At 39.3% G+C, this 108,857-nt stretch overlaps 3 protein-coding genes and 1 pseudogene across 7 annotated transcripts; 1 reads left to right on the top strand and 3 right to left on the bottom strand.

Moving 5' to 3' along the window:
- Positions 1-31,111: 31,111 nt before the first annotated feature.
- LOC120732168 (dynein heavy chain 11, axonemal) lies at positions 31,112-70,001 on the top strand. 4 transcript variants are annotated; one of them, XM_040029575.1, is made up of 82 exons: positions 31,112-31,508; positions 31,887-32,030; positions 32,143-32,336; positions 32,421-32,610; positions 32,709-32,808; positions 32,947-33,158; positions 33,308-33,529; positions 33,611-33,778; positions 33,911-34,027; positions 34,115-34,252; positions 34,351-34,466; positions 34,572-34,767; positions 37,173-37,277; positions 37,404-37,799; positions 38,335-38,667; positions 39,117-39,371; positions 39,482-39,651; positions 39,731-39,953; positions 40,081-40,197; positions 40,278-40,364; positions 40,451-40,609; positions 40,840-40,923; positions 41,052-41,210; positions 41,313-41,435; positions 41,755-41,877; positions 42,401-42,625; positions 42,710-42,801; positions 42,881-43,007; positions 43,506-43,658; positions 43,751-43,984; positions 44,596-44,727; positions 45,003-45,163; positions 45,372-45,528; positions 45,648-45,793; positions 45,879-45,995; positions 46,077-46,215; positions 46,405-46,497; positions 46,581-46,775; positions 46,852-46,929; positions 47,029-47,161; positions 47,259-47,386; positions 47,643-47,791; positions 47,885-48,035; positions 48,136-48,267; positions 48,657-48,830; positions 49,429-49,633; positions 49,999-50,164; positions 50,395-50,497; positions 51,194-51,433; positions 51,512-51,673; positions 51,777-51,970; positions 52,088-52,250; positions 52,666-52,789; positions 52,998-53,140; positions 54,041-54,202; positions 55,660-55,893; positions 56,052-56,198; positions 56,312-56,425; positions 56,510-56,653; positions 57,116-57,298; positions 57,424-57,525; positions 57,625-57,759; positions 59,037-59,210; positions 59,319-59,554; positions 59,694-59,816; positions 63,376-63,580; positions 63,700-63,864; positions 64,051-64,191; positions 64,365-64,535; positions 64,944-65,066; positions 65,162-65,355; positions 65,433-65,581; positions 65,662-65,789; positions 66,079-66,306; positions 66,392-66,583; positions 67,585-67,713; positions 68,230-68,472; positions 68,570-68,752; positions 68,832-68,947; positions 69,075-69,187; positions 69,274-69,414; positions 69,566-70,001. In XM_040029575.1, the coding sequence occupies exons 1-82, from the start codon at positions 31,293-31,295 to the stop codon at positions 69,811-69,813; spliced, it is 13,386 nt and encodes a 4,461-aa protein (XP_039885509.1). In that variant the 5' UTR covers positions 31,112-31,292; the 3' UTR covers positions 69,814-70,001. The 4 variants fall into 4 exon arrangements, with proteins under 4 accessions (XP_039885509.1, XP_039885510.1, XP_039885511.1 ...); XM_040029576.1 differs by lacking the exons at positions 31,112-31,508; positions 31,887-32,030; positions 32,143-32,336; ... (50 more) ...; positions 52,998-53,140; positions 54,041-54,202 and adding an exon at positions 54,630-54,822; XM_040029577.1 differs by lacking the exons at positions 31,112-31,508; positions 31,887-32,030; positions 32,143-32,336; ... (50 more) ...; positions 52,998-53,140; positions 54,041-54,202 and adding an exon at positions 55,084-55,202.
- Positions 70,002-73,447: 3,446 nt separating this feature from the next.
- On the bottom strand, positions 73,448-93,474 carry LOC120732169 (rap guanine nucleotide exchange factor 5-like). 2 transcript variants are annotated; one of them, XM_040029580.1, is made up of 19 exons: positions 93,010-93,474; positions 86,382-86,515; positions 85,604-85,704; positions 81,866-81,944; positions 81,498-81,642; positions 81,310-81,407; positions 79,381-79,408; positions 79,110-79,188; positions 78,233-78,382; positions 77,375-77,472; positions 77,004-77,126; positions 76,723-76,901; positions 76,408-76,498; positions 76,242-76,292; positions 75,936-76,023; positions 75,724-75,788; positions 75,507-75,561; positions 75,098-75,250; positions 73,448-75,064 (listed from the first exon to the last, which is right to left on the bottom strand). In XM_040029580.1, exons 1-18 carry the CDS (start codon positions 93,247-93,249, stop codon positions 75,132-75,134), a joined length of 1,923 nt encoding a protein of 640 aa, XP_039885514.1. In that variant the 5' UTR covers positions 93,250-93,474; the 3' UTR covers positions 73,448-75,064; positions 75,098-75,131. The 2 variants fall into 2 exon arrangements, with proteins under 2 accessions (XP_039885514.1, XP_039885513.1); XM_040029579.1 differs by having other exon boundaries at positions 73,448-75,250.
- Positions 93,475-99,779: 6,305 nt separating this feature from the next.
- si:ch211-254p10.2 (solute carrier family 40 member 1) lies at positions 99,780-102,787 on the bottom strand. Its single transcript, XM_040031032.1, has 6 exons — positions 102,685-102,787; positions 102,524-102,591; positions 102,208-102,367; positions 101,491-101,643; positions 101,075-101,329; positions 99,780-100,468 (listed from the first exon to the last, which is right to left on the bottom strand). Exons 1-6 carry the CDS (start codon positions 102,785-102,787, stop codon positions 99,780-99,782), a joined length of 1,428 nt encoding a protein of 475 aa, XP_039886966.1.
- A 1,421-nt stretch (positions 102,788-104,208) lies between these two features.
- LOC120733036 lies at positions 104,209-107,315 on the bottom strand (annotated as a pseudogene).
- Between the last annotated feature and the right edge of the window lie 1,542 nt (positions 107,316-108,857).

Raw genomic sequence — 108,857 nt, 5'->3', positions numbered from 1 at the left:
CTGAACTTGAGCACAGTATGCTATTGCTACAGGTCATCTCCAGCAACAGTCAACACAATATCTGTCTGGCAATTAATTTCAGCAGCTAATCGATGATTGTTTGTGTGTTTCAGTGGAAAAAGACTTCCCTCCCCCTTTTCTTTTAGCATTTTATGCATTGTCACATTTTAAATCTTTAAGACAAAGCACCCCAAAAACAACATTAAAACATTTAAAAATAATAAATAAATATAACTTTAATAGCTTAAGATAACTAGCATCTGCTGTAAGATGATATTGAGAGTATCAGCTGGAGATGTGTAAGGAGGTAACTCAAAAACTCTGTAAAGTCATTAACCGAATTTCAAAGCAAATTGTCTAAGGAGCTGGGAACTTCCACAGAATGTAATAAATTGTGTAACTTTGCAAAACATTTATTGCATTAAAAATTGTAACGTTGGTCTATTTTAAATCAAAATGTTGAATATGTTTTATGTTGGAAAAAATAATCTTATGTTAACTTCCACCAATATAAGAGCCAGGAATATATTTCTTGATAACTAATACACACTTCAAATCTGTGACAGCATGGTTTTGGAAAATTTAGACTCATTTAGAGTTTTTTTTTAGGCAAATACACAAAAAGAAGAATCTCCATCATTTAGCCACGTCTATAAACGTGTGCGCCCTTCCTTTGTTAAAGCAATAAAACAAGCTAATACTTCCTCTTTCCATCCTTGAACCTCTCAGTCTCCCTCTTGTTCAATCATGACATAGTCAGACAGCATACACATCTGTCCCCTTTGGCTATTCCTGACAAGTTCAACTGGAGAGCCTTTGAGACAAGGGGAGGGGCTGCAGGGAAAAGCCAAAAAGTTCTGCCTGAGTGGTGCCTTAAGGCAGCAGATGAGACACAAAGATAATGCTGGGTGGTTCTCATAGACCACAACTGAGAGATCCCATCTTAAAATCAGGTGGTTAATTTGAAAGTTGACAAGCAAGACTTGTCATGTACAGTGGAGTATTAGTAAGTCATGTTCATTCAGGTGTCTGAAACATCAGATGGGCCCTTAAAACAGGCACTCAAACACTCCACTGTCCATCAGTAAGGAGGCAATGTGCTGACTGACTAATACAATTTGGATCATCTTGTGTCTGTTGTATTAATTTGTGTGTGCAAAAAATATGCGATAGATGTGACACTTTCCTTGTACTTTAATATCTACAAAGAATATAAACGTGTTTTTATACATCAGAAGCATCAATAATGCTCTCCTGTGTTTTAATTTATCTCAGATAATTTAAAAAAGGGTTAATAAAAAGTCTGCATGCGTCTTTTTTCTGAAAATATCTTGCAAGACATGAATTCTACATAAGCACAACTAAAATTACCGTTTTTATTTATTTATATTTTGCTTTGAAAGAAAGCTTCTTCACTTCTTTAATGTTAATTCGCATCATCTTATGTGAGAAATCAGTCGACCTATGTGGAAAGAAAAACCAAGTCCTGACCCTGAGATATGTAATTGTCTTTCACTGAGTATAAAATGATGATGAAGAAAAAAGTAAAAAAAAAAAAAAAAAACCCCAACTAGTCTTTGAAGTAGAAGCAAGGCTGTTGCAATTCTGCTGCAAGCAAATCAAAGCAGAGAGGAAAAAACAGTCTGTGACCAAGAATGACAGGCCTGAGAGAATGTCACAGCAATTGTGGGGCCATCACTGGCAAGAGATGATGGGTGATTGCTTTGCGTTCCACGGCAAGTCCATCCTGGAGGACATTGCGCACCCTTGCTCATCTGTGGCCCAACCTTTGGCGCTGACATTTAAAGTGTTGATTTTGGAGCACTTATGCTAATTGTTGTAATTTTCCTGATGAAGCGCCATTCTGATACCTTGATGTGGCCAAGATAGTTTTACATTTTCTATGTGGTCCTCTTTGCCATTTGCACTGTGTAGTGTCAGCGCAGAGTGCTACTGAAAGCAGACAAAATTGCAAGCAAATTGCATCAGATTGCCAACATTGTGAAAAGGTAAATTGCTTGCAAATCTATTTAAACCACTGGCCTATTTTCATCAGCTATGGTACTTGGTATTCATGATTGCTTAATTGGCGACCTTTTCTATTGTGTAGTGCTTTATGGTGCGATGGAAAACGATCTTTACCAAACCAATTACCCTTTTTTTTTCTCTGCACTACTACATTAGAGCTGTGATTGCAACAGCTAGTCCTTTGTAAATGAACTTTCTGGTTTCAGAGAACAGGCTAAAGTGTCATTTGTTTGATATGATGTTGTTGAGCCTTTTTTTTTTTTTTAAATAAAAAGCAGCGCTAAAAAGATGGACTGTTTTAGTTATACCCTGTACACGTGTGACAGTAATAAGCCCATAATAACCTCGTCCATGTGAGAGACTTGTTAAATATAAAAATATTTTGTCACACTATCAATCATGTGTATTTACCTACCGCTTAGGCTTTATGAAGCTTCAGATATGGCCATTTGAACATTTCCTGCAGTTTTAGGCAAGACCTCAGTGGGCTGTTAAGTTACATTTACTGGCAGTTGATATTAAATATACTGGGATTTAAATCTGTCCTCTTTCTTATTTACAGCAATTTATTTTAATGTGTGGTGGTTTACAGAACTCTGCAAACCGATTCACTATCACAGAAAGCCAGTGCCGTTCTAGCAACTTTAATATTATCCTCAATGCTGAGAAATTAATTTGAATCCCTCTCGTTTTGGTTAACTGATCAATACATTTTCACCAGCCTGGCCGTCCACTGCAGAGTTCCATTTTCATTCATTATTGTCTCAAAAGCATGATAATGAGAAAGTCCCCCCCTCTCTTTCCTAGACAGACTTTTTGCAGTATTGAATTGAAGTGCTGTCAGTCTGCTCACTTCTCCTCTGCCAGACAGGCCAATAGAATTAACCCTGGATTAACCCACCAGGCCCAAGTGCAAGGTAATGGCCTTGGCTAATGGCTGTGGCTGCCCGGTGCCAGGTACTATTGACTCTCGTTGGCACAATTTGTTCCATCTGAGGGGCAGCGTGACAGCATGGTCATCTCTGTACAGCTGGCGTCCATTGCCACTGCCAGGCGGAGATAATGTTCGACCACGCCATCGAGCCAGGATCATAAGGAGCAGTGTTCTCTGGCCTCATCTCCGTCTTGACAAACATGGGAAAGAATCCTTTAGGAGAACATGCTTTAGAAGAGCTTAATTTATGTATTTTTGAATCTTTGTATTTGGTCCAAGAGAAACAGTAATACTCTTCAAATGGTGATGCAGTATAAACCACCGAAACAGTTGGTCATTGATTTAGCAGCTTCCAAGCACTTAAAAGATTTTGAGATGTTATCGTCACTCATATAAAACTGGCAGGTTTGAGGCTACAGCAGGCTTTATTTCAGTCCACTCATTTTCTGGCAGCTTTCTTCATGTAGTCACTCCTGTGTATAAACAGCTCTCATCCTTAGTTTTTTTTGTGCTCATGTCTTTGCCTGGGGTGTGGGAGTGTAATGCAGGCGGGGGGATGAGAAAGAGGGCTTAAATCTGTCTGAACAAGGAAGCAGTCTCCTCCTCTTCAGTAGATTAGCTTATTTTAACTTCGGTCAGGCTTTTACAGAGGCAGAGGACGGGGTTCGGTGTGTGTTTATGTGGATGTGAGCGAGGGGTGCTTATAACCCCTCCTGCCATTTTAGCAGACCTGAGCTCTGAATGGGAATGTGGAGGTGAGGGAGGGGGCTGTAAATTTTCTCTGAGTCAGGCCAAAGCTGATTGATCTCTGAGTGTAAAATCGATAAGTAGACACTGTCATTTTTGTAAAGGATGACTTGGAAAGAGAAAATAAATTAAGACTCCCCAGATCGGACTGGATGTGCACACACTGATGGTTTGGTCTAATTAATTCAGTGCACTCCGTATTTTGGTAACGTTGCGTTCGCAGCTTCAATCTCACAGGTGCCTAGCCATGGCAGGCAGTGCTGGCAGCAGCAGACCCTTTATTACACTATGTATATTTCATCGCAAACATGCAGAGAAATCAGACACTTGCCCTTGCACTCCCTCCATGTCTTGATTCCTGATTAATCTCTGTTGTTATTTTCACACGTACATCACGTCAGGGGTTGATTAAATCAGGAATTGAAAGCCATTGTCTTTCTTGCATGTCCCTTATCAGAACTAATGTACCTGCTGTGGTCATTTGTCTTGAGTTGTTATAAGAAATAAAGACTGGTGCACTTTTCTCGTCCACAAGATATTGCACGAAGATTAATTTACTACTTCTCATCTCTTTGCTCCTCAGTTTACTGTCTGCAGTGTCACTTGTAATATTTTTCATGCTTAGATATGCTGTTTTCACTTATTCATTCCTGTTTCACCTTGATCCTCTCATCTATTATATTACGCTTCTTCCGAGCACCGGGAGAATATAGTCCTCATGCCTTATTGGATTGATGGTTACAGAAACCATTGCATAATATCAACTTTCAGTGGGCCATTTTTCACTGCGTTTCCCCCGATGTTTCATTTGATCAGCACTCGCGATTTGCTCTGTGTTCACATCTCCAGCTAGTGTCTTTGTTTATACCCTTGTGCTCTGTGTCATGTAGGACATCCTTGCCTGAAGTGGCGTATGCAAGAGCAGCGTGTGTGCGTGCGCGTGTGTGTGTCTACTCAGTGGCTTTTATCACTTGGTCTCTAATGTGTCAGATGTTACTCAGGATCCACTCATCATGCTGCTGTCTCCACTGTTCAGCGGGACCATTAAGGACACATCAGGCTATCAGGAGGCAGCTCTCGGGGACTGGCAGGCATTAAATACTCCCTTTGGCCTCACTCTGAATGATCTACAGGTCAGAAGGGCTTTGCACATGGCTTGGGGCTTTAGAACAATCACTGTGGGATAGAAACCTGACAGATTTGCGCATTATACATGTGGGTCAACCTTGCAAGTTTATAGCCTTTTGAGATATTTGAAGGGTCTGCCGTATGGAGCGGCTAATGCTGAAGGCTCATATCTCTCTTGACTACGCTCGAGAGAGAGCCAAGACTAACTAGACCAGATTTATCTTGGTGTGTAAAACAAAGGGGTTCTGAGACATGTGTCTCGCGAAGTAAAAGAGTAATTCTTTAAACCATCGACGTGAAAGAAGATAATTTGTATGTGAAATACTCATTTAATTCGCATTCACTAAGCAGGTTATCAAATTAAATCAGGGCTCTGTTAGGCCTGCCACTTGGGCTTTTGGGCCCAGCTTCATGTGTAAAATTGGCCAACAAGAGATTTGGGAGAGCGCTTTGCACACTCCTGTCACGTCATCTCTTGGCTCCCCTCAGGAGGCCGATCCCGGGGTCAGTGCTTGTGGAGAGATGCCTCTATGGACTGCCACAGGGCGACAGGGCCACAACACCATCTCCAGCTGGGCAACTTATTACAGCCCCGGTCTTTCTCAGCCCCTCCTCACCTGCCCCAGCCATTCACAACATCATCAAGCCATCACATATTCATGAAGCTGGGGGCTGGTGGAGTGTGTGTGTCTGTGAGCAATTGGTGTGTGTGTGGGGTGGGGGGGTACCAGTGCGGTGACACTGTGCAGCGGTTGCGGCAATGGTGCAGTGTTTGGGAGAGTGCAGTTGGAGCTGTAGGGGGGTGAATCTGCAGGTGGCTGTCACATCCGTAATTGCCTCATACTTCCCTCTGCAGCGTAAAATTGTTTTCATTATGTGTCATGCACACAGTGCCAGGCAAGGGCCCCTTGAGAGCATTCCCAAGAGCCAGAGGGAGGAGGCACTCCACTTAAACAGCCGCTTAGCTTCAAATAAGAAAGGAGAAAAGGAGCAGAGAGAGGAGGTGGAGGAGGAGGAGGACAGGAGAGAGGGAAGGGGTGTGGAAAAAACAGAGGAAGCTCATCATTAACTGTGTTCGAACAACAGCAGACAAGTGTGAGCTCATGCACAAAAACCAGGCAGAGCTTATCCTAAACATCTCAGTTACCAGGGGGGAGTTGTGTGGCTTCAACCATACTGTGAGCTCCTGGAGGGCTTCCGTGGTCAGAGGGGGGAGAAAAACAAGGAGCGGGAAAAGAAAAGGAGAAAAAGTTTCCACCTGACTGGAGTTCCCATGGTTTACCATGCAGGAGGGTAAGCAGGTTTCAGCAATAAACTCAGGCATTGTCAGGCAATAATGCTCAGTCAGGTCCCTCCATTGGGATTCAAGGGTGTCTTTTTCTCTGCTCCCTGCGCTGCACTAATCACAGGCCTACTTTGTTTAATTGCAGCAAAAGGGAGAAAATGTGTTCAAGAAGTCATCCTAATCCCTCCCCTTTACCCCCTGCTCCCTCACAGCAACCCCCAGCCAGATTTGGCTTCTCCGTGCTCCGTCCCTCTCTTCTGCTCCACAACGCCTCCCCCCCTCCTTTTTTTTTTAATGAATTGTGGGACTTAAAGACACAACAAACAGCAGAACTGTGATAAATAAAGGATAGAGCAGAGGGGGATTGTGATAGGTAGGGGCCTGAGGTGTTGGCTGCTTATGTATGAAAAATCACTTCCGCTGGATTTAAATGCTTGCAACAAGTGCCATTACAGTAGGTTTTTTCCCCACTCCCTCTCTCGCTCTCATTTTTTTTTTTTTTTTTGTTGATGTTGCTGATGCGCAGGTGGTGGCGGGGTAGAAGGATCAGATGAAAAAGTCCCGTATGCAGCCAGCTGCTGTTAGCTCCACGGGCAACGCAGCCTCGAAATCATCGCTGCTGCAAAAAGCACGTCAAAGCTCCCTCATTTGACACAAATTCACTTCTTCTATTTTTCAATCACAGATTTAGAAACTTAAGGTGCTGTGCATTGTACTTGATGACTCTGGGGTCACGGGCCCCCAGGGGGGCAAAAGAGGGGATTTATCAATCAGGACTCCTCGTCTTTCTAAAGCTGAATAAAAAGCGACCCATGAAGAGACAAACCAGTCCCCTTTTAACTAAAGGCTTTTCTTATTCATTAGATCCGGATTCTGGCTTCTCCTTTTACCTCCTTTTCTAGAGAACGAGGCATCTCAAGCATAGAAAACCACTGAGTGGAAGGAGACAAATATCAAAAAGATCCTTAAACTAAGGTTTTGGATAACATCATAGACACTGTGCCTGCTATGACTGACTAACAGAAAATTGTTATTGTGTTTTTTTTTGTTTTTTTTTAAATCACTAACAATAAATTGCAAATGTGCAGCCATCATTTAAAGGTAGCTGATACTCAAGGATTCACAGAAAAGAAAAATTGTGATTAAATTCAATTTTTGAAAATAATCATCAGCTGCTCTGTGTCAATCATTTTCTTTGTCTGACATAACAAACAGTAATTTCCATTTTTCTAACAAAGAGAAAAAGTAAAAAAAAAACCCCAATATAAATATGGTAACATTTGAAAAAAAAAAAATCACTACTTATTCCACCAAAATGCCAACAACTGTAATCATGATTCTCCATCATCAAAATCTCTGCCAGAATAAAGATTACTTTAATTTGCTTTAAATAAGCTCACAATCTGTATTTTTTTTCCAAAATGAAATCTTCTAGTGTTTTGTTATTATTTCAACAGTCTGTTACGGGTGTTTATGCCTGTTTTAGGCAAATCAATTCAAAGTTTCCCAAACTGATGTGAACTGATGCACAAGAAAAAACCCCACAAAACACTCTTGATAATTACACAAAAGATCCAGTTTTGTAAACACGTCAAAGCACCGTGAGTGTCTAACAGACTCTCCACGCTTGCGTTGAGAATGGTGACAATAAGAAGAGGACACAGTTAAAAAGAAATAACTTCATAAAAAAAAAAGCCCACACTGAGTATGTACTTGTAGAAACCCTTCTGGTCTAAGTGGCTGAGGGTTTAGATGAGAAAATCCACCCTAAGTAAACGACTTCCCATGTGACCTGGGGCAAGTCACTTAACCTCTGTCTTCATGCCCACCGCCCAAGTTTAAACAAGAGGATTGCTCAGTTCCATCCCCATACACTCCTCGAGTCCCCTCTGACCGAATCATTTTGCTCAGGATGAAAAGCCTGGTGAAAAGCAGAGCTGTCAAAACAAACAAATATACATTTTTTTTATTACAATGCCAACCACAGGCAACACTTACAAAGGCTGCTAAACATTAATATTTCCTATTCCAATCAATTTGCTCAAAAACGCAGTAAAACAAATCAATTTCTTATTAATATCCACCCTGTGACACCACATGGAAGTGATACTAACAAAAAATACCAGCTCAGAAGTGGCAGTTGCATAATGACTGTTGTTACCATCTAACCGTTTGCACAAAAACTGCCCATTTGAATCACTCGGCCATCTTTGTGGCAAAATTTGGATCTTTTCTAACCTTGTTGTCATTTTATGATATCCACATTGTCTCACAGTTTTATGATTCTTTTCCTGCTTTTTCGCTTAACTTTAGCGAGTCTAACTAGAAGACTGTTGCGAGCCAGTGAGGGCTACTGGTGCCTGTGAATGTAGCATTATATGGCCCAATCTCTTTCTCACTCACTGAAAGACTGTTTAAATGGTTTGGTTTATTATTGCCCAAGGAAGGCTAAAGGCTTCTGTCAGCATTTGGGAGAGGGAATCACTGCCTCTTTACTGGACAGCTGTTCCGGCCTTACCCCACTTTTCATATGGATATGTATGTTAATGACAGGCAATGGACTGGAGATGAAGAGGCCTGAGCGCTAGGCCCTCTCTTCAGCGCACTTCTAAAGCTTCCACAAAAGGAGCAGTAAAAGAGGCTGCAATGGTGAAGCTCCCACTTTTGTGCCCTGAATTAGTTCTGCAAGCAATGAAAGTGATCTTTTCTGGACGACAGGGGAAGTCTGCCGATGGCTGGACCAACTCATTAGCACAAAAGTCTGTTGGGACATATAATTGACTGACGCAGATCCCCCGCCTGTCACAACACAGCATAGACTGTGGGATAGCACACATACTAGAAAAATACCTATCCTCTTCAAAACTCACCTCACAGTTTACATTAGGCCTGCCCTCCCCCTTTCTTTAGGTGCTATTGTGTTTACTTCCTTCTTGCAAATATCACATCCTACAGCCTGCTGACGGCTGTGAAGCGCTGCTTCCTGTTGATGTCATTAAGAAATATCGCACCTTTTGACATTTGTTGACTTTGACTTCACTGGAAGACAAAAGTAAATGTTGTTTGGGTGTGTTTACTGTTTTAGTTTCAATATCTTACATTTAGGAAACCTTTTGAAGATTGACCAAAAAAGAATTAGAGTAGATGAAAAGACTGTTCATCTTCCATTTGTCATTATAACGTTTGTAACAAATTGCCTTAAGCATTTGAGTTTTTGTGGGTGTTTATTTTACACCATTTTTAAAAATAATAAATGAACTAATATGCGCGCTGACTGGAATATCAAAATCACTTTCTGGATATGCAGCAGGAATCTTTTTCTCTCTCTTTCTCTTTTTTTTTTTATAGACTGGAGTAGCAAACATGCTCTGCACACCAGAAGCCCCTAATGGCTGCATCATGGTTAAATTGACTGGAAAATGCTGTTTTAATTTCCATGTTAATTGAAATGGACTAATTGTTAATATATTCTGAGAGCAAAGTACTAAAATGGAATAATTTTCCCAAAATTTAATCTCTGCAGAAATGGCTTTGGAAGCGATCGCCGTTTTTGAACGCTTCTCTGACCACGCATTAAAAATGAATCACAGATAACCAAATAATTCAAATCTTATAAAGTTATTTTAACTTTTTGCACACCAGACAGGAATATCATTTTTTCCCCTTTCTTCTTAAATCCAGATAGTGTAAAGGAGTTTACTTGAAAACAATTGCTATTGTTTTTCCATTTTTAGGCAGAAGAATTTTGTCAAGCAGCTAAATAGGGTATTCTTCATGGTCTCCCTTCTTCACAGGCAACTATAGAAATTAGCCCTACGTTTCTCGGCTCTCACACATGGATACACACGCTTGCATGGACACAAGAAAAATTTCTTTTCTTCTGTCAGCATTCCTGGCCAACAATGGCTAGATTAGTGGACGTGAGGGCCCCCTCGGGGGCACGTATTGTGGCACAGAATACCCTCGGCAGGAACAGCTGGTAGGGGTTAATGGCTACTGAACCTCTCAGCCGGAGCCCTTTCTCTATTGTGTGTTCCGCTCATGGGAAGGAAGGAGGCCACTGACAGCTTCTGGGGTGTGAGGAACCCTCAGAACAGCACCCGGGTCACCCCAAATGGGGAGCAGGGCAGAGGGTGGGGAAAGAAGTAAGGGGGAGGGGGATGTTGATGCTTAGGGTGGTAGGATGGTGGTAAAAGGGAAGTCTCTGTGGACCAGTGACCAAAAGCTGCACAGCTACACAGCCAGCAGTAGAATTAGCATCAGTGTATATTCAGCAGAAAACAAAAAAAGGCTGGACAATGGGAGTGGCAAACTGTACACAAGGAGGGACGGGACTGAAGATGACAGCGGGGAGGAGGGGGCAGCTCAGCGGAGGCTGAGTGACATCAGCTTATCATGTGACTTGATGTTTACATGAAATAAAAGCACAACCAGTATTGTAAGATTAATTAGTGGCCAGAGTCTCTGTAGCATCTTAATGATCCCATTGCCTCGTTTCATTGAGGCAGCAGGATCAGCTTGTTGTGAGCTGAGGGCTGGGGTCGCTCTGCTGGGGCTTCTATCCTCTGCAATAGCCCCACGCATTAGTATTCAAAGCTGAGAATACACAGGAGTAAGCAGTCCTCAGATGCTGCCCCACGGTTGTCTGTGTGCTTGAGCTGTGAGAGAAGCTCTCCCATCCAGTCCTCCTGAAGTGTGCGTGTTTGTGTGTGGCCTGTGTCGCCTTGTCTTGTCAGCATCACAGGGCTCTAGCCCCGCCACCCCAAGGAGCCCCTCTGTCAGAGCCGGAGGGACCGCATCCCCGATTTAATCCCCCAGTTACTCACCCCCCGCTGGGCAGCGTGGAGAAGCCGTTCTCCCTGATCCATCCAAGCCTCTCACACCAGCGGCCACACTCATTAGAGGGCTGATTATGATAGTGTGCGGGTGTAATGTTTAATCGAGTCTGACACCTGATTTGCCATGTTACAAATCCTGTCATGCAAATTGAGCCATTTGTGTTGTTTGATATGGAGAGATAGGCTATGAAATGAAAGATTAGCCCTGAAATGAGGCACAGGGGATGTGTGCCCTCTGCTCCTGCCGCTGTGATTACATAGATGAGAACAAGCATCTTTTTTTGGCGCCGGTGTATCGCATCGGGACAGGACGCATTAAATTAACATGGTGTTTTTCCTTCCCGCAGGAATCAGAAGAGGAGCCTATCAGTGAGAAAATGTCTCATCTCGTCCCCGACAAACAAGGGCAGGGTAATGGGCCTCTGGGAGCATGCTCTTTGAAATCACACCAGCCTGTGACAACTGATGTAAATAATTCAAATGTCCTGAGCCTCTCAGGTTTGGAGTCTGCATAATAAAGGCAGTGCAGCATCTTATGTGGCTGCAGCCAAATCAATGCATGGACAAAATTGTTCTATAGCAAAGCAAATGTAATTTCAGCCTTTTAGTAGTCGGGGAAAAGAATCATTGACATGCTGTCGGAAAGTATTTCAATTTCACTGTAAAGACAAAACAATTCGCTGATATTGGTGCAGCTTTGCACTGAAATTGCTGGGGGTGTCTTGACATACAGATGGCTTAAATTAAATGGGGGGAGCGCACCACTTGGCATTTTTCACATGCCCTGACACCTGTTTTAAGAACGACCACTTCTCATCTGTAGCAACACACAGGGCAGTCCAAACAAGTGCTCTCGAATGTCTTATGTGGCCTCTCTTATCAGTCCTCTTACTGTAAACATTTCATTTCCTCACCCTGTCAGAAATGTCTTTGTTGCTCGGGCTTTAATCTGAAAGACAAAGTCATCCACATGGCTTCCCCCCGCTTGCTATTTGTCTTTTGCTTTCTCCTCTCTCATCTCTTGTGACAACCTTGTCTTTAGAGGGCTTTAAGTTCATGTTCCAGTTTTTCTTGGCCTTTATTGCGAGTGCAGAGGTCCTCTAAAGTATGCTCTTCTGAGTGGCTGACTGTTTGTTTCTTTGTCAGTCTGAGGTTACAGTGCTGATGTTTATCTCCCGATCGGCCGAGGATGACATTACCGCAAATGCTGTCAAATGCCATCAGTCGCTCGGAGACTTTTTTATTTTTTATATTTCACCCCTGTGAGGTTATTTGTGCAAATTAAACACCGCTATGATTTCAGTGTCTCTGGGCAGACGGCCAGGACTCGGTTGTGAGTTATTGCTGCAGCAGAAGCCTTTTATGTGAGTCAATTCACGTCTCAGAGGAAATCTACCTGTTTTTACAAGTCATCTCCTCCGAGAAACACCTGTACTGAGAAACAGACTCATTGTTTTTCTCTAAGCTACATCGTAAAAGATTGAAAGAGCGGAGAGACAACACCAGGCAGGTTTGCTGAATCACTCATCCTTTCTGGCGCCACTCGGCTGACTGAAGAGTTCCTGTCAGATGAGTGAGTGATGTCGGATTAGAGATCCTGTAACTTGTTACTACGATTATATTGGCCTGTTTTTCTTTACAGGAAAAATAGGCTCATCTTTGGAAGCCATTACAATATAAGACACATTGATTAATGATCACTAAATGACCCTTTTTTCATATTTGAATTGGATTTCTGGCACAAAAAAGCCCAAATGATTAACCGATTGATTTGATATTTTTGATTAATGTGAATTTAACAGGTTTTGTGGACATTCGAATGCAAACAGAAATAAAGAATAGATAGTATCTGTCATTAGTTTCAAGGCAGCTTTAATCAGCTGTTGTGAAGGACAGCAATTTCTCTCCAGCTAGCAGTGCAAACACAGCCTGACTTATTTTCAGCTCAAGTTACAGTCTTATCCATAGATCGCCCCATATAGAACTAGTGACTTGCTCTTTCCTGTTAAATATAAATGTTACTGTTTTCCCAAACTGCCCAGAATATTGTAAAGTTATTGATTAGTCGTCATGTTTGGCCGCTCTTATTGATGGCACAAGAATGTGAAAGTAGCTAGCAACCCTGATGTAAAGAACAGGATTTATTGCCCAGAATCTCTTGAACAATTTTATCAAAAGCCTATTCCACCGTGACATTTTTTTTTCTCCCATAAATCAGTGAGGGGAAATCTATCAGTGGACAGTAGTGAGAGATAGATGAGCAGAGGGATGAGAGGGTCAGCAGAGATTTTTCACTGGTCCTCCCCATCACAGCCGCAGCCTCACTTTTTCACCTTTATGAATTGGTCTTTTACTGACTGGCCGGGCTTTTAATTTGTTCCACACACTTGGAAAAAAAACTCTCAACATTTCGACTTTGCACATAAGATAATGTATTGATTGTTAAAGCACTGGTGCATTGGGTTCCTCGCTCATATTTATATAGCAGAAACTTTTAGATGAATGGTTCTCAGGAGCTGGATCAACCCCCACAATATTAATATCCTGGATATATTCAATTTTGGCAGTAAAGATATTAAGAATCGGGGCCTCGACACATTTCACTTTAAAACCATCTAACTGCAAATTCAGACAGGTTGTATTAAAGAGGAATAAGAAAAGGAGTGAGCATTTTGCAATAATAACAAGCTTGTAAAGCATGCCATTGTTGGTCATGGATGCATCCTGGTCCTCAGGCATGCATTCATTTGCAGCAATTTGTTTAATTAAGGATCACAAGTGTTGAGCTTGTATTGTTTTACTTCACTGTGAGTCTATATTAGGACGTGTTATTCACCAGCCTCACTGCAGAAATGCTCAGGCATATAAAACGGGAACAACTGAGCATAAAAGCATGCTTCCACCCTATTTGTTTCATCGGAATTAGTCAAAAAGAGTATTATTGGTGTGACCCTGATTTTTTTTTCGTGTCCTCTTTTTTTCTTTATTTGATGGATTTATGCCTTTGTCATTACTCTCGCTGTAGGGTGTTGGTGTCCATCCACCCAATCTGAGTTGATTGAAGGCCTTCATTTGCTATGCGGCCATGTAAAGTAGAAGCCTGGAAATATCACGTTGACCTTGATGCTTCTTTCTGATTCATTTTCCCTGACACCCTGTCCTCCAATGGGATTTCTCAGGAGTTAGACATCCAGCTGATATTTGTAAAGTGACTCTTCCCTTAATTTCTTTCAACGATGAAATATTGGCATGTTTGTTCGAATAAATATTGGGAAATTTATAATGTGGATGCTAAATGTGGGGTTTCAATTACACTTTTTGTATTTATCATGGAAAAATGCAAGTATGTGTATAGAATCGTCTTAGTTTGGGAAAAAAAGATTTTAAGCAGGGAGACTTACTTGGAACTTTATCAGCTTAATGTAATTTTACAGGATATAATCAATATTTTACAAAGGACACAAATTCTCTCTTACAGCCCAAGTAAAATTATTTTTCAGTCTTTTGATGCTTGACAGACTTTGGTGAGATTCGTTGATGTGAGTGCTGATAGTAAAATGTTTTTAAGGATGCTTATATTTTGTTTGTTTAAGCGCTGAATTTCTTTTTATTAAAACGACCTTGTACCAGGAAACTAAAAGACAGTCAAAAGAGATCATAACCAACATTTAGAGTTAGACATTCATATAATATATAATCATTCTAATAAACTTTAATTATTAAATATATTAAATATTCTTGCTGTTTTGTGACAGAAATCAACTGAACATCTGCAAAAAAAAAAAAGATTTTCAAGATGCGACCTTCCTGTTTGCAGTGACACATATCTTCACAGGCGGCTCTGCGAAATGTTTCTTCTGCAAAGTGGCTCCATAATGTTGTCAGGTGACATTGTTGGGATACTTGTTAGCTTTGCCTCGGAGCGGGGACGAGGAAGTGGTGAAGACAAGTGAGAGGTGTTGTCTACATGTCTGATTTACTGTCCTGCTGCGTTTGAAGTAGGACAGGCGGAATTTGCCTTCACTCTTCTTCTTTGTGATCAGTTGTCCCAGATTATAGCCTAGGTGAGGCCTCTCGCTGTCGAGCACAGGATATAGGAAGTACCTGTCTCTCATAGCCTCTGGACATTGTCCCACGACTAGTTTTCCACATTGCTTGTGCAACCCTACACCAATATTTTAGCCTGCTTCACCTTCAGCTTTTACATTATGACTTGCGTGCAGTGACTAACTTAACTAACAGAGATTACAACACAATAATTTCACAATCGCAAGGTTAAAATATGCATGTAGCATGAGAATAGCCTGGAGCTGTGGCACTGATGTGTTTTAACCAGTTGTGGACCCAGACGGCACAGCTTGAGCTTGGCGTCAGCAGTGTTTTCTTTGCCAGACCTGTTCAGCAAATGGAAATACAAGCCAATACATGCAATGCGTTTGACTCTAGCTCTTTTTGACAACAAGCATTTCAACAACATCAACAGGCACTGCTGCTGGTGCCAGAATCTTCTTTGTTTAAATATTATAGCGTACTGTTTACTTTAAAAAGCTGCCTGCTGGCGAGGGAATGGTTCTTTCGCTAAGGGACTCTTCAGACTATGTGTATGTTTTTATCATCATCAAGCCATGATAAATATTTATGTATTCCTCACATTTTCGGTCTTCCCACCTAATCAGTCACCAGAATGTGCTTCAAGACAGAGTGATGCTGGCACAGTGTGGCTGATTAGAGTCAATCAGCAGGGGGTGAAACCAATGTTTCCCTCAAAACAACCACACAGACAGAGGACTGGAATTTCTCCTCTCAGCACATCAGCTAATGGCGCAGCCAGATTTTCATAGACCGAATGGAAGCTTGATTGTGAGCCGCATGTTCGTGCGGACACTGATTTGGTGCTGTTAGGGCATCCAGAGGGGGAAAAGGCAGAATATAATCAGCACCTTCAAAAGTTAAACAGAGCACAGGCGTCAAGTAAATTGATTGGATGAGACCTTGTAAGGGAGCTGATCTATCCCAAGAACAAAAGCAGCCTTAAATGGAATATTTCAAAGTGCAGGAGTCCAATCAGACAGTGGAATCAACAGCATCTGCAATCGTCATCGTATAAACGTGAAGCATCGGTGCAAGTTGAGATGCAGAGTGTTACTTAATGCTGTCAGTGCCAAGGATAACTAAAAATATCAGTATAAGGTAATTGTTCAAAAAAGAAAACTGTCAAACTTTGTGTTTTTATTTTTTGTTGTTGTTGGGTTTGTTTGTTTGTTTTTAGATAAAACCACATTTTTAATAGCAACACAAAGTTTACACTATGACTATTTTGAGAGTGCTGAGGTCAGAGGTTAAAGTTCATAAGGGAAACATAAAAAAAGGCTTGTATTTGACAGCAAAGGGGATGACTGCTGTGAAATAAACATTATTATAGTGACTTGCATTACTGTGTGTCAGATAAGAGACTTTCAAGTGTCTTTAGAGAACTAAATTACTGCCACTGATATTTTAGCATTTCAATGGCAACCTTAACTCTCAAGGCTGTCTTTGTTTTTATTTAAGGCTCAGGCCTTTGCTGTTGGTATCAGTTAAGTTTCCCATTGAGGAGGAAATCACAAGAAACCAACATTCAAATGACGGATAAAAGGCCTCTGTGTGTTTTTGTTTTTCATCATTGTATGGCCATTTCAATGTATTACCTCAAGGGAAAACAAAGTAACAGTGATCGCCTTCACACTGTGTAGCTGATGAATATTGCATTTTCATAAAACGGGATTGAGCCATTTCATTTCAGCACAGCTGCTATCTGTCTCTTGTTGTTTGACAGTAAAATATGAAATTTGCCATTTTTTTTTTAACATTTGAGGAATTTTAATACAATAAACTTTGACTGTGATGCACCTTTGTTTGACCTTTGAAAATAAAATTGTACCTTGTGTGAGCATGTCCCACTTCACCCCATCTTTGTTTTGGAATTTTGATTTTAAAAAAATAATAAAACTAGAGCGGTTCAGACACTTTGAGAGGAAAGAAAATCATTTACAAGAGGTAAAGCCTTTACCTTTTATCAGTAGTGAGTAAAATAGTCATTTGCTATTTATGCTAACAGGATTGTTTTGTGTCAGTTTTGTTTCATTTGTTTCACGAGCCGGTATTACGAAAATGTTTTTTTGAAAATCAGGACACAACACCATATTTTGTGTATGTACCCATAACGGCCTTGAGTGTTGTTTGTTTTGTCCGCATCGAGCATTTCACCTGCGCGTGTGAACTCCAAGTGGCTTAGAAAATCTCTGTGTGGGGTTCTGGAGGCAGCAGTGGGTCCCAAATTGAATTACATGCACATTTCTCAGCCACAAAGGGGAGCTATCGCTAATTAAAACCATGTGATTGATGACACTGACGCTCCATGTCAAGGGAGGATAATTCACTCACAGTCACTCTGCTGCATTGGTTCCTGTCTCCACGCCATAAGCTACTGTAAGTCCAACACTTCCTTTGCTGAGAGGAATAAACACCTGAAAGAACCATTTTTTTTAATGTTTGAAGACTGTGGCTTGTTTGCCACATATGTGAAATCATTTAAGTGAATTAAAGTCACTTGTTAAGGGCAGCATCAGCATATGAATCTGTGTAATGTATATACATTTACCCTTGTATGCGCATACAGTACATGCTCCTAATTATCTTAAGCCAAGTGAAACTTTGACCTGCTAAAAGGGAAGCTGTCAACCTATCCATCCAAGAACAGCACTTTGTGAGTAATCACTGTGTAATGGGTTTCATACTTGTTCACTGTATTATACACAAACCCTATATGCAGCTACTCACACACAAACACACATAAAGACTCTGGTACAATCCAGCTTGTTGCTTTATTTACTGGTAAGAGTGTGGTTTCTTGTTAGGAAATAGAAAGCAAGCTTAGCATGGGTTCAGCTGGGAGAACTGAGAGTAGGCACACCATACATGACCACACATACATATTACCACCTAAAGACAACACAGATAAACAGAAAAAACATAAACAGGAAGGTGAAGTGAGGATTCGAATGTACTGATGTTGGATTTTTAAAGTAGAAGATAAAACCAAAGCAATAATGTAACTAAGGATTAAGAGGAATGTATTTATTCATGAAACACAGAAACCTGCTGATTGTAGCAGGCACTTTGGCTATTGGCACCGCACACAGTGCACTCAGTCAATAGATAGCGTAGTATTTTGTTTGTTATTTTAAAGGTTTTTGCTCTGATATGCTTTCCTAGGGAGTGACTTTTAAGTTTGACTTGAGTTAAAGGGTCATTTTAAATGTTAGAAAAGAAAAGTAAACCTGAAAGCAGATGAGCAGAAGAGAATGGATGGATGGAGAAATGGATGTATATGAATGTAAAACCCAATGACAATAGAACTTTCTAGTGTACCTGAAATTTAAAATCACTGTGAGTCAGTGTGTGCAATTTTAACAACACCTTCAAACTAGGAAAAAAAAAAGTCTCCCCTCCTTTTATATAGCAAATCCTACTAAACATTATAACATGTTGCCACCTAAGCAGAACAAGTCCATGTTAATGCTCTCTCTATAGGCAGACTATTACAGTGGTTCAGAGCTGCTGCTGTCGTCGGCCAGGAACAATTTTGCACTCTTAAGCTTCATACAAGTCAGATCCTGTCAGTGGGTTAGTTTTGTTCAAAGGACCAATTAGTGGGTCCTACCTTAGCCTGCAGCTAAAAGGCCTAATGGGGGCATCCACCTGAGAGGTGCAGAGCTCTCCCCACTGGGCTTTAATTTGAGAGAGGAGTGGGTGGCAGTTTCTGAGGCTTTTACCATTACACAGGACTTCATTGTGGCTGCTGACCGTTTGATCTTAAAATAATTTACTTAATGATCTCACCACGGGAGCAATTGGTGCTGCTCGATTAGTCTGCAAGGTCTAATGGACATGGGAAAGAAAGAGGAGGAGGAAGGGAAGGAGGGTGAGGGAGAAATGGGGGGTGCCACAGTGAGGATTAAATGAATCTGCTATGCAACCTTGGGGAGGTACATTTTTAGGCATAGGTAAATTTAGAGGTGAATTTCTCTCAGTTTTACAGAAATTCAGAGTGTGTAACAGTGTGAGGAGCTGCAGCAGTTAAACAAGCCATTAGGCATTTCTTTAAAATGTTTTATCATATAAAGGCTTACTAAAGACTTTGCCACATGCCAATTATGGGGGATCTTTTTTTCTTAGAGTAATTTGGGATAAACAAGAAAATATTCTTGAACCTATGAGGTGATTTATATGTTAAATGAGGCGACCTAAAATTGAGGATAACTGATATATCCAGCCTCTAAAACATGGGCAGTCATTACCACAATTTTCATTAACATTTTAAATTGTGTGATATTTAGAGAAACACTTATTCCAGTTGAATTAATAAATCAATTTACAAGCAATTTCAAAGCATCAGCGTCTTGTGAAAAAACCATGTGAGGGATCACCAAAACCAGCGGTTTTTCATGAAAAACAACCATGTTTGCAACTTTTTGAGAAAAGTGTATCGCTTCGTTTAAATAATTGTTTCAAAATGAGTTTATTTGCTTAAAAGGGGTTGTGTAACTAACAGAGGAATATCAAATGATTTTTGAAAACTAAAAACAATCAAAAGGTCTAATTCAGTGTTTCAGTTTAAGCTGAATCCCTTTTTTATACTATTACTTCTTTTAAACCCTTTTATGTAAAAAATTACAAAATGCAATTAAAAATATTTGGGGTTTCTTAAAAGGTTCTGCAGAGCTTGAAAACCAAATGCGGTGTTAAGGTAACAAGTGGCAAAGTTACTGTTGAGCCACTGATGCTGCAGCATACTGTGATAACGTCACGAGGCTCGTGCCTGTGTGTGAATGTGAAAGCAAGTGATTGGTTAATGCTTCACCATGTCACTGTAACAATAAAAGACTCTCAGCTGTGTACATTTGTTGTACATCATATCCTTCAGGCAGTGGCGGGCACCGTTTTTTAGCTTGATATTATTAGATAGTCCAAATACTGCAGTGCTAGCTAAGCTTCCTAATCCAGCTTCCCAATGTTAGCCATCATTGTGTTCCTTGTTTCATTTTCCACTGCTTCAACATTCAACATTATGCCAAGTCAGATTTATAGAATGTATTAAAAGAAAGAAAGAAAGAAAGAAAGAAAGAAAGAAAGAAAGAAAGAAAGAAAGAAAGAAAGAAAGAAAGAAAGAAAGAGCTAGTTTCTCGTCCTCATGTTAAACTGCTTTCCTATCTTTACACCAAGTGTATTGGCCGGGGTTAGCTGGTTAGTATGCCAGTACATGGACGTCTTTGACCTAAGGTCGTAGATGTTAATGCTTTACATGCTCTTGGTAATTGATAAACTGATAAATACTTTATTGTCATTGCATCCAAGAAAAACACATACAATGACATTTACTAAGCCGTCGTTGCAGCGAAGCATGCCATAAAATCCATAAAACAACAATAATAAACACCATCAAAAAAGAAAACAAACAAACAAAAAACAATAAATTGTACGCACAGTCCAATCATAAAAGAAAAACAATACAAAAGCAGTATACAAGACCATTCAGTAATTTATTAATGTTGGTAATGTTTCTCTATTTGTTGGTTTGTTTTGTTAGTAAACTAACAATCTGGCTAATTGTACCATTAAGGAGGATAAAATTGTTAAAAATAAACATTGTTTGCATACATTTAAGTTTGTGAGAGGTACTTAATTCAACTTTATTTATACATAACACCTTTCATGAAAAACATGCACTTCAAATGCTTGAGCTGGCTTAAAAAGAAACAATAATTTTTGAAATTGGATAAATTAGTCAATAAAATGAAATAGTAAAAGTATTTGATACAATAAATACCAGGACTCTCACAGCACATAAAAAGCAACAATAAAAAATCAGTTGTGAAGATAAATAAAACTAAGTAGAATACAATTAATATCAGGGATAGAAGGTATATAAAAACTATGACCGTTGTGTTATATTACAGTGTTAGATATCATCATCTGTGACTTAAAGAACATAAAAATGTATGAAAACTAGTGACAGTGAAAAACAGTCCCAACCAAAACAGCTTCAGGGATTCACAGGAGAGTTGAAAAGGTCACTGTACTTCTAGGACACACTCCGGTACATGACTGAAAGGCTCTCCTGACCTCTGCGCATTGAAAACGAGCCAAAGAAAGCGGGGGTTTGGGGGTCTGAGGCAGCCATTAGCAGATAAGGCACTTCAGGTAAGTTGGTGCAGTTTATTTTCCCCGCGGCAAAGTATGAAAAGCGGAAAAAGGGAGGTGGGTGATTAACACAGATCACTATTATTAAATCATGCAGGAAGGTTGTTAGTGCACATGAAGTTGTCTGTAACATGTCATGACAAACTCTGGATCACTGGCAGGAAGAACCCAAATAAATCTCTGAATGGAATTTTTGATGGGAAGATACGCCATAATTAGTATCTTCACTTTTAATGATGAACTGCATCTGTTTCTCTTGTCAGCATTATAACCTTATTCAGAAAAATGCAAATATGTAACAAAAATGCAATAGTAAAAAAAAGAGTGCTGGCGGTAACATTAAAATAAGCTATTTAAATTATTTTGTAAGATTGTAATTTAAGCTATAACTGTTCCTATCAGGTAAAGCTACTTTACTTGTTTCTCTAAAGTGATTTTTGGGCTTTTCTAAGGAAAAAAAAGTCATCTTTATGAAACTACGGAAATTGCATGTGTTCATGTAAATTGATGAATGTTGAATTTTTTACTAGAAATTAAGTGACTTGCTGTGTTTCTCAGGTAATGTTGCAGAATATCATAAAAGCTCTGCAAGAAATAATAAAGCAGTTAACTTTTTTATAGGGTTAATGTCAGTAATCTGTTCTTTAAAAAAAGTAATGAAAAAATGGTTACAACACTGCAAATAGTAGCTCCCTGAGCTTATGGAGATTGGCATTGATTCTAAGTTTATTTTCATAACACATGCCAAAACTCTCAAAGACAAATTTGAATGAAATGTAGCATAACTGGACCACTGCAGTGCAAATTGTCACACATTCATTCATTAATCTGACAGCAACACCAGTAGGGAGTAAACCACTTTTTTTTTAACTCTTTATTTCCCCAGCAGAGAATTCTAACTTAAAATAAAGTCATGATTTCCCTCTGAATTATGATGTTTGTTAAACTAAGTATAATAGTATGATACCTGCAGAGAGGACAAACACTGAAGCATTCGGTGGTTGCCATTCAGTTTGCGCTCTTGATTTTATGCCGACACGTTTACTGTGGCATGTGCAGAGGTCAGCCTCTTCATTTTAAAGTGGGCAGTAACTGCATCATCAACAGTGCAGTAATTAAGAACCAATATTGTTCATGCCCAATGCTTTTTGTGTTCTGTATGTGGGTTGGTGGGACAAATGAGGATGTAAGGGATAGGGCAAGATGGAAGCAGGTGATCCACTGTGGGGACTCCTAAAAGGACCTACCAAAAGAAGAGGAAGAAGATATAAGTATTCTAAAAATGTGCTATTTGTCCCTAATTTGTTATATATGATCATATTTGATATATTTAACTTGTTGTCTTTTAGTCAGACTGACCATACTGAAATAAACCAGGCACTGTGTCCTGATAATGATCTTGTGCGTACATGGTCGTGTGTCTGAAGTGGCCATCAGACTGTAAGGTCTTGGATGAATTTTAAACATTTATTGACCCATCCCCCCCACTGAATGGCAGTAATCCTTGTGCCGGGCCCAGCCAGAGACCACGAGATGTGCATATTAAAAGTTTTTACTGAGGCTCCACAACACCTGTGAGCCCCTCACCATTGAGCCTTGCACCACAAGAACATAAATCACAGCTTGTGAGTGGAATATCTCATAGAGAGCCAGCATTCCACAGCTCGTGCTGGGATTAGGAAATCAAAAGGGCACACGCTCTGCAAATGCTGCACAAGGCCCCAAGGAAGCCAGGGTGTTGAGAAACAGCCAAGGAGGCTCACTCAGCTCTGTCATTTATAATGGTGCCGGACTGACAGAAGCCCCTGGGATATTACTGCTACAAACCCCAAACCACTGACTGTATGTGCCATCCAAGCAAGTACAAATTATGGTCTAAACGAAGCGGAAGAGCTACTGCAAATTGCAGGAAGCGTTCTCCTGTGTCTTCATTATCTTGTTAGTTTTTTCGATAAATATATTTTCCACAGCATGTGGCTGAGATTACCAGAGTAAAATGAGCTTTCTTCATACAGTGACATCCTGAATTGGCCATTTTACTAAATATATGCAAAATAAAATGCGGATGTTTTGCTGTCAAATGCTACATTCTCACTGCAACAGGTGTATGCATGATTAAAACTACACAGAGGACATCCATGATTTGCCCTTCTTTATAGCCCATTATGCAGTCCTGAGGAAAAGGAAACTGTACTGTGAGAAATTCAAGCATTTGATATGCAAAAATGCTCTTCATGTATCCTTGCCCTGTGTTAGTCAAAACATTGATGAGATTAATTTGCATTTATGGAGTGAATGATTACACAAGTACACTATATGAGGAATAAAGGGCCCAGCTCAGGTTAAGGCTGATTGACAGCAGCATTGTCTGGTGGGGCTTCACTTCATTTTGAGAAGCCCAAAGTGACCCCATGCATTATGGCTATGGGGGCAGTGCCAGTCTCTCAGGATGCTGATTAAGTGGGATAAGCCAGCCCCTCAGACACAAGTGGCCTGACCATGCTGGGGGAGTCCTACCTAACTGCTTACACCCAGCTCCACCCCATACCACATACAACTGACACAAGCATAGGCATACAAACATCAAAAAGTGACATTCATTGCTAAACCAATTTATTAAACAGCTGGACCAGCTAGATCAAATAAACCTGGGGTCTTAGTTTGGTTTGATCAACTTTGGATTTTTAGTTTATTTCAACCATGTAAGCTACTTAAACCACTTGGTTTTAAACCCAAGCCTAAGCATATGCTCTAATAGGTATGTGTGTGAACCTAACTGAACAATGGTGATTCTACAACTATTGTAAGGTAATGGCTGCCCTTAAAGCTTTTGTTTTCCAGCTGAGGGACACTTAAAACGAGCCTTTCAAGATAAACGGCTGTTGTAGGCCACCGGCTTCCCCCCCCCCCCGGGACAACGTATCTATCACCAGATGCCCTCGGGTGTGGGCTAACAAATTTGTTCATTCCGGGGGCTTACATAACACACGAAGAGTTTATTTTGCAGGATTTAGCGTGAACTGCCAGCAGAGATCCCACTTACAGGTTGCGCGCACAGCAGTCCCGGTTTTTAACATGCATTAGGCGTTAATTCACTAAAGGGCAAAATCCCCCACATGTAGGCTATTATTTGCCACCAACACATCGAAACTGGTTTGTCATGTCTGTAGGTAGACAGGTGGAGCAATAACTTATGACGGGGTGACTGACGAGATATTGTTATTTAGTCAATGCGATCAATTACTATGTGGACGGGAGGTCACCACGTGTCTGTGTTTTTAAATATGGGTTGCAAAACGGATTTTTGCCAACCAGCTGGTCCACTTGCTACTCTTTTGTCCTTTAGGTCAAAAATAAGAAAATGGGAGAAAAAAGGGAAAAAAGAAAATTCTATCTATCTATCTATCTATCTATCTATCTATCTATCTATCTATCTATCTATCTATCTATCTATCTATCTATCTATCTATCTATCTATCTATCTATCTATCTATCTATCTATCTATCTATCTATCTATCTATCTATCTATCTATCTATCTATCTATCTATCTATCTATCTATCTATCTATCTATCTATCTCAAAAAAACGTTTAAGCTGACAAACTGCCTGAAACTGTTTTTTGGTGCACTGTGTGCATGGGTCTCTTGGATCTGTACGACGATTCGTCAAAAGAGAAAAGCCAGTGCCCTCTACAGGACGCCACTGACGGTGCCAGAGCGCACACTTACAAACACATCTCTCACACATCTTTCTCACACCTATGTTAACAACTGCGTAATTTCTGACTTATCTCGCACAATCAGTGCAATTCATTTTTATATTTCAGAAGCAGGAGTAAAATATGAGAGGAGAAAATATTTCGTGCTTTGTGTATCAGCTCATGAAAAGGTCAGACCGTCCGTGTGATGTTCATATTATAATTCCCTTTTAAATCTATGATATAATACTTTATTTTTTTAAAGAGGACTCCAGCTGTAGTACTGCTGTAAGTAGTCATACACTGTGGTGGCATAGCTCACGATTAACCCGGCCCTGTAGAGGGCGATCTTGTTGTGTGGACGATCAAAATTGGGGTCAGCATGTATCTACTATTATATAGAATTCCAGTTTCTTACAACATAATTTATCTTACAGCGTAATTTAAGCACATCAGTATGTTAAATAAAACCGTGAACTCATATAAACATCCACAATTACATGAAAGGAAAGCAGTACTTTGAATCTTAAAAACACTTTGTGAATATTTTTATGGCAGTCTAAGGTTGTTGTTTTTTTGTTTTTACCAATTGCATCTCCTTTGAAAAGAAAAATGCACTTTTGGAAACTAAATTGACTGCACTTTGAACGCATTAAGAAATGTGTAAATTTTTTGCGACACATACAAATGTACTTTTCATCCAGATTCTTTTCTTCCTTTCTGTGATTTACTGGCAAATTAATTTATATAATAACTAATGTAAGGATGAATGAAATTAAAATACATATGATTAATAAAAACAATAAAGTTTATCCATTGATAAAAATTCCTACAAAAATATAGCCATTACTAGTTCTAGAGATATTTTTCAGTGTTATAGCAGTGGTATGGAAACCTAATTGATTGCCAGAAAAGACAAATAGTAATTTCCTTAACCTTCTCTTTATCATAATAAGAAACAACATGTGTGGTTGCTGAGTGAACCTTTGCAAGGATAACTCAGCCTGATGCACTGTTATTTACACTTGGAAGAAACTGTGAACCCTGGAATTACCAGGATTGCCAACTTCATTGCTTATAAAACATGGTTTTATCATCATCTAAGAAACAAACACAGTCTGACTAAATTAGTGAAACACAGTTGTATTTTTTGTGTCTTCGTTGGACATATTGAGAAATAACTCACAGTTCAAACTGGAAATAATAAGTGAATCATTGCTACATGTATTTTTCTTACTCCCAGTGTTCATTTGGATTTAAATATTCAAACTGAGAAAACAAAACTGTAGCTGTACCATCCATCAATTTATGAATAAAGTCCTGTGCAAGAGTCTTGAGCCACCACTCATTTTAAAATATTTTGCTTCCAAGGAGCCAGACTGTAATTTTTCAAGTAGTCTTAATTGAAAAGTTCTCCAGGCTTTCTCAAGGTCTTTCAAAGTTTCTCTTTGGTGCTTTTTCAATCATTTTCAGCCCAGTCCTTGTATCTGACCTATGAACCATTCAAGGGGAAAAAGGAATCTAGCTCAAAGGCTGAACCATTGTTGTTTACATACATAGACAATTTGGAGGGAAAAAACCAATTTTAAATTGTATCTTTGAGCATTTTTACTGTCACTCTGTTCTAAAAACACATCATTTGTTTCCCTTACTTTAAACAAATCTAGGCAAAATGCCAAAGATAACAAAGTTTGACTGGTGTAAAATAGTATTTTTGACCAAAGAGGTGATTCTCAAAGTTCCATTAGTAAAAAAAACTTGGCATATCTCAGCACTGTGTGTCTTTAAGAAGAAGAAGAAATGATAGGCCTAAAAAGCTATCTGCGACAGTATCTGAAAGTCATATCCTTAAAAAAAAAGGAAAAAAACCAAGACTGGACAAGACCTGAGAGATGGATGTGGAAAATCATTCAAGTCATTATCAATACACAGTAAAAGCGGACCAGAGCCCAGACATTAACATTAAAGGAGTGTGAGATCATCTTAAGAGAAAACAGAACAAAAGGCAGCCAACAGCCAAAGAAGAGCTTTGAATGTCCTTGAAAGAAGCCTGGAGAACTATTCCTGAAGACTACTTAAAGCAGGGGTGTCCAGACTGTTTTTTTTGTTTGTTTGTTTTTACAAGAGTGCCATATTTGTCGATGGAAAATCAACCAGGGGCCAAAAAAGTAATAATGCATTTTAAGGTAGGAGTGAGAGGCCGTATAAATCCCCCGGGCTATGGACAAGCCTGACTTATGAAATTACAAGAAAGCTTGCCTAATTCAGTGTTCTGTAGACAAACAAGACAAAAACTGAGCTTTCTGGCAAAAATGCACAATGCTATAATTAGAGGAGAAAAGATGCAGCTCCTAAACCCAACCTCAGCTATGAAGCATGGCGGTGGAGGAGACATAATATGGTGTAGAAAACCTGAATGCCCTGCAATAACTAACTTAATTAAAATTGCCTACTGGGGAATGTCAAGGCACAAGTCCAGCACAGATAAGAAGAGGCAGGGTTATGCAACGAGACAATGACATGTACACAAACAGCAACAAGATAACATTTTTATAGAGATGAATGATGTGTTGGTGGGATAGGCTTTACTTCTGTTGCGACCATGACTCAACAGAAGAAAATGGATGGATGGATGTAAAGAAGTTGTATATAATGGAAGTTGTGTTTCAGTACAGAGACAGCTATCAGAACTGATTTTAGACTCAGACATTTGCTTTGTCACTAGTGCTTCCCAGATTGACCAGACTGTTTTGATGAAGGGCCATTTTGTGATTTATCTTAGAAATCAATGCAGCGTCGTCAACAAAACTCTCGACACCGTCAATCATTGATATGATGCTTCACACTACAAATAGTCTTTGTCCTATTTTAGAGCACAGATGAGAAAATGCACATATAGAGTATAGAAAATTACAAATACACAGTTTTAACATTCACGATTTAAATAATTCAAAATAGTAGAGTTATTATAGTTTTGCGTTTTCTAATTATTTAGAATAATTTTTTATCATTTTAATTCATTTTGACTTTTTGTTTTGAATTCACTTTAGTTTTTATTGTATGAAAGTATTTAGTTTCAGTGTTAGTTTTTTTGTCTTTTTGATTATTATTTTAATATTATATTTTATTTTTGCATGGAGAGCATTTGTCAGTATAAAATCAGTCTAGTATTACAATAAAAACACAGAACTTCTTGAAAACAGTTGACTCACATTGTTGCAGACATCCAACGTCTCCATAAACACGTTTTTTCACGTTCATAAATAGTTTTTTTTAACCAAACTTACAAATACTAAAACTAAAAGTTTTTAGTCTCTATTTTTTATTTTGTTTTAGCTTTTCATGTTCACAAAATTGTTTTAGTTTTGTTTGTTTGGTTTTTTTAATTCAAGATTTTATTTAACATTTTAACTAAAAGGTTTCGTCACATTCTTTATTAGCTTAGTTAACTATAATAAGGTTGATGAATAGTTGCATAAACAGTCAGTTTGCACCTTTGTGGTGGCAGACTCAACAACTCCATAGAAATTTTTGGAAGGCTAGCCCAGCAGTGTGTAACAAGCCTTGGCAAGAAAATTATTGAGGTGGCAGGTACGGTGCCAGGTTTGAACATCACTGTTTTTTTTAATAAGAAATCATTTTTGGTTTTTTAGAGGGTAAAAGTGACACAGTCTGTCCTGAGCACCTCCTGGATCAGAAACCGTTAACAGAATGTAAAATTAAAAAATTCTTATCTGCTTTTACATTGACAACAAAGCTATGTTGTTGGAGTTGAAGCAATCATTTATACAGTGCTGTAATTGTACTTGGAAAGGGTTCCAAGATGTTTGCCTTTCTCTCCCTCTAGCTGTGATGACTGTGATGAAGGTTTTATGGTCCTGGTCCACTTTAGGCTAATAGGGTTTCTGATTCCTTGGCAAAGTGAATGACTCATGTTGTCAACCACGTTAACATCTGTGCTGGATTTCAGAGTAAAATGAGTGTGTGGATTACATCAGAAGCCATCTCCATCTTAACTGCTTGAATGCATTGCTTTCAAACTTGTTATTATCACCATAGCAACAGGCAATCCCCTTCCCGTAGGTGGTCTTGTCATTGTTAGTGATGAGGTCCAAAATGGTAGTGCCACCTGCATATCTGAGGAGTTTGTCTCACTCTCCTCTTCCTTTTCCCAAGGAACCTTCTCTTATAGTGAGAAAAATAAGAAAACAATGTCACTCACAGAGAGAAGGCATACACACACACACACACACACACACACACACACACACACACACACACACACACACACACACACACACACATACAAATATATACCACTCAGTTAATTTAATTTCCCAGGCACCCCAGACATTACAATATGCATGTTATTTATTTAGTTATATCAAAGCAGTCAGACCTCTAGGCTGCCCTGAAATAAGGTGTTGTAAAGTCACTTGTGAGTGTCCGTATCAGTCTGTGGGTGAAACACATGTATTCACTGGCTGCTTTTTTAAGCACACCTTGCTAGTGCGAGTGTGTTGAATCCCTTTTTTGTCTTCAGAACTGCTTCTCTTCATGGCATAGGTTCAACAAGGTGCTGGAAACATTTTCATAGATTTTGGTCCATATTGATGTAATACATCGTCACACATGATAGTTGCTGCAGATTGGTCGCCTGCACCTCCATGATGTGAATCTTCTACATCCCAAAGCTGCTCTGTTGGACTGAGATCTGGTTGTGAAAAAGGTCTGAGATGATTTAAGCTTTGCAACATGGTGTGTTATCCTTCTGGAAGCAACAATACCCCAGTCAGATGTGTATTAAACAATACTTAGTTGGTACTAACAGGCCCAAAGTGAGCCAAGAAAATGTACTGCAACAGTCTGAATGGTTGATAATAGGCAGGATGGATCCATGCTTCCATGTTGTTTATGTTTATTTTTTGATTGTATCATCCAAATGTTGTTGCAGTTATTAGAAAAGATTTACCAGAGCAGGCAACATTCTTTTTCAATCTTCTATTGTGGAATTTTGGTGAGTCCATGCAAATTGAAGCCCCAGTTTCCTGTTCTTAGCTGGCAGAAGTGGTGAAAGTACAAGAGAACTGGTCTGGTCTTCTGCTGCCATAGCTCAGCTGCTTCAAGGTTTAACATGCTGTATGTTCTGAGATGCTCTTCTGCATACCTTGGTAATTTGATTTCCTGCTCCTAGCAGCCCAAAGCTTTCTGGCAACTCTCCTCTCAACTCTGACACCAACAAGGCAGAGAACCGTGACTCACTGGATATTTCTCTTTTTTGGACTGTTCTCTGTATACCCCAGAGATGGTTGCAAGGGAAAATCCCAGTAGAATCACAGTTTCTGAAATACTCAGACCAGGTTAATGAACGATTAGATCATCTTTCTTCCCCAGTCTGATGCTTGAACTTCAGCAGGTCATCTTGATAATGTCAACATGCATGCACTGAGCTGCTGCCATAGACTGATTAGATATTTGGTTGAGTTAGTGATCGGCTGAACTGGTGTACCTAAAAAAAAGTGGCCTGTGTGAGCCTACTCTCTAAAGTAATGAGTGCACATTATCTTTCCGGGCCCATCAGATTTGAATGTTTATTTAAGCCAAGACTCTTTGGAATGCTGCACATTGTATAGAGTAATGATGAGTAAAGTGAGTATTAATAGACCATGCCAGACATAAATGCAATAATATTTAGGCAAACTTCTCATTTAAGGCTAAACCCAGAGGGTAGGAAGTGTGTTGAGCTCAACTAATTGGAACAAAATTCAAAAATTAGACATTAAATAAAGAATTGCCTGGAGTATGTTTACTGGACAAATGGTTGCAATAATAGTCCAGTAGTTATAGCAAAATGGCTCTGACTCTTTGCTGACTACAAATGGTGATAGAAGAGCAAACGAGACAGCTGAAAGTGGTTTAGATCACATTTTAACATGAAAGGTATCATTGATAAAGGGGAAAACCAGGTAATTAGCATTCACTCCTGGATATCAGGTTCACAGTATAAAAACAATAAAAACACCAAAACAGGGTGTTCAAGCCTCCATGGATTGGTGTGGAATACAAATTACAGATAGTCTGGAATTATATCGACATTATAGGGCCTTTTCAGTAATCATTACACCTCCAGTCATTTTAAACAAGCTAAAATAGGGTCCTGTCTTTACTGAAGCTAGCCGGCTGACACTTACGTATTCGGCAGTGATTGAAGGTCGTTGCTAAGCAACGGAACGCTGAACCGCCCTACTATGCAGCGCTCTTAGAAAAGCACATAAAGCGAAGTTAACGCTATCCATGAGCGAATTTAATGGATAATGTATAACTGCTGCAAGTAAGTTGATTTTTTCGAACATAGTGCGGAGCTAAAGCATGCCATCTTGGCAGAGTAGTCATGGACGAGGAAAAAAATAGTCCGTCTTTTCTTGAGGACCACAGAGTTAAGTTTGTCGAGGAAAAAGTTTGCGGGCTACTGCGGGTGCACAGCCAGACATGGCAAAGAAATGCTGTCAGCGAAGAGTTTCAAGCCCCTCTGAAGAACTTCTTTGAAAAGCAGTCGCTTATATTTTTCTCTTCCTCTAAAAAGGGCTGTCTGGTTGCTTCTAATGAGGTATGTCTGTTACAGATGTTGCAGAGTCTGCTGCGTGTGTTCTTACAGCAGACATTTTGACATGTCATAGCAGGAAACTCGCAGGTATAATCATGGCAATTTTCACTTAGGGAAGATTCTTCTTTTTATGTATGTTGGTTTGCTGTTACTGGGGCACTTCATCATTAAAATGATTGATTTCACCTGCAATTTTCCTACTACGCAGGTAAAATGTCTGCTTTGAAAATGCAGTGCCAAATCGCATTCTGTATAATACTGTCTTAGAGTATTTATTATGGACTCATCAACTAGCAAAGATCTTTTAAAATGAAACAAATAAATCGTTTTATCATGACATATTTAAAAGTCTTGCAAAATCTCACATTATTTCAAACGCAGGTTCCACCAGATGCGAAAAATGAACAAATCTATATTCTCAAGAAGAGAGTTGTTCCAGTCACCTCTGAAAACTGCAGGGAACTGCTGCTCTTTGGCCTTTTGACTCCACCAGTTCTCCTGCAGCTGTCATGTGCAGTTAAGCAGGTGACTGTGCCACCCATTTTCATACACATAAGCCATAAAGAAGCTTTTCTTTCCATTTCTAACCTGCCTGTGTGGGTTCTGGGTGAATTGGTTATGTTTTTGTCTTCGCAAGATATGTGTTCCACTGCTGTCCGACAACAAAAACCATCAGACTTGGCCACTTCTGATATCTGAAGACATCCTTCGACATGTGGAAATCATGTGCAGTCAGACCTCAGTTGTGCAGGGACAGGTTATGGGGAAAACTGTCCTCCCTATTCCAATAGCAGCTGACTGGATGGAAAAGTCACACGGCATCTTTGAAAAGTAAGAAAACAACCAAGCATACAGTGTAATCTTTGACACTATATATTTTAAGTAAAGCACTCACCTTCTATTTTCCTCCTTCAGGCATGAAAACTATGACAGGGCAGTAGCCCATACCATAGAGACCCAGGTCATCAACTGGACAAATCTGATCCAGAAAATTTTAAAGGAGGATTCATCAGACAAACTAATAACAGGCTGTAATCCAGGGCCCAGTGCAGAACTGAAGTTTTGGGCATCCAGGAAGAACAACATAGAGAGCATTTATCATCAGGTATACTTCCTAACCACATTGGTATTCACCAAAACATGTTTTAATATCTTTTCATCTCCTTCTACGTCACTATTTGCTAAAGTTGTATCTTGCTGTAGCTTCAGAGTCCAGTTATTCAAATGATGGTGAAGATGTTAGAGACGATGGATAGCAGCTATCATCCAGCAATCAAGATGCTAATTGGAAAAGTGTGTGATGGTAAGATTACCGTGTCACTTTTTTAAAGACAATGGGTAGTGTCTGCCTTGAACAGCATAATATCACCTCCATCTCTGTTATACAGTTAGAGGTTAACATATGATTATAATATATATTTTTTGTCCTCAAAAAATAAAGCTCTGCGAGAAGCCGAGGACATTGACCTCCATCTACAGCCACTACATGCACAGCTGTCTCATTTGGAAAACGGAGAGCTTCTACTCATGGAAACATACATGCCGGCACTTTTTCACACGCTTTACCTCATTTGGACCAACTGCCGGTCTTACCAAAGACCAGCACGCATCGTGGTATTACTGCAGGAACTCTGTAATCTGCTCATTGAACAGGTATAAGTTCTCATTTGAAACACCTGTATTTATAGATGTACATAGGGGGGTCCAGAGAAAGAGCTAGCTACTACCGACAGCTGACGTTACTCTGACTGTTAGCTGCTAGCATGAACAAATTCACAGATACAAAAACTTATTCCCTGTAGGCTTCTACATACCTCTCTGCAGATCTGCTTCTCAGAGAGGATCCAGAGGAAAGTCTACAAATGGTAACGAGAGTCATAAAGGTTTGTAGGTGTTTCAAAGACAGTTACCAGACCCAGAGGGAAAGACTTGCCAGCCAAGTGAAACATGCACCCTGGGATTTTCCAGCTGCTTTGATTTTCTCACGTTTCAACCAGTTCTTTAATCGTATGCAACAGCTTGAGGTGAGATAATATTTTTGCTTTATTGGTTGTCATAGTAATGTTGTGCGTGATTTTGTTTCCTGATCATTTTTTTCCTGATAGGAATTCTTTGAAATCATGCTACACTATAAGAGAATGGAAAAGTTGCAATTTGGTGGAACTAAAGGGAAACTCTACAGTGAGCATGCTGCTAAGATGCACAAAGAGTTCAGTGACCTCTGCCAAGCACTGATCCACAGTAAAAACTGCCCGCTTGACTTGAACTCTCAGGTGATACTATTAATGAAGATTTTTGGGGATTTATAATAATAATCATAAGGATTATTTTAATATTATTATAATACACATGGATGCACTAGTGTTCATCATTAAATACTGTTGAACTGTTGTTTCTCTCATTAGGGTTTTGAAAGTGAGTATAAGAATTTCAAGATTAAGATTGCGGACATTGAATGCCGCCTTGCTCGCTTTCTGTGTTTGGTTTTCAAGGATTGTTCAGGCCTCGAGTCAGCAATGAAAGTAAGTAAGACTGCATGCTAGTGTGGTAATGCATTATTTACCAAGTGAATGGTGAACAACAAAGACTCAGAGTGTTTCGGCCCGTAGATGCTAACTATTGCTGGACCCTTCCTGGAGAAAAGACAGATTAGACAGATATTTGGTCCCAACTTCCTTCTGCTACAGCAACATTTCAGAGAAGAGCTGGAGACGTGTAAACATCTATTGAAATTACAGCTTAATCAGGTACTCCAAGCTAAAACTGGATACTAGCAGTATGCATTCACTGCACAATAGATATTGTTAATTTGATTTTTTTTTCTATAATCTCACTGTGTTTACAGATGGAAACTAGTCTGGTGAAGAACATGGCACACACATCTGGAGCTTTCAAATGGGCAAAAATGCTCAGAGAACGCATTCAAAGACCGTGGGAAAAATTCAGATTGCTTTTTGGCAAGTCAGTAAAAACAAAAATTAGAATATGCTCTAAGCATAAGTTACACTTCTTGTCTTTATTGATTATATTATTGAACCGAAAGAGATTTATTTTTCATATTTCCAGGCCTGCAGAAGGAGTAGACATGGTTACCGAGTACAGCATGTACACAGAGATCTTGAATCTACTAGACCAGTTTGAGAAGGACATTTACTCTGACTGGTGCTGTGGCTTAGAACAGACGTGCCTGATTAACCTGAACCAGCCACTTATCTCCAGAAATACCTCTTCTGGCCTGATTTCAGTCAACTTTAATCCAAAGGTAACCAATTTCATGGAAATATGAAAGTGTACACCTTTCAATGCTCAACTTACTCTTTGACTGAGAGCATGCAGTGGACCACTGCTAAGGCACCCTCAAGATCCCTAAAAACTTCTCAAAGAATACAATTCAAATGATCCAAGAATCATTATTCCTTACCTCAAACTTTTAATCATACTGCTGACACAGTTTGCAAAGTACAAAAATAGTAGCAGCATTGCAGTGGAAGGAGCACATTTCCATATTTAGTTATTTTATTCCTTAATTTTTTTTTCTGTAAATTGATACAAAGTTTTCCCTGATAGGTGCCAACACCATCACAACAAACACTGTTGCCCTGGCAACCTGGTGTTGATAGTACTATTAATTCTGCACCAGAATTAATAGTACTTCTTCTCGTAATCATCTGCGGTGTCATCCAGAATGTCCTGGTAGAGTGTTTTGCCATAATTCTTCTTGTAGTCTTCCTTGATCCGCTTCATGTCAATTTCAGATCGTGATCAGATCGGGCGATCGTGGCTCAAAGCTGTGTAAAGTGCTTTGGGGTCCCTAGGGGGGACTAGTAAAAGCGCTATACAAATACAGGCCATTTACCATTTACCCATTACCTACTCACAGCATATCAATGTTTATGCTTTCGCATACCTACTTTATCAGTAGCAGAGTATTACTTATACATAATCAAGGACAGGAATATAGATTTTTTTTTTGTTCAAGTTAGACATGACCAGGCTTTTGTAGATATAGAAGCCTCACTCTTCTGGACGTGGAGGTGGGTGTGCTATTAGACAACCCACTCACCACTTTAATCACACTCTAGATTTTGTTCTAACATGTGGCATAGAAACTGAACATTTAAGTAAGCACAAGTGTTTTCTGAAAGCCCTCTCTTGTCTGATCATTTTCTAATAACATGTACATTTACAATAATTGATTACACAGCGGTGAGGAATAGATTTCAACACAGTAGATGTCTTTCTGAAAGTGCTGTAACTAGGTTTAATTATATATTTCACTGACTTTTACTCCTGAATGTTACTTCAACAGGGGTCTTGTTAATAATTTTACTTCTTCAATATGTGTGGCTCTGTATGCTGTAGCTCCTGTGAAAAATGAATATAATTCTCAAATGCATTAATGCACCTTGTAAGCTGGAGTGGAAATGGTGTATCACAAATTTAGAAGATCATCATTTAGCCTAAAAATTGTTTGCTGCTTTGTAAAAAAAAGCCCTCTGTAGAGCTGGAACATCTTAATATTCATCACTGATTGAAGAAAATAAAGAATAACCCTATATTTCTCCTCAGCACTGTAGTCTGGCTGACAAAAAGTCAGAGCTCTGTTAACATTAACTAGTAATGATTCCTTGAATTTCTTCACAAATAAAAATTTAAAACTTACTCAAAATCATCTCACAGATGTAACATTATCTACATTTATTTAATATCTTTTACTCCAATTGATCTTTCTGAGTTAACTTCAGTAATTACTTCCTCCAAACCATCAACATGTCTTTTAGACCTCATTCCTACAAGACTGCTCAAAGAATTCTTACCATGATGTTATGCTTCAATCTTAAATATGATCAACCTATCTATAATAATTGGCTATGTACCACAGGCCTTCAAGCTGGCAGTAGTTCAACCGTTACTTAAAAAGCCATCTCTTGACCCAGCTGTGTTAGTTAATCAGAATCATATCTATCTAATACACTCCAGTTTGTCCATGTAAATGGAGTGCCCTCTTCACTAAGGTTAATTATGGAGTTCTGTAGGCTTACATGTATTTAAAAGTAAAATGAGAGGGAGAGCCTTCAAGTTTCAGGCATCTCTTCTGTGGAATCACTGTCGCCAGAGCACTTGCTCATAGGGGGTCATATGACTGTTGGGTTTCTCTCTGTTGTATTATTGTTGGGTCTACCTTACAATATACAACTTCTTGAGACGAGTCTTGTTGCTATTTGGCGCTGTGTAAATAAAATTGATTTGAACTGAACTGACAAGGCTTTTAGTGCTGCTGCCCCTCTGCAGTACCTTATTTCTGGATGTTTTCAGCTAAAATGCCACTTACTGATTTTTGTGTGTAAAATAAATGAATCCGAATTTTTATTATTATTACAAGCTATTACTAGTTATTACCTGCATTACTGGCAGTTTCTGCCAGGCCTGGGGTGCATTTTAAATAATACTTTATGTATTTAGTGGTCAAACAAAATTTTGTTGTGAATATCAATTTTGATGACCCTGAAGCTGTATGTGTGATGATGTTCGTGCAAGGTTTTCTTCAGATCGGTCCATTCATTAAGGAGGAGAAAAGGCATATATACATAAAAATGCTACAGTCATTATAGTATTACATTTAAATTAATTCAATTAAATTAATCAGTAATTTCTTTTACTTCTCAGCTGACTGAGGCCTTAAAGGATGTGAAGTATTTTCAGACTGTGAGTGAGATCACCATACCTCCAGATGCACTGGCTGTTTTTGAGAAGCGTGAAATGTTCACAAAGGTTTGAAACATCATTTTAGAACTGGGCCACACAAGGTCACCCATCAAAGTTAAACAGCAGTTTTGTTTTGTTTTTTATTTTTTATTGGCCCTAAATGCATCATTTGCTCACATTTGTATTTTTCAGTATGTGAACGGTTTGCAGCTGTTAGTACAGTGGTACAACAAGCTTAAGCAGACAGTGTTAGAGGTGGAACTCCCTCTCATCAGAGCTGAGCTGGAGTCAGTAGACCTGCAGCTGTCGAGAGCAGAGACCAGCTTGACGTGGCAGGACGAGGACTGCTGGAGCTTCATCAACAACACCAAACACCTTGTACAAGACCTTGTCTGTCGAGTTAATAGAGTGAGGGAAAACTGTGATGCCATTCAGTGTGTGATGAAGAGATGGAGCAAACAGGCCATGTTTTGCAGAAAGGACAACAAAAAAGGTTCCCTCACACAACTGGACGAGAGAGGAGACTCTTTCAGGAAGAAGTACAGCTCCATGAAGAATGATGGAGACTATATACATGGGCTGGTGCAGGTGTGTGCGGCTGGATCTGTGAAGAGTAACTGAGCCATTATAGATTTTCTGTGAATACCTAAGTAAGCACTGAAAGATGTATGTTTCTGTTGGTATGGTTAAAAACAGCATTCACCTTGATTAGATTAAAGCACATTATTGGTTCTGTTCACTGACAGTTTAAAACCTTGTTTAGTTACTTTTTGTTCATTTTATTTAAACCTTGAATTTATGTGCAGCTTAATTAAACATCACATTAGTTTCATTATGAAGATGACTTGCATATGATACCATAGATCCAAATCTAAGTTCTTTGGTGTATGTCCTGTATTGTTTAACATTAATTTTTATGCAACATGGAGCTGCTAATGCTCTTAGCTTAAAAACTTTTAATTATAATCACAATCATCTTTTTCTATTAAAGCTATTAAAATAAAATTACTCCAGTTGTTGTGGAATAGATACATCCCCCCAAGTAGAGCTTCAAAAATCATGTGAAATAGAAATTATTACAAGCAGAAGCTAAATATTATTCTAATATTCTACTTCTACTCAGGAGAACATGGTTCTTTTCCATGCTGATCCGGATTCAGAAGAGTGGCAGTGCTACCTGGAATACTTGGATGACATGGTTGTTGAAGGGCTCTTCAGCTACATCAGTCGCTCTCTTCATTTCCTCGTGGAAAACATGGAGGCAGGCCTGAACCAGACTCCACTGTTTGAGGCGAAGCTAATCCTCAATGGCTCAAAGATGACTTTCTGTCCCTCAATGGAGAAAGATGCAGGAGATAGCCTCTATGAACTGATAGAGGGGCTGGTTGCAGATGTATTCAAGACTTCAGTGAATATCAGGAGAGTGGCTGCTCATCTTAGCATGGAGACCTATCAGGTATGAGACCTATGCTTGAATTAGCACAGGTTTCTTATACACTGACAAAAACTAGGAGATGTCTTCTCTGCTTTTACTGCAAAAGTCACACTTTTAGAATTGCACAATTTGAATGACTTGCTAGTTATTATTTGTCATTGTACTTTTATAAGTGCTAAAATATTCCCAGATGTTCTTACTAGAGCGAAGAGTACAGCCTCCCTGTCAAAAGGAGAATAGTGGTAGACTGTGTTGCTGTGTTATAAGTGAAGTACTGTTACATCCAGGGTGTTATCAGTCGCAGTCTAATTTCACAATGTCATATTTGCACATTGCTAAATTTAAAATATGTGAAAAATGGAAACATGTATTTCCTTGGTGTATTAAACTTGCCAAACTCATTGTTGTGTTTTCTTCTACAAATGGTAGCTATCCCTGATGTTTTGTTTGATGTAATATAACTCTTACAGGATGTAATGGATGGCATGCTAGACTTGCTGGACCTGAGACAGGAAATAATGGAGCGAGTGGAGAACGTCCAGAAGAAAGCAATAAATTACCAGACAAAGTTTGATTGTTATACTCATCTGTGGCAAGATGACAGGGCAGAGTTCCTCAGGCAGTTTCTCCTGTATGGACGTGCACTCACATCAGAGGAGATGGAAGCCTGTACAGGAGATGCACTCCCTGACAATCCTCCTACAATCAATAACTTCAAAGAACAAGTAAAAAATGTTTAAACTCTGGGCTAAATTCTTGCAATTCACGGGAGTTTGAGTTTTGTTTTTGTTTTTTATTTTTAATTTCAATGCCTGTTGTGGTTTTAATTTTATAGATCGATTATTATGAGGATCTGCATGATGAAATTTCCCACTTTGAAGACTTCAGAGTTTTTGATGGATGGTTTCGGGTGGACATCAAGCACTTTAAAGTCAGCCTTCTTAATACACTAAAAAGGTGGAGCTGGCTCTTCAAAGAGCATCTCTTGACCAATGTCACCCACAGGTAAATTTTATTGGCATAGATTTTAAGTTCTGGCAAATTTGTAGGATCAGCTGTTCTTACTCTAACTTTTCCCACTCAGTCTTGATGAGCTGCAGAAGTTTATCCAAGCTACTGTTGAAGGGCTAAGACAACCTATAGCTAAAGATGACAACCATGGCTTTGTGGAAGTGATGAGTCACCTGTTAGCTCTAAAGGACAGACAGAATGCCACAGACAAGATGTTTGAGCCTCTTAGAGAAACAGTGATCCTCCTGGAACAATATGGTGTGACCATACCAGACCATATCTACTGGCAAATGGAGGTAGGAAAAGAGTGAGCCAACTACAGCAATGTAATCATAAACAATAATTTATCCACAAAGAATCAGATTACTGTATTCATTATGTGTACTTTCATGCTCCGAGTGATAACTGTAGTTTTGTCGACAGGAACTTCCAGAGAAATGGAGTGGGGCTAAAAAACTGGCCCTAAGAGTAAGGCACGAGGTGGCACCCATGAAGAATGCAGAAGTGATGGTTTTACGAAGACGGTGCATGGATTTTGAGGTGATCATATGAGAAAACTAAAATTGTACAGTGTAGAAACTATTGTAACATACGTTAAGCAACATGAACATTTTTTTCAGGTGAAACAAACCCAGTTCAGAGACATGTTCAGAGCAATGGCACCCTTCAGTTACAAGGCAGTAAATCCTTACAGTAGTCTTGAGAAAGTAGGTTTTTAATCATTGCTTGACTGTCGGATTAAAACAGCATTTTATTTGACCTTTTTGGATGACAACTGCCATTTGTTTTCTAGTCAGAAAAAGCAATCCGGGATATGGAGAGAGAAGTAGCAGAGCTGCAAGAGTCTGCCAGCCTACTTGATGTTTCCATTTCTGACTACAGAGACATCAAGCTCTGCAGACGAGAGATTACGATTCTCAAAGAACTGTGGGACATTGTTGTATATGTGCAAGTAGGTTGATTTATCAGTGATTTTTAAATGTCATTTTTTTCATGGGGAAATTGAAAAAACAAAAACAAAAAAACAACTCTAGGTCTCATCACCCTACCACAATACCCCAATACATAAATGACTTGACCTGGCTGTCCTCTTTGAGACTTTGAATACCCTGTAGCCTCTAAATGTCCCTATTAAATAGCCTTAACCCACTGACCCTTCTCCATGTGTCTTTATCTATACAGAGCAGTGTGGAAAACTGGACAATGACCAAATGGAGGCAGATAAACGTGGACCAGATGGATGCAGAATTGAGGAGGCTTGCCAAGGTAAGGTCACCAACAGTGCTACATCACACCAGCTCATCTCTCCTGCTGTCTTGCTGTCACGCACCATTGCTGTTTGTAACAGATGCCCCTAATAACTAATTATGTTTACCTACCTTCTGTTTGTGTAGGACATACAAAAGCTTGACAAAGAAGCTCGCTTGTGGGATGTGTATTCTGGATTAGACCTTTATGTAAAGAACCTGTTGACGTCACTGCAGGCTGTGAGTCAACTGCAGAACCCGGCAATACGAGAGCGTCACTGGGTCCAGCTAATTAGAACAACACAGGTGCATAAATTCATAAAGCAGAGGCCTTTTGTAGGAGATCTCGTTGTATATTTTGCTTTGCTTAATAAACATGTTACACTTTTTTACTATTTTTTTTTATAGATGGATTTCACTGTGACAGATAGTACCACTTTGGAGGACCTGTTGGCTTTACAGCTCCATTTGTTTGAAGATGAAGTCCGCAACATAGTGGAAAAGGCAGTCAAAGAGATGGCAATAGAGAAGGTTTTTCTTCAGCTATGAACACAAACATGTTGACATATTTTCAATTCAGTTCAGTTCAGTTCATTTTTATTTCAAACATGTGCCTTCACAATCATTACAAAATATCATTCCATTCTTTTGTTTGAAAAGGAGTATGCAGAAGTATACACTTATTAGTCCCTACCCCCCCTTGGAAGTTATTAGAAACAGAATTTCACATTAAAGAGATGTGCTAAACAAATAAATAAGACATGCAGCTGTACTAATAGCACTTTTTGTGAAGTTAGTTTATTGGTAAACTTCTATTTGCTATCAACACTATTCACTGTTTATATTTCAGGTTGTAACAGAAATAAGTCAGACGTGGATGTCAATGGAGCTTTCATATGAAGAGCATTACCAGACCTCTGTGCCACTGCTTAAATGTGATGAACAACTCATTGAAGCTCTTGAGGATCATCAGGTAGATGTCTTAAGTTACTGTAAGTTATTTTACAAAAGAACAAGAGCTTGTTCTCAAGATCAGCTGTCTGTGAGAATCTCTGATAGTTAAGTGCTGAATAGAGATGAGATCACAGACGTGCCTTCCCCATTTGAGTGTCTAATAGCATGGCTGAGAGCAGAAAGGTCCCTATTGAGTCCCAAGATTTATAGCTTCTGGACAACACAGGGCATTGTTGCACCGTGGCGCTCTTTGAACATGTACACCAGATGCGTTGAGGGGGTTACAGCCAGCAATTAGAATTCCTGACACTTTAGTGCCTCCATCTTTGTTTAAATAGTCCCCCCCCCCCCCCCCCCCATTTGACTTGGCTTGGCATGCTGATGAGGTAGAAGATGTTTACAAATGCAGCTGATACGTGTAATGGTGTCCAATTCTGAAAATATGTTTTTTCTTTAGGATAGGTTTGATTCTATCTGCTGCACTTTAATTTTACATTAGAGCACATTCTTTATGCTTATTCTTCTTTTCCCTTATTCTCAAGGTTCAGCTCCAGAGTGTCTTTCAGAATAAGCACACAGATCACTTCCTGCACCAGGTAGTGGAACTACAAAAACAGTTGACGGTGGCCGACTCTGTGTTCATGGTCTGGATGGAGGTCCAAAGGACATGGGCCTACCTTGAAAGCATTTTCAAAGGCTGTGATGACATTTGCCAGCAACTGCCTGCAGATACACACAGATTCAAAGCAATAGATGCAGAATTTCAGGTCTGCATGTATACACAGTTTGTGTAGAGCTGCAAATTATGTTGTTGTCACCATTTGTAACAATGGGAATTTTTGTTCTTTCAGGAGCTAATGTTGGGCAGTGCCATCATTAAAAATGTAATTGAGGCCACTAACAAACCTCATCTACTGGAGAAGTTAGAGGATCTACAAAAAAGGTTCATGCTGTTTTCATCAAACTTGTGTTATACGCTTAAAGGTTTCCTGCCTACTGATCCTATTCAATCTTTCCGACAGGCTGGCATTATGTGAAAAAGCTCTTACTGAATACCTGGAAACAAAAAGACTCGCATTTCCACGATTCTACTTTATTTCATCCGCAGACTTGTTGGACATCCTCTCTAAAGGAAGTCGTCCCAGAGAAGTAAATTCAGTAAACTTTCCCTTCTTTGGGGCAGCTGTGGCTCAGGATAGGCCTGTCCAATAGGGACTTTCAAAACGCTTGAGTGCACTGTGCATTTATAGTACTTATGCATGCATATGCATTTGGTCTAAGATAGGTTGTTTATTTTTGAGTTTGTTGTGCAGGGATTTTTTTAACAAAATTAGTTGTTTGCCCATCAAGTCAGAAGGTCTGTGCTTTGGTCTCCAGATCCTCACATGTTCAGGTTTCTGTGGGGAGGATACTGTACCCCAAATTGCTCCTGATGCATCCATCAGAGTGTGTGCATGACAGAAAAAAACTTGAAGGGTGAATGTGTGTCTAAATGGGCAAATGTAGCTTGTAGTAAAAAGTGTTTGAGCACCCATTTAGAGTTGAAACATGCAAATCCTTTTATTTTATTTTAGTGTCTAGCCTGCGTAATAATTGCTGTGCTTAATGTGTCTATCATGCGCAAATACGACTGACTGTCTTTTGTAGGTGACCGTCCATCTCTCAAAGATTTTTGACAACTTGACCGATCTTGAGTTCAGCAAAAACGAGCAGCTGAGTAATCCTAAAGTTGCTGTGGGCATGTATAGCAAAGAGAGGGAATTTGTGCCATTCCAGACTGAATGTTTGTGTCGCGGGCCGGTAAGATCATATTCATCATCAGCGAATGTAAATTATCGATCACACATCACAAAGTAGCTGAATCGTTTGTTTAAAAAAATACTTCCCGTTAGGTTGAGGCATGGCTCAGTCGTCTCGAAGAGTCTATGAAGGAATGTGTCAAGGGTCACCTATCCGAGGCTGTGTCCGTGTACGAGGACAGACCCAGAGAGCAGTGGATTCTCGATTTCCCTGCCCAAGTTGCTCTTGCTGGATCACAGATCTGGTGGACTAATGATATGGAACTTGTGTTCAAAAGACTGGAAGAAGGATTTGAGTCAGCGCTAAAAGACTACAATAAAAAACAGGTATGGTAGCTTAACTGACATTTTAAGGCTTTAGTTTTAAATAGTGGCAAAATAGTTTTGCCATTAAAAGGTGTTTGTCATATATTAATGTTTTTTAAGGTTAATGTGATATTTTCAAAGAAAAGAAAGTTTCGATTTGATGTCATGCTCTCGACATGCTGTGTTCAATGATCTGTATTATACATAGTGTCTGCATATACTGTGCATATGATCTGACCTGACTTGGGCTTCGGGAGCCTCACCGTCGACTCTGATCAGAGTTGTTTTATCACTCTTGTCACTTTCATCGGTACCATTAAAGGTTAACATGTCCTTGGCTGCTGTTTGAATAATCTCCCTCTCCCCCATCAACCCACGGCATTGCATTGATTGGATCTGCTGTCACACAGGAACAGGAACAAATGATTTCAAATGATCTTTTAGTAAAAACAAGAACACTAGACTGCTTTTGATCATATGTAAAGTAGACATTCGTGTAATGCTGGTAAATGACCTGCAAGTGACAGGAAAAAAAGAAATGTTAATATCAGTTTGAGGGAAATGATCTCCTGTGTGAATTTGTGTTACTCTCTTCTCCTCTTTGCTTTGAAGTTGTTGTTTCCCACCTATAGGTTTCTCAACTCAACATGCTGATTGGCATGCTACTTGGAGAGCTGAGCTCAGGAGACAGGCAAAAGATCATGACTGTATGCACCATTGATGTCCATGCCAGAGACATTGTTGCCAGCCTCATTGCTAAAAAGGTTAAAACAAATGAATAACTTCTTGCATGCCATCTCATTTTAGTCTGATTGAGCTAACTTTGATATTATGGCAAGCTTTACTCTTACTGTATGCGTGCAGAACAAATTACTTCTTTTATTAATTTAAACAGCTTGAGTTGGAATTTGACTAACTGATATCGTAACGTGGCACACTCAAAGGCATAATTCTTTTAAAGAAAATAGTCATAGCATCTCAGTATTTGTGTGGCATTTTTTTATTGATGACGTTTGATATGAGCCATGTGTGTTTACAGGTCACCACCTCACAGGCCTTCCCATGGCTTTCCCAGCTTCGACATTACTGGAGTGAGCAGCTTCGCCACTGCTACATCAACATCTGTGATGCTCAGTTCATTTACTCTTATGAGTATCTTGGAAATACACCATGTCTGGTCATCACTCCTCTGACAGACCGGTAACTCTTCTTGTTTTTCCTTCGGCTGCTCTCTTAAGTGAGATTATCTGCCTCCATCTCACCCTCTTCTGACACTTAGACCATCTGCATGTCCTCCCTCTCTGACTCTTCTCTGTGTTCTCTACTTATGCTGATCAGCTTTTACTCTTTGCAGACAATACACAACATTAATTGTGTAAAAAAATTATGTTCACCTTTCACACTGTAGGTGTTACATCACCTTGACTCAGTCACTCCACCTGAACATGAGTGGGGCCCCGTCAGGCCCTGCTGGAACAGGGAAGACTGAGACCACAAAGGATCTTGGCAGAGCCATGGGTGTCATGGTATACGTCTTCAATTGTTCTGAACAGATGGACTACAAGGTGTGAAATTCCGTACATCAGAGTTATTGCCATTGGTCAGTTTATGTTTTCATTTAGAGGTTTCAGTAAAGAAATATATTTTAATGCAAAATTTCTGTGATGCTTATTTTTATGTTTAGTCCATTGGAAATATTTACAAGGGTCTGGCACAGACTGGAGCATGGGGCTGCTTTGATGAATTCAATCGTATCCCCGTGGATGTTCTGTCGGTTGTAGCGGTGCAGGTTAAAACCATTCAGGACGCCATTCGATCTAAAAAGGAAAGGTGGGTAACTGAAGAAGAATACATGATGTTTACATCATGTTCATTTTACTTAAAAAATAAGTTAACAGTGTGTGCCACCTCACAGGTTCCTGTTCCTCGACAAGAACATTGCTTTAAAACACTCGGTTGGGATTTTCATAACTATGAATCCTGGTTATGCAGGGAGGACGGAGCTACCTGAGAACCTCAAGTCTCTTTTCAGGTGGGAATGATGCACCCACCTTTTTAAATATATATAAAATGTCATTTTTCAGCACCGTGTGCTTTGTCGGTCCTCCTGTAGGCCCTGTGCCATGGTGGTGCCAGACACTGAACTCATTTGTGAGATCATGCTCGTGGCAGAAGGCTTCCGTGATGCTAAGCTTTTAGCCAAGAAATTCATCACTCTGTACACTCTCTGCAAGGAACTGCTCTCCAAGCAGGTATGAGTAAGACACTTAGTAGCTCTGTAACATTTCACATTGTTGAATTAGAACAGAGGGCACCAGTAATAAATCTTTCTAGATTTGCCTCAGGAGCACAGCAAAGCACTAGGAGTTTGTTTGGATTTATGATTAGTGTAAACATGGGAATGCACATTTTCATTTTCTTTTGTCATTTTTGTTTATCAGGACCACTATGATTGGGGTTTGCGTGCTGTCAAGTCTGTTCTGGTTCTGGCAGGGGCATTGAGAAGAAGAGACAAAACAAGAGTAGAGGATCAGGTGAACTGATATGTGCATTTTATGTCATATTTTATCTAATATCTCACGCTGATATTTGATCTCATACTCATTTTAATACCTAGGTGTTGATGCGTGCACTGCGGGACTTCAACATGTCTAAAATTGTGACAGAGGATGTGCCTATCTTCATGGGACTGCTGGGAGACCTGTTCCCAGACATGGAAGTAGAACGAGAAAGAGACCTAGAATTTGAAAAGGCCATTCGAAAGACTACACTTGATCTTCGGCTGCAGCCAGAGGAGACATTTATCCTCAAGGTTTGAGATGAATCTGTTCATACCTACTCTAAAAAGGATTAAAGAACCCTCTTTTAACCACCTTTATTTTTGTTAGGTGGTGCAGCTGGAGGAGCTCATGGCTGTACGTCACTCTGTCTTTGTTGTTGGAAATGCAGGGACTGGAAAAAGTCAGGTTAGATTTTTTTTCTGTGTCACTTGCTGTCTAAATAAATGTTCAGCTGAATTTGTAACATAAATATGAGTGGTAAAGTGCTGGTATTTTTATTAACAGATATTGAGAGTTCTCCATAAAACTTATGTAAACCTGAAAAGAAAGCCTGTATGGAATGACCTCAACCCAAAAGCAATAGACAGAAATGAGCTGTTTGGCTTCATCCATCCTGCAACTCGAGAATGGAAAGATGGTAAAAAAAAAAATGCATTAAAAACAAGATAGCAAAACCTCAACAAAAAGACCAAATCTCACTCTTGTTCTATGCACCCCAAATTCCTGTTTGCTAGGTTTGCTTTCATCACTGATGCGAGAGCAGGCAAACATCTCCCACAGTGGGCCTAAGTGGATTGTGTTGGATGGAGACATTGATCCGATGTGGATTGAATCACTCAACACAGTGATGGATGATAACAAGGTACCTCCCTCCTTTTCACTCATACACTATTGTAGACACATAGCAACCAAGGTGGTATAGATAGAAAAAGATGTTTCTCTCCCCTTCCTTCAGCAATCAGCTCCTGAAGTGTGAGTACTTGGAGGTTCTTTTCCACAGCAATGAATCATGTCATACTTGATGAGATATGGGGGTGTTTTCTTATCATTTGGGTAGTCTTGTCCATCATATTGGCCATTCAGATGTCATAGTATTAATGTTTCACAATGTCTCTCAGGTACTGACTCTAGCCAGTAATGAACGTGTGGCGCTTACTTCATCTATGAGACTGATTTTTGAAATCAGTCACCTAAGAATGGCGACTCCTGCCACTGTGTCCAGAGCAGGTATCCTCTATGTTAACCAGCAGGACCTGGGCTGGAACCCGTGAGTTACACAGACTTCAAATTAATCTCATAGTATCTAATACCTTTTCTGTGGTAATTTTGTGTAATCTTCTGGATTTGGGTTGCTGCTCAGGTACGTTGCCAGCTGGATTGACCAAAGAGAACGGCAGACTGAAAGAGCCCATCTCACCATACTGTTTGAGAAATACGTTCCACGTTGTCTAGAACAGATGAAAAACACTTTCAAGACAATCACTTCCATTCCAGAGATCTCTATGGTGCAGGTGCATATGACACAGAAACATGCGCAATGCATTTATTTCTTCCCTGGTATACCTCTACTGGCAGAAAACTGAAATACAATAAGCCTTTCTTTTCATTCAGACACTCTGCACTTTGCTCGACTGCCTTCTGACACCAGAAAATGTTCCTTCTGAATCCCCTCGTGAAATCTATGAGACCTATTTCACCTTTGCCTGCATCTGGGCTTTCGGTGGGGCCTTGTATCAAGATCAGGTATTCATATAGTTTAATTTAGGTCAATTTTACATCATGCTGTGTACATTATAGCAGCTGTAAAGATAAGCTTTGACATGACAGTGAAATACTCTTTAGAAGTCTCTCATTCTGTGATATTTCAAAGAGAAATTAATTTTTTTTTCACAGAACTAAACATCAAGCGCAGTTAGACAGTACTATTGGTTGGTTTACTTAGTTATAGGATTATTTTTATTTACTTTTTCTAGCACTATTATTGTAAAATAAAATAATTCATTAAAAATGTCAGGTAAACAGGACAGTTTTTTCAAGAATAAGCTTAACAAATTTTGACTGATTGTAGATGGCTGCCTAAATGACATGATGTGAATTAATCCATAACACTGTATGCTTCATTGCTTCATAAGCTCTGTGATTATCGAGCGGAGTTCAGTCAGTGGTGGACCAAAGAGATGAAGACTGTAAAACTGCCAGCACAGGGAACAGTGTTCGACTATTACCTTGACCATCAAACCAGGCGGTTTTTGCCCTGGAGTGACACCGTGCCACCCTTTGACATGGACACTTGTACACCATTACAGGTAAGAGCATACGTATAAGCTGCTAGAACTCAGAGTAGATCCCTCAAGACAGAAAGGGAAACTTTTCAAAGTGGTTTCATAAATAATTACCTTTACAATCAAAAGAAGCAACCTCCTTACAGCAAAATAACCAAAAATGAACAATGCAGTCATATTAAAAATGTATGTATGCCTCAGTGAACATAATAAGAGAGGGTAAAGTCACATCCTGAGGTTATGGCAGGGGTGCTAGAATGGATGATAGGCTTGCCACTGTGTCTGATTACCATCCAGTACTCCCTATACCAGACTGTGTGGGGGTGAAGGCATGAGCAACAAGGCTTGAGCTATCACCCACGCTCTTTTGTCTTTCTTTATGCTCCTGTGTACAGCTGTGAATGCTCCAAAGGCTCTTGCTGAGCCATAATTAGTAGGGTTTTGTTCTGAGCAAATGATGCTATTATGACAGAATAGTTGTGGCGTTCAGGGGAAATACAAGAAATTATAAATCACGCACAATTCACTGAACACATGTCTGTCAATAAATCACACTCAAAGAAAGCCATAATAAGCATGTGTGTTTCTGTTCTGTGTCTTCCTGCTGTTTCTATGATTGCAGGCTGTTCTTGTACACACAGCAGAGACCGTGCGTCTTCGCTACTTCATGGACTTGTTGCTGGAGAGGAGGCAGCCAGTGATGCTTGCGGGGAATGCCGGAGTGGGAAAGACTGCACTCGTCAGGAACAAGTTAGACTGTCTGCCAGAAAGTTACATGACCACAAAAGTACCTTTGAACTACTACACCTCCTCCCTCATGTTGCAGGGTGAGTGGTGTTTTTGATTGTCATGTGGAACAGAGTAGCACATGCAATGAACTGTAGCACCACCTACTGGCAATGACTGTTAATGTCCGTGCACGACTCACACACTGCTTTATTTATTTATATCTCTCAAAATTGCACTGTTGTACGTAGGTGTGACTTTATATTTTTCCCTAAAATGTCCTCTATCTTTCTTAACTCTAAATTCTTATTTACACCAAGTTGAGAGAGAAGCAGTATTTCGATTATCCTGTGTGTCCAATACACGTAGTGAATTGCCAGTAAAAATCTTTGATCTTTAGAAATCTTAGTTAAATTTGGTTCAGTCAATGTTTTTATTGCTGTTCATTTGTTTATTTCTGTTGCAGCGATCTTAGAGCGACCATTAGAGAAAAGAGCAGGCAGAAGCTACTCCCCTGTAGGCAACAGAAGGCTGATCTACTTTATAGATGACATGAACATGCCAGCTATGGACAATTATGGCACAGTGCAGCCTCACACACTTATACGCCAACATCTGGATTATGGGCACTGGTAAGACGACTCTGCACACACCAAGCCAAAACAAGTCAAGTCAGAGATTCTGTATAGTTTCTCTAAGGAGCACAGACAGACATAGCATAACAGCATAGGCAAGAATAAAAAAAACATGCAAACAATATGAACAAACAGTACCTGTTTTTCAGCTGTAATTTTAAATCTCGTGACAGTTTTTTTTTTTTGATTAGCCATTGAAACCTTCTTCAATTTCCTTCTCTCTGCAGTTATGACAGACAGAAACTGACCCTGAAAGAAATACATAATACCCAATATGTTGCCTGTATGAATCCAACTGCTGGGACTTTCATTATCAACCCCAGATTACAGGTATGATAGCAGGTAAAACTGTTGTATATACCAACATAATCTATTTTTCAAAAAATATAGTTATGCAGAGCAGTGCTGATGGTTTGAGTTGTAGTTTAAATTAATCTAAATTAAAGTGGATGTGCAATAATGCACAAATCCTGCATTATCATGCTTTTTTCATTGCTTTCTAATCTCCAGAAACTGTTTTGAACCTAATCTTAAATGTTGATAAATTTAATCTCCTGAGACCCTACATGCTCATATGGGGGACATTACATCTGCACCTTTTGCTTTATTCTGACATACAGTGTTTTATATTTGTTACTTACTTTTATACTTTGTTAAGCAATGGCAATTTTATTTACTTATTCTGTAAAATTAGCCCATTGTCACCACATTACAAATGTTAAAAAAAGTATGTAACAAAGTTTGTTTGTTTACTCAAATAAGAGCTCGATTTCAACAGTGCTTTATATTGTGAAGATATTATGGGGGTTCTATTTTATTGGTGTGGGACTTCATACCACTACTTAATACATACTACTGCTACTACAAAGAAAACACAATATGTGTCAAGAATGATTGCTACTTCTACATTCATACATTTGTCACAGTGTTTGGTGTTTAACAGAGCCCATTTCTAAGCAAGATGTTATCTATACACATATATACTAAACATATTTTGCAATTTTTGTGTGCCTTTGCTCTCTACAGAGGCATTTCTCTGTGTTTGCAGTGAACTTTCCTTCATGTGATGCTCAGAGGTCGATCTTCAGTCAGATCCTGTGTAGTCATCTGAAGCAGCAGCTCTTCAGTCCCCTTGTTCAGAGTAGTGCTGCAGCTGTCATTCAGGCAGCCATAACTCTTCACCACAAGATGGTTCATAATTTTCTGCCCACAGCCATCAAGTTTCACTACACGTTTAATCTTCGAGATCTGTCAAATGTCTTTCAGGTATTGCCCATAGTAAACACTCATACAACTTGACTTGTGTATTAAAAGTAAAATATTAATATGATATGTGAAATTAAGGGCATCCTCTTCTCTGGACCTGAGAATGTGAAAGACAGCGCTGACCTGGCACAGTTGTGGCTCCACGAGTCCTGCAGAGTATACTCAGACAGACTGGTAGATCTAAAGGACCTGCAGCTTTTTCAGAAGTTCCAGTTGGAGACTATGCAAGAATGTTTTGAGGTGCAAAGCAGCTTTTGATAAACAGAATAAACTGCTGCTTTTCATCATCACATAAAAACTTTACCCATTATTATTACTATGCCTGTTTCCTGTTTTCTTCTAGGGACTGGAGGATATAAAGGTGAAAAAGCAGCCCCTTCTGTATTTCCACTTTGCCCAGATGGGTGAGAAAGCCTCCTATGCCCCTGTCACAGACTGGTCTACACTCAGCACCATCCTCACAGATGCCCTGGAAAGCTACAATGAGATTCATCCAGCCATGAACCTAGTGTTGTTTGAAGATGCCATGCAACATGTGTAAGTGGAGCTGGTTTCTATATAAATATCATAGTTATAATAAAACTATGTCATACTGGAAAAATAATATGATGTAAATATAATTAGAACTATAATGAAGAGATGTGTTATTGCCAGCTGCCACATCAGTCGTATCTTGGAAACTCCAAGAGGTCATGGCTTACTGGTCGGAGTCGGGGGCAGTGGGAAGCAAAGCCTGACTCGTCTGGCTGCCTACCTATCCTCTGTGGAAGTCTTCCAAATTATTCTGAGTAAAGGTTACACAGTCCAGGACTTCAAGGTAAATTAATGATCTTGGTGACAGATTAGAGCCAAGAACATGAACCACTGTTTGACTTTCGCAGGTTATGAAAATGTAGAGGAAAAAACGTTATTTAAATCAAGGTGCCTTTAAAGAATACCCAGATGAGCTTTCCTTCTCGCCGAATGCAGCATATTGATATAATTCAGTTTTGCTCAGATCCTCCAGTGATGCATAAAATAATTGTCAGATACTATTAAAAGACACTGGGCAATATTTTAATACATTATTGATGAGGTAAGCCTAACAATTTATCATTTAAAAGCCTCTTAAAAAATCAAAGTGTTAATCATGGGATTTTAGATATCCAATTGATGAATTTATTGAACAGTTTGATCTTCATGCCACTCAATATGAATATTATCCATTCATGGCCTGTGTGGTTTTTGTGTAGATGGATTTGGCCGGTTTGTTCCTGAAGGCTGGAGTGCAGAACAAGCGTGTGGTTTTGCTCCTGAGTGACGCACAAATATCCGATGACCGGTTTCTGGTCATTATTAATGACTTTCTGGCATCAGGTCAGACCCAAACTCCAAATTAATTTACACTGTGTTGTTTCATCTGTTCACCTGACTCATATACCTGTTCGGTATATGTAGCATTTTTTCTTTATGATTGTGAAGTACAATCATACTTCAAATGCATTCAGCCTCTAAGATTGTTCTGTGTGAATATCCATCATTAGCATTTGCTAGTCTGTAATAATGACTGTGTTTTGCTGTACAGGGGAAGTTCCTGAGGTTTTCAGTGAGGAGGAGATTGAAAGTATTGTGTCTGGGGTGAGAGCTGACGTGCGAGGCCTTGGTCTTCTGGACAACAGGGAAAACTGTTGGAAATTTTTCACAGATCGAGTGGGACTACAGCTCAAGGTTTAGTCTTTCAGATTTCGTATGTTTTTTTAATCCACCAATGCATTTAAATTTAACATGTTCTGTTAGAGTTTTATTGGTAATCTGTCTTCTACAACAACAACTACCCCCTGATCCTTTAAAGGGTTCCAGTTATGCACTGAAGGCTGACATTAAAAAGTGAGATTATTAGCTCTGGATGAATTCAGGGCTGAAAATACACTGCATGAATTGAGTGCCCGGATCCCGAAGAACATCTGGAATAACCTCTCTCTTTTCTCATTTCAATTTTATAAGAAGCTCTTAAAAAGTGAGAATTGAAATGTTTCATTTTTGCCCTGTCTTCGTCCCCAAAACACCCGGATCCCAATCTGGATCAGGATTGACTCCAAAAGTTAATCACCTCCAGGCTGGGTCAAATTCTACTACTGGTAAATTTATCATGCAAACCCATTCATAAATTTTGGAGAAATCCTGCTACCAAACAAACAAACTAAAATAAAGAGAAATTCTTACACATACATTAGATTTGAGCTGGGGAAATTAAAAGCACAGCTGCTGTTTAATATTACTAAATATGTTTAACAAGCTGAATTAACCAAGCCTGACAAAGTGGGGGGGTTAAAAGGAAGGAAATTCTTTTCTCAGTCACTACACATGTATGCCATCCAGCTAGTGTTCGCGCCAGGGCCTCTGGTAGCGTCACCGTCTGCTCTAGCCAACTGGGAATGTAGCTCCTGTCTATGTGCCAAGGTGTTGAAAGTGGGGGCCCAGGCTGCTGCCAGTTTCCCTTTGGAGATGCATCATTTCGATGTCTGTGACCTGTGTTGATTTTCCTATGTGTACTCTTTGATGAAGTGTGTTTCTACTAATCTTTTAGTGCACATGGTAGACTTTCTCTCTTTGCTTTCTTCTTTGCAGGTAGTCCTGTGTGTCTCTCCTGTGGGCAGTGTTCTGCAGGTTAGGGCTCGTCACTTTCCAGCCCTCATCAACTCCACAATCATCGACTGGTTTTATTCTTGGACCCCTGAAGCTCTGCAGTCAGTCAGCTACAGGTTCATCCAAGAAGTTGAAGGCATTGAGGTCAGGCTTTTGAACCCAAGAACAATATCTCATAATCTCTTATAACTTAACAGTCATATTCTGTACAACACAACATGTGCCAAATTACTAAAAAAACAATATCAGCTGTCAGATATGTATGCAGCTGGTACTGTATCTTGCCTAGGTTTGTCATGTACCCTGATATTCGGGACTCAGTTGGACTTTAATGAACACCTTGTAATTATTGCTGTGCAGCTGGATTAAGTTTTCCATGGATCCTTCATCATTAGTTCTCTTCTGAGGTTCTGACAAATTGCCGAACACATGCCTGGGGACTCTCAGTGAGTGCAGCATATCATTGTTTTCCATCATGGCAGTGGAACGATCACAACCCAGACTCATTTATGTTAATGAGAGAAGAGTGATTAAGCACATAACGACCCTCTAAGGTGGCACAGCTGTCACAACCAGGAAGCGTCATCACATATGTGAACATGTGCCAGACCATTACTTTCCACTCTTGAGTGTTGTGCATGTTCATGTGCAGGCGTGTCTTGTTGTAATAGTAGCTGTAGTGCTTAGAAGTTGTGTGATGATGACGATGATGATGATGATTAGGGGATGTTGCAGCTGTAGTAGATTCGTGCACAAGGGTGGAGGTAGAACTAAAGTTCTCCTGTAACCAAAATATATGTATGAGAGCTTAAATAGTATAATCAAATCAAATGAAAAGTATATCTTTATAGGTGCAGAGGAGAAGAAACCAAAAACAATGTGAAACTGTACATGTAAAGTAATTTATTAAACCATTGTTAATGATTGTTTATCTTCTTAAAGAGGCAGGACTGCAAGAAATGAAATGATCATTCATTTAAAGTTAGAAATGCACAACCTGCTAATAGTTGTTACACAAGGCCAATCAGAGAGTTTCTGTCGCATCTCAACAGAGCACAGCACGCTTTGTCAAGTGCATTGTGTCAGATCTTAATTAATAATGATTTTTTCCCTGTGGCTCTGTGATCATTAACAATGGCTTTTTGTGAGTTATGGTCAGGTTTGATCCTTGTATTCTCTGATCATTTGTTTTTGCTTTAATTGATCACTAACTGTGTGATTAATGCAGGCTGTGTGTCATTGTGCACCGTATGATGAATACCAAGTCATGATGTAGTATTATGGTCACAGTAGATGGTGTTTATAAAGTTGGAGGCCACCAGATATAATGTAAGCAGTGTGCATGTTTTACAAGCTTGCACGTCAGTGGTCTAAACACATTATTTTCACAGAGGTTTCAAAGCATAATCATTTCTGCTAGCTGCACCTAAATTTCAGATTGAGTAAGTCAGGGCCGGCCAAGTAAGATGGCAAAACTTGTAGATGAATTCAAAATTTATGAAGATAATATTTCAGTTCCCATCAGGCCTGGGATGTTAAACTCCACTCAATCCAGCTCACCCTGTTCGCCCCTCTCCCCCCTTGTCTGCTTATTTTTACAGCCTGCCGTCCAGGAATCCATCAGTCTTTTCATGGCCTATGTTCACACTAGTGTCAACCAGGCAAGTGAAAAATACCAGCGCAATGAGAAGAGGTACAATTACACCACCCCCAAGAGCTTTCTCCAGCAAATCACCCTGTACAGAAACCTTCTGGAGAAAAGCCGGGCTCAGCTTCAGCACAAGATGAACCGACTCGACAGCGGCCTTCAGAAACTCCAAACCACTGCTGCTCAGGTAAATCTTTAATCTGCACTGTAGGCGACTGATTTCTGGGCAAGAGATGTTAGGCTAAGGTAAACAACAGACAGTACTTCCTTTTTTATGCTTTTCTATGACATTAAGTATTTCACATACTGAAGTATTGTGAGTATGTTTCTTTCTTATATATACAGGTTGAAGATCTAAAAGATAAACTTGCATCCCAAGATGCTGAACTGACCCTTAAAAATGAGAACATCGAAGCTCTGATTGCTAAGATTGGACAGCAAACTGAGAGGGTGAGCAGCAAGAGAGAGGCTGCAGATGTTGAAGCACAAAAGGTGACTAGTCCTGTCACATATTATATAACACATATTCTTTGGCATTGCACTCTGCATACCACATTGTTAAATAGATGTGTGGAATCCAATTTGTTATGGTTGCTTTTGTGCAGGTTGCTGTGATCCAGGCAGAAATTGCTGTCAAACAGAAGGAGTGTGAAAATGACCTATCCAAGGCAGAGCCGTTACTGGCAGCCGCCACAGCAGCACTGAACACCCTCAACAAGGTACTAGATTTTATCAGACTAGACAGAATTACGTAAAAATTTGCAGTCTTTCTCAATATATGATGTTATATAATATTCTTTCAGGTGAATCTTACTGAGCTGAAGGCCTTTCCAAACCCCCCGGCAGCAGTAATCAATGTAGCAGCAGCTGTGATGGTCCTGCTGGCCCCTCGTGGTCGAGTGCCTAAGGATCGGAGCTGGAAGGCAGCACGGGCCTTCATGGGCAAGGTTAAGCCATCATCATGTCAATTGCATCTGCCTGATTAATGTCAATCTAATTTGTGAGTGGGCCTTGACCCTGGCCCTGCCCAACTCCAGTGCTCACATTACAGCTGGATGGCTCTATGAATTTGCTCACTCACTGTTGGAGCAAGTGTGCAAACCTCCCTCCTCTGCTTCTTGCTTCTGTTAATGCAAGTGTGACTGGAAAACGTTTGGTTTTAATTGCATTTGATTAATTATTTTAGATGCCAGCTTCGGGTATCACTTTTAAAATTTTTCACCACAGGACTTAATCCTAAGAATTGTTGATGAGAGGAATCAAATATAACCCTCATTTTGTGGGACTTTCTCTTTTGTAAGCAAAGAATTAAAGTGTTTGAAGTGGTTATGATTCACAACATGCTCTATGTGTTCATTTTTCAGCCTTCATCAAATGCTGTCTCATTTGTTTTGGTTTTTGTGTGTCAGGTGGATGATTTCCTGCAGGCCTTGATGTCGTATGATAAGGAGCACATCCCTGAGTCATGCCTGACTGTGGTGAAACAAGAATATCTGAGAAACCCAGACTTTCACCCTGATCTAGTTTGGACCAAATCTACAGCTGCAGCTGGTCTTTGTGCCTGGACCATTAATATTGTGAGATACTACGAGGTCAGCCATTGCATTCAAATAAACTCTAAGGCAGTTTCTTATGTTTCCTATGAGAAATGTTATTCTTCATTTTAAAGTTTTTTTTTTTTCACACATGCTGTATTTATTTTTTATTTATTTTGCAGATCTATTGTGAGGTGATTCCAAAAAGGCATGCCTTGTCACAAGCTAATGCAGAGCTAGAAACAGCAACAGCCAAACTGTTGGCACTTCAAAAGAAGTTGGCAGTGAGTACAATGTTATTCTTACCTAAGTCACTCAGTCTAAATACTGCATTTTCTTTATCGTTTTTAATTTGCATGGCTTCCTTCCTTTTGTTTCTATAGGATCTTGATGCCAGCCTCCAGAGCATAACAGCTCAGTATGAAATGGCTACAGCTGAGAAAATCAGTTGTCAGGAGGAGGTGATGCGTACCACCCAGACCATAGAGCTGGCCAACCGACTAGTCAAGGGCTTAATGGTAAACAAGGGGAGATAGAGGAGTTTGGTCGTGTCATTGGGGCTGACCTGGCATACAGTTAACTGTCAATTTGCTGGAGATATGCATGGAGAGGTGCTGGTAATAGAATTGCATCAGTAATCTGGACTGGAAGTTGTTATGTCCTGGCAGGATGGCCTGACAGTTGTGTGAGCAGATCAGGCAAAGGGAGATTTTACAGCCCAGCCCAGCAGCATACCGGGGACTTGTGAGACAGGTAGAGAGGGCTGGACCACTGAAAACGCATGGCTGAACTGGGCAACTGGCTGGCTGAGCAGTTTCCAAATTGAGGAGTGAAGAGAAATGGCAAGAGGTCTACACTAACACTACCCTGTGTCTGTGTGGTAGATGTGTGAGCACTTCTGAGCTTGTCCAAAGAGTAAAAAATTATTTCTTCAGAAGTTTTTTTTTTAATTATTTGAAAAAGTGCAGATGGGAAATTATGGAATGTGGATATATGGAGAATATAAATGTCGATAGCTGCATATTTATGTAGCTGGTTTAATATAACATTCAACTTTGCTGCATTCCTTTGCATGTCTTTTTTAGTCAGCCAAATCTTTATCTTTATGGATGCTAATATGAAATAAAATATGGTCATTTCAGTGGCCATTTTGCAAGTTCGACTTCCTTATTCCAGAAAATAAATGCGGTTTGCATGGAACAGTTTGGCTTTTAAGCATATCAAGATAAATGTTTTGTCTTTATGGCATTGACCTGGAAGCAATAGTGTACAGACTAATAAATCAGGCCGTCTATATTTAATCATTAACTTACCTCAAAGCCTCAACAGCTGTTGGAAATTAACAATGTCTCACCCCAGACTGAGTGATATTACAGGCAATCCATAATACATTAGAGTAAAATTATAGTGATTTTTAACTGTCTGAGAATTTATTATGTGACATATTCTAGATCCACAGCCCCTTGTAAGAAAATGCCATGCGTGATTTATTGTTGTAGGCTGTCACAGTCACAGTATTGAAGGTTTAAATGAATGCTAAATTGATGCCGAGTGAATCTACAGCCAAACACCCAGAGTTATTGTAAGGGAATTGCAGTTGTATGCTTTACTGCTTACATCTTCTTAGTTTGCATGATAAATGTGAGCAGTGGGAAGCTGCCTAGGATGCACATAATTCAGAAGCACAGATTGTTTACTTCTTGATGTAAATGGTCATGAGATGGACTGCTCTCTTTGGTATTTTGTGTGTATTTTTTTAAAGATGATATTGAAGCTTGCTGTTTGTGTCTTATAGTCAGAGAAGGAGCGCTGGTCCCTGAAAATTGTCCAGTTTGAAAAGCAAAAGAAAACCCTGTGTGGTGATGTGCTCCTCACGTCAGCATTTGTCTCCTACATGGGTTACTTTACCAGCCAGTATCGTGTGGAGCTTTTTAACAACAAGTGGATTCCTTTCCTTAGATCTCTGAAGGTAAGCAACATACTTTCACTACCATCCTTCTTTCTCTGAGTCTGAACTGGAGTGCACAGCCACCAGTGCTTGAACCAAAATGACATCATTCCTGTGTTTCTGTTCCAGGTCTCTGTACCCCTGACAGACGGCCTGGATCCAGTCCTCATGCTTACAGATGATGCCACCGTGGCTGCTTGGCATAACCAGGGTCTGCCAAATGATAGGATGTCTATTGAGAACGCGGCCATCCTGACCACCAGTGAGCGTTGGCCACTCATCATCGACCCACAGCAGCAGGGCATCAAGTGGATCAGAAATCAGCTAGCGTCAGAGCTGAGGGTGGTGCAGCTTGGACAGAAAGGGTGAGAAGCGGTAAATTATTGTCAGTTTTGCTGTCACAGTGTGATTGTATTACTCGTGCCAGTGAGTGCTCGTGAAACTTAAAAATTTGCAGCTCCAGTCATGTTTCTTTTTCTTGTTTTTTTTTTTCTTTCTATACAGTTGTTTAGATGTGATTGAACAAGCTCTTGTCTTTGGGGAAACTGTCGTGATAGAGAACCTGCCAGAAAAGGTAGACCCGGTTCTGGAGCCTCTACTAAGCAGGAAAACTATTAAACAAGGAAGGTTGGTACTAAAACATGAACAGTACACGTTTAAGCATTTTTTAGCTTGCAAAGATCATTTAAAAAAAACCCACTACTGCTCTGTTACGTAGCATTGGTGCTGTTGCACGCCAAATAATGCTTTAAATCAATATGCGGTTTTTGCATCACCGTTCCTTCATAAGTCGATATACCCACAACTTGTCCCAATGCATCTGTCGTGTGAGACAATAGAAGCACATTTGCCAGATGGTTGAATCTCACTGAGCTTTGAAGCACCAGTAAGACATGTCTGAATGCATTATTATTGCCTGCTCTTTAGATTATAAATGAATTTTGCGGCACATCGCCTGAATCCCTGAGGCCAACGTATTGATTGGCCCCTCAAGACTGGTGATGGATGTATATTTGTGCGTTCATATTCTTTAGGTGCAATGAATATTGAACAGCTTAGCCTAAGCGTAAAGGCTGAATTCGGCACAGTCATGGTTATGTAAAAAGACTCCTGTCTCCTACAGAAAAATGGCATCTAACACAATAAATTCATAAGTCGTCTATCACCATGAAAGACTCAAGTCAGCTTCAGTAACCTAACTAAACACTGTAACTGTAGGTGGTTTGCTCGTATTTGTCTCCATACTGTACCTTTAGAGCAATTATGGACTAATTTATACATTTACACTACATTTGGATTTCTTTTAACCAGAGTGGGGTCATATTTGTGAATTATATCATTAAGTTTGTCAAATAGTGCTGCTATTTAAATTTATTTACTGAAAATGAAAAATTAATATCATATAAAGAAAATGTATACCATAGTGTCCTAAACAATCCAGTGTCTTTATAGTCATGGTTAGAGTTACTTTCAAGTCTCTCTTGGCAGTCTTGCCTTTCAGTTACTGCAGTATTTTATTGCAATCTCAGCTTATCTACATTTTCTACATTATGGTTGACTAAAGTGAGGTAAGCACCATTTAGTACTATAACAACTCTCACACACAAACAGGACTCACATCCATCAATAAATCCACTAAGTTAGACCCTCGATTCCAGCCCAACTAGTGGTGGCAGATGGCTGCCCCTCCATGAACCTGGTTCTGAATCTGATTCAGAATCAGAATACTTTATTAATCCCTAAGGAAATTATGTGGGTTCTGCAGGAGGTGTCTTCCTGTTAAAGGGGAGTTTTTCTTTTCCACTGTTGCCAAAGTGCTAGCTCATAAGGGTTTTTGTGATTGTTGCAGTTTTCTCTGTTTTCTTTGTATTCTTGTAGGGTCACTGCCTACATTACAATATAAAGCATCTTGAGGCAACTGATGTTGTGATTTGGAGCTATATAAATAAAACTGAATTGAATATAATAAGTATAATAGGTATTGCTTTATTGTGTGTGTGAAGCACTGGAGACAAGTGAACTGTTTAGTTCTTAATTTAATTACTGATTTGTTGTCTGGTCTTGCTGCATTCTAGCAGTCTTGGCTTAGTCAAGCTTTTCCTTGATGAACAGATGTGCCTTATTGGCTGTAGTGTGAATCTGTTTTAAGCATACAAAGCAAGAAATGCATATTTCACTGAAATTTGTTAATTTTTGTGGGTTGTTTTTTTTTTTTTTTTTTTTTGTTAAACATTTGGATGTTTATATCTTTGGCTTGGTGTTGTTATAGTCCTTAGTTTGAAAGTGATGGATCTAGCTTCCAGGTCTGAAAAGTGAGCTAGTGTTGGAGTTTTTTCTAATGGCCAGCAGCAAGTTAACTTCTGGTTGTAAAAGAAGAAAATATCCACTTGTATAAAATTACCCTCTGGTTCCTTTGGTCTGTAACCTCAGTAAACACCTTCCTGATGAATTTACGAGCTGAATGTGACACAACATCAAGTAAATTTGGTAAATTATGGTCCCCATTAGAGTCAAAGAGGAGGATAAAGCAGGATATTATAATAGGTCGCTACAATATGTGTGTGCACTATGTTCAGTTTCTCATTTAGTTCCACCTCTCCTCTCCGTCTTGTGTAGTTTCAGAAAATCAATATGCAGAGAGCAAAAATGTCAAGTCGGAGTTTACTAACTTGTGTGTGTCATCAAAGTGGTTACATCCATTTTTAAATATAGAATTTCTATACTCAGTAATGATATTTTACATAAAACATTATAACTATAACTATATAATTTCTGGCATAAACATAATAATATACACAACCTCATAAAATAAATAAAATCATTATAAAATTAGTACTTACTAATATTAGCAACTATTATTAGTAATCACCAGAGTTTAATTAATTAACAATTTAATGTTTGTAAGCAATGGCTATTCTAAAAAGCCACCAATTAAGTTAATATCAATTTGAAGCGGTCAAATCTTTTTGCAAAATCATCGCCCCTGGGAATTCTTTTGGCGGTGATACTCGTGCATTTGTAGTTCACTAATAATTAAGCTTTGTTACGACGATATGGTAACTTTTATTATAAGGTGGTTATTATTATTATTATTATTATTATTATTATTATCATCATGATAAAAAAAAGACAACTCTCTCTGATTTCAAACTCGGTTTTTCAAACACGACCACTATTCTGGTGAAAATTTCCAAACCACTGGTGTCACTAAAGTAGCTGCTCTGCAAATACCTCAGTTACCAAAGAAAAATACAGTAAATTCCATAAACTGGACAAGCAACAGCAGAATAAATAGAAAATACGACATATTGACGTCCTGCTTTGATCTCCTACTCAGAAATGTTTACATCTTTCTTGCTCTGATATTTGTAAGACCATGAATATTGAATATTCGGGCGAATGTTCATCGAGCGTCTTTTGAAGCCCTGTCTGTCCAGGCGTAACAATTCATCATAGTAAATCTGATTATAAGTTTATCCCTTGTAGATGACCCACACGCTTGTTTCTGTCGATGATTAATACAACCTGCTGGGGCGGCCATGATGGATCTCGTAGGTCTCCACAGCTGAAGTTCATTAATAATTGGAATGTTGTAGAGTGTGAAGTAATGAATACTAATTATTCCTTTCATGGCTGACGGAAGACTACAAGCCAATCCATCAGCAAGGACTTTAATTTGGTGGAGTAATGGTTCTATCAATAGTACATTAATTCTGGCTTGTGAAGATATAGAGTTGAACCAGACCCAGGCCATGAGGAACCTGTGCCATAAAAATTGGGGCCTTGCCTGACATCCAAGGGGTAATTAGAGATAAATGAAAAGCCACCAGGTTCGTCAAGCCACTGCTAATTTAATTGAAATGCAGGAACAGATAAATATTGGCTGGTGCGATGATAATCTTTCATATTTACTCAAGAATATTTGTCTATAGGGTAAGTGACATTTGGAGCCAAACTAAAGTTGTAGGGCAAAAACAGAAGTGCAGTTCAGACCATCTTCATCATAATCATGGCTTGCTTTTTTTAAATACACTTCCTGCCAGGTAACAAGTCTAACAAGTGGGTACGATACCAGGCTGTCTTCTTTTTATCACTTACTTCTATAATCTAAATAACCAACATGCTGTTGAGGCCTCATTGTCCTTCAGATTAAATAAATAAAAATATTTGTGGTCTTATTATCCAGGTACATTCTAATTGGAGGCAAGGAGTGCACTTACAACAGTAATTTTAAACTCATTCTTCACACCAAGTTGGCCAATCCACATTTCCCTCCTGAGCTCCAGGCCCAGACCACCCTGATCAACTTCACCGTGACTCCTAAGGGCCTGGAGGAGCAGCTGCTGGGACAGGTAGTCTCTCGGGAGAGACCTGATTTGGAGGAACTAAAGGTAATCCACAGATGAAAGTTACATTCTTTTTGGAGTAAAGCATTTTGTCTACATGATAATCCTTAATACCTGATAGGAAAAATGTGCAGTTTTGAACTGTTCTGAGTACATTTTCCAAGACGAAGCTGACCACACAGCAGAACCACTTCAAGATTGAGCTGAGAAGGTTTGAAGATGACCTGCTGAGTCGCCTCTCTGCAGCCCATGGTAATTTTCTAGGGGATATTTTTCTGGTGGAGCAACTTGAGAATACCAAGACTACAGCCGCTCACATTCAATGCAAGGTAAGGCTATTTTTCTTTTTGTTGTTTTTTTGTCACTCGGTTGTTTTTTTGAATGTCATAAACAGCAAGCACCTCATTTTATTGCATTAGCTGCAAATGATGTGTAGTTAGGAATAAGTGTAATGAGAGGGTTTTGGAGCATGACTGAGAGCCTAATAGCTCATTTTGTGCAATTGGAACTCACAGGTGGCGGAGGCCAGAGAGAACGAGAGAAAGATCAACGAGGCTCGAGAACTATACCGCCCAGCAGCTGAGAGAGCATCACTCCTCTTCTTTATCATCGACAACCTCAGCAAGATTAACCTGATGTACCAGTTTTCTCTCAAGGTGAAACCTTTACCCCTGAAGTGCTCTTAGAGGACAGATATCGCTTTGTGGTTTTTGCAATTATTATTTATCTTTATGTAAAAATGAGCTTAAACATGTCCCTCTATACCAGATGTCAGTCCAAAAAAACTTGTTTGCATACACATGGTGTCCTCGTTTTTGTTGCATTCCAGACCTTTAACTCGGTGTTTAATAAAGCAATGGAGCGTGCCGAATGGGATGAGGATGTGAGGACCAGAGTCTGCTCCCTCAGTGAGGCCATCACCTATTCTGTATTCCTGTACACCAGCCAGGGCCTGTTTGAGAGAGACAAGTTAACCTTCTTGTCACATACTGCCTTCCAGGTGAGGGACTCAGGACCGCCTCAGAGGTGGGGCCTCCTGTCATCCTCATCAATCAAAGTACTTTTCTTCCCCCACATTAACTTCAATTAAAAGCAGTCAGGAATACCATACGCTGCTATTGATTACCTCTCACACCTTGCACCGTGGCTGCTGCTCACACAGTTGGTTCTGACAAGGGGGCTGGTTCTGATGGCATAATGCAATTATCTGTCATTGCACCAACTGTTTTCATCTTGGAAACTGTGGCACTCTGAAGGCTGTCCTTCATGTGGCTATTTCACATTCAGAGGCCTGTAAAAGTTTACCCAGCACCATTTCCTGAGTTTTCCCATTTTTATTTCAGTAGCCGTGGAAATTCTATCAATAACAGAGAGCTCATAATAAACTGCTTTTGGTACTTCTCCTCAGATTCAGCTCAAGGAGAAACTGATTGATATGCAGGAATTAGACTTCTTGCTGCGATATCCCGTGGAGGCAAGCAAAGTTAGTCCAGTGCCGTTCCTCTCTATGTCTGCCTGGGGGGCCATTAAGGTACAGTAAATATTAAGATGACACATTCGACAAATGAAAAGTTCATATTTTCACTCTTTTTAAGTGAAGTATCAATGTGTGTTTCTTTGTTGCAGACAATTTCTACAATTGAGGGCTTCAGTGGACTTGACAGAGACATAGAGAGCTCACCGAATCGCTGGAGGAAGATAGTTGAGTCCAGCTGTCCTGAAAATGAAAGGCTTCCTCAAGACTGGAAGAATACGAATTCCCTCCAGAGGCTGATTATCCTGAGAGCTCTTCGCCCTGATCGGATGACCTACACACTAAGGTGAGTAAACTCACTAAAGCACATTTGTGTTTCTAGTTATTGTACACAACTGAGCTTTTGATGATGTCTCCTGGCAGGAAATTTGTAGAGGAAAGCATGGGAGCGAAGTATGTGGACAGTGCCAGGCTGGAATTTGAGAGGCTGTTTGAAGACAGCAGTCCATCAACACCTGTGTTCTTCATCCTCTCACCTGGAGTGGATCCACTCAGAGATGTAGAGAAACTTGGTATGATGTATATTCTTTGTTAGTTACAAATCCTGTATTGTTATTTATGCTCAGATTTTCAAAATTTTCTTTGTGTGCAGGTTTAAAACTGGGATTTTCCATTGACCAGGGAACTTTGCACAATGTGTCCCTGGGACAGGGGCAAGAGATAGTGGCTGAGAGGGTTCTCAGAAATGCCTCTAAACATGGACACTGGGTCATTTTGCAGGTAGGGAATCCGATTATTCAATGATTGCAGCAGTTCCAGCTGGCTTATAAAGCACCTAATGATATTATCTAACCCCCGGAGCAGGGGAAATAAATTTGGTTCAATAAAAACCATAATTGCCTAGATCAGCTCACTAAATGGCTCCTTTAAGGCGAAGTCTGTTGCCAAGTAAAACAGTGGTTTCAGATCAGAACACAGAGAGACAGTTTTCATGGCATTTACTATGAAATTAAATTTAGGCACAAATTCTATCAACCTGTTACATATTCTACCTTATTTTGATGCTCAGAATGTACACCTGGTGGCTCAGTGGCTGCCCTCTTTGGATGCTCTTCTGGAGACAACAGCCGTGGACAGTAACCCCAGCTATCGGGTTTTCATCACCGGAGAACCCGCGCCATGTCCTGAGCAGCATGTAATCCCCAGAGGCATATTGGAAAATGCCATCAAAATCACCGACGAGCCACCCACCGGAATGAATGCCAGCTTGCACGCAGCCCTCGGCAACTTCAGCCAGGTAAAATGGAAAATATGCTTTATTTCTAATATGCTTCGACTGTAGTAGTCACTGAAATCTTCACTTGTTTTCTTTCTCCTTTCAGGACACTCTGGATATGTGCTCCAGAGAACAAGAGTTCAACTCGATGCTCTTCTCCCTCTGCTTTTTTCATTCCTGTGTAACGGAGCGCCGTAAATTTGGCCCACAAGGGTGGAATAACAACTACCCCTTCAGCACGGGGGACCTAACAATCTCAGCTAATGTCTTGTACAACTACTTAGAGACCAACACAAAAGTATGTTTAGCACTATTTTCTACAGCTAAACTGACATTTTAAGTTTTATTTATTTTAATTTAGCATTTCGATTACTGTAATACAACTTTTAATTTGTTTTTGCAGCTACCTTCTTTGCCGGCTAAATTTATAATGATAATGGTACTTAGCATTGGCATTTCTAACAGACAGTAATGTTGAATTACTGCAGTGTCTCCAATTACTTATTGAAATCTTTTGTCCAACTGTTATTTGTGAAAAATGTTCATTCCCATCTTTTTTTATTCCACATTTCTTCTCTTATAACTATGAACGCGCAACCTGTAATTTAGCTTTATTTCACAAAGACAAAAAATCCATTCTTAAGGTGCTGCTCCCCTCACAACTGCTAATGCATTGCTCTTAGGACTCCTATTACTCTGGTCATAACCAATTATGTCTCCCAGGTATTCTGCCCTCCAAAAACGAATGTCCTTCATTATGTTAACCAAACAGTAACCTGTATGTGCGTATACAGAGAATTCATTAGGAGGGCAATGAAGCGTTATCCTAAATGTAATTACATGCAGCCAATGTGACAGTTCACAACGCTACATAAGTGATCACTGCAATTAGAGCTGATGAAGGAAGCAATTTGCAAAACAATACAGGTACAAATGATTGTGAACCTACAGCTTTTGTAATTTGTTATGAATCACAGCTTCTTTTCTTCCTCCTTCACCCTCACGGATCACAATCTCCCGCTGTGGAAAAGACTCTTCTGTCGCACTTCAGATCAGTGTGTATAAGAAACATAATTTTGCTATATTTCCCTACTGTTGTCATTATGAAAAGTAGCCTATCTCGGAGGTTGTTTGCTTGAAGTTTAAAAACAAAAAAAACTTTTTTTTTTATCAGGAAAATAGAAACATGTCTCTATAAGAGAACAAAAATGAACCCTGGGAATAATTTTAATAAACCTACCACAATGCATTCGTGTCTTATATTTGCAATATGATTTTAGTCAATAACATCTATTGCAGTTCATGCAGGTGCCTTGGGAGGACTTGTGTTATCTGTTTGGAGAGATCATGTATGGAGGACACATTACTGATGTCTGGGATAGAAGACTGTGTAAAACTTACCTGCAGGAATTTATGCATCCTAAAATGGTAAGGCAGAGGTGATGTAGCCTAATTTGTTCACATCTTCTTTATGTTTTTTTTTAAACAAAAGTGTCACTTTTGAAATGTATTTCACTTCATTTAATAACGTCTGCTCATTATTTAGGTACAAACTTTTATCTGGAGTTGTGTTCAATTTTAAGATGACAGGCTAATCCATAGCTGTGTAGCTGTTTTGAGTTGTTGTCAAGGTAAAGGGTGCCCCCTGGGGGTGAAATACTAAACTGCAGTTTTGCATGTAATACCAGTCTAGGTTTTCTGTTTCTTTAGACATTGTGCTTTTTTGACAGATACTATTAAGGGTTTATTTCATATATTTTTTCTTTTGAAGATTTCTCTTCCAGTACTTTTTCCTGAATCTGCATTTTGAAGAATGTTTTGTTGTGCCTGCAAGAAAAGACTTGCACTTGTATATTGTCCATGATATTAAAATATAAAATACATGCTTAGCTTTTTTTAATTTTAATTTTTTTGGTCCTTGTGTTATGAATTTTCAATTCCTAGTTTGAAATGGATCTCTCTCTGTGTCCGGGGTTCCTGTCTCCTCCATTCTTGGACTACACTGGTTACCACCACTATATTGACGAACATCTCCCCTCCGAGAATCCCACTTTGTATGGTCTCCATCCAAATGCTGAGCTTGAGTGCCTCACTGTCACCTCAGACAACCTCTTAAAGGCTCTGTTGGAACTGCAGCCACAGAACTCTTCCAGAGGAGAGGGAGCAGCTCAGAGCACAGAGGAGAAGGTCTGTATGCAGAAAGAATCATTATGGGGGAGGGAAAAAACTGCTGAGGGTGCAGGGACCTGTCTATATCACTATCCCAGTTTATTGTATTTCTTAGGTCACGTCAATAATTGAAGACATCCTTGACAAGCTTCCTGAGGAGTATAACATGGCAGAGATTATGGCAAAGACAACAGAGCGAAACCCGTACACCTTAGTTTGCTTTCAGGAGTGTGAGCGCATGAATCTTCTGTTAGTTGAGATAAAGAAGTCCCTTCATGAGCTGGATCTCGGTCTGAAGGTACCATAAACACAGTGACTGCCAGCAAGGTGCTTTACTGTTATTATTGTAGCATTAAAAAGCATTTCTCTGTCCACAGGGCGAACTCACTTTCTCCTCCAGGATGGAGAATCTGCAGTCTGCACTGTTCATGGAGCAGGTCCCAGACTCCTGGGCCAGGCTGGCTTATTCCTCCACTAAAACACTGGCACAGTGGTAACTTATGAGTCAACCTATTATATGCTAATTTTTCTTACTTCTTAAATAATCCCTTATAGGCACACTCTAAAAGCTTCTATTAATGATCTTCCTAGTTTTTTATTAACAATTATTTATTCTTTAGGTTGAACGATCTAATGTGTAGCTGCCACGAGCTCGACAGCTGGACTCAAGATTTTGTCCTACCTGCAGTTGTTTGGCTTTCGGGGCTCTTTAACCCTCAGTCCTTTCTTACCGGTGAGGACTAAACGAAGACAACGATTAATATTGCCATATGTGCACCGGTAGAACCAGAAATATTAACATAGAGTCATATTTTACAGCTGTGCTGCAGAGTATTGCTCGCAAAAACAAGTGGCCCCTGGACAAGATGACCCTGAGCGTGGATGTGACAAAGAAAATGAAGGACGACTTTGGGCATCCTCCACGGGAAGGAGCCTACATCCACGGACTCTTCATGGAAGGTCTGAATAATTAACCCAGCAGTAGATCCTGCTCTACTCACTTAAATTATATAGATTTCTCACAGTATTTTGCTTCCTGTGTCTTGGTAAAATTATTGTCTTGTAAGTATAATTGGTCAAACCCACAGTGCAACATGTGTCTTTGTGTTAGGAGCACGTTGGGACACTCAGGCTGGAGTCATCTCTGAGGCGGTTTTGAGAGAACTGACGCCGGCCATGCCTGTGCTGTATGTTAGAGCTGTGCCCACAGAGGAGCGGGACATCAGTAACACTTTTGAGTGTCCAGTGTACCGCACCAAGCAGCGTGGACACACTTATGTGTGGACCCTCCGCCTCCGAACCAAACAGCCAGCTACCAAGTGGATTGTAGCTGGAGTGGCTTTGTTGCTGTCTGTGTGAAATTCAGTATTCAAGTATTGCTGCAGTGTAAGAGCAGTATGTTTTTAAACAGTATTGGATTATGTCATTATAGTTTTACCATGTTTAGTTACTTTAACACATTTCTAATCTTGTATTTGTGTTGTCAGTATTTGAGTGTGTATATCCTGCATGTTGTAGATAAAGTAAAGTAAACAAGTAAAAGCAGATAGCCAGTGTTAAACCTGTTGTGTTCATGTCCTACACTGTTGAACATCTCCCTTGAGCCTGGGTGTGATTTGTTGGGAGCTTATGTCTCCATTTTAGACCATGTAATTCTGGATGGGGAGCATATTTTATTGGAAGGTCAAGATTAAAAAAGCTCTCTGGCTGCCCTCTACTAACTGAATGATACACAATGCTGTCTGGAGGGGATCCTGGACAGAATTCCCAGGAGATGATGTGCATGGTTGCTATTGACTTTTAAATGAGGTGCATTTGACATTGACCTTTTGTACGGCAGAGGCAGAATACTAACAGACTAGTGTAATTCATTCAGCCAAACTCGTTGGAAAAACCCATTGAAAGACACTGATAGCTTTGTATGAGAAAGCAACACATTAGATTACCCATCCTTTATCTGCCTCCACTCTCTGTTAACATCTGATGAACCTACTATGCGACAAACAAAGCTAAAGAAACAGTCGTTTTAAGTAGAAGGTTATTGTTTTAAATGGATTTAATCAGGATTATTTGCAAACCGAGAGGACGTTCAGACTAAAGTTTGTAGTTATGGATACATGTCTGAGGTGTTACTATTTATATGCAGTGATTCACATGATTTAAAGTCTAATGTATGTCAGGGATATGAGGTAGAGTCAAGGTTAAGGCCATGTACTACACTGAGAAAAAACAGATGTGTTAAAGGAGATTTAAAAAAATAAGACAGGTGCCATATTATCTGCTAAAAATAAAATAACATTATGACGCTTAATTTACTGCAACTAAATCGCGGTGTTGTTTCTTTCTGAAGGGGTGGGGGGCGTCAAACTCTTATCTACTCAAATAAGATTTTCTTCAACACTAATAACGGCTGTGCTGCTCCTAATTTCTCCCTGCAGCCAAAGTGGCTGTAGACAGACAAATGGAGGCTGGAGGATTGATTCTGTGTATTGTATTGCACGAGGGGGGGAAATGAAGAACCGTTCTTCCTGTAGTTTCTCTTCATCTGCCTTCTCTTCCTCCCATTAGCACAGCACAGCAACTAGCCAGTCATTTGGCGACAGGGAAATGATACAGTGCTCGTAATGTTTGGGAGGAAATGGCAGGGTACGGGGCTGGGCTCAGCAGGGGTCGTGCCTCAGATAAGGCATGTTAAAGGCCAAGCAGGACACCTGGTTAAAGTCAGAAAGGGCATCTGGGTCACCACTCTGCCTTACAGCACCAAAAGAAGACATTGTGTTTGGTATTTTTTTTGTTTTTGTCTTGAAAAACTCTAAAGGAAAATATGAAATCAAGTCTAGTTTCCTCGCAGTATTATGAACAGCTTTAAAAATGTTATAGTTTATGATGTCAAATGATGTCGCTGCTCTGTGGAGCCTTAAAATAAAAAGCTGCCTATGACCAAATATTTACTTTGACAAATTGTCACTATCTTTCTGTTATATTCATTTTTACACAATGGCATGGGGTTGCAAAGCTGAGATAAAAATGTTATAATTTGTACTGTTTAGTCTGCTACAGAGCAGAAAATTGCAAAAGCTTAAAGCCACATTTTAAGCTTTGAATGGTTCAACGTTTCCCTCCAGGACTTACACGTCACTTTCTTGTCCCTTATGAAACAATCCCATACTTTGTTGTCACATTAGGTAATAAACACATAAAAATGAGAAATTTTAAGACCAATCTTTTCCTTTTTGTCCTTTTTCTATATTACGTGCATGTTTTCAATGACTCTCGACGTATGATTCAGCTCTGATCCTTCATTCTTTGTTAAAACAATTGGTTGTGAGAACTTAGGGAAAAGTTTACTACAAGCACCTTTTCATAATGTGTTAAAGGTAATAAGAACATAGTATAGTGACTTATATGTGCTCTATGAAATCTGAAATCCTTAATTTTGTATGTTTGACAAAGTGCTTGAACATGTCAAGTGTAATAATGTTTCACTTCAACCTGATATCATGCCAAAGTCTGTAGCAGTTCGTCCTGCTGTAAGTTTTGTCTTTGGTTAATCACAGCATTGTGGGCCAAAGTATGGCATTAAGGTACTTAAGCAGACTTTTCAGGTATCTGCACCTGACCGGACTGTTTATTTTACTGACAACTTTTTACTTTTACTCCCTGCGATTTAGCACAAGTACCTCTACTTTTTACTCCTGAAAAATTCAAAGACTTGTTACTTTACTTTTAATGCATTTGAGGGAGTTATTGATTATTTCGCATCACAGCGCACCTTTCCAACATTAAACCACTTTCAACCCAAATGGAGCGAACAGTAACACTTAAATGACAATCTTATTGGTCTTATGATCCATCATTGGCGGAGGTGCTTCCTGCCACCAGCCAACTGCTTGGGGCCTTCAGCCAGTGAGGGGGAGAGACACCTGAAAAATGTAACTTCCACTTGCATTAAATTATTTGTTGACTTTGAGATTTAATATTAAGGTAACACTTTATAATACAATCCACAACTAGTTAAATAGAACATCTGTGTGCTGTATTTGGAATTACAATGTAAATGTATTCGCCTACAAATATTTAAAGGTAGGTACACTAGAATAAAAGAAAAATTAAGTTAGACTTGGCTCCATTATTATAAGATCACATAGGCAATTCTTATAGTATTTTTTTTTTCTTGTAAGTTGATAAGGGAGAACAGTCCTTATCAAAATTATATTGGTAAAATAAAAAGGACAGTTGACTAACAGAACATTCAATATGTCATTAACATCATGTATACCAAACAAAGAAGTAACAAAGGCTCCATTATTCCATCCTATAAGGTTATGAAATGGCCCATCACTGTTACACTCTTATTCTAGTGTGCCTGCCTCTAAGTATTTGTAGGTAAATACAATTACTTTGTAATTTCAAATAAAATACATTTAATTACAGGGTAATTACACCTTTTTGTCGAAGACTGTATTATATAAAGTTATTAATTAACTTGGCTAGCAGAACTAGTGTCAGCTGTGACATGACTGAGTTGAAGTTCAAGGTTTTTAATTTGCTGGTGTCAGATTATTAATAGGGGTGATGAACACTTGTTGGAGAGACCCAGTTTTGCCCCGGCAGACCCTTGATCTTGATCTGCACTTACTGCATGCGTTTACTGTAGAAAGAGGCAAAAAACATAAGCAGGAAATCCAAGTGCAAAGCAAACATTTGTGTCAGAGGGAAATGGAGTCAGTGACCCTATGAGAAAACAAAGACACTGATCAGTTACTGTAGCTTAGCGCAAAAATTTCCTTCAGAGTGCTACTTTTCACTTTCATGTTTCATATACATTTCAGAGCGTGTACATATTCACTTTTGTAATCAGTACTTTAACTTCCAGGGTCTTTGTTAACACTGTAGTTCTAAGTGAAGTAATGTTTGCATGCTGGTGTTAGAAAACAGACTTTACCTGTTATGAATTATCACCAAATGTTAGTCTAAAAATAATGAGCTCACGATGATGAAAAGTATTTTAATACATGCACAGTTGGCACTAATGGTCAGTCCATGGTTTGACATATCATGCAGACCCGCCAAAAACAGTGCGTACAATAAAAAAACTAACAAACAAACCAAAACAATTAACACAAGCATCCTAAATAGTATCTTGAAAGCAAATAAATAATTATGAGATAAATATCCATATCCAGAACTTTCAACATATATACACTGTATAAATTGAATCAGCTGTACACTATTGATGACAAAAAAATGATACTCAAAATAAAATACTGCTAAAGCATGTTTTAAAATCCAAATATACAAAATGTGAAGAATATAAAGCATAATTGTATGTACACACTTCACAACAACTACCTCAGTTTGCCTGACCCAACCTAGCAAAACAGAACAAATACTGTATGTTTAAGATCATACAGTAGTGCTACGACACAATGCAAACAAGCAAATGGCTTCCAGTTTGTCTTCTTCTTCTCTCTTCTTATTCTTGCCCAGAAGGTGCTATTTTAATATTTGATTTTTGCTATCGCTAAATCTAACCACAAATGAATCAGGCTTCAAAGAAATCAGGTTCTTTTCTGGTGCTAAATTCTTGAACTCTGTGTATCAGAAGTGAACAACTGCTGTCAGTCTTCAAATCTCAACAGACGGATGTATGGATGTCTGCAAAATGCACCAATATTGATGAACTTTAAAGCCCAGTACAGAGAAGTACCAGTATGAGTCTGTGGCTTCATTTAACTGATTGTCCACAGCTAAACCACTTAAAGTTCCCTGTGCTAGTGATTTAAAAATGATTAGAAAATGATCGTTATTTTAAACACCTATTTTTCATGGGATTTGGCACAAAGATAGACAATTATTACACATGCCAACAGAATACAGTATACTGTACTACTCTGTAGTTCCCTGCCTTAATACAATCTGTACTGTGCAAAGACTCATCATATATGCGTCACTTTGTGGTCAAATAAAACAAAAAATACAAAATAAAAATGATATAAAAAACTGTTAAACATGTAGCAACAGTTTCAATCTTGTTGTGCATAACACTGTGCTGATTTGCTTTGGGAAAAGCATGTCTTACATCTGACCTGGCAACAAGAAAATCTGGATTGTGGCGAACTCTGAGAGCACAGAAGTGTGTGTAACAGTGCAGACTTTTATTAGCTGAAAGAATCTTTGGTTAAGTCTGATGAGCTGACCACCACTGTTTTTAGTTGATGTAAAAAAAACAAAACAAAAAACAGTAGCTCTCTGAAGAAAGTCAGAAACAGTTATCAACTAGTCTTCCTTCTGTGCTCACTGTTGCTTTGTGGTGTGCTAAAAGCTCAAAGAAAAGACCAGGACAGTGAATCTACACCCATTGGTTGCATTTGTTGTAAGTTTGTATTAGAAGGAAGCATTTTTCCTGCAAAGCAACCGTTTCTTTTTGTAAATTTTCGTTGTTAAATGACGTCTAGACTTGCCTTAAACTGTGTGATTTTGCTTTAGGTGCTTAAAATGTCATGTTTTTATTAATCTGTTTTAGCCGCCTGCTCCTGTCTCTGGTAAATAATCTCCTGATCAAATAGCGCCCTCCTGTGGTTGGTTAGGGTCTTGTAGCCTTTGTCCTGAGAGTTAGATGGGACAGCAGTAAGGTTGTCCCTTGGCACAGTATGAAGGAGGGTCAGAGTTGTTTTCTAAGATCGAGGCTCCAGCCTTTGTGACAGTTCAAACAGAGTCTGCTGATTGTCGATGATGTGAAGATAGTCAATGTAGGCTCGCACCTCTGAGCTGCTCTTCTGTGTTATTCCGTTTCCTAGGATGAATAGAAAACGTGTTACTTTGCTGGGTGAAATGGATTTTGTTGACTTTCTTAAAGCCATTGTATGAAATCATGTAAGGCAATGTGCTGGTGCAAGAGGATCATGAATGTAAGTGACTTTGCTCACTGATTTTGTTATTTGCCTTGCAAAAACTGATGATGACAGCTTTAAAAAATGATGTTTCATCATTGCTTTTAGTATGGAAGTTTGTAGAAAAGAAATAACAATATAAACAATTTAAATACTGACCCATGTGATCTTTCTGGCACTGTCGGATGAGACGCACCATGTCTGCTATCATGTGCTGGAAGCAAAATGTGGAAACAGGCATCTTTAAACATACAGTTTTGTATTCGGTGCTGAAGCATGCCCTGCCAATTCAGTTCAATTCAATTCAATTTTATTTATATAGCACCAAATCACAACAAAACTCGCTTCAATGCGCCACAAAAATGCACAAACCTACCAGCTTTTCAAAATTGACCAGGTTATCATGAAACGTCTTGTTGCCTTCATGAATGAATGTGATGTCTAAAGGAGAAAAACATTTTGTTTAGTATTCTCCAGCAGGTTTGTTCTTCCATGTCAGATCTGCTTGATAGAAATATCTCCCCAGCACTCTGCTCCTAGAGTTAGATTTTCTGCAGGGGAGCTGAAGTGACAGAATAATGAGCACACCTTTCAGCAGCAGAGGAAGAAAAGGAATCTTTGGAGCCTTCATCTTCTTGAAGGAGTCCCTGTAGGCCTTGTGATTCAGCGAGGGATCCTGTGAAGACATTTTTAAAATGAAAGAGTCTTATCCAGCGGGAGTGACTGTGTGTTCCTGGATGCTTTTATTAGAGACTACTAACGATCTAATGCGGCCAGATGTTTCCACTGATTTTACAAGTTCAAAGCATCTGTTTGGTTCGGCCAGTACACACCGACACAAGGGTTTATACTCTCTGTTACAGTGTGAATTCATACCATGCTCAGTAAACTTACTGTAACTGTTTCCAGCTCTGAAAATAGCCGTTTGAATTTGCCAGGAACTTTCTGCAGAGAAAATAAAAGCTGATTTCAGATACTTCAGCTAGACATATAAAAATGGAAAAAGATGGAAATTATTAATTCCTTTTAGAAAAAGAAAAAAGTAAAGAAAACATCTGACCTCCCATGTCTGACTGAGGCGGCTCACGGCTGCTGTGTTGAGGCCCATTATGATCGCAAAGAAACAGTTGAGGTTCCTCTGTGCTTTACAGCTGCACACAAGCACACAGTTCATTTACTTTCAGACTTGTAACCACAAAAGTAGATGTAGTTCAATGATTTGCCACTGGAGGGTGCAGTATTCCCATATAAAACATCTCACCCTACAGGTTGAACGCTGTAATAAGTTTGAACTAATAGTAGGAGAAGCCAATGTGAATACTCGGTAAGTGAATCTCTTATCACACTGCTGTGGTATGGGAGGAACAATACTAACTGGGCAGCAATCTTTATGAATTTCTTGATGAGCTGAACCCGTTTGCAGAGCGTTGGGCACAGCAGCACCTCGGTCATCACCCACAGCTGGATGTCATTGCATCGCTGCAGCAGGAATTCTAAAGCTGTCGTGTGGTTGCTGCCGGCGTGGCGGTTGAAGGTGAAATAGACCAGCTCTTGCTGTAAAAAAAAAGAAAGAAAGAACATTTACTGAACATTAACATCTTTGAAGGATTCAGTATGAAGAGAAGAATTTTTGCAAGTTCAAGTTGTGAGACAAACCTCGTGCACTGCATCAAAAATTGCCCAGTCAAAATCAGTGAGTGCAACAGCGACATCCCAGGTGTTCAAACTCAGCATGTGAGCTGTCCTCTGCTGCAGCTCTGAGTTATCTGTTAAAGGGTTCTGCAAAGAAAAACAAGCAAAAAAGGTTCAGATTTTCCTTTAAAACCACAATGCCCTGAACACCGACATAAACATTTAGACATTTTTGCAGACACTGAATAAGAATTAGTTTTGCCTCAATTTAAATACTAAAAATTAACAGTCTCTTTGCCGGTTTTTAGGTATCATATATAAAAATGCATTTTTTTTCTACTCTCAAGAAAATGCATATTTAAAGTTAAAGTTAAACATAAAAATATTATTCCTACCAGGACTTCACCAAGGTCCTTCCTGCATGCATGCAGCCTCCCCACTGACCGTAAAGAACTGGAGAAAACTCGGTCCTGAGGCTGCAGGAGGAGTCTGCCTGCAGGGGAGAAAAGAGCATAAACAGCAGAATACCATTAGAAATCTGTCTGGCAGCATGTACGCAGCTATCACTGGTTACAGATAAGACTCTGTGTGCCAAGCTCCACTTTGAGGTAGCCTGACACTTTAGTGACTGATAACAGATGCTGACTCCATATTACTTGACTCCCTAGGAGACATCGAAGTCAATTATGTTGATTACAATCTCTCACATACCTATCTGGGCTCAGTATCAAAATGAATATAGAAAGAAACATCAAATATGACAAAATGTTAGAAAAAAAACTATAAATGAGAATTTTTTGGTTGGATTCACTTGTCTCCTAAGAGGAAATGATCACTAAAATCAATACACAGTTGTTCTGAGAGATCACCATATCCTGATATGAGTGCTCTCTTTGATAGGGAAACAGACGGACTCAATGGTGTTGAAGAATATGAAAATGACTGTAGCCGTCATAGTCCTTAAACTCATATGACAGAATTTGGACCAATGCGTTAAACATAAAACACAAAAGAGAACAGAGACTTGTTCTAGTAGGAAGTGGTGGCCCAGCACCTCACTCAAACACTTGTGTAGCATTTTCCTTTAATTTGTCACACATTTGCATTTAGAGTAAGTAGTCTCATAGCTAGTTCTGGATTACTCTAATATTCAACTGTAGTGCTACAGTGTTAAGTTGTGAGTTTCAACATTGAAAGTATTGTCATTATTGCTATGCAATGTTCTCCAACCAGTTAGAGAAAATACTATTTACCTCCAGGATAAGTGACACCCACGAGTACCAGCTCCTCCTGGGAGACATCCATCCTTTCTGCCACCGCCTGCACCAGCTCCTGTGCCACTACCCCGGACTGGACCCTCATACTTAGGTATGAGTCCATGGTTATATACACATGACACAGCACTGGCAAAGGGAAAAAAATAATTTCATTAAGTTGTAAGATCCGTTAAAAAGTGCAGCCCACTGCCCATATAGGAGGTTAACATGAAATCCATGCCTCTATCAGGCACAGCAGAGATCCATTGACCTGGGATCTTCTGGTCCCATTAGGTGGGTCTTGGGAAGCTGCCCACTGACCAAGTTTGCACATTCTGGACACAGACTAAGAAATTCAAATCATCTGCTTCGGTGTATGTTGGCCAACTGAATGACCAAATGAAAGACCCTCTTTACGACCCACTGAATGGCCCACTGAACTGAATTTGGTGATGAAAAATGTTTGTTATGCTAATTTAAGAGCTGTTAAAACAGACCAATTTTGGCCGGGAACACTAAAGTAAGGGGGTGACGTGACCACAACTGGAGGCTTATTTGAATGAACTAGCCCTTTAAAAGGAATATAATCTAAAAACTTTTTTCCCCCTTACTGTCTGTCTCCTTCTACTACACGTTTTCATTACAAATCACCTTTTAACTGTGCTTTTGAGAGGTGCTATAAAGATTTAATCTTATTAGGCTATTATATGTCATAAGTCAGATATTTGCACTCCCAAATATCTCATTCAATCCCTGGAAAGATTCCCATTGTTGTACAGTTCAGACTAAAAGTCTCCTTTTTTCTTACTTTGGAAATAACGTATGGCGGGAGGAATGTGTGAAGAATGAAGCTTTTTTTTTTTTTACGACTTACCATCCTTGGTCTCCCTCTGTGTTGCCCTGGACTGGAGCCCGTTCTCTTTCAGACTCAATTGGTGGAAAAGTGCTTTGCTCTGAAAGAGAGGAAATGCGTGGATTTTGAGACACGCTCTTACTGCCTGAGAACATCATGCATTTCGGTGGAACAACGGAACAATGTTCTTAGGAGGAAATGTGACTACAATAACCCCGACACCCGAAACGTCAATCGGGAAAGCCAGCTCATGTTGTATAAAATCTTTTATTTCTTAGCGTTGTTCACTTACCTTTCTTTGAGGGGAATATTCCACAGTACTGAAAAAAGGAGAAGAAGAAACAAATCACTAAAGTGCACCACAGTGTAATTAAACATTTACAAAAACAATCGTTGTACTTTGTCTTAAAAACTGATGATGATGATGACCCATGGACTGCAGGTAGTGTCCGTAGTACAACAACGTAACGACCCATGCAGTTTATATAATCAAGGTAAAAGGAATCCATGTATACTCCTCTGCTGTGTTGAGTCCATTATTTAAGCTTGGTGTCAAGGACAGATTAGAGTGCTTGGTAGATTTTAGATCTTCCAGTGTGATACCTTCATTTAATCACCCTATTCCCATGGGTTAGTCCTGGTTTGATGGATAGCCCCGTGTCTATTATCATCCCTCAGCTTTTACTGGGCTCTGCATCACAAAAGGCATGTTGGCACAAAGCCTGCCCGCAGGGATCTCCTCTCATAGGCCAGCAACGACTGTGCACTAATGAAAAACCTGACTCCCCCTGCCATGTCAAAGCACCACTTGTGATCTAACTCGCTCTTTTACTCTTCAAAAAGCCGAATCACCAAAGAAGTCGATTAGCTCGGTGAATTATAATGGCACATGATTGGAGAGTGCAAGAAAACAAACAGTCTTTTTCCCCCAGCTTAACCTTCCCTTTGCACAAAGGCCAGATGGAAGTTGATGGGAAGCTTCTTTCTATGAAAAGAATGACACTTTTTTCACTCTGCAGCAGATTTCCACAAGGCAGTCAACCTTGTCCTCCCCTAGGGTGGGACTGATTGTGAAAAGCTCCTAAATAGATGAGTATGTCAGCCGGTAACACCCACGCAAAATCGGCTGCTTTATAAGAGTGGGTGTTGTAGATTTCCCTCCGTGCATATAAACGGGAATGAGATGCGGTCAGATAACTGTAGGAGGCTCGGGTTGAATCATCTCCACTGGTTTTAATGGGCATCAGGCAAGAGCAGCCTCAGGGGAAAAGATGTGACTGGAGGCTGACGAAGGGGAAGGGGCGCATGGGTGTGGCAATGTGTCTCAGGGTTGTACCATCAAAAGCAACATGATGTTTATTTTTATCAACGAAAACACTAAAGCTACTCACAGATTCCAGTTTCAGAGCAACAAAACTGTTGAAATTCATCTTTGATTGAATCTATGTATACATTTAGCAGATCAAGCATGTTTTATTTAATGGAGAATAAATACTGGGTTATTCATAATGCCTTAGTCTGCAATTATAAAAGGTTTTACATGATTTCATATTCTTTTATATATACTTATATTTATTTATTGGTATCTGTGCTTCGTAGCTTCCACAGCACTGTGAATATACACTGGTTTCATTTGATTGGACTGATACTGTATATTGTGTTCTGAATATTGCATAATGATTTTATGACTCAACAAATCTGAAACCATACTGATGCGTATCACTGTGTTTGCAATTATTCTCATGTGTTTGGCCCAATCACAGTCAGCTGGCCAGAAATAGAGTCTTGTAAACAAGTGGTGGGACAAAAAGTACGTGCGTGCTCTTCGAGCTTTTTTCCTTTTCTCACGGAAAACATTTGTGGCTTCTTATTTCTCAAACTTCTTATACATCCTCAGTTCTGGACATTTGAGATGAAGACTTCTGTGCCATTCATATGCATACCAACCCAGAACACTGCAATTACTTTTCAGTTTCTGAATGGATTCATTGATAAGCATCTAAAGAAAGACACCGAGGGGAGAAGAAGCCCTTTCTTCGTATTCAAAGAACAGTGTGTGTTCCAGTTTGAATCCTTCAGCAGTCACAGATCTTACTAGAAATTTTCCATACCCAGGCCTGATGAGGTTCGTTTCCATTTAATAGAATTTGAAAGTATGTCTGTATTAAACTATAGTTCTCTTTCTGTTTCCACCAAATGAGGAACAAATATATGAACTCACTGTCTACGATGCAGGTGGTAGAGTTTCTGCAGCTCCCCCACATCCCTCTCCAGGGCCGGGTGCTCATAAAGATCATCCAGCACACAACGATAAAGAGTCTGGAAGGAAATGTCAATTTTCATTTCTCCCATACAAAGTTCACCTCCCACCCAGTTTCCACCCTTTTCCGTTTGCACAGTGTGTCCTACCTTCATGAAGAGCTTGACATGCTCGTCTTCTCTCAGGAAGTCTTTGCAGAGCGACATCCACTGCGACACCAGGTGCAGGAGTTTCTGCTTCCTCTCCAGAGCATCCTTCCGATCCTCTTTCCCTCTGTGTCGCTTGGTGCAATAGGTGGGACTCGGTTAAGGAAGGGAGATTATTTTTCATGTCTGACGTCAAATGCACAGCACAGCGAAGCATGGTGCATGATATCGATTTAGTAAAGGGGCCAAGAGAGTCAGTTATATGAATAAGATGAGTGAAGTGGAACAGCTTTAAGAAGGTAAAACATACTTTGTTTTTGAATAAAACATCTAATTCAGGATCCTATAAAAGCCTATGTGTTCAAGGATATTGTCCCAGTAGAGCTTGGCATAAATCACTTGTAGACATGAATACTGGGTAGGTTAGCAGGAAGTCATCTAGAAGTGTGTCTGTAAAGAGAAATAAAGATCATTTCATGGAAACTATAACTTCAGAAAAAGCAAAAAAGACTTTACACATCCCATTACATCAGTCATAAGCCACGGACGCATATTTCAGACATGAGATACACGGCCTTGTCACTGCTAAATCAGTGATATTCTGCCACCCAGACACGGTCCACTTTTGCCTTGTAGGAGTGCGACCTTTTCCAAAAAAATGAGCAGAATTCCTCAATTAAGCACGAAGCTGACACACTCAGATACTGTTAGATTAATGGAAAGGAGTGCATGCTTGGAAGGGGCTTTATGGATATAGCCTTATGAGCTTCATTCAGTGCTACAAGATGCTGGAGGGCATGCACTCAAGTGACCTTGACAACTGTATGATTAATGTCTGCTGAGCGCTACGTACAGGAGAGCTTTACTAATTGCGATGGCTTCCGTTTTCCACTTTAATAATGTGAGAAGAAGAGCTCAGAAGAGGCAAACAATATGCTAGCGGCCTTTTATTGCACACCATTTTTTACTTGCATTATCTGCAGTCTCACACATTTGCTACTGCAGGCTGTATCAGTAAAGATAAGCCAATAATGTTAATGTGTCAGGTGACTCTCTCTGACCTGTAATGAAGTCAATATTTTCATTGTTATTTTCTCGCTCACAGACAGGAAATTTGATGTTTCTGCTGTGCAATCATGCAATTGTGTTTACAAGCAGTACTTTCTGCCATGGTACCCTTCTACAACCTCTTACCAAGGTTTAAAATGAAAAAGAGTTCCTGTAAATAGATGACACGAAATGGACACACGCTCTGCATTTGCGTACCTGCAGTTGCATTTTCAAGAAAGACAGCTGATTTTGCTTAATGGGATTTCTTTAATAATCACAGATCAATCTCTCCCAAATTGTGGCCAGCGATTCGTCTGAATATCCTCAGGAACCACTACCCAGAAACTGTCATAAAAACATACACGCAAAAGAAAAAAAATTGTCTAAGGCATAATGTGAAAGAAAGGGACACTAACTCTTAGACATAATGCCCAGCCACAACCAAAAAGCTTTACAAATCCTATTAGAGCCAACTGCCTTCCAACCCCTCTGTAAGTGTGCCTCACACCCAGAATTGTAAATTCTTCTTTTTAATTTCACACTGGCTTCCCAACGTCTTTGTGTACGTTCTAGTCCACAGGACTCCCTGACATCATTATGTTAATCCAAGCAGAGCAGCTGTGGACACATCACTCACTGCTCATGAGCGGTTACATATGCACATCTTCTATAAAAACACACCTTAACACAAAACCAGAAAACGACAGGAGAGATATCACAACCCACCCGCATGTACTGTATCTACTTGCACACACACACACGCACACTGACTGACTGCATACTACTCACTCACACTGCTGCCTACTGCTGTATTTTTTCAGAGCTAAGCTGAAACGCTTTCTCATGAGTAAAAGCTCACATGCTGCTCCCCAGACTGTACAGTCTGACGGTTTCTTTTTTGAAGTTGGAAAACAGACCTAGAGATCTGCAGTTTTCAATTGGAATAGAGGGAAAAAAACAAAGCGGCTCACCTGCGGGATCAAGATTTAACCCAAACAAGTTAGCAGAAGATGTATTTGCTTCATAAAGGGAAACACATTATGTGTGAATTCTGCCGTTTGAATGAAGCTTAGCAAGCGGTTGGGTCGTTTTCTGGCTCCAGTCAGTCATAAAAGTCAGTCAGTTTTTAATATTTCACAGTTAGAACTTGTAGTTGACGTGTACTACCATGTATCATGTTGCTTTCAGACACACAAACCAAAACAAATTTTGTCTTCCTTTTAGCAGAATTACATAATTGATTCACTAAACTACCTTGTCAGTGTCATCAATAGGCTTGTCAATCAATCTGCACGTCTCTTTTGCATTTCAACAAAGCTGATCAATGCAGTCTTTGAAATTTGCATGTTAATGTGTCACTTGCAAGCTTGGTAACCACCAGAAGGCAAATGTAAAAGCATTTAGAAAGCTTTTACATGTTCTGTTCTTTCACTTTCAGTACAAATAAACATCTCTCCACATGGTGCATTGACAAAAGAGATAGGACATCCTCTCATTAAGGGCACAAATGTTCTGTTGCATGATTTTCAATGCTACCAGCGAGCAGTATGATCTGTGCAGAGCAAGAATCAATAGCTGCACTCAGGGATTGGATACAGGAAAGAAGGTAATGCTGAATACTTGTGAATGCTAACCACAGTGCTAAGGAAACACTTGCACATCAGACATCCACTGATTGCTGCAGTGGTTCACACTTGCTTTCCCTCAAACATGCCTGCGGTGGTTTCAGAAAAGTGCCATCTCTCGCAAAAGAAGACAGAAAGCTTTGCATTCCTAATGTTGTTTAAACATAGAAGTGAGTGCTACCATAATGAAATAAAAATGGCTTTCTAATGCGATGTACTGTATGTAAAATCATCAGCTTATCTGAGCCATCCAAGAGAGACGAACCAAAACGCAGCAGCTCGTTGAATGTTGGAATAAATCTTGTTTGGAGAAAAATTGGAAATCTGATTCTATGAGATGATCCTCAGCAGTAGCACAGAACGACAAGGAGCCAGCAGCAGTCAGATTATTAAACATCACTCAGTGCAGATCAATTGCTGCTCAGGACTCATCCTCCTGAGGTCTCTGGCTCTTTGACCCTGGGATACCACTCAGCATCATGCTCTGCTTCATAGCTCCCTATGGAGCATTAACTTCTATACACTCACTGCAAGTTGTACTAATGGTGAACGATGCATAAACAACACAAAGCCCTTCTGGGCCGATGGATTTATTATACTCTAAATGAACAAAGAATAGAATGGCTAAACTATTTGTCTTAGTGGCTGACTTTATGTTTAACTTCATACCAGAATAAAATATTCTAATATAGCGATAAAAATACGACACTCAACATAGTCTATAACTCTATTGCATCCCTGATAAGACATTTGATCTCCAGTTAGTCATGCCTCCATCCCAATGAGAGATCATCTGTTACCACCTCCATATCCCAAGAAAACTGCAGCTCCTCTCCTAATCTCCTTATGCCCACTTTCTTTCCTCTTCCCCGCTCTTTTCATCAATCTTTCGTCTCCTTGCCTCACAGCTCTCAATTGTCATTCCTCATCCAGTTATCTTTTCAGCTTCAGAAACAGAGGGTCTCCTCTGCCTTGGCAACAGAGCCAAATTATCAAGTACCTGCTTGGATGAGAGGAAATGTGTTGATTTTTTATTGCTGTGAGGCTGGACTGCATGTCGTGCAGACCATTTACAGCCTCACTGAAAAGATATGAGAGACATTTATCTCTGTCATGGCTTTTAAATGAATGCGCTTAAACTTAACATCATTTCGGCAATCACAGCACATGATTAACCCAGTAATAATGCCCAGAGGGGGAAGCTGTCCCAGCTTTATCGGTAAGAGAAAGGGTGGGGAGGGCAGAAAGTAAAACAGAAAGTGAAGGTAGCCCATTTACTCTTTCTCTTCTCAGTCACATAAAGATACATATGTGACTTCTACATAAAGGTAAAAAAGACTTTGTGTTTTTGCTTTCTAATATCAAAGAAACGCTTTATGTCAGACACAGGTAAAGCCAAAAGAGGGTGAAATGATATGAAAGCAGTATGCTGACCTGACTCTTTGCCCTGTGTTATCCCTCGGTCCTCGTCCAGCGTTAGGTCATTCAGCAAGTGCTCCAGGATCTTCTCGGGAGTCCCTGACACTACCATGTACCTGTCAGACACAACAGAGTCATTGGACGAGTCCTCCTCAAAAGAAGAGAGAGACCGGCTGCTGCTCCATTCCTCCTCTCCCTCTGTGCCCTCATCATCTATGTAGCGAAAGTAAGGGACATCAAACGTGGGCATTGTCACCGGCTCTGCCCGGCTGGTGCTGTCACTGCTGCTCTTTTCCGAGCCCTCCTCATCCTCCTCGTCCTCCTCCTGCTCCACCAAGGCAGCGTGTAGCAGCCTTACCTCCTCCTGCTGCTGGTTCGGGGGCTGTGGCCGAGATCCCATCCTAGCAGAGTCCCCTTGCCCTTATGCCGGCAATGTTGCCGTGGTTACTGCTGCATGACCCCTTTACCCATCCCTCTATCCACCTGCACCTGCTAGAGCCCGTAGTCCACAGAGGTATCCCAGTATGCTCGCAACTACAAAAAAAACCCCTCTCCAGTTACTTGAATGGGCAGGCTGACAGCGCAGCTGTGCCTCACAGTCCCATGCTGCCTACTTGTATGTATTTAATGTAGTCATTTATGTGCACGGAACTGTGATGTAAGCATGCCTGAGTGAGTGAGTGATCCGCAGAGGGGGAGAAGGAGAGTGATTATAGGGAGAGCGCTGAGGGAGCGAAACATATAGTGAGAGAGGGAGGGAATCTAGGAGGGGAGGGGGAGTGGAGAGGCTTACCTCCTGTTTCTCGCCTCCTCTCTCCCTCCTCCCCTTGCTGATGCAGAGAGCTGCTCTGACGACAATCTCTGGAGAACGAGCACATCGTGGCCCCTCTCTCTCAGACACAAGCGGACTGCCTCGTCACTCTGGGGCTGGGGAGAGAAAAGCGGGAGGGAGGGAGGGAGGGAGGGAGTGTGTTATCACCAAGGAGATTCCCCTGTATTTTCTCCCACTCGCACAAATCACCACTGATTTCCATCATAATACTGCACTGTAAGTGAAAGAGAATTTCCATATATCATTATTCAGCCCTTATCACTGGAGCCCATTCAGGGATTAACATAAAAGACTATTTTAATTATTGATTTATGTGTAGCGCCTATTAAATCACGGTTGGCGACTGAAGGCAGTCTATTTTCAAGCTGTCACATGGTTCAACTTTGCATAGTAACAAAGGTTTTGTGGTTTGGAGTTTAGCATAGACCCCCGATTCCCTTGCCAGGTACTTGTCCTATTACCACCACGGCATACAAGCAATGATAAATTCATCTCCTTTTTGTCAACAAACAAAACAAGTATTTCTTTTTTTTTTTATTCATGCTGTATAGGGCCAAATCTCTGTTTCTATTGCTGGGCATACTGGGCAGCCTAGACATTCTCTTAAAGTATCTAAAATCTAACTTAACTAAAGTCGACATCTTAAACCAAAAAGGATTACTAGAGTGTCTCTGAAGTATAAAGATGGCTGACAGCTGCTTGACAATGGAGTAGCCTGGATCAGTGATATTGGTCTTAATGAGATCTTCACTGTATGTTGCATACACATGCATCCTGAATTAGGCCCCCTCCCCTCACTTTTCACCCATCCTCCCCTTCTCAGCCATCAGTCACTGCAACACAAGCCTCTGTTCATGCAATTAGCTGGGTAGACATGCTGGAAATGGTTGCAGTTTGTGGCCCTAATTGCCTTTTGCCAGAGAAGCATCCAGGGTCGTTCAGTTAAGCATGGCTTCCTGGCACTATTAACGCTTGTCAAGGGATCCATGGACATAAAGACACACTATAGATGCACGATACATATGCAAATATATGCATTTAGATACAAAATATAACAAAACAAAGACACACAAACATAGTGTGTCTTTCATCATTATTATTGCATTATCCCACTACAGTAGTTTAGATTGGTGGTACTTTTCCAGTCCTGTGTTGTCTGACTGACTGAAGAAAACTTTAGATATCTGTTAAAACTGCAGTAGCAATTACGTTTCCACTGTATTCCAATATTACATAGAAAGGTGCTCTCAAGCAGTTTCTACGTTGCTGAAGAAGCATCGAGACTTAATTGTCTTACTACTGGACTAAGGGGCATGGAGGATGACAAAAATGAAATGAAGAAAAAAATCCCATTGAAGCGAAGCTGTTCCTTTCTTCCTGTGGTTCTAGCTTTATCAACATGTGGCATACTGTGTCTGTTAAATTCCTTTAAAGTTAAAAAAAGCACACTTTTTTTGTCTCACCAAGCCTGGCAGTACAGCACAGTTGATTCTTGACTATAATTAACATAATATCTCAGTGTATGGCTAATGGGTCAAACAGCAAATAAGACTCTTCACAATTAATTATTGATTGTTTCTTGGCTGCTTCAGACTACTGCTTGGTGTGCACTGTGCTTTGTGGTTACCAGTGTTCCTATACAAAAAACAACCAGGCATCTAGAGTGGATCATTGTAAGGAGACAGCAGGGCACCGGGCCACTCAGTTTCAAACCTAGCCTTGATCTGACCTTGCTCAAAGTTACTGAAGCCTTTCAAACATGGACGCCATCAGCAGAAGAGCAAAAATTATTTTCAGGCCTCTGCACAAAGTCACGTCCCCCTAAGAGCTTCACTGTCCCATCTATGGCTCCAGATCTATCCTGCTGGCTAGAGAGATGTGTTTTATGTATGTCTGTGTGCATCTGACATGCATGGTATGAAACACTTAAAGTGCCCTGGAAGGTCTCAGTCATGACAAAGTGCTGATTTGTCTTAATTCCTCCCAAGCACCAGTGTGGATTACACAGGATGGGAAGAAGAAGACGGGATCCATATACGAGTGCTGTTTTCAAATAAACATCATCTCTAACAGACGCTTGATGTCATTCATATTTCATGTGTGAGGTTTGAAAAATAAACAGTGAGCAAGGGAGGTGCACATTATGTAACATCAAGGTAATAAGAGTAAGACAAAATGTGTTCAACAGAAAAGATGAGAATGTGCTGCTATCTGTTCCCCATAAACTGAAATTAAAGAGGCTATAAAAGATAGAAAACTGTAAAAGATCTGTAACCTCGGGATCCGAAAAGCAAATAAATGCAGAACCTAGTGTTAAACATTGCATTTGAAACACCTCTGGTTGCAAAGAGAAGTCAAATTGTACAGAACTCCTGTTGACTTGAGGTATGATCTCAGTAAACATCGTCTTGAGTAATCTTTAGTCTCAATCACTATTTTTTTAGCTGTAATAAAGCATGGACTTCTTTTATTGTCTCATTTAAAGCAAAATATGATGAGTGACTATAAACTATAACGCAATATGCTTTAGGTTAAAACAGAGTGCCTAACATTCACAGTCTTTCTGCATCAGAGACTCTGACATGCAGCACTCTGTATATTAAGCACCCCTTTTCCCACCAGCTGGGATTTAACTGATTCCTAAACACTTTGATGTCTGTGTTTAGATATCTGTATGAGTCACGTTTTACAGCACTAGCAGCATCATTAGATTACGTATAAGATGAGGAACACTAGAGAATCATCTCACATAATGTTAATATTTCCAGAAAATGTCAAGTGTTAAATGTACTGTGTATTCTACACTGTAAAAATAAATCGTGATATAAAAGTATTTTACTGTGTATTTTACAGTTTTGTACTGTTCTTCTAGAATATCATTAAATTCACATAAATAGACTGATTTTACATTTCAAATGTAAATTAACGTAAAATCACTGTAAATGTAATAAAACACAATTTTCCTGTTTTTTTAAATGTATCTGTCTGTACATATGCATATTTAGATTGTTAAAATACATTTCATTTAATTTCATTTCATTTCATTTCATTTATTTATTTATTTCACACTTGGTACAACAAATCAAACAAACCAACCACACTTTCTATCAATAAAGCACTACAACCATGTGTGAAAAGGAGCAGGAAGAAGAAAATATTCTTATTAAACCCTGCCCCCTATCTACATTCCAACTTATATTACAAGTGGGCACCAAAAATCAGGGAACAAACTAATATTAACATTTATCTCCGGTCCTAACCCAAACCAAACAACAAATTTACAATCAGAATATACCACTCCACATAGTAACAAGGAGAAAATAAAATTAAAATAAATAAAACAAAAAATTATAATGGATCCATTTTCAATGAACTCCAATTTCATTCGCATTCTTCATATTGAGTTATCGTTTTAAGCATGTAACACTTTTTAAAACAATGTAAACTTATACAATTCTTTAAATTATAATGAAGAGAGTTCCACAGTCGTATACCCCTAACCGTTGGACTCATTAATCTTTGTGTAGTCCTAGCTAACTGATGCTTAAAATAAAATTTCCTTCTGCTATCTTCTCCCCCTGAACACATTAAAAATACTCTTTGTAACTTAAAGGGCAAAATATTATTTTTAGCCTTAAACATAATTAATAATGTCCGTAATTTCACTAAATCTCCTAATTTTAATAATTTTGATTTTATAAATAATTTATTTGTATGTTCTCTATATTTAACATTATGAATCATTCGTATCACTTTCTTCTGTAATAAGTTTAGAGGTTTTATAGTATTCTCATATGTATTCCCCCAAACTTCAACACAGTAACTAAAATATGAGAAAAACAATGAAAAATATAAAATGCGCATTGTTTTATAATCTAATAAATCTCTTACATTTCCCAAAATATAAATGCTTTTAACCATCTTCTTTCTAATATAGTCAATATGAGATTTCCACGTCAAATTTTCATCTACTATTACACCCAAAAAACGAAATTCAGTAACTCTTTCAATCAATTCTCCATCAATGGACATAATGACTTCATCCTCCTTTAGACGATTGCCAAATATCATGAATTTCGTTTTTGTCAGATTCAAAGATAATTTATTTACATCAAACCATTTTTTTTAATCTTAACATCTCAGAAGTCATAATTTCAACCAAATCTTTCAAATTCTCTCCAGAGCAATAAAAATTTGTGTCATCTGCAAATAAAATAGAATTTAACCTTTTTGATACGTCACAGATATCATTAATATATAAATTAAAAAGTTTAGGTCCCAAAATTGAACCTTGAGGAACGCCACATACAATCTTCAATCTTTCAGAGGTATTGCTGAGATAATGTACATATTGCAACCTAGATTGACTGACATTGACATTCACAAATGTATCATAATTTCACAAATATTTGTCTGTTATTTGAAAGATTGAACTGTTAAATTCAAATGTAATGCTATGGAAAAATATATAAAATGATTCGTATAAACTTTTTTTACATCAAATAATTACTATTATTGTTGTTATTTAGGGTGATCGTGGCTCAAGAGTTGGCAGTTCGCCTTGTAATCAGAAGGTTGCTGGTTCGAGCCCCGGCTCGGACACTCTCGGCCATTGTGTCCTTGGGCGAGACACTTCACCTACCACCTACTGGTGATGGCCAGAAGGGAATTATAAAGTGGAATTGTAAAGTACTATATGAATGCAATCCATTGTTATTTAAACCAACTGTTAACTGTATATTTCTGTACATTTAAGTATTATTATTCATATTGCCACATTCATTAACATTTTTATAGGTAATTTCATTGTTTAATCACATTAAATTGTTCCTAATTTAATGTTTAAAAGCACTTGAAAAAGGCAAAATCCGATGTAAAATAAGGGCAACAAACTGTATTGTCATTACTGAAAATAACCGTATTTTCATGGGAAAATTATTTTCTGTTATTTTATGGTATTATTTTGGCGCCCCAGCTGCTGGAATATTACTGTTTTTTTAGGATTTGTTTTTTTTTTACGGTGTAGTGTTAAGTGTACTTTACCATACCTGGCTATTATTTCTGGCATTATAAATGACACATAGAGATATATACTCAGCCTTTTTTACAGTCATAATTTGACAAACTTTGCATATGTACAATATTGTGCAAATCATTGCCAAGCTGACAAATGAAGCCATTGCCAATCAGACATTTCCAGATGGTGGATCAAAATTTGACTGTACTCATTTTCATAATTCCATCAGGTTTGCTAAGATCCCCCAATGAGAACCAACAGCTTGTATTGCAGGAGGGCATATATAGATATAGGCCCAGAAGGATACTGCATTAGGTGTGGTTCTATTCCTGAATTTAGGAATAAATTTTCATTAATTTAAAATTACTTCTGTGGTAAGTTTTCTGTTGAGACACAAGCACTGATTCATTCCTTGAGTTCTTTATTTATTTATTTATTTATGATTTATAGGTCAGTGTTAGGGATTGTTCCTTCTAAAAATGGTCAGGAACAGGGACTGGACTGAAAAATGAAAATGAGTGAGAAAACAACCAATGTCCAAAGAAAGCCTGAGAAACTATTGCTCAAGACCACTTTAAAAATTACTAAAAAGTCTTGATCCTTGGAAACAAATATAAAGAAATGAATGGTGGCTCAGTACCGTGCTCAGTATGTCACTAAAGAAACAAACGTAAAACACTGTTGTTATGTAGCTCTAACATTTGATCATCCACAGACTGGCAGCAGCTCAGTGCAGGCGACAGGCTGTTACTGAAAGTGCACGGTGATAAGGAGAGCTTGCCTCATGGTGGAGAAAAGGTCATGACGCTCGGGAATCCACCCTGAAAACATACAATGTCTTGGCATGGTGGTTCGGCCACTTGCGTCATTTCTTCCTGCAATTGTTCAGCAGGTCAACGCACAGACACAGCTGGCAGGAAGAGAGAAGCTGAACCCACCATAAAGCTAGCCAATCAGATTGCTCCTATACAGGTGATGTAATAGTTTTAAAAGTGTGGAGGCTGACGTGCACATACAGCACTTCTTGTTGTATTTGAATTTCTTTTTACCCATGTTTTGAACAGCATCCCAACTTTTTGAGAACTGGGGTTGTAAACACAGGCATAGTGATTCATCTTATAGATACAATCTATTTTGACATCTATTCTTGCATCTAAAATGGTCTTTTTTCTCATATTTAATGAGACACTTCTTGCAATCTGCACATAATTTAAGTGGCAACACTAATCTTTAGATAAGGTGGAGACACTATAGAACGTAAGGAGACCGATTAAAAAAAAAAAACAAGACTGCAAATTCACTTCAGTTTGATTAATGGGATGCTACACAGACTGCAACGCTTGCATAAAACACTGCAGTATAATCCTGAGTGAATGTAACTTAGGATGCAGACTCCACTTGCTTTCACTCATGGGGAAAGCTTGGTAACAGAGTCGGATTTATAATTAAATAACGTGGAGCATCAAATATGTTGAACTAAAGCTGCGTTTTCATTTCAATGCATTTAAATGCTGCAACAAACAAAAGTTGTAGAAATATCTGCTCTGTCTGCCGATGTGTCATGTATCTCACCTCACTTGTCCTTTCTGGGCTCTTGCTGTGGTTTTGCAGAAAGCGACAGCCATCCTTGGCCAGTCTCTGGACCATCTCCAGTCTGGACAGGTCCTCCTTGTCATGCAGGATGCTCTTGTTCCCGTGCTGCAGCCCAGGGGACACAGAGAACATGTATCTGAGGCCACAGTCCCACGACATTGCCGACTGATTACTGGCTGCTGGCTTTCCACCAGGAACAACAGCAGAAGTCCTGAACATGGGCTTACACAACTCGTAAAAAATGCCTAACAGAGGTGAGCAGCTCAAGAATGAGTGTAGGCTATATGTACGAGTTGTGAGTTTCTGTCATCACAGCCTGAGTAGATTCCAGTTGCTGTACACCTCAGTCAAGTCTACAGGCGCATCAGTTGAACTCCAGGTATCGCTCTGCGTGGTTGGCTGTACTGAGAGTGAATGACAGAGTTCTCCTCTCCGTCCTTCTGGTGCTTTTCAGCACCCGGGCAGGGAGGGAGTGAGTTAAGGACACGGTGGGTTCAGGAAACATCTGGTGAGCCAGACAGACCCAAAAAGGAAGTTTAAAAATCTCCCGAAAGCAGGAGAGAGTTAAGATTCAGGATAAGGCAGGGTACTTCACACTAGAAGGTCAAACTCTTGTTAGGGTGGAGATGTACTACGTGTGAGGCAAACAATACTTAACCGCTTTATTTTCAGTTAGGGTGAGGTAATGTAATGGCGCCCATAAGAAGCTCGTAAAGTCAGAGCAAAAGCTACAGATCTGTCACAGAAAGTTACTGACATATTCAGGTGGATGTGTAAACATCAGAGCATTTACCTGCTGTATATAAAGTGGAGCAAGCATTAGAATTTTGAGTAATCAAAACTCTTTATCACTCATCTAGATAGCTGCTGATTACAGTGAACAGTGAACAGAGTTTCCAGTTTTTTATGTGATATATTGCAAATTGAGGCTGGATCTCGGGGAGTTCATCAGACAAGAGATCAACTTATGCTGGGAACTTACAAACGGCTTCATTTAACATTCGGTATTCTGTAACATTTTTGAGTCTCTAATTAATCTCCAAATGATTTATTGAATTTCTCAGTCAATCGTTGGTGTGTAAAATATCAGTAGACCTATACAGAGGATCTGAAACCCAGGCATGTTTGAAGCTTTTGTGGGAATAATTACATTTTTGATTTATTCATTTATGGCCAGTGAAGCTGATTAATCAACTGTTTGTTTGGGACACTTCATTTGAAACTGTACGTTTCTCTAATAGGACGATAATGAAAAAAAAGAAGAGAAAACAAACAAAGAAAAAAAGCCCTTTAATCACCCTGCAGACTATTGCTGCAAGTGTCCATTTTTATTACAGAGCTCTAAGTTGTCCAACTAAGATGTCCAACTGCAATTGCTGTCAGTGTGCTTAGTGAACTTGCAGAGGGATCAGTGTGACCCAACATGTATCGATCAAAGAAAAACAAGGACATTAAATCTCAGTATGGGCAACATTTTATCTATTATCATTATATCTTTTTTCCCCTCTGTCAGCGGTGTGATGCTTGACTGGGTCCTTGCAAAGCCATTCAGCTGTGCTGCCATCCCAAACTGCTGATACAGCAAACTGCAGAATGAGAAAAGGTCCCCATCTCTAAGTGGTGTTTCTCTTTCATGTGAGGACGAGTCCTATCGTTCCACTGCGGCCTTTTTTGTTCTTTTAATGTAAGTGATTGGCACGACACCAATTGCACTCCTCCTGCAGAGTACATATTAGACTTATTACAATAGGTAAGTCTTCCTTTAAGTCCTCTTAAAATCTTTTTTAAATGAAAAGAAAAAAATTACCAAATACTAAGTAAATGAACTAATATGACCACATCCTTGGTTTGTACGAGACTTAATTACATTACTGTATGTGGCTGTCTTTGCACATTTGCTTTTGTGATACCACTGTAGGAAGAAAGTGAACGTGTTACATCGGGACAAAGCCAGGGGGACAAACCTAGTTTTAATGTGCTACCACTGACCCAGTTTTTCAAGTAAACGAATTGCAAAGTGAAGATGCCTAAAGCCAAAATTGTAAGGCAGCTCTGTGTGCTACTAGTGTCTTTAACCAGGGACTGCCATGACAACCATGGGAGGAACTCTACTGCAGGCGCGCAGCGCTGCAACAGACTAAAAAAAATGATGAAACTCTTTTGGGTTCATTACAGAGATTTCCAAAACAATAGTCACTCACAAAAGGTCAAAAGTCAAGCCACAGTCTGCCACATATATTAAATATTTAGTAGCCGCTTTTTTTTTTACAAGCACATTAAAATTGCACATTAGACAAATAGGTAATTTATGACAAATAGCATAGATCCTCTGCTGTTTATCAACTCTTTCCTGTCTTCTTTGAGCTCTTTATCACAATCTGGAATGAAAACCATTCATCTCCAATTAAAATATTATATCTGAGTTTGGGAGTTTAAAAGTAATGTAGTGTAATGTAAGAGCTCTTCAGAAAATTCTAGCAAAGGTCCATTTTTGTGTCTATCATGTGTTTATTTGCCCAGCCCTAAATTAGGTCATTGGCCTTAGCTGATATAATCTCAGCTTTGGCCTCTAATCATCTTACATGCTATCACAATCATAGCCAAAGCTTATAATATTATCATGAGTCACTGACAGCACATAAAACCCTGGTGTTGCAGTTCATTTGTATAATCCATTTTTCGTCATAGACATTTTTGATTTTACCAATTTTATATTTATTATAAAATTGCTCTGAAAGACACAAACGGGACAAACGGCCATCTATTATGGGGCTTTATTAGTAGTTTCCCTGTTCATAACAACTCTGAAGGAGATGATTATTTACTTATTTTAACCCAATTCATTTGGACACAAAATGTGGGGGACTCAATTGTCTCCATAGTCTGCTAGACCTCACCTCTGCTATGTGGAGTGTCCAAACTGGAACGCTTCACTTTTTGTCCTGCTGGTGCTTTTTGGAGCATTTTTAATTGAACTGTCTTATAGAGGAGAGTTGCAGTAAGGTATAGCTCATCTAAGAAGTTTCTGTTTCAGTTTTGGTGAGTGAAATTTTAGCGTTTTATTAGTCTGTTGGTTTATTTAGCAGGTGTGTTTTTGTTTTTGGCCATTATATATAAGGAAGAGGAGACATGGGTCTTTCCCCTAAATGGTTAGCCCATAAGCAGCCAGGCAGTGTCTCTAATTTGCCACCAGAAGACAACGGAAACCTTATTAGATGTAGTTTTAACAGCTAGCATTAGCCACTCATACTGTAGGTAAGACCACACCACATGGCATGCTAGCTTGATAGTGCTACTTGGTATAACAGGCATAAATAAATGACTAATCTGTACTCATTAATCCTCAAGCTTAATCTGCAGAGATACATTGTATGTATAGGGTAGATATATGTCAAAAGTCTAGTCCAGTCTTGCTTTATACAGATAAGAAATATAGCAAAGGTCAGACTGGACCTTTAAAACAATACTATATGTTCTTTTTCCATTCATGTTATGAACTATGAGATGTTTTATCAATCTCTTTATGTAAATTTTGTAAAGTACCATGTTACTTACATGCTTTTAGAAAGGTGCTATAGAAATAAACTGACGTTGCTTGGAAAACAACAACAGCTCTTCCTGGCTAGTTGTCTTAGGAAGCCTTTTCATAGGTTCTGTACATTACCAAGGTTTATCACTCCAATCTCTGGTTCATACACTGTCAGCGATGGTGATAGAAACAGTACAACCTTAATTTAAATGGTTGCAAAAGATACACATATAAATGTAAACATTCTATTTTGATGACACTCTTCGGGACCAGTGATTCATTTATTGTAAATGCCTTTTATTTACATAGTGGGAATTCTGCAGATAGCAGTTATTCATTAGCTTTCTGTGCATACTTGTGTACCAAAAATCTTAAAAGTACAACTGTAAAATGTGTATTTTGTGACACTTTTTAGTTGGATATAAAAATCACGCAGCTTCTACTTTGTGTCAGGAATCTTGTCTGTGGATGACTTGATATCAATCATTTGAGATTGGTTTGACATATGCTCCACAGATTACAGGCAATCATTTTTGAAACAACATTGGCATGATGATGAGCACTTAATGGAACATTGACCTCTTCTGATGACCAAAAGCTATTACATTTGCATGTGGCTTCGTAACAGTAGCTTATTTTCCCAGATATTGATTATGCCTAATCCCTCACTAAATACTTTTTTTAAGGGGATTCATTCATTAAATGTTTCATTTAGTCTAGGACAGTGCTTAATGTGTGACTGAGAAACGTCAAGTACCGTTAATGTACAAGTTTATGCTAATTAATAATATTGTTAATCTTCTAGCAACTACATTTCACAATAAACAGTGCTCAACAAATGTATTAAACCACCACTCAATGTAAGAGTCATGCAGCTGCCCAAAATGATCAGTATTGTTAGTTATCAAAATATTTTTTGTGTGTTTCTGTGATGGTTAATCCACAAATATTTATAACCTCTTTCATTAAAATTTAAAAATAAGATGAAATAAGATAAATGAGATAAAATAAGACGACAAATTACACATTTTTAGTGTTTTAATGTTCTGACTGAGCATTAAAACTGATGTTTGCTGCTGTTTTCTAATTGTGTTTTTTATTTTATGAAAGGTCATGTACTATGTTTGTAATCAATGTATTTAGATGACATTTTGGCACAATTCTGCAATTTTTTAACATGTATTTATTTTCCCTGAGCCCAAAGATCTTCGTCAGTCATCTTTATTGTCATAAATAGTCTTAAAAATAACAATGTACAATACAGAAATGTCACAAGAAAATGTTACAAAAATACTAAGATGTGATGCATGTTTTATGACAAAAGATTCAACTTTGATATTGTCTCCACTGCACATGAATGAGATATGAAAACACGCAGTAGCTGAGGGTAATCCCCATGTTGGATTCAGTGGTCTTGCTCTTAGTTGAGGTAAGGAAATGTTTAGTTCTTCAGAACTACAAAAGAATGAAGCAAACTGTCAAACAATATTCCTAATGGCAGTTATCAACATGTAGTTATCACTGATTTCAAACATGTCCCAAAATGAAGATGGGTGGTTTTGGATTTCTATAAAACTATTAATATCACTCTTTATATGAGATGACAAGAAAGTATGTTTTTATTTAAATTTTTCTAAATACACAAGCAATTAGAATAAAATATTTTGTGTGTGTTTGTGTTGTAATTCATAATCCAGGATTTCATGCATGAAAGAAAGGCAAATGTTTGCTTGATTCATCCACAGAGAAACAAACCAGGGGAAGAAACACTTGTCCTTTCACCTTTGTCCAATAAAAAGGGTGGGGGGGGGGGTTGTTGCCTGTCAGGGTTTTTTTTTTCTTTCCTTTTAATTTAAACAATCTTTGAAACAATCTCACATCAAGTTCCCTTTATCTTCCTTTTTGGACATCCTGGAATATTTCCAAGTGGACGGATCAGTAACATCAATGCCACTTGAAAATGTACAGCTTTGTCTTGTCTTTATTTTCATGTGTCACGTTCAGGATTTTTTCACAGCAGCAGATCTGTACTGAGGTGATGGTTAGATTCATCTCTCTGTCCCTTCACCTTCCCATCCAAAAAAGCTATGAAGTTAACCGTCTTGTTTGAAAGTCTTGCAGTATACGTACGAGTATTCTGCACAGTTGGCAAAAACATTTGTTGTTGCCTTAAGTCGTAACCTTTGTGTCCTCTTAGGACATTTCCCCCTGGAGGCAGCATTTATGGTAGCCACTTCGACTTATGTACATAAAGCGAGAGCTTGTCTCCCACTCTACTTCACCTGAGTTTTCGTTTGCTGCCATGGCACGTGGCCCTGCAGTGTGAAAGCAGCTGAGGTGGGATTGGCACTTGCTGTGTTGTGCTGAAATGAATGGCTGAGTTAGAAACAGTTGGAGTGTTGCAATTAGTTTGCTGAAGGATCAGGAGGGAGACATTCATTTCACTGGTGCAGAGTGGATTCAGTGCTAGTGAGCATCTCATGCCTGGATGTGTAAGCTGCTCCTTATGTGTCGAGGCGGCGTTTTCTCTTGGCTTTATGTGCATACAGGAAGTACATAGTGTGCCCCGTGGTGATGAAGAACACAGAAATTATAACTAGGATGCCAAAGTGTTGTGGCTGCGGAGCAGAGATCACCATAATGAAGTGAAGCAGGTCCATCAGGTAATTCATGGAGCTCTGCACCCCGTTAACCACTCCTCTCTCTGATTCACAGATGTTCTCCTGCAGAAGCTGAGTCACAGTCAGGTCAAAGGACCAGAGACCTGAAACACAGTAATAGATGAACTGACCTTTATAACAGATGGGCACTGATTCAGCTGCAAGTAAATTTCATTTGACCAGATTAAAATTTGTACTTGTATAACAAAATTACCCAGAAAAGTCACATTTTGGGCAGATTTATGTATTTTTTGACATATATTTCATACTCTACACCAATATTTAAACTCTATGCATCAATAGAAATAAATATCCAAAAACCTTGTATGTAATGAGAAATACATTTTAGAGTTTACAATAGTGCTCTCTGGTGGACTGACTAGGTAATTTTTATTTTTTGTTAAATTGCCTTAAAAAGATAATTATCACTATATATCAGTATATTCAAAATAAATTATTACTGGAATATCTGCCGTGTGCCCACATGAGATGGGCATTAAAATGGCAATATCACTTGTACATAAGTTTTTCTATGCACTGAATAAGCTCTGAATTTGTGTCTACTCACCAATGCGCGCTGTAATGACACCCAAGAACAGCAGAATAATGGAGATGTAAGATTCTGGAGCTGTGCCGGAGGGAACATTGTCAAAAAGCACCGTGTTGTTGGTCCAGTGGATAGAAGAGCGGTCGGGCAGAAGTGGCTGATTGCTGCCTCCCATCATAGGGTATGTGTGTTTTTGCCTTTGGCCTGTCATCCCACCAAGCGCTGTAGAGGAATTGGAAGTAATGTCGGGCATCAGCAAGCTGAGATCCATGGGGCTGCCAGGGGCAAACACAGAGCACACGCACAGCAGCAAGCAGCCCAGGTGGAGGCAGCTTGAGATGATGCCTGTGTTGACCAGGCCATAGGCCTTCCTGAGCCTGGTGAACATTATAGTGCCCATCAAGCCTGTGATGGCTGACACGCCCATCAGCAGACTAAGAAGAGATCCGCTTATCCCCTGAGTATAGGCATAGCCAGTGGTGATGCAGTCAAACCCAAGCACTGTGGTGTAAAGGAAAGCCAGACCCATTCCCGCGAGGAAAACAGGCTGACGATAGTAGGCCATCCAGCCATCTTTACAGGTGCTCACCAGCCAGCGGAACCTCCGAAAACACAGCGGCAGATCGGTGATTTCCTTGAGGTGCAAGCTTGAGTTGCAGTTGCCCTCTGTCAGAGCCTGAGGTCGCGCAACATTGCCTTCTCCTAATGAAAAACAAGAATGGCATCCATCACTTGAGTTCATTAATTCTAAAGGCCTAATCCTCACTAGCTTTTCTGCACCCCTCTATGCCACGTCACGTTAGCCTCTACATCATTTGTCAAACGCAGTTCATCTACGCTAATGTGTGTGAGTACAAACAGAAATCTATACCATGTGGACCCTTGCATTTGGATGCTGTACACAAACTCAAAACTGTGTTTTAAGATAATGTATGTCAAAAAGCTTTGGTGCTGGATCTTTTTTTTTTTTTTCGGAAAGAGGCAGCTCCCATGAAGATATGATTCCTCATCTTGATATTTTGAAAACAAACATAAGTAACTGAGAAACGGAGGCACACTGTAGTACTGACTTCTCATTCACAGTGTAAGCCTGCCCTAAAGCACCTAAACACTTTTTTTAATCCCACACTAGAGAAATTCACTTTATCCTCCCTTTTGACACTAATGGGGATGTAAGGGCTGTTTTCAGACACCCCAAATCTTTTGCAAAAGTAGTTTTTCTTCTATTAGAAAGAATACAGGTTTAAGGCACTGCTAGATTGGATTCCCTTTTTGATCTATGAAAAAGACCCAATGAACAGTTCATACCTTGTAACCTTTTCCTCTCTATCCTCTGGAGATATGCTTGATCCACTGCAACCGATGGTGGTTTGGCTGACAGAGCAGGGACGATGCGATAAACCCGTGACAAGAAGAAGAACTCCACAATTAGAGACACCAGGTTCCAGCCCAGGATGAATCCACAGCCAACTACGTTGGAGGCAAGGGTCATGACCTGTCCCACTGCTAGTGGAGCCAGGATGTTAGTCACCTGATCTATCCGCCTCATGGTTGCATTCATTCCTTTTGTTAGGAACAAACACAGAGGTTAATGTGTGTCCAGCATCGGAAGCTAAGCAGTAGCCAGTCAATATCTGATCTTTGCTATAGTTCGAGGATCTATCTTCCACAGACAAGCCTCAAATACAAACCAGTATATTCATTAACAGACTGAATGTCCTCACCCGCTAGGTGACCTCGGTTGTAGCCTGTGATGACCACAATCCAGTCCCTCTGAATGGCAATGGTCAGTGCTGTGCTTGCAAGGTTTGCCACATCTGCCAGGACGATCACCACCGTATAACAAACCACCTTGTGTGAGTTTTGCGATGCAACATGTTACTATGACAGCACAGAGTAGCCACAAGCTCAGAGGCAGAGACAACAGGGACACGAGACAGAGGGGACAACAACAGCAATGACTTCTCTGTGTAGTACTCATATCAAGTATATATAACCGAAACACAGCGATTGTGTTGTAGCAAGTATGTAGTGTCTACTCACAGTAAGCCATCCATCCCAGATCTGTTCAATCCTTTGCTTGTATGAGAACACCAACATGAGCACAATGCTACATATTGTCACCGAGATGTTCTGAACGAAAAGAGATGCATGTGCAACTAAAATAGAAGATGGAAAAAACGAATTTCAAATATGCATTTTTTTTTTATGGGGGTTGTAAAAAACGAATGCTAGTCATAACAGATACGAGTCAGTGGCTATGAACCTTGTGCCAGGAGGTTTACACTTGAGACATCTGGCGAATAGCAATTCACCTCCTAGTGGGATAGGAAACCAGCAAATTTCCTGGCCCAAGATTGAAATCCACTGAGCTCTTATCACTGTACCTCGCTATATTACATGTTAGAATTTTCATATGGGTATGAGATTGCTGTGCATACCTTTATTCCTAGGATTGCGATCAACCCAGTCTCCAATCAAAGCCCCAAACATGAGAACTGACCCAGCCACCACCAATCCAAACACCGCAGTCAACAGCAAGTTACGGCCGTACAGTTCAATCAGGAACACAGAGATTGCGAAGTGCCACATGCGGTCGCCCTGTTTAACACATGAGAAAAGTCATCATCGTGTGTTGTGTTTCAATATTTTCGTCAGTGTGCTGTGACACAGTGTAAAGAGACTACCTTGCAGTCCTTTAAGTTGCGAAGTCTTACCTATTGCCCCACGAATGTTTCTTCAGGAAATGATTCTTACCCACATTGATAATGCTCCACTGACATAGATGAGAAACTTGGGACCCCTGAGGTAGATAAGAGCTGAACCTTAAAAGGAAATGCATCAAATCAAATAAGCAGATATTCCATTGGCTACAAAGACACTGCACAAATTCTAATTGGATTTTAATTCGAGTTCACCTGGTATGCGCGTAGCTTTTTCATCTTTTGCATCCCGGATGTTGTCAGACTCGAACTCAACCACAACCCCACCACACTGGGAGGCATCTTCCCGCTGCGACATGTCCTAGTGAAGTGTTATCGAACTTGTCACACCATTCTGATGTTGCTGATAGCACAGTGTGTCGTATACATGATAACAGTAATATTTAGATGATCACAAATACAGCTGATTTGTTTATCCTAAAAGGTCGCTTTCCTCTTGACGACTACAAAATCCTCGCTTGGACGATTACTGTTTATTTACTTAGTGACAAGTCTAGAACAGCACAGAAATGAATATGTGACATTTTGTAAGCAGCTGGTCAAACACTGCATTTTTTTCTTACCTTGAACTTACTTCAACAGCAGTTGAAACGGCACGTCCTTTTGAACTCAGTAAACTTCTGTAGTCAGTCACATCAGGTTTCTTTTTTTCCCCCCAAAACTAAAAGAGCCATGAATAATGACCAACATTGGTAGTGCCAGATTGTGAAGCAGAGAAGAAAGTAAGTAATTGTATATGGCAATAATTAAAATTACAATAGAATTATTATGTTACCTTGCATAGCTCTATCCATACAGACATAAAGCAGCAATAATCAAAGTTAATGGAGGCTCAGTTGTTACCTTTTGTTTTCTCGTTGCAGTCAATCCTTGCTGTTGTTCCTCGACGATGAGTCTTGTGCCATGTATCCTACATTGGGATGCTAGTCTTTCCTGAGAGCTGGAATTCAAACTGTAGTAGTTTGAAAGGCTTAATAACATCAGGGTGTTCAAGTGCACCATTGTATGAAAGTGCCAGAAAAGCAGAACAGGCAGGGAGGCAACAAAGGCAGCCAGCATATTCCAAAGCACGTGACGCTGGAGGGACAATATCACCGTCCACCCACACCACAAAAAGGTAACTGCGTGTAACTCAAAACACACACACGCACGCACACATGAACATGACTAGTGAGCACATGCATGTACCGCTACTCTCATACAGTCACATGCACTGTTGACATGCAGCATACCTAGAGGACACATCATGCAACACTACATCACTCTTGTGCATGTAACCAAGAGTAGAAAGAAGATTATCATGTAGCAAAAGTTGGGTTGGGCAAATGTGAATGAAATCACAAAATCAGCTCATGTGCTTATGTACATTTTAACTGAAAATTGTTTATTTTATTAATATATGTGCTGATCACAAACTACACATGTTACAGTATCCATCATGCTCCATTTGTTCCTATCGAAACATCAGCACAGGAAATTAACTGTCATCTTCCTTTAATTGAATAATAACACAAACATGAGAGTCAGTTCCAGCCCTTGGTGATCTGTATTCACAGAGATATTGTCATGCATTGAATTGATCAGGCTGCATCTCTGTCTCTGGTACAAATGATGCATTTAGGTTTAAAAAAAAATATGATTTTCAATATGTTAAGGATGTTAAGGATATTATTAGGTGTAATAAGCATGCAAAACCATACCTTAAAAAAGATGGGAAAATGTAAAAATAAGAAGTGGAATCATTTTGCTTGCCTTTTTGTTTTTCAAATGAACATACAGAGAACAAAGTTAATAATGAGTGGCAGGGGTTACTTGTAATCCTGACCACCAATCAAATAACATAGGTCAAGATATCTATTTACAATTCCCCATGATAATACTCATTTGCATATGGATTTTGATTGTCTGTTCATGGTGTAATTCTTCAGGAAGCACATGAATTTATAGAAAGCCACAAGGGGAATGGAGACTACAGGAAGGATCGATAAGAGCACACAGATAACAAAAACCCATTCAGGATAGTGCAGGACATCAGCAAGGGGGAAGTGAACCTGCGGGGGTGATGCAGTGGAAAGTCAGTCTTTGTTCCAAATTTAATGAAGTGTCATAATGGTACATTAAAAAAAATCTTACATAATCTGGGTTCCATGCATTGTATGTTGGTTGTTCCACATTGCCTGCCAGTAAATGTTAGGTCTCCGCCCTGTCATCCATTCAATGTCGTCATTAAACCTGTGGGCAAATGGAAACATTTGTAACATTTGTCCTTTTAAAAACACTGTTTAACATAAGCATAATCATGACATACATTGACAATGATAATATCACCTGTTTATTCCAAAGATGAAAGCCACAGCGATGATCTCAAAGAAAGCTATGTTGAGTAGTGGCACGGATCCTACATAACTGTTAAAAATTTCCAGCCAGTAGTTTCCAGAGCCCAAAGTGAAGATTAGGGCCACAGCAAAGGAGATGAGACAGATTAACCCTGTAAGCAAAATATCAGACATCATAAGACATGTGACTATAAACTAAAATCACTAATATAAACACCTTCAGAGAGAACATAAAGGTTTCTTGCAAAAGTAATGCATGTGTTTTGAAATACCAGGTGGGATTTAGTCATAGTCACAATTCTATGTAGAGAGTAATAGATATCTTGCACCTAACTTTATCATCTTTATTTTTGTTTTAATAATATAACACAATACAAACCAGTTTTCTTAGTGCCGTCAGTGAAAATGCAACGTTAAGCTGTTCAGTCTTTTTGGTATACCTGTGAAAGCTTCCTTAGGAATCCAGGGTGGAACTATGTGTAAATCCAGCAGAGGAGTAAGGACGCCCTCTAGAATTCCAAACATGGAGGACAGGCCGAGACAGAAGAGCATAACAAAAAAAGAGGACCCACACCTGCGAGGCTGACATTTCAATCACTGCCTCAGTAAACAAAATAAATGCCAGTCCAGTTCCTGAAGCGCTCTAAGAGTGGGAAATGATATATGATCACAAATACATAAATGCTAATTATTTTTAATATGAGTAGATGTACTACACCTCTTTGAGGAAGGTCTGTAGATTGCAAGCTTTGAGATTGAGACTTTTAACTTCCAAGGGATCGTCTTATTGAGATAGTTTAACCACTCGCCATAGTTTTCAAGAGTTATGTTGCCAACCCCAATGTTAAATGCATTTGTCAGGGTTAATATGTTCCTGATATCAGCAAAAAACAAACAAACAAACAAAAACACTATTAGTATTAAAAGCATTAATATTAAATGAGAAATGTTTGCTTTAATATTGTATCTATGTAATGTTAAAGCTTAAGTTTCACATCATTTTTTTTATTTAACTTACCAGTTTTGGTAGTTGTTGTTGTTTCAATTTGCCTTAAAGCCAAGAATGGCAAAGATAGGAACTGACGCATATATTGATGTAAAACTGTTCACACATCCAACAATAAGGGCATCTCTCTCACAGTTATTCCTGCAAAAATAAAACAAAACAATGTACTGATCAGCATAATGTATGGCTTTTAAAAAAACATTTTCTTTTGACTTTTCTTACTTCTGAGGATTATAACTGGAAAAAGCAATAAGTCCCCCAAAAGCCAAAGACAAGGAGAAGAAGATCTGGGTGGCAGCATCCAGCCAAACCTTAGGATTTTTCAAGGGTTCCCACTGTGATAAACATTAGTTAGATATCAGATTTATCACATGAAATTATGTTGGTAAGGGGGAAAAAAGTAATAGACTTACATTTGGAGTGAAAAGATATATCAAGTCATCACTTGTTCCAGGAAGAGTCAAGGCTCTGATCAAGAAGATGGTCAAAACAAGATATGGAAAAGTGGCTGTGGCATAAATAGCCTGTTGGGGAAAAGTTTGGATGAACTCTTTTCATCAGTGTATCGTCAAAAGAGATTTTTACAGCTTGTAACACTTTTAGGTATTGTTACTTTTATAGGTAATAAAGAAAAATAAATGTTTAGTCTTCTGCTTATCCATCACAGTTACTGCCTTTAATGCAGCCAGTAGAAGTTGAATTTTGACCTTTATTCCAATTTACGGAAGTTTGATCGAAAAATATTTCGAATGCATGATGAAGTGAAAGTAACATGCTGCACATATGCAACACAACTAACTTATTCAACCAACTGAATGGATGCCACAAACTGCAGTACAGTGAATATGCATGACGACCAAGAAAAACAATGTAGTGGCTATTGAAGGCAATCACTAATGTTAATCAAGAAATCTATAAACGTGAGCCTGTAGACTGTCTGCCAAATCACCAAACAGTCACATTCCATTTGGTTAACAATTTGTGTTGATATATGTTTTGACAAATGGCCAACATATGCAGGGCAAAAGTATGCTATTCCCTCATGCAACTATCTTTTCAAGGTGGAAAAACCTTTATCAAACCTTATTTATCTACCATGCGGGTGCAATAAATGGAGCAAAAAGCTTAAAATATCAACATTGGAGACCCAATGGTCTCAATTCCTCTTATGAAGCAGATGTACACGATGCACCAAGCAGATGCAAGACACAATACCAGCTACTACTGTAAGGACCCACTGGTCTCAATGTTTGGTGTTATGTTCAGGGTTTAGAAATTAGAGATATCATAAGTAACCTGTGGGCCTTTAGTTAATTTTGGCACATATTAATCTATAATATCGTGATGTCAATATTACCAGTATGATTCAGGTTTACTGGGCAGTCCCTCCAGGGAAGTGGACTCTGAAAGGAATGGAAGAAGTATCACAGGATCCAGGCCAAGATCATGTTGTAGAACAGTCCAACCAGGAAGGACACCAGCATCGAAGCCACGCCTGTTTTTAAAAATTCACCATTAAAAGTTAATAGAAATTAACATAAATTATAGAGCGGTGTTAAGTATGACACAAGTTTGCTATTTTTTTTTACGGTCATGTTGAAACAAAATGTCTTCAGAAACTTTAATCATTCTCTTCTGGAAATTTAGATCTTGAAAATTATTTTAATATATCATCACTGCAACCAAGTCTTTGCAGTGAGAGCATATGAAATAAGACCCACGTGGAAGCTGAAGCCAGAAACCTGTCAGTATTAATTATTTTTAATACATGCATTGTTACTTTATTAAAAATATTATTTAAAAGTGTAAAAGTAGTAACATTTAAGAGCATCTATTATCTATTTTATTGTTTAATGTCAACATTAAACGACACTGTGTAACAGAGTTCTGCTTACCTCCACCATAGGTCTGACACAGATATGGGACTCTCCATACATTACCAAGCCCAACAGCAAATCCTATGCAGGTTAGCAAATATTGAATTTTATTGTTCCATTTTGGCCTTTGAGTGATCTCTTTCTGCTCATCACTTTCAGCTTCCATGTCAAACATTTGCTCCTTGTTATTTTGGTGTATTTCTAAGGTAAGCACAAATCCTCACATGTAACTCATCTCTCTGTTAGGTCTGATGAAGAGAAGGGGAGAACGCGGTGACTGCTTTATCAGCTTCTTCTAATTTCTTATTGACTGTTAAAGCTATGGGAACAGTGCGGCTTGTTTGATAAAAGTGTTTGTATAAAATGACATGATAAGATGCTGATAACAGCAAATTTAGTCTTGTACTTATAGTTTGTTATATTCACACAAAATAATATCACTCACACATTTATTGCAGCCAAAAAGCACATGTAATATAGTTCACTTTATATTAGAGGCAAATAAATAAATAAAAACTTGTAGATTACAGTACGTGTCAGACTAAATCCATATTTATTGTATTTAGCTTTGCAGACCATTGGTATATTGTTAAACTTACTCCAGTTGGACAGACACATGTACCGTAACATGTCAGAGTTTCTAAGTCAGCATCTCCTCCCATTCTTGGCATCTACATTAATTACTACATAACTACTGTTTAATCAAATGCTAGATTGTATCTGTCAGATTATACCTAACCCTACTTAAACATCAACTGCAAGGAATAATGAAGGACTAAGAAAAAGTTGATCATAATAGAGGCATCTTATCTTAGGGCCTAGCTGTTCACCAAATTGATGAAATCAGATTGAGAAATTCTCTGTGGAGCAGAGCTGCAAACATATGCCAAAGTAGTATCAGGGCATAAACAGCAACACACTGCAATCCACTGATTTTTTTTTCTTTCTTTGTTCTTTTTAAACAAGTTCTCATTGACAAAATATTTTTTCTATTTTTTGTGACTCTGAGAGAGCCATGCACTCCTTTTCTCTTTATATTAGTGCTAATTAGTATCATCTGGCTGCATTTTTTTTAACCTACATACAGCTGAAACATGCTCAAACATTTTGGTGAGCAGAACTCAGATGATAAATGAACCACATGTTAGC

The sequence above is a fragment of the Simochromis diagramma genome, unplaced genomic scaffold (assembly GCF_900408965.1).
Source record: "Simochromis diagramma unplaced genomic scaffold, fSimDia1.1 OVJJ01000361.1, whole genome shotgun sequence".
In the NCBI taxonomy this organism is placed as follows: domain Eukaryota; kingdom Metazoa; phylum Chordata; class Actinopteri; order Cichliformes; family Cichlidae; genus Simochromis; species Simochromis diagramma.
This window is presented reverse-complemented; position numbering and strand designations above follow the sequence as displayed.

What these genes read in the sequence shown, in the direction of transcription:
- LOC120732169 (XM_040029579.1), bottom strand. Translation starts at nt 93,249, where the DNA reads ATGTTCAGGACTTCTGCTGTTGTTCCTGGTGGAAAGCCAGCAGCCAGT. An exon ending in AACACAGGGCAAAGAGTCAG is followed by an intron (nt 81,945 to 85,603) that starts GTCAGCATACTG and finishes TTCTCTTTACAG; the next exon opens with ACACACTTCTAGATGACTTC. An exon ending in AGGACCTTGGTGAAGTCCTG is followed by an intron (nt 77,127 to 77,374) that starts GTAGGAATAATA and finishes TTTTCTTTGCAG; the next exon opens with AACCCTTTAACAGATAACTC.
- si:ch211-254p10.2 (XM_040031032.1), bottom strand. Translation starts at nt 102,787, where the DNA reads ATGTCGCAGCGGGAAGATGCCTCCCAGTGTGGTGGGGTTGTGGTTGAG. An exon ending in TCGCAATCCTAGGAATAAAG is followed by an intron (nt 101,644 to 102,207) that starts GTATGCACAGCA and finishes TGTCATAGTAAC; the next exon opens with ATGTTGCATCGCAAAACTCA. An exon ending in CAACCGAGGTCACCTAGCGG is followed by an intron (nt 101,330 to 101,490) that starts GTGAGGACATTC and finishes TCCTAACAAAAG; the next exon opens with GAATGAATGCAACCATGAGG.
- LOC120732168 (XM_040029575.1), top strand. Translation starts at nt 31,293, where the DNA reads ATGGACGAGGAAAAAAATAGTCCGTCTTTTCTTGAGGACCACAGAGTT. An exon ending in CTGATTTGGAGGAACTAAAG is followed by an intron (nt 63,581 to 63,699) that starts GTAATCCACAGA and finishes ACATTTTCCAAG; the next exon opens with ACGAAGCTGACCACACAGCA. An exon ending in TGTACCAGTTTTCTCTCAAG is followed by an intron (nt 64,192 to 64,364) that starts GTGAAACCTTTA and finishes GTTGCATTCCAG; the next exon opens with ACCTTTAACTCGGTGTTTAA.